Source organism: Suillus bovinus (assembly GCF_016758785.1).
Source record: "Suillus bovinus strain UH-Sbo-P2 chromosome Unknown EDB93scaffold_82, whole genome shotgun sequence".
Lineage (NCBI taxonomy): Eukaryota > Fungi > Basidiomycota > Agaricomycetes > Boletales > Suillaceae > Suillus > Suillus bovinus.
This window is the reverse complement of record NW_024542138.1, coordinates 422-133,174: the sequence shown is the minus strand read 5'-3', so window position 1 is coordinate 133,174 and position 132,753 is coordinate 422. Positions and strand designations below refer to the sequence as shown.

The 132,753-nt window shown below is 46.2% G+C and overlaps 37 protein-coding genes across 37 annotated transcripts in view; 14 read left to right on the top strand and 23 right to left on the bottom strand.

Annotated features, from left to right (window-relative positions):
• Positions 1-654: 654 nt before the first annotated feature.
• On the bottom strand, positions 655-2,509 carry EDB93DRAFT_1331514 (uncharacterized protein; the record flags this gene model as incomplete). Its single annotated transcript, XM_041455209.1, has 3 exons — positions 655-726; positions 782-1,805; positions 1,859-2,509. 2 exons carry the CDS (start codon positions 2,507-2,509, stop codon positions 1,008-1,010), a joined length of 1,449 nt encoding a protein of 482 aa, XP_041303087.1. The 3' UTR covers positions 655-726; positions 782-1,007.
• Positions 2,510-3,344: 835 nt separating this feature from the next.
• Positions 3,345-5,464, bottom strand: EDB93DRAFT_888444 (uncharacterized protein). Its single transcript, XM_041457827.1, has 3 exons — positions 5,245-5,464; positions 4,473-5,159; positions 3,345-4,418 (listed from the first exon to the last, which is right to left on the bottom strand). The coding sequence occupies exons 1-3, from the start codon at positions 5,386-5,388 to the stop codon at positions 3,600-3,602; spliced, it is 1,650 nt and encodes a 549-aa protein (XP_041303086.1). The 5' UTR covers positions 5,389-5,464; the 3' UTR covers positions 3,345-3,599.
• Positions 5,465-7,012: 1,548 nt separating this feature from the next.
• On the bottom strand, positions 7,013-7,480 carry EDB93DRAFT_1093360 (CHAT domain-containing protein; the record flags this gene model as incomplete). The annotated part of the gene is made up of 1 exon (XM_041446505.1): positions 7,013-7,480. A coding segment is annotated over one exon (468 nt), but the record flags the coding sequence as incomplete, so codon positions are not given.
• A 904-nt stretch (positions 7,481-8,384) lies between these two features.
• Positions 8,385-9,115, bottom strand: EDB93DRAFT_1093409 (glutathione peroxidase; the record flags this gene model as incomplete). Its single annotated transcript, XM_041446510.1, has 5 exons — positions 8,385-8,498; positions 8,560-8,733; positions 8,796-8,863; positions 8,917-8,939; positions 8,994-9,115. 5 exons carry the CDS (start codon positions 9,113-9,115, stop codon positions 8,385-8,387), a joined length of 501 nt encoding a protein of 166 aa, XP_041303084.1.
• A 1,300-nt stretch (positions 9,116-10,415) lies between these two features.
• EDB93DRAFT_1107638 (uncharacterized protein) lies at positions 10,416-12,144 on the top strand (the record flags this gene model as incomplete). Its single annotated transcript, XM_041447749.1, has 12 exons — positions 10,416-10,488; positions 10,551-10,583; positions 10,634-10,653; positions 10,706-10,720; positions 10,866-10,894; positions 10,953-10,966; positions 11,013-11,051; positions 11,231-11,290; positions 11,349-11,483; positions 11,540-11,771; positions 11,813-11,885; positions 11,941-12,144. 12 exons carry the CDS (start codon positions 10,416-10,418, stop codon positions 12,142-12,144), a joined length of 927 nt encoding a protein of 308 aa, XP_041303083.1.
• A 1,909-nt stretch (positions 12,145-14,053) lies between these two features.
• On the top strand, positions 14,054-16,143 carry EDB93DRAFT_888281 (uncharacterized protein). The gene is made up of 13 exons (XM_041457826.1): positions 14,054-14,275; positions 14,338-14,370; positions 14,420-14,439; positions 14,492-14,506; positions 14,560-14,598; positions 14,654-14,682; positions 14,741-14,754; positions 14,808-14,843; positions 15,017-15,076; positions 15,135-15,269; positions 15,326-15,557; positions 15,614-15,671; positions 15,727-16,143. The coding sequence occupies exons 1-13, from the start codon at positions 14,203-14,205 to the stop codon at positions 15,928-15,930; spliced, it is 948 nt and encodes a 315-aa protein (XP_041303082.1). The 5' UTR covers positions 14,054-14,202; the 3' UTR covers positions 15,931-16,143.
• Positions 16,144-20,676: 4,533 nt separating this feature from the next.
• On the top strand, positions 20,677-21,067 carry EDB93DRAFT_1254931 (uncharacterized protein; the record flags this gene model as incomplete). Its single annotated transcript, XM_041453702.1, has 2 exons — positions 20,677-20,899; positions 20,958-21,067. The coding sequence occupies 2 exons, from the start codon at positions 20,677-20,679 to the stop codon at positions 21,065-21,067; spliced, it is 333 nt and encodes a 110-aa protein (XP_041303081.1).
• Positions 21,068-22,531: 1,464 nt separating this feature from the next.
• On the bottom strand, positions 22,532-23,602 carry EDB93DRAFT_1254930 (uncharacterized protein; the record flags this gene model as incomplete). The annotated part of the gene is made up of 3 exons (XM_041453701.1): positions 22,532-22,579; positions 22,630-23,000; positions 23,047-23,602. The coding sequence occupies 3 exons, from the start codon at positions 23,600-23,602 to the stop codon at positions 22,532-22,534; spliced, it is 975 nt and encodes a 324-aa protein (XP_041303080.1).
• Positions 23,603-23,869: 267 nt separating this feature from the next.
• On the bottom strand, positions 23,870-25,980 carry EDB93DRAFT_1174974 (Metallo-dependent phosphatase). The gene is made up of 5 exons (XM_041450458.1): positions 25,272-25,980; positions 25,105-25,220; positions 25,041-25,050; positions 24,407-24,990; positions 23,870-24,353 (listed from the first exon to the last, which is right to left on the bottom strand). Exons 1-5 carry the CDS (start codon positions 25,682-25,684, stop codon positions 24,184-24,186), a joined length of 1,293 nt encoding a protein of 430 aa, XP_041303079.1. The 5' UTR covers positions 25,685-25,980; the 3' UTR covers positions 23,870-24,183.
• A 198-nt stretch (positions 25,981-26,178) lies between these two features.
• EDB93DRAFT_1067330 (uncharacterized protein) lies at positions 26,179-26,631 on the bottom strand (the record flags this gene model as incomplete). The annotated part of the gene is made up of 3 exons (XM_041444923.1): positions 26,179-26,344; positions 26,399-26,513; positions 26,568-26,631. Coding segments are annotated over 3 exons (345 nt in total), but the record flags the coding sequence as incomplete, so codon positions are not given.
• A 2,497-nt stretch (positions 26,632-29,128) lies between these two features.
• Positions 29,129-30,402, bottom strand: EDB93DRAFT_887401 (uncharacterized protein). Its single transcript, XM_041457824.1, has 8 exons — positions 30,343-30,402; positions 30,202-30,287; positions 30,000-30,146; positions 29,846-29,949; positions 29,578-29,798; positions 29,399-29,521; positions 29,304-29,348; positions 29,129-29,240 (listed from the first exon to the last, which is right to left on the bottom strand). Exons 2-8 carry the CDS (start codon positions 30,213-30,215, stop codon positions 29,223-29,225), a joined length of 672 nt encoding a protein of 223 aa, XP_041303077.1. The 5' UTR covers positions 30,216-30,287; positions 30,343-30,402; the 3' UTR covers positions 29,129-29,222.
• A 1,941-nt stretch (positions 30,403-32,343) lies between these two features.
• Positions 32,344-34,661, top strand: EDB93DRAFT_887238 (uncharacterized protein). The gene is made up of 15 exons (XM_041457822.1): positions 32,344-32,731; positions 32,794-32,867; positions 32,932-32,964; positions 33,020-33,039; positions 33,089-33,103; positions 33,151-33,189; positions 33,246-33,274; positions 33,333-33,346; positions 33,397-33,432; positions 33,599-33,658; positions 33,706-33,840; positions 33,900-34,131; positions 34,195-34,249; positions 34,305-34,561; positions 34,619-34,661. Exons 2-14 carry the CDS (start codon positions 32,795-32,797, stop codon positions 34,506-34,508), a joined length of 945 nt encoding a protein of 314 aa, XP_041303076.1. The 5' UTR covers positions 32,344-32,731; position 32,794; the 3' UTR covers positions 34,509-34,561; positions 34,619-34,661.
• Positions 34,662-35,575: 914 nt separating this feature from the next.
• On the bottom strand, positions 35,576-37,112 carry EDB93DRAFT_1093372 (P-loop containing nucleoside triphosphate hydrolase protein; the record flags this gene model as incomplete). Its single annotated transcript, XM_041446507.1, has 5 exons — positions 35,576-35,623; positions 35,671-35,848; positions 35,897-36,112; positions 36,168-36,454; positions 36,513-37,112. 5 exons carry the CDS (start codon positions 37,110-37,112, stop codon positions 35,576-35,578), a joined length of 1,329 nt encoding a protein of 442 aa, XP_041303075.1.
• Positions 37,084-38,937, top strand: EDB93DRAFT_886844 (uncharacterized protein). Its single transcript, XM_041457821.1, has 11 exons — positions 37,084-37,151; positions 37,202-37,430; positions 37,485-37,701; positions 37,753-37,798; positions 37,848-37,927; positions 37,982-38,045; positions 38,101-38,187; positions 38,249-38,265; positions 38,318-38,454; positions 38,510-38,579; positions 38,637-38,937. Exons 2-11 carry the CDS (start codon positions 37,385-37,387, stop codon positions 38,677-38,679), a joined length of 807 nt encoding a protein of 268 aa, XP_041303074.1. The 5' UTR covers positions 37,084-37,151; positions 37,202-37,384; the 3' UTR covers positions 38,680-38,937.
• Positions 38,938-39,049: 112 nt separating this feature from the next.
• Positions 39,050-41,102, top strand: EDB93DRAFT_887294 (uncharacterized protein). Its single transcript, XM_041457823.1, has 3 exons — positions 39,050-39,944; positions 39,990-40,760; positions 40,812-41,102. The coding sequence occupies exons 1-3, from the start codon at positions 39,420-39,422 to the stop codon at positions 40,959-40,961; spliced, it is 1,446 nt and encodes a 481-aa protein (XP_041303073.1). The 5' UTR covers positions 39,050-39,419; the 3' UTR covers positions 40,962-41,102.
• Positions 41,103-42,684: 1,582 nt separating this feature from the next.
• Positions 42,685-44,182, bottom strand: EDB93DRAFT_1174907 (transcription factor iws1). The gene is made up of 5 exons (XM_041450457.1): positions 44,074-44,182; positions 43,959-44,022; positions 43,670-43,894; positions 43,383-43,623; positions 42,685-43,332 (listed from the first exon to the last, which is right to left on the bottom strand). The coding sequence occupies exons 1-5, from the start codon at positions 44,095-44,097 to the stop codon at positions 42,765-42,767; spliced, it is 1,122 nt and encodes a 373-aa protein (XP_041303072.1). The 5' UTR covers positions 44,098-44,182; the 3' UTR covers positions 42,685-42,764.
• A 200-nt stretch (positions 44,183-44,382) lies between these two features.
• EDB93DRAFT_1093368 (uncharacterized protein) lies at positions 44,383-46,692 on the top strand (the record flags this gene model as incomplete). The annotated part of the gene is made up of 2 exons (XM_041446506.1): positions 44,383-44,926; positions 44,993-46,692. 2 exons carry the CDS (start codon positions 44,383-44,385, stop codon positions 46,690-46,692), a joined length of 2,244 nt encoding a protein of 747 aa, XP_041303071.1.
• Positions 46,693-46,954: 262 nt separating this feature from the next.
• On the bottom strand, positions 46,955-48,414 carry EDB93DRAFT_1242860 (periplasmic binding protein-like II; the record flags this gene model as incomplete). The annotated part of the gene is made up of 10 exons (XM_041452076.1): positions 46,955-47,045; positions 47,101-47,174; positions 47,242-47,436; positions 47,504-47,616; positions 47,686-47,756; positions 47,827-47,913; positions 47,991-48,080; positions 48,146-48,200; positions 48,256-48,336; positions 48,393-48,414. The coding sequence occupies 10 exons, from the start codon at positions 48,412-48,414 to the stop codon at positions 46,955-46,957; spliced, it is 879 nt and encodes a 292-aa protein (XP_041303070.1).
• Positions 48,415-50,649: 2,235 nt separating this feature from the next.
• Positions 50,650-52,399, top strand: EDB93DRAFT_1107627 (uncharacterized protein; the record flags this gene model as incomplete). Its single annotated transcript, XM_041447748.1, has 2 exons — positions 50,650-50,859; positions 50,921-52,399. The coding sequence occupies 2 exons, from the start codon at positions 50,650-50,652 to the stop codon at positions 52,397-52,399; spliced, it is 1,689 nt and encodes a 562-aa protein (XP_041303069.1).
• Positions 52,400-53,427: 1,028 nt separating this feature from the next.
• On the top strand, positions 53,428-54,573 carry EDB93DRAFT_1254920 (uncharacterized protein; the record flags this gene model as incomplete). The annotated part of the gene is made up of 4 exons (XM_041453700.1): positions 53,428-53,742; positions 53,793-53,999; positions 54,034-54,177; positions 54,226-54,573. The coding sequence occupies 4 exons, from the start codon at positions 53,428-53,430 to the stop codon at positions 54,571-54,573; spliced, it is 1,014 nt and encodes a 337-aa protein (XP_041303068.1).
• Positions 54,574-54,899: 326 nt separating this feature from the next.
• On the bottom strand, positions 54,900-57,162 carry EDB93DRAFT_1107625 (uncharacterized protein; the record flags this gene model as incomplete). The annotated part of the gene is made up of 15 exons (XM_041447747.1): positions 54,900-54,968; positions 55,071-55,185; positions 55,471-55,577; positions 55,606-55,640; positions 55,705-55,748; positions 55,816-55,924; positions 56,098-56,232; positions 56,284-56,343; positions 56,514-56,545; positions 56,668-56,696; positions 56,762-56,800; positions 56,857-56,871; positions 56,925-56,944; positions 56,995-57,027; positions 57,090-57,162. 15 exons carry the CDS (start codon positions 57,160-57,162, stop codon positions 54,900-54,902), a joined length of 915 nt encoding a protein of 304 aa, XP_041303067.1.
• Positions 57,163-58,800: 1,638 nt separating this feature from the next.
• On the bottom strand, positions 58,801-61,725 carry EDB93DRAFT_886387 (uncharacterized protein). Its single transcript, XM_041457820.1, has 14 exons — positions 61,471-61,725; positions 60,875-61,416; positions 60,777-60,809; positions 60,708-60,727; positions 60,638-60,652; positions 60,540-60,578; positions 60,451-60,479; positions 60,381-60,394; positions 60,293-60,328; positions 60,051-60,110; positions 59,863-59,997; positions 59,573-59,807; positions 59,458-59,512; positions 58,801-59,402 (listed from the first exon to the last, which is right to left on the bottom strand). The coding sequence occupies exons 2-14, from the start codon at positions 61,230-61,232 to the stop codon at positions 59,199-59,201; spliced, it is 1,233 nt and encodes a 410-aa protein (XP_041303066.1). The 5' UTR covers positions 61,233-61,416; positions 61,471-61,725; the 3' UTR covers positions 58,801-59,198.
• A 4,169-nt stretch (positions 61,726-65,894) lies between these two features.
• EDB93DRAFT_886046 (uncharacterized protein) lies at positions 65,895-67,694 on the top strand. The gene is made up of 12 exons (XM_041457819.1): positions 65,895-66,073; positions 66,124-66,143; positions 66,196-66,210; positions 66,265-66,303; positions 66,359-66,387; positions 66,446-66,459; positions 66,512-66,547; positions 66,720-66,779; positions 66,838-66,972; positions 67,029-67,260; positions 67,317-67,374; positions 67,431-67,694. Exons 1-12 carry the CDS (start codon positions 65,998-66,000, stop codon positions 67,632-67,634), a joined length of 918 nt encoding a protein of 305 aa, XP_041303065.1. The 5' UTR covers positions 65,895-65,997; the 3' UTR covers positions 67,635-67,694.
• Positions 67,695-68,287: 593 nt separating this feature from the next.
• EDB93DRAFT_1308513 (uncharacterized protein) lies at positions 68,288-70,419 on the bottom strand (the record flags this gene model as incomplete). The annotated part of the gene is made up of 12 exons (XM_041454780.1): positions 69,957-70,419; positions 69,859-69,891; positions 69,784-69,803; positions 69,717-69,731; positions 69,620-69,658; positions 69,459-69,559; positions 69,375-69,406; positions 69,134-69,193; positions 68,950-69,084; positions 68,660-68,891; positions 68,548-68,602; positions 68,288-68,491 (listed from the first exon to the last, which is right to left on the bottom strand). Exons 1-12 carry the CDS (start codon positions 70,075-70,077, stop codon positions 68,288-68,290), a joined length of 1,047 nt encoding a protein of 348 aa, XP_041303064.1. The 5' UTR covers positions 70,078-70,419.
• Positions 70,420-77,394: 6,975 nt separating this feature from the next.
• Positions 77,395-79,108, bottom strand: EDB93DRAFT_1107620 (uncharacterized protein; the record flags this gene model as incomplete). The annotated part of the gene is made up of 11 exons (XM_041447746.1): positions 77,395-77,595; positions 77,647-77,671; positions 77,758-77,995; positions 78,048-78,182; positions 78,232-78,291; positions 78,470-78,501; positions 78,626-78,654; positions 78,704-78,742; positions 78,869-78,888; positions 78,938-78,970; positions 79,036-79,108. 11 exons carry the CDS (start codon positions 79,106-79,108, stop codon positions 77,395-77,397), a joined length of 885 nt encoding a protein of 294 aa, XP_041303063.1.
• An 8,323-nt stretch (positions 79,109-87,431) lies between these two features.
• On the top strand, positions 87,432-89,378 carry EDB93DRAFT_1107619 (uncharacterized protein; the record flags this gene model as incomplete). The annotated part of the gene is made up of 8 exons (XM_041447745.1): positions 87,432-87,580; positions 87,640-87,852; positions 87,905-88,028; positions 88,082-88,302; positions 88,352-88,497; positions 88,576-88,685; positions 88,745-88,890; positions 88,940-89,378. The coding sequence occupies 8 exons, from the start codon at positions 87,432-87,434 to the stop codon at positions 89,376-89,378; spliced, it is 1,548 nt and encodes a 515-aa protein (XP_041303062.1).
• A 7,043-nt stretch (positions 89,379-96,421) lies between these two features.
• Positions 96,422-98,275, bottom strand: EDB93DRAFT_1254907 (uncharacterized protein; the record flags this gene model as incomplete). The annotated part of the gene is made up of 8 exons (XM_041453699.1): positions 96,422-96,518; positions 96,577-96,746; positions 96,794-96,988; positions 97,061-97,195; positions 97,261-97,641; positions 97,701-97,972; positions 98,055-98,130; positions 98,168-98,275. 8 exons carry the CDS (start codon positions 98,273-98,275, stop codon positions 96,422-96,424), a joined length of 1,434 nt encoding a protein of 477 aa, XP_041303061.1.
• Positions 98,276-99,837: 1,562 nt separating this feature from the next.
• Positions 99,838-101,633, top strand: EDB93DRAFT_1107617 (uncharacterized protein; the record flags this gene model as incomplete). Its single annotated transcript, XM_041447744.1, has 4 exons — positions 99,838-100,494; positions 100,550-100,837; positions 100,889-101,136; positions 101,186-101,633. The coding sequence occupies 4 exons, from the start codon at positions 99,838-99,840 to the stop codon at positions 101,631-101,633; spliced, it is 1,641 nt and encodes a 546-aa protein (XP_041303060.1).
• A 2,622-nt stretch (positions 101,634-104,255) lies between these two features.
• On the bottom strand, positions 104,256-106,142 carry EDB93DRAFT_885870 (uncharacterized protein). Its single transcript, XM_041457818.1, has 13 exons — positions 106,026-106,142; positions 105,925-105,957; positions 105,856-105,875; positions 105,789-105,803; positions 105,691-105,729; positions 105,602-105,630; positions 105,530-105,543; positions 105,442-105,477; positions 105,207-105,266; positions 105,022-105,156; positions 104,732-104,963; positions 104,620-104,674; positions 104,256-104,565 (listed from the first exon to the last, which is right to left on the bottom strand). The coding sequence occupies exons 1-13, from the start codon at positions 106,096-106,098 to the stop codon at positions 104,410-104,412; spliced, it is 897 nt and encodes a 298-aa protein (XP_041303059.1). The 5' UTR covers positions 106,099-106,142; the 3' UTR covers positions 104,256-104,409.
• A 744-nt stretch (positions 106,143-106,886) lies between these two features.
• EDB93DRAFT_885842 (uncharacterized protein) lies at positions 106,887-108,738 on the bottom strand. Its single transcript, XM_041457817.1, has 10 exons — positions 108,443-108,738; positions 108,302-108,391; positions 108,168-108,245; positions 107,954-108,112; positions 107,852-107,896; positions 107,765-107,797; positions 107,598-107,706; positions 107,370-107,543; positions 107,270-107,315; positions 106,887-107,215 (listed from the first exon to the last, which is right to left on the bottom strand). The coding sequence occupies exons 1-10, from the start codon at positions 108,554-108,556 to the stop codon at positions 107,059-107,061; spliced, it is 1,005 nt and encodes a 334-aa protein (XP_041303058.1). The 5' UTR covers positions 108,557-108,738; the 3' UTR covers positions 106,887-107,058.
• Positions 108,739-109,811: 1,073 nt separating this feature from the next.
• EDB93DRAFT_885833 (uncharacterized protein) lies at positions 109,812-112,464 on the top strand. Its single transcript, XM_041457816.1, has 3 exons — positions 109,812-110,491; positions 110,576-111,250; positions 111,304-112,464. Exons 1-3 carry the CDS (start codon positions 110,225-110,227, stop codon positions 112,099-112,101), a joined length of 1,740 nt encoding a protein of 579 aa, XP_041303057.1. The 5' UTR covers positions 109,812-110,224; the 3' UTR covers positions 112,102-112,464.
• Positions 112,465-112,652: 188 nt separating this feature from the next.
• Positions 112,653-114,011, bottom strand: EDB93DRAFT_1339974 (uncharacterized protein; the record flags this gene model as incomplete). Its single annotated transcript, XM_041455439.1, has 5 exons — positions 113,957-114,011; positions 113,738-113,897; positions 112,989-113,026; positions 112,865-112,921; positions 112,653-112,819 (listed from the first exon to the last, which is right to left on the bottom strand). Coding segments are annotated over exons 1-5 (465 nt in total), but the record flags the coding sequence as incomplete, so codon positions are not given.
• A 1,726-nt stretch (positions 114,012-115,737) lies between these two features.
• EDB93DRAFT_1093380 (uncharacterized protein) lies at positions 115,738-116,091 on the bottom strand (the record flags this gene model as incomplete). Its single annotated transcript, XM_041446508.1, has 1 exon — positions 115,738-116,091. The coding sequence occupies one exon, from the start codon at positions 116,089-116,091 to the stop codon at positions 115,738-115,740; it is 354 nt and encodes a 117-aa protein (XP_041303055.1).
• A 9,648-nt stretch (positions 116,092-125,739) lies between these two features.
• Positions 125,740-126,099, bottom strand: EDB93DRAFT_1068221 (uncharacterized protein; the record flags this gene model as incomplete). Its single annotated transcript, XM_041444934.1, has 1 exon — positions 125,740-126,099. A coding segment is annotated over one exon (360 nt), but the record flags the coding sequence as incomplete, so codon positions are not given.
• Positions 126,100-126,326: 227 nt separating this feature from the next.
• Positions 126,327-128,039, bottom strand: EDB93DRAFT_1254897 (uncharacterized protein; the record flags this gene model as incomplete). Its single annotated transcript, XM_041453698.1, has 1 exon — positions 126,327-128,039. The coding sequence occupies one exon, from the start codon at positions 128,037-128,039 to the stop codon at positions 126,327-126,329; it is 1,713 nt and encodes a 570-aa protein (XP_041303053.1).
• A 1,890-nt stretch (positions 128,040-129,929) lies between these two features.
• On the top strand, positions 129,930-132,046 carry EDB93DRAFT_1107609 (uncharacterized protein; the record flags this gene model as incomplete). The annotated part of the gene is made up of 10 exons (XM_041447743.1): positions 129,930-130,166; positions 130,293-130,401; positions 130,564-130,710; positions 131,041-131,172; positions 131,314-131,340; positions 131,412-131,488; positions 131,540-131,682; positions 131,744-131,783; positions 131,842-131,949; positions 131,978-132,046. 10 exons carry the CDS (start codon positions 129,930-129,932, stop codon positions 132,044-132,046), a joined length of 1,089 nt encoding a protein of 362 aa, XP_041303052.1.
• A 525-nt stretch (positions 132,047-132,571) lies between these two features.
• Positions 132,572-132,753, bottom strand: part of EDB93DRAFT_1107608 (uncharacterized protein) — a gene marked incomplete at both ends in the record, with an annotated part of 497 nt that continues 315 nt past the window's right edge. Inside the window, one exon of the mRNA XM_041447742.1 lies at positions 132,572-132,753. This exon is cut by the window's right edge and continues 10 nt beyond it. Within this exon, the coding sequence (XP_041303051.1) occupies positions 132,572-132,753 (182 nt within the window).

Genomic DNA, 132,753 nt, shown 5'->3' with positions numbered 1-132,753 from the left:
ATTGTCCTCATTGCCCATATATTGATGAAACTGTCCCTCACTATCTATTTGAATGCCCGCATTATCTCGCAGCTCGTCAAGTCATGTCCCAGGCCCTGGGACGGAAGTCCACCTCGTTATCGCACATCCTAACCGACCCAGAAGCCATTGTCATCCTTGTCCGATATGTTAACCAAACTCGTCGATTAAAATCCACGCTAGGTGAAATCTCGCTACCTAAAACCTGACCTTTCTGACGCACCCTAATATCCAGCTACTACTCTACTGTCACTTGACTCCCTCCATAATATCATATCCTCCCCTAATCTCAACCCTAACAGCTCGCCTACACGAGATCTTCGGTCTCACCTTGGGGATTCAGCCAGCAAGACGCGGATATAGGACTCCCCGACACCTTGGACCACCTGTCTCTCAGTCCATCTAGGAAGCGCACCCCAGCTTCTATGTCTCCTCGATTCTTATATCCACCTTACTCTTACTGCACACTCCAACTGATCTCTGTTTGGCTCGCGAAAGCGACCGAGCATGCGTTATACGTTTACCGATAGCCTCTACACAAGCAATCTTACTTATAGTCATCCCATAGTGTACCACATCGCCCATCTAAAACGGCCGGTGGGAACGGCGGACTGGTGGGGTACGCCTTACACCAGGGCATTTGGGGATGTAACGAAGGGACGGAGCATGGGGCTCCCTGACTAGACAGTACTGTCCTACATAGAGTATATCTCTCAATGGACAAAAAATTGGATCAAAAAAAAAAAAAAAAAAAAAAAACAATACCTCATCACTGTGGCTGGCTTCGGGACTGTTGTTCTCTTCTGCGTGGTTTTTGACTGTTGCCTCCTTCCGCGCCGGCATCATTCCCAGCTCCAACATCGTCTCTAAGATCCGCTCCTCCTGGGTGTGTTCGATGACGTGCATACGCCAGAAGTGGGATACAATCTATCTTCATAAGTAATACCAATATTGTGCCAAGCTGATATATGATTACGACGAGCTCTGCTCTAGACTTCGATGACCGTGAGCCTGCTGGATTGCCATATAAAATAAGAACCTTGACTTTCCTCAATTGCGTTGAGCAAATAAATCCTATCCTTGTCGAGCCACATGCCCTTCAAGTCGCAAACATTGATCTTCCTATCCAACACGACCTCGATGTAAGGCAAGGATGTTGTAATTTCGAAGCTCTCTTCTTCGGTGGCGCTCTCCGCCAAGTGACTCGTTTTTATCGTAGACGGCTCTTTTACCACACGCCCAAGACCCTCCCTGTTTGTCACAGCCATTGGGCTGAAGTCCATCAGACGTAATTCGTGCTTTACACGACGCTCGTCTGGCGTAGTCACCCTGATAGCCTGCAAAACTCGATTTCCACAAACGTGGACTTTGCATTGCTGGCGATACCAGAAAATACGAGTATTCAAAGGGCCCCAACATTCCCATGGTTTCGGCATTGTCGCTGCAACTTCGTCGAGGTCGAAGAAAATCCTAGTAGAGATGATGAAAATCACAGTAGCAGTATCATAAGATGCAGTGAGGCATAGTAGTTGATGTGTAGGGTCTGATGTGTACGTCACTGTTTGTAGTTGGGCTTGCATCTGCATCTGCTCGGTATGATCTATCGGAAGAAGGCATTGTATGTCCGACAATGGGAATGGCAATCGGAAACACGCCAGCAAACGTGGCGTCTGGGACATATCTTCGATTGAATAGACCGCCAGATCGCCACCAACGACAACGAGCAACCTATCATTTCCAAGGAAACAAAAATCAACCTGGACGTCGGGTGGGAAGGATAGGAAGCTCTGAATTCAAAATTAATCATCAAGTCTTTGGACTACTTCAGATAAAGCCTCACCTTCGATGTCATCGAATCTTTCCAATCCCAAATATGCAGGTGCCAGTCTTGCGTGCAACGAGTCATACCAGGTACAGAAAACGAGCAATACTGCAAGGCTATATGCCTCCCACAACACTCGAGCTTCGTAGACATTGCACTGAACCTACCGGACGGCACCAGAAGCAGTCTCCGTCCAGCAGCTTGTGGGTGAATACCACCACCATCTAGGGCTCCAAGGTTAATATTGAAGATCCAAGTGAGAGGATCATTCTCGTAAGGAACATGACACGCGACGGCGATCAGGTTTTGCGCTGGGTCCATCAACACATCCATAATTGAGTGGGGTACCGAGGACAATGTTGCTGAAGACCAGGAGCGCTTGATTTTTCTTTGCGAGGGCTTTGGTAATATTGGAATTATCATGGCCAGGTCACTACGAAAATTCCACGAGTAAAAATGCCTGTCGATAACGCGCCTTTTGTTTGTCAGAGAGTTGTCTTGTATGGTGATTGTTTTGAAAGAGTGCATGTTAAGCTTGAACCATGCGTGGGCCCTGTCCTTTAAGGTCTGTAGACAGTTAGAAGTAGGAGTGTGGTTGTTCATGTTAGGGACAGGGAGCAACCGTTGGCCACTAAGTTCGACGATGTACTGAAGCTCGGAGGAGGACATGTACGTCTGATGAAGGGCCTTACATACCTGCAAGAGCATTATCAGTAGAAGCCCTCTAGGACGATGATCACATCGACACGACCATAGATCGCTATTGTGACTCACAGATGTGCAACGAAGAATATCAGTTCTTCAGCAAGAGACAGTAACCCTGCTTTGGGCTTCATTTCGTCATCTACTTTCTTGAGATGGTACGGTAGACGAGACCCTGAGTCGAGCATTGCATATGGGTGGGTGAGATGTGACGATGATATAGGCTGATCACGACTAAAACTTGAAATGTCTGTGTTGTGAGAAGTTGATTGTATTACCACCCTAATCTGAAGGAGACATGATATGACACGTAGACTCCTAATCAGTCTGACCATACGTCATGGTGAGAATGCATTGTGAAGCGAGGAGTTCGAAATTTGGTAGATGCCGATGATGTATCAGCAGCCTGGCTTGGAAAGTTGGACGATCAAAGCTTCGGCGAGGAAGGAAATATTCTCGTTGTCCTTTTCGTGGATTGCAGATGGATCTCATTTTGTATTCAATCTCGGAAAGACCCTCCATAGCAACTTGCAGAGAAGGTTTCTTCAATTTCGGACGTGGTGATCCTTAAGTTGGAAAAGAAAATCAAGTCGCGAGAATGTCTTGAGAACTTGCTGGTGTTGTTGTCGTTGAGAGGGCCACCGTAAAGTCTGTTGAGAGATTCTCAACTGTATCTTGATGAGCAGCGAGCAATAAAAAGGTCGTGCAGAATTCATGGTTAAAACTTAAGCTTAACCCTGAGCGAGAGATGATATGAACGGAAGTACCTCCGGCACGACTGGCACCTATGAAATTTCAAACTCCTCACTACACTCGAGTATCCAGGCTGGTCACGACCATATAAACGTACACTTGTAATCAGATCTAAATCCGACACGTCACGCTCGGTCCGAAGCTACACATGTAAACAGAAATCGCGTTTTGCTTCGCACCTTTTCGATCTAGATGGGCAGAGATCAGCCTCTAGACATATATTATTCCGGTTGGTTCTAAATCTCGTTTCCGCAGTGCATTGTGCCAAGCTGATATGACTACCAGATGACAGACGAGTTCTGCTCTAAATGTTGATGACCTCAAGCCTGCTAGACTGCCATGTAAGATACGAAGTGTAAGCGGTGACATGATGATCCCAATTTGAGCCGAGCAAATAGATCCTATCCTTGTCGAGCCATATGCCCTGTAACTCGTGAACACCGATCTTCCTGTCCGATACGACCTCGACGTAAGGCAGGGATGTCGTAATTCTGAAGTTGTCTTCCGTGGTGCTCTCCATGAAGGGACTCATTTCTATCGTAGATGGCTCCTTTACCACGCACCCAAGACCCTGCCTGTTTGTCACAGCCATTGGGCTGAAGTCCATCAGACGTACTTTGTACTCCACAGGATTCGTGTTTGGCTTGTCGACCATGATAGCCTGCAAAACTCGATTTCCACTAACGTGGACTTGGCATTGATACCGATACCAGAAAATACGAGTATTCAAAGGGCCCCAACATCTCCATGGTTTCGGCATTGTCGCTGCAACTTCGTCAAGCTCGAAGAAAATCGTGGTAGAGATGATGAAGACCACAGTGGCAGTATTATAGGACGCATTGAGGCATAATAGTTGATGTGTAGGGTCTGAGGTGTGCGTCACTGTTTGTGGTTGGGCTTGCATCTGCATCTGTTCGATATGATCCATCGGAAGGATGCATTGTATGTCCGACAATGGGAATGGCAGTCGGAAACACGCCAGAAATTGTGGCCTCTGGGACACATCTTCGATTGAATAGACCGCCAGATCGCCACCGACGACAACGAGCAACCTATCGTTTCCGACAAAACAAAAATCAATATTGTTTTCAGATGGGTAGACTGCTATGTCGCCGAGGACGCTCTGAATTCAAGATTAACCATCAAGGTCTTTGAACTATCTTAGATCAAACCCTACCCTCGATGTCGTCGAGTTTTGCCAATCCCAAATCTGCAGCTTCCACTCTTTCCTATCGCGACTCCTTCCATAATCAGGTGTCATGCAGAAGGAACGCTGCAAAGCGATATGTCTCCCCCAACATTTGAGCTTCGTGGACGTTTCAACAAAAATGGACGGCTCCGAAAGAAGCAGTGTCGGTCCAGCAGCTTGAGGGTGAACGCCATCACCATCCAGAGTTTTAAGGTCAATATAGACTGCTCCACCGAAAGGATCATTCTCGTGAGCGGCATAATACACAATGGCGATCAGGTTTTGTGCTGGGTCCATCAACACATCCATGGTGATTGAGTTAGGTCCCGAACGCAATGTCCCTGGAGACCAGGAGCGTTCTACTGTTCTTTGCGATGGCTTTGGTAGTATTGGAATTATCGTGGCCACGTCATTATTTTCATCCCACGAGTAGATATGCCCATCAGCGATGAACTTTTTCTTACTGTACGAGATTTCTTGTAAGGTGATTGTTTTGAAAGAGTACATGTCAAATTTGAACCATGCGTGGGCCCTGTCCCTCAGTGTCTGTAGACAGCTAGAAGCAGAAGTGTTGTTGTTTGTGTTGGGGACAGGGAGCAACCGTTGGCCACTAAGTTCGACGATGTACTGAAGCTCGGAGGAGGACATGTACGTCTGATGAAGGGCCTTACATACCTGCAAGAGCATCATCCGATTCAGTTGAAGTCCATTTAGGACGAGGATCACATCAACACGATCACAGATCAATATTGTAACTCACAGATGTACAACGAAGAATATCTCGACAAGGAAGAAAACTGAGAATGTAAGACCTCAGTTCTTCAGCAAGAGATAGTAACCCCGCTTCGGTCTTCAATTCGTAGTCTACTTTCTGGACAAGGCAAGGTGGACGAGACTCGAGCATTGCATAAGGGTAAGAGGTCGTAATGAAATATTGACTTGAGTGACTGATCAATCACCGCTAAGCGCTACGTTTATGTTGAAGATCCTGAAAAAGGCAAGCGACAACATTCGACGAACCTAATATTCCCGGCCCTTTCCGATTGTCGTTCTTCCTCAGTACCCACCTGACGGAGTCTGCAATGCAACTGGTGCGGCGACCAGCCTTCTGAGTCTTCAAAGACCTCATGCAGGTCGGCACAATCTCGCACATTCTCGTCACGTCGAATGGTCCGCACGCCCCAAACCTAGGTGTTCCCGGATTGGACAGAGCTCCTGCTGTCGTACTGTCTTCACTTGAGTCATAATACTTTGGAGGTAGCCTTGGACAAGAAGTGCATGGTCTGCGCGACTCTCATCAACGTGATATACTCAAGATACCACATTCTGGTCCATTCGGCAGCTCCCGTAAGATATTGAGCTCGCTCTCAATTGCATACTTGATAGCCCTCCGAGCACCGACATCTTTCCAGAGCGTCTGGAAAAACTACGGACCCTCCATCACGCGTGGACCTTGTTTGAATGGAAGAAAGAGGTTCGGGTACCCATGTCTGGTTTATACCACACATGCGAGATTGTAGGAGGCGTATTTGCGAAGACAATCGGAAGACACTCACAGCCTACACGCTTCACGAAAATCCATCTCTTCCTGGATGTCATCTTCGTCGGAAGACATAGGTATCTCAACGAGATTCTTCGCCGTTCATCCATCGCAAGATCTTATCGCTCTTATCCAATCTCGCGACTTGTGGTAGTCTTTCCGTTACTATCCGGCAGCATGCAAGTGTTGGACTTCAATGTAAGCAAAACCAAGCGGCATATCTTCCCTCTGCAACTGGATTTCAAAGCGACTCTTGATATCATTGATTACCCTACGACCATTTCGTCGGACTGCCTTTTCCCAGACCCTGTTGAGACAAACTTGAAGGTGTTTCGGGCGTGATGATCGATGAGCAAAGATTGATTGGTTTGAAAGTAAGCTGTCGCTGTGCTGCAGAATGGGTGATCCATACTAATTGTCTCATTTTTCAGAGTCCCTCGTTTACTGACGGCGATATAAATGTTTTCGTGTTTTTTTTTACTGCTGTTGAACGGAACGTTGTACATTGTGCTATTTCACAAGATAAGTTTTATTCATATATAAAGATTACCAGGAAAGACTGTACAATATGGAATGATCCATGCAGTCGAATGTCTGGTCAGCGGTGAAAGCATCTGTGGAACGCGAGTGGGACTCTCCTGCGAACAGCGATTCTGGCAGTGCGCGCAATGTTGCGATGGATTTGGCTGGACTACTGTTCCATTAGATGTGCAGATCGTCGTGCTGATAAAATCGTCTTAATCATCAGACATTCGGACGACGAGCCGGATGATTCTATACGACCTGTCCGTAGGAGGAGAATGATCCAAAGCATTTGCTTAACGGTGCAGAGGTAACTCAGATTGATTCAACGGGACGATGTGTGTGGCTCTAGTACAGTACAGAATGACAAAGTATCGTGCAGAAATAAGTAAGCAACAAGAAAGCGAGGGAATGAAAACAACTAGAGATGCAGTTGATGGAATAATATAGCGAATCGAGCCTTTAACTAGATACCTATGTGAACAAATACAATCTGCTGTTCTAATGGAATCTTCTTGCGCAAAGATTTCACGGCCTTGCGCAGCGCTACCGCAACGCGTGTGCAGTCCAATCTCCCTGAATCATCAACGAGGTTGCGGTAAAAAGTAGACACGACCTGGCACGCAACCTCATCCTCAACAGACCACATAGAACCAATCACACTGCGAAATCCGCAGAATTGCATGGCCGCAGCAAGATGGATAGACTCATCGGGACTCTCCTCGTCGCCCACGGTAGTGTGACAGGCCGATAAGAATGAAAACTGCGGGTTCTGCCAGTTGGACCGGATGATGTCCTTGATCATCAATGGCCCGTCGCGCATGGCGAAGGAAGATTCGAACGGTTGTGTCCGGTTCGGCGTTCCATGACAGGCGAGATGCAGCCACTGATTATGATTGAGTGCATCGAGTGCACCCTCAATTGTTGCTTTGCCGTCTTTGAGGGATGTGAAGGACGCGACGGGCGCAACATGCTGAGCCACGGCAGCTAGCTCGGGAGCGACACACTTGAGTTCCTTTCCTTTTAGCGGGCTGCCTTGACCGATGGCAACAAAATGTTGCGAGGACGCATCTCGAGGAACCTGCTGTCTTGCACGAATGAGATTCGCCAAAATCCCCTAGCCGTCAACGTCAGGCTTACAACGGCATATGAAAATCCTTGACATTCTCTTCATAATAGATGACCTGTCACGAAGCGGATTTCAAGGATTCTCATGACCATCTAGATGACAACCTCAGGACTCAGGTGCTACTCCGCTCCTACCCCGTGGTCCCCTACTACTGTCCGATTTACTCGCCTCCCTGCAGTTCTGCCGTCTATCCCCCGCGACCAACGGGACGCGTATCCAATAAGAGCTGCATTCTATCAAAGTGAAAATGGGCGATGATGCCAAGATATCATCATCAAGTGCCTAGGCCTGGGTCCATGCAGCTGCAGTTGTTCGTAACAAATTTAGTCTCCCCAAGTTAAGATATATGTGGAGACATGAGACCGGCCTTCTCTGCCAGTCATTTTGCCCGTTAACTTGAGAAGGAACGCCAGGACACGAAGTGTGGCATAATCTCAATCTATCCGGGAACGAATGGTATAATGTATGACATAGATGAAACTGAGCCTGGTGCTTCCTTGCTTCGGTGCAGGGTAAAGGATCTCGAGGACACCAGGAAAGGATTTCGATTCTTGAAACACAGCCCCTTCGAGGATATTTGAAAATATCAATGACGAGCTTTTTTTAGCATTCGATTACAGAATATGCCTCTTACACAAAGCGAACATATGTACCCGTCCCGAAACATCGCGGTACTACGACCCAAATACATGCGGTGCATTCAACGGTATCACTCAGCAAGAAGCTTCTCCACTGTAGCATCAATCGCCTGAGGAGTAGTTGTCGATGCCCAGCGGTTTACGACTTTCCCATTCTTATCAATCAAGAACTTCTCGAAGTTCCACTGCGATTGGTAAGTTGCATTAGCTGCATGCACATCGGCGATCCAGCCCCACACAACGAACCTTGATTCTGGAGAGGCCCATGAGGCCAGGCTTCTCATTCTTGAGCCATCGATAAACAAGGTTCGTGTTGTCACCGTTTACGTCAGACTTCTTCATAAGAGGAAAGTTGACGCCGTGGTTGAGCTCGCAGAAAGATGCAATGGCGGCATCGTCACCTGGCTCTTGGCCGCCAAACTATTGGACAGTATTGAGCTCTATATCGTGGTAAAACAATGACTGGGGAAGTGCAGACCCACTTGATTGCATGGGAAGCCTAGAATGACGAAGTCACGTTCCTTGTACTTGTCGTACAAAGTCTGGAGGCCTAGGTATCCTCTATTAGAGGCATATTTGAACTTCGAGAAGTATGGACTGCACCTTTGTATTGGGGAGTGAAACCACTGGAGATTGCGAAGAGTGAATCGCTCGCAGGTCTACCATAGTTACCGACTTACCACTTCGATGCAACATTGACAATCAAGACAACCTTCCCTTTGAGGTGTTCAAAGTCATACGTTTGCCCATTAGGCAACTCTGTTTTCAGATCATAGAAAGTGTTTTCAGAGGAAGAGGACATTGTTCGACGTGAAAGTGAAGGGAGTAGTTGGAGACGTGAGGGTGCAATGACGCACCGGAATGGCTGAAACGGCCGGCAAGTCCCACTGATTTCACAGTGTGTGCTGTGGCAATGATATCCTAGAGACCTGATGCTGGAATATTGCGTAATCAAGCGTGATTTGTTCAGCGTTGAAAGAGTGAGACTTGTGGATGGTATTGCAACCTTCATCGACATCGACCGGGACAAAATGAACCGTGGGCGCTTGGTGTAATTGACACGTGTTTCTCTTATCTTTCGTCACTGTTTCATGCCGTGAAGTCATTATTTCTAGTGTGCTGCGTTAAATTTACGTCAGCCACCAACTCTACAGACTCAAGTCCCCAGAGGCAGGAAGCAAGGCAGAAACGTCGCTGACGTCCATTTTGGAACAATGGGCATCAATTTGCCATCAACTAATAATGAGCGTCAGAACAAAAGCAGGGCTTCCTGTGGTGTGTAGTCTCCCATGGCTCTAAATTGTCTACAGCATCACCTGTTCCTGCACAACCTGTACATTCCGAGATCTACTCGCAGTGCATTCTCCGATCTTGATCGTCAGTCGGAGTTCTGACACGTTTGTGTTGTCTCTGGCGTCGTTATACTAGCTGATTCATGCGAACTATAGACAATGTTCCAATCCACGTTCCCACCGGGCTACCATACAAAAGCGTGAGTCGACGGAAGTTCCGAGGGAAAGCTGAGAGGGTGTGCATGAAGCGACAGATGGCCCACGAGGTATCAGTGGGCAGGGTAGGATGCGATGCTTCGTGCGAATCTCCCCTATTTCTTGACGAGCTGACGCAATATTGTACATCTATGGAGTGACCCTAGATGTGGTATTATGCTCCCCGTGCCTGTGCTGGCGAGCCAAAAGGAGTCGAGATGACAATCTTTTCGATGGTCACAAGATGATCAGTACGCATCAAACTGATGAACTAGTCCTTGTTTGCATTGATGGACTAATGCGCGTGTAGCAAAAAGATCTCGATCACAAAACTGTGACAAGACCACGAACAGTTCTTGATGCTAGTCGATTTTTTGCGGTGTTCGAGTGTTTCTGTCGTGCAAATGCATCACGACCAACATCTACTACGAGCCACTGGATTGATTCACCTTGTTTTCATGCCAGGATATCTACTTCGGTCAATTAAAACAAGAACGGTCATCATCCCTCGGTATTGTGTTGGTGATCTAAACGCTGGGTGGTGGTATAACTAGCACGAATGCCATTGTAACGTCAACCAATTTTGCCTCTCACTCACTCACATTCTCTCCCAATATGACCATAGTCTCAAATGATCCCTCTTGGTGGCCGGTCATTGATGCAGATCGTTTTTCTAGCTATTTTATACGTTCGTGGAGAGCAGTCGAATATTAAAACTGACACAATCTAACCTTGGCTACGTTTTCGCAGTTGCCGCCTTTGTTGGAGTGACGTATGACTGGGGTGAGCGTGATAATATTATGGGACTGCTGATATCTTACAAGAATCTTCAGCCCTTACATTTGGACAAGAGGTAAGTCGATGCTATGACTGAAGCGGCCATCTCGCTAACAATGTTCTTATAGGTTGAATTGGTCTGGGTGAGTACAGTCTCATGTCAAGGGAACACATGAAAATACACTCGATTACAGAGGCAACGTTGGTCTCTGATGTCATTTTTGTATCTTGGTGTATGTGTCTTATTTGCCGTAATTGTCATGCTGTACTGACTCGAAAGTATCCCAGGCACGCTACCTTGGAATCTTTTATGCTGCGTATGTTCGGAAGGCTAAACAGTCGATGTCGTGCTGATCGTCTATCTCTCATACTCAGCCTGAACATGCTTAGTATGTCTTCTCATTATTCACTGTCCTTTCTTCTTCTGACCAACAGCATACAGTCAGTCTTCCGACCATCTTGCTGACAGATACAGTGAGTCTTCTGTACACATGCTACTATTCTCCTCCGATTAATCGCGGTGCCCTGTAGCAGTGGGTGTATTGGTTTACTAACTTGCTGGTTCGCTAATGATCGCCACGCTATACTGCCACAGATGTGAGTTTGTTTGGAGTGTGTGCTACCCGAGGCTGGTCATTGACTGCATTCATCAGGTCGGATTACGTACCTCGTACATTATTGGATCAATGTTTTGGTATTTGCGATGCTGTGGGGTGAGGTCGGCATTTGCGAGACCTCATTGATACTGACTTGGCTGAAACATGCTGCAAGTCATCATCATCACTCGGTTGCATGCCATGTATCAAGGATCCAGAAAGATCCTGATATTTCTTATAGTCACCTTCCTCGCTGACAACATTTTCGACGTAGTGGTCGTCATAATGGCAACGATGCATGTGTCAGGGGGTACGCTTCATTGTGGATGAAAACAAACGTGCATGGGGCTCATTGATGAACACCAGAGGAATATATTCTCTCCGGCACTTATATGTGCCAGATTAACTATCCGGAAGATGTCGTACTTCTGGTTTCCATTGCTTGGATACTCGCAACTGTGTGGGAGGTCCTCGCACTATGTCTCGCAGTCTGGATTGCTGTAAAACACTTCCGTGAGCTGCGACGTTATTCGGCAGGAGGCATTATCGGGGACTGTTTCTCGGTGTTGATCAAAACTCACATGGCATACTTTGCGAGGTAAGCTCACATTGTGATCGTGGTTCCCTTTTTCGCTGAAGGATCGGACGTGGTAGCTTTGTTGCTGTTTCTTGCCTCTCCCTCGCTATCAATTTATCTCCAACAATCTCAGCGGTATGTCCATATTTTCCTTACCTCAGCATGCGACCATCATTCATCATCTCTATAGGACGAAAATTCCCTAGAATCTCAGACCCTTAGTGGCTTGGTTCAGATTTCGACAGTCGTGCAGATGTTTGTGCTGGGACCAAGGCTGATCCTTGGCGTTCGAGAATACCACGCCAAGCTCGTGGCCAACTCCGACGCAGCATCTCCTATGACCTCTATCGCTTTCCAGGAGCGCGTGCATGTATCGACTAACAGTAGCGTGTGACACATGAGAGGTCAATAGTTGTCTGGTGCTCTGCAGGAAGCAGTAAAATTCGTGTTTTGTCTCCATTCCAACCCTCGTTACATTACCTATGTTAATTATTTGGTTTCATACGAAGATTCCGATGAGACACTAGTGGGCCTGGGCAATATTTTTGTCGTAGTATTTATTCACCAGTAATGTGCTATAGGTGCTGACATGGATAACCTTACTGTACTAGGAGTGTACTGAACAAGGTCGAGAGTGAGAGATGCTCATAGGCGATGCTGCCGGAACGCTAGGGCGCACGTTCCAGTTCCAATTGGCTCTTACTTCTCGTCCCTGGAGACAACTCGCGGCTTGCCTCTTGTTGTACCCGAAACGCTATGGGGCTGCAAACGAGTTGTAGTGTGCCGCGTTGATAGTTCATTTCCTCGTTGTTGCAGTACAGGAGACTCGGGCACTCCAGCGAAATTCTGCGTCTTGGCAACATCAGGCTCAGACTCTGGCTCGAAATCATCTTGACTTGGAAGCACGGTGCTTGTAGATAATGTGCTGTGCACTGCGTGCACTTGGCTCAATGTGCCCACTGGATTGGGTCTTAAAATTTATATCCAAGGTCTACATGACGGCAATCGTAATCAGTTCAGAGTAGGCTCAGATTACGAAGTTTGAGTGACTTAGAATTTCCAACGGGTCCAGGGTGCACGACGGAAGCGAGACATTGCAGTTCAATAGCACCTAGAAACCGTGCAGTGTAAATGTGCGCTAAACAAATTGGACGCGTTTGAGGGTGGCTGGCCATCGGCGTGATGATACTGACAGCTTGGATTGAACGCGTTGAAGAGACGGACATTCAGGTTGACTCGGAGTAGTTTGAAGGTGACAGTGGACAAAGTCCTATTGTTATCTTGAAAATGACATACTATGGAGAGGCTATTGTAGGGAGGTTGGGATCATGTTTACTGTAGCCTGCCATAGCTTGTGGTAGTCGAGTGTGGTGTAGTGGGCACGCTATTCACGCGCGGTGGCAATATGGCAAGTCCCGCGCCATCACACGAAAAGTGTTTTACAGAGTCAATGGAAATTATATTGACATCAACCGCACAGTGGCGCCGAGTCGCCGCCGATAGTGTGCATCAGTAGTTGTATGACACAGTGAGTTATTCTCTCGACTCCTTCGAAGTTCAAACTTTATGTGCCAACAGAATGTTGCCGCCTTCAGCCATTATGCACCCAATATGATTATTTTCTCTCATGTTCTCTCTCAGCGCTCTCTTGATGTAGGGTTGATGTTGTATTTTCATCATACAAATTACATACATCAATCACAGAACCTCAACCAGGATGTCTCTCGTGAAACCTGATGCCTTTCACCATGACACCAGCTCCACGATAGAAATCAAATCTGCTTCGAAGTTCGCTCACCATCCCTACCATCCTGATGATACGTCAGTCGATAGCCGGATTTCCGAAGCAAAGCTGGGAGGGTGCCCAGGAAGCGATAGGATCAGATGAGACATCGAATATGTGCTCACAGGTAGGTGTCAGTAGCCACCGGGTAGGATGTGATGCTTCGTGTGGATCGAGTCCGGGTCCCTACTGACTTGTCTGATCCAGGGTTGCTGATGTAATGTGCATGAGTGTGACCTTGCATGAACTATCATCATGATCATCTGCTCCCCGGGCCTGTGCTGGCGAGCCGAAGAGAGTGGAGATGACATTCTTTTCGATAGTCTCACGATGATCGGTATGCATTAGACCGATGAAGCAGTCCTTGGTTGCATTGATGGACTGATGCGCGTGTAGCGAAAACATCTCGATAACAACATTGGAAATTAGATGAAAAGACCAGTGTTTCTTTCGTGCAGATGTATAATGATCAACATTTGTTACGAGCCACTGGATTGATTTACCTTGTTTTCATGCCAGGATATCTACTTCGGTCAATTAAAACAAGAACGGTCATCATCCCTCGGTATTGTGTTGGTGATCTAAGCGCTGGGTGGTGGTATAACTAGCACGAATGCCATTGTAACGTCAACCAATTTTGCCTCTCACTCACTCACATTCTCTCCCAATATGACCATAGTCTCAAATGATCCCTCTTTGTGGCCGGTCATTGATGCATATCGGTTTTTTAGCTATTGTGTAGGTTCGTAGAGAGCAGTCAAATATTAAAAATGACACAATCTAACCTTAGCTGCGTTTTCACAGTTGCCGCCTTTGTTGCAGTGACGTATGACTGGGGTGAGCGTGATAATATTAAGGTACTGCTGATATCTTACAAGTATTTCAGCCCTTACATTTGGACAAGAGGTATGTCGATGCTATGACCGAAGCGGCCATCTCGCTGACAATGGTCTTATAGGTCGAATTGGTCTGGGCGAGTAGAGTCTCATGTCAAGGGAACACACATAAAAATACACTCGATTACAGAGGCAACGTTGGTCTCTGATGACATTTTTGTATCTCGCTGTATGTATCTTGTTTGTCGTAATTGTCATGCTGTAGTGACTTGAAAGTATCCTAGGCGCGCTACCTCGGAATCTTCTATGCTGCGTATGTTCGGAAGCCTAAACAGTCGATGTCGTGCTGATCGTCTATCTCTTATACGCAGCCTGACCGTGCTTAGTATGTCTTCTCATTATTCACTGTCCTTTCTTCTTCTGACCAACAGCATACAGGCACTCTTCCGACCATCTTGGTGACAGATACAGTGAGTCTTCTGTACACATGCTACTATTCTCCTCCGATTAATCGCGGTGCCCTGTAGCAGTGGGTGTATTTGTTTACTAACTTGCTGGTCCGCTAACGACTGTCACGCCATACTGCCAGATGTGAGTCTGTCTGCATTGTGTACTACCCGAGGCTGGTCATTGACTACATTTATCAGGTTGGATTACGTACGTCGTACGGAGTTGGATCAATGTTTTGGTATTTGCGATGCTGTGGGGTGAGCTCGGCATTTGCGAGACCTCATTGATACTGACTTGGCTGAAACATGCTGCAAGTCATCATCATCACTCGGTTGCATGCCATGTATCAAGGATCCAGAAAGATCCTGATATTTCTTATAGTCACCTTCCTCGCTGACAACATTTTCGACGTAGTGGTCTCCATAATGATAATGATGCATGTGTCAGGGGGTACGCTTCATTGTGGATGAAAACAAACGCGCATGGGGCTCATCGATGAATACCAGAGGAATATATTCTCTCCGGCACTTATATGTGCCAGATCAACTATCCGGAAGATGACGTACTTCTGGTTTCCATTACTTGGATACTCGCAACTGTGTGGGAGGTCCTCGCACTATGTCTCGCAGTCTGGATTGCTGTAAAACACTTCCGTGAGCTGCGACGTCATTCGGCAGGAGGCATTATCGGGGACTGTTTCTCGGTGTTGATCAAAACTCACATGGCCTACTTTGCGAGGTATGCTCGTATTGTGATCATGATTCCCTTTTTCGCTGAAGGATCGGACGTGGTAGCTTTGTTGCTGTTTCTTGCTTCCAGCTCATTGCTGATTTATCTCCATCACTTCTAACGGTATGTCAATCTTTCCTTTACCTCAGCATGCGACCATCATTCATCATTTCTATAGGACGAAAATTCCCTAGAATCTCAGACCCTTAGTGGCTTGGCCCAGATTTCGACAGTCGTGCAGGCGTTTGTGCTTGGACCACGGCTGATCCTTGGCGTTCGAGAATACCACGCTAAGCTCGTGGCCAACTCCGACGCAGCATCTGCTATGACCTCAATCGCTTTCCGGGAGCAGGTGCATGTATCGACTAGCAGTAGTGTGTGACACACGAGAGGTCAATAGTTGTCTGCTGCTCTGTAGGAAGCAGGGAAGTTTGTGTCACGGTTTTCTCTCCATTCCGAGCCTCGTAACAGTATTTATGTATCATCGTTAAAGTATTTGGTGTAGATTTCGATGAGACATGTATAGTGGGTCTAGGCAATATTTTCATCGTAGTATTTATTCGAATCATTTTAGTCTTTGAAAACGTGATTCGCATGAGAAGTCCTAGTCATTTATTAAATAAGCCGGCTCCAGCACTTGTACCAATATAAATGAAATTTAAATATTGAAGATATGCACGAAGCCACAGGCTGATGTATTCCAACAATGCTACTTAGCAGCCTGAGGGGGTGAAGGTCATATACATTTCCACCACTGACCATCCAGCTATGGGCTATTGATATCAAGCATGCAGGACAACGATATCTCATAATTGGTAGGATATGATACACTGTACTGGATCGAGTCACATACGAAGTACTTGCACTGGTGTCGGTATTCGTGATAAATTTGCAGATTTGTGTTGGTGGCCTGAGGTATAATTTGCCTGCAAGAAATTCTAGAGCGACCGCCGTGTTCATCACAACCACCTAACCTGGAGCGCCAAAATGTTTGCTAGTCTGTCAGGTCCATCAGCTCTCTAAGCCATGCGTGGAAAAAGGTGCACAACCGACAGTAAAATGGGAAGTCCTTCCAGTCTTTGCCCATGTTCAGGAGTACGAGATCGAGAAAGAGCATAGACCATTTTACTACAGAACACAATAATTTGGTGGCCCAGGCGATGCGGAAAGTGGCACGCATCTCGGGACGCCGTTCCGATCAAGGAGTCTTGATGCGTGCTTTTGACTGCAAGGCCCTTTGAGAGAAGATGTCCACGTCGATGACTAGAATAACAGAAAATACGCTGGAGAGAACGTCCAAAACCATGATTTGTGATTCCAAGGATGCCACAATAAGGTCTATACTGGCCGCTGTGCCTCGGAACGATGGATTGACATGTACGATGGTAATCTTAATGAACAGCGGAACTTCGGACAAAAATACGTGATTTGGCGAGCCATCAAGTTCTTGCAATGCGTACACGGTTATAAGGCTGCCGATCGCAATAATTGTTCATTGGTCAACTGCGTGGAATTGCTGCACACGACCATCTTGACCATCTAGTAAAAGAGTCTAGTCGTATGCTAAGCAGCGGAGTTCTTGAAATAGAGGGACTTACACTCTTCGCGTGTCCCATCCTCCAATCAATCACTTGTATGGTGGGCGATGTCGCCCGTTTTGTCTATGCAGCAGAAGACGACATGGATTTCGGGCTTTTCCCCACGGAAGAAACAAAATAATCGACAGGTGCATCAGAGATATGTTTGCACTCTAAGGAAGCACAGAAAGAGACAAGAGACCGGATGGAGACATTGGAATGAAACCGACCGAAACTCCATCGATTCGACATCGGATGCAAAGACAAATTCAGGCAAGGAGACTATGTCCACACGATCCTGCAGAGGGTCACAGTAAGACCACTCAGCGGCCAGTGAGCTGAGGGGAAAGTGTGAGTGAGCCACGTGCGGGAAAGGTTGGTGTTTGTGCAACAACTATGAATGAAGAAATTGTCCTATTCCAACATCCACTAGAAGTTACGCATCGGCGATGGCAAGCCGCAAAAACCACTGATTCTTCGATTTGCATCGAAGCCAGACTCGTCATAAGGATGTCAAAGTTTTTCATGAGCACATCTTTCTGAAAACGCCGATCGCGTCCAGGGCAAGCTCGGAGGTCTCGGTGAAGCCCTGAGAATTTTGAGTAAACCCACTAGAAGTTAGTAAACGAGATGAAATAACGGACTATCGCGAAACGATATTGAATTGTTCCTCGGGGTAAGGAGTAATAAAGATGAGACATGGGGAAGCGAAAAACAACGCCCGCGCTTGCGTAAACATATTATATTAGTAATAGTGATGTTATCAGATAAGTTTGTCATATGTAACTGGTCTGCAGGTTCCGCAGCACGCTTGGGTGGTATCAATAAATCTATCATCTATCATAATAATGGTGTTTCTTACAGGGGGGAACTTTGAAGTTTGAAAGGGACGATCAGGGTCAATGAGCAGGGTCGTCCTCATTCAGAAATGTTCTTTCACGACACGATATTTTTTGGGTCAAACATATTCCATCGAGTCTGCACATCCCAGTCGGTTCGGAAACGGCCGAGAGCCTCGGTCCCTTGGTGGTTTGCTAAACGAACTAACAAGATCCGAAGCTTCCTATCCCGCAACCAACCATCTCGGACCGGGACTTCCAGTAGGTCACCGTTACAATAATACGGATGGGCCACTAGCCGGTCATCGGACTCGGTTGGGCAAACCCCCTGAGCTCGAGGGATAGTAACAGAATATTCAGTACTCAGTATGAGCATAGTTCAGGATTCTCTGTGTTGATACTATTGTCAGGGCTAAGAAGCAGCTTCTCCGGGCCAGTTCCTTCTCTGCGTTGGTACTCATGCTAGTGCTGAAATTTGAAAAGCAGCTTCTCGGGTTTTGCCAGCTATCCTTAGTATTGATTTTCTCCGAGTCCGGGAAGCATCCCAGCCATCGTACTCACCTTCTTCTCCGGTCTAAAAATATTGCGCACCTTCGGTTCTCTAGATCGACGCATTCTCAATCGAGCCATGGGTATATACTTTGCCTGGTTCTCATCGTCAAATTTCGTCAAGTCCCGGGCTCGCCACACAGTGGCACGTGCTGTCGACGACCCAGATATTCCGCAATTACTAGTATATCCTCAATGATGAAAATATATTTGCATTGACTAAAATGTGCACCGTGAAAGGTATAGTATGTACATAATGGACATAGTAACAAAAAGATCATCCTTCTAAACCACGCCAAGAAGTTTTTACTTACCTCCTTTTTTTAGTGCTGCCAATCACTGCTTGACAGGAGACACATGATCCATATTCAAATAACTAGTAAAAGAAATGCGGCTTGAAATAATAGGAATCGAACGGAGTATATAGCTCATCGTTCAGAACGATGAGCACGATGGTGTAGCGGATTGGGAAACAGAGAAGATGTCGGCACAAACTGCGGCAAATTCCGAGGCATAATGCTAAATATATCTAAGCTTATTATAGAGTATACCTGTAACCTGCCCGCAGATATCACCAAGGCCTAAGGCCTGGCCTGTGGTAATTCTGCGGAACTCGCTGAGCCTCTAGTTAATATTACTATTACTAACAACTAACTTTTGCAGTGATACACAAGTGATGCATCGTCGTAGTGGACACCAACAGAAAGTGCAAGATTTGGCCGAGGTCTTTACAAACTGGATGCAGACTTGTATCAAGGCCACTGCACGATGCCAGCAAACCTCTATCCCGCTTGCCTGCTGCATCAAGATCTTGACCACCATCTCCTGCGAGTCTCTCACGCATGCATGTCTGTCCACTACTCCTCGGTTCCGTGTGTGCCCATTTCCTGCCCGCATGTCGTTGTCTGCAGCTCCAAGCCTACGGCTGCTATGTTCTCCCTCCCAAGTGGCTAGAACCTCGACGGCAAGCTGATAAGGATGACGAGATTGGCATGATGGTGGCTGAGATGCGTGATGGTGGCTGACGGTAGACGCCGGACTGGTTGCGATGATGGACCAAATAAACGAAACTTTGACCGCTCGGACCTTTCCGGTCACATACTCCGAGTCATTCCCCAGACGTTGCCCCTAGACTTTGGCGCGGATTCTGCGCTGACTTCATACAGACTAGTCATTTCTTATATGTCCTCAATACGAAAAGTTCGCCTCGGAGATCTCATCCCGTGAATCCTCTGAATCGTCCCTCGGGCAGGGCAAGCATACCAAACTTGTGCCTTACCACAATTTCGTGTACTGCAAGTTGGAGGATATCGATAAGTGTGTATCATATTCTATGTCATATTCCGTTGATAGACAGTGCCCAGATAATTTAGAAAGTGCGGCCCTTCGGATTTTATATTAATTATCACAACCGACTCCGGGGCAACAACTGAACAATTGGCGAGACAGATACAGGAGTGCCTGTACCTCAGTCCTAACCTACCATTCTTGAACGACGGAGGGCTTGATACTAGACTATCAGATGGTATCGCTTTCGTTTATCTGTACTGCTCGGATGTTAGCAAGCTACATCATCACGCCGCCCAAAACTGCCATGTCAGGAAACAAAAACATTCTCTAAACCCGCTAGGTCTCTTCGTCACATGCACGACTCATTCATCCCCTGAGTTTAGTGCCGCACTTGAGGCGCCCTATCATATCTAAAACAGAAAACAAAGCGCTCGGGATCCATACCGGTGCCCTGATTGTTATTTCTGGTGAGCGCGAGTAGCAATTCTCATTTCCGCCCTGTTCTGAAAAGAAAATGGCAAATTCCGCGGGACATGCTGTCGAGAGGGTCTCGCTCCATGATACAAAAATGGTGATGCCTCGGCACCGAAAATCGTTCAAGTTTTCGAGAGTTGCATACAGTACCTGTTGCCGGAACGGCTGTCATGCATAGGTCATTGCCCTCTGCCTGTCACGGGGTGATTACATCGCCCTACCTAATATGATTCTTACCGGTCGTTAACGGACCTGAGTCATGCGTTACAGTGCGTGCCCAGCAGCATAACGGCGTATAAATGGTATGAGGATCTCAATCGTTTTGATATTCCTCATAACCACTGCATTCCAACATCGTCCATATAAACAAGACTCGTTCGCCCCAATATCTCTAGCAACATGTTTACCTCCTTGGCCAGCTTCACAGTTTATCTTGCTCTCGCATCATCTGTTCTCGGTGCTGCTATCCCCGCAGCCACAGTGACCACAACGTCTACCGCGGCCGCGACTTCCACATATTCTACAGGCCCCCATAATGAAGTTGCTGGTGCTCTGTGGAAGCACCATGTTCACGATAAGGTCTATTCCCCTGAGACACCTTCAGCACCACCAACTGCAGAAGGTGACCTATCAAATACATCGAGTTGCAAGCTTCCACTAACATACACTCCGTTGCACAGCTGTGCGGCGATCCGGTGAACTCTGGAGGGGGATCGAGCACGAGGAGCTATCCCCGGCTGACCGTGCACTCTCTCGTCGATCCGGTGAGATCTGGCACGAATTGGAGTAGATTCCCGCTTCCCCTGATGTTTAAGGTTTGTTTTTACATGACGCTCACCAAAGCTCCCGTTGACGCCACTCGTATAGTTATTCCGAATCATCCTAATTCAGGTTTTCATGATTTATGAGCGAGGAGCTTCATGCCCTTGCTGTGTATCCACATACACAGCAAGTTGGCTGCTTCGAGCCTTTGTCATCATTACCGAGTCCCGCATAATTTTTTTTTTTTGGCCAAGTGCTACCTTAAATGTGTTAATACCAATCCTACAGCGGGACCTGAGGACGGACCTCACATTATACCGATCTACTTAACTCCAATGGACGACCAATATTCACTTTTATTTTGTTTGTACTTGTAGTGCGGATTTGTAATGCACTAGTCGTAGATTCCGTACCGAGCAGCCTTACGAGAAACCTGATTCGATTAGAAAAAAAACATGTGCATAGCCCAAGGTTGTGACGACGGGTCTGATGGTGGTGTTATTTGCTATGGTCTTTGCGTAATCAAGCCTTGTGCTAATAAGATATTCCTCGGACATGATGCGGTGAATTGAGAAAAAAATTAGTATACCGAGGATTCGATACTCCACTCTTCATATTCCGTTGACATTTATTAAAAGCCTTTTGATTCCCGTGCCTTCCTTCATACACGGCTTGTATTCGCTTGACGAGTCTGATCATGGCGACTCCAAGTCAGCGAGATAGATCACGGTCACTTGCATTGGGAACCCGGCAACATCTGGCAACACCATAATCGATCTCCGCGCCGCGCAGTATTTAACCTCCGCAGACAAATTTCTTGATCGCGTTTTTACCTCCCACTAGCTTCTGCGTATCAACGCTTCGACGATGTAGAGTTGAGGAGAGGTGAGTTGTCTTTCTGAAACCAGCTTTTCCTTGTGGATGATATATGTATCACCAAATCCGAAGCCTTCATGGCGGTGGTGAAAACACAACAAAAAAAAACTAAGAACAGCCATCTGATCCTTCACATTTCTATTTATGCTTGTAGTTTTGATGCTGATTCTGTTCGTTGCCACAGGTGCTGGATGTAATACAATGGCGCGGTGTATCGGCTTGGTGGGCTCGCATCCATCTTTGTGAGGCTTGGTGCAAGACGTCTCATGGGGTGACTCATTGGAATGATGTGATTGTGACATTATCACCAAATGCAAAGCCGTCAGCAACTTGTACCATTCAAGAACAGCTATCCATCTGTTTTTGCTCTTTTGATCCCCAGACATTTCTTTCTGCGTTGTAGGACATCCACAGCTCTGTTATGTCATGTATCGTGCGTGTATTAGTACAAAGTCATGTGTAGGCAGATATTAATGTGAACAGTTATCATAAAGATGTCGCAGTCAATAGCAATGATTATATTAATTGTGTCAACAGCATCACTGAGAACGGCGATAGTCCAGTATAATGGTATGCATCGATCAAGGGTTCAAGGGAGATTGCGATTGAGAACTTGTCATGTTTTCTTTCCCAACATTTCCGCCATCTTGGCTTCCCTTTCTCTCTAAAAGAGCGTGAATCGCAATACAAAAAAATAAACAAGAGAGCTCGTACCTCGTCTGTAGCCTTTAGGATTCTCAATTTTTCGATCTCGCGGGCGCATTCTGCCATGCGGTCCTCTACCTCCCTTACAATTTCTCTCTCCGCTTCCAAGCGATCCTCCTGAGCTTTGACCTCCACTTGCTTGCCCTCCCAATGTGCACGCTCCTCCTCAGCACGAGCCCTTGCTTCAAGGAACATGCTCTCGGCTTTCTGAGCGGCCAAGAGTGACTTGGAGTGGGCTGCCTCCGCTTTCGCCTCGACTTTGCAGGCGGCCTTGTGAAGATCTTGCAGAGCCGCGAGAGACTTGAGGGCCCGTGCCAATGCAGCTTTTTCCAACTTAGACTCTGTCTTCAAAAGCTTGGAAAAAGACTTCGACTCTCGCTCTACGAAGCGTTTCAGAACTTGAAGTCGTAATGACGGAATACTCACGTTCATCCTTTATGATTTTTTCTTTCTGCTTCTTACTCAAGGATCTCTCAGCAATGGCGCCCCGGAGGACCACAGCGGCATCTACTTCTGGCTCTGCGGATGGACCGGTGAGAACTGACCCGCTCTGAAAGGCTGCTGTCGCCTCAGCTACCGATCTAGTTGTGCGAGTGCTTCTTGTTGTGCGCACAGAGGCCTTTCTTCCCAGCGCCGTGCTGCGTTCGCCTTCCATACTATCAGGGAGAGGTGCATCCTCGTCTGTGTCCTCTGCACACACGGGAAGCGATTGGATGGAGGGTGTCCTACTGCGACCTGAGTGATCTCCGCTATTGCGCTTCGCGAACTCGTGGCTGTCCTCCGTACCGCTATCTTCTTTTGGAGGCGAGGCCTTTGAGCCCGAGATATGACCGTTTGGCGTAGGAGTGTTTCCTGAATTTTTCGGCATCGAGACGTTTTGCCCCTGACTGCTAGATTTCTTGACTTTCTCAGGAGGGTACTGGAGTGCGTCGAAGTACTGTGATTTTTCACTGAGCGTTGAGGACAAAACACGTTCATCCATCGGTTGAAGTTGGGTTGAATTTGTTTGTCTAGGTAATCCCGAAAATCTTGGACTGACTTGGAACACGTCATTGTCAGTCAGCTGGGCCAGAGACGTCATCGATCATGGTGATGTTCTAGATGACTCAGCCTGCGATCATGTCTTCATGTCCGCTCATGCCAGCAGGCAGCGTCGGCGCCACACCGGATATGCGTGATCGGAATTGCGTGTGGCATGCACTACTAGATCACAGTGACGGTAGAACTTACAATCTCAGTGACGCGCATATTGTCGAGATTCAAGGAGTAAACCAGATCATCTGAATTCTGAAAGTAGCGTTCATCTTGGCCTGTAACGAGCAAGTCACGAAAAATCGATTCTGAACGATTCTCGTAGTCGATTAGGCAGCTGCGTCAGACTCATGGCACAAACATTATGTACGATAAATCTCCATAAAATTCTCTGAACGAAAAACACCCTACAATACCATAATTCATCGCACCTGGCACGTTCCAGAATTTATCACGTCTGACTACCATCCTCTGCGCCCTATAGGTTTTCAGTTGGGGTCATCAAATAGTGTCGCGAGACCTTGTAGAGGTCTACCAGAGGCTCTCGAGGTCCCGCGTGCTGACGGCAAGCAGCTCGTCATCATTGTCAGCGTATAAAGCCTTGACGATCTCCTGCTCTTTCCATCCGCCACCCTTGGCTGGTTCCAACGTATACTCGACTGACAGTGCCGATAAGGGCCCGCCATAAGCATGCGAAATACCTTCAATGTTATATTGAGAACACTCCACAATATCTTGATGCCATAGAACTTACCTGTGTCGATGATGAGCACTTTCCCGTCACACCTAGCTGCAATACCATCAAATTGCGGGGTGTGACCCATCACCATCCGGCGAGTGCCCGTCTTTTCGAGAACCTCGTCGACCATCCGGCATGCCTTCTTTTCATCCTCATCAGCCCAGCCACGGTACCACAGCGGCCCATCGCCACCGTACAAGCGGGCTTCCTCGCGAGTCGTGCCTGCAGGAAGACCAGGGTACGAACTAGGTGGGTGTGGCTGAGGCTGAGGCTTGCGCTCTCTCAGCCTGTGCAAAAGCGATGCTCCAAGGTCATTAATGGCACTCGGGAACGGCTGAAGATTGGGGTATGTAGGAGCCAAACCACCATGCACAAATGAGAAAGCGGCATGCGAAAGAGGTCCTGCATTGACACGTGCAAATCCACTTCCTTCTGGTGCTGGGTAATCGGTGTTGGGAGGGCCAAGTAAACCGTGAAGAGGGAGTCGTGCAGCGGTAGTGTAATTCTCTGCCCATGCATCCGCAAGCCAGCCAGTCGTAACAGCTTCCAGGCGGCTGGAACGAGGCTCAAAAGTCTTCTTCTCCGACTCCAAAACGTAACTGTGATCAACCTCAATGGCAACGCATGCTCCGTGGGTGACACCACTTACCGCCAATCACCTGGTGGAGAACAGGCTCAGTCATGTACTCCACGTTATGAGATTTATTGCATACCTATCGCGTTCATATACTCATGATTTCCGAGGACGGACAACACGATGCCGTTGACGGCTAAGGCTTGCTCTCGAAGGTCTTCCATCCAATTAAACAACTCAATGGTATCGTCACCCCTGCAAACATATTGAGTCTGATTTCGGGAACACCAGCCAAAAAGCCCTTACCTGTCAATGATGTCACCAGTCTGTACAAGAACATCCACTTTGCCGCTCCAATTATTGTTCTCGTCTACGACGCTGGCCATTTGCAAAATACGCTCTGCGTTCCCGATGTCACCATGTATGTCGCCTACAGCAATAATTTTGCGCGAGAAACGTGGACGAGGTTCGAGTGTATATTCGTTCTCATCAGTATCGATGACTGCTTGCGCAGGCTGTTCCACAGTTTTGAACCTGAAAGGTGCTTGCACGGCGGCTTGTGCGTATCCGATGAGACCTGACAAGGCTAGTGAAAGCTGCAGTCCAGTTCCGAGGTGAGGTGCGGGTCCAAGAAGCGAGGAAGAGGATTGTGCATAATACGCAAGTGATAGCGCAAGTAAAGGAAGGGCTATGAAAGCCAAAGTTGTTCCACGAGGCATGCCTGTAAAATGTCGTGTGCCTGTTCGACACCACGGAGTAATCAGAGAAGAGGCATACTGAGTAGAGCGCACTATATAGCTCACTATTGGAACCACGACAGTCTAGAGCGCTTAAGCGAAGACCACTGCCAAGATCAATGGAATGTCTGAATTACTCCCGGGGAAAAGGAAGAGGCTCAAGCTGCGTTGCAGGGTTGTGGCGTATTTATGAAGTTCGAGCAAACATTCAACACCTTAATTGATTCAGCCTCAAGGCCGCGGTGGAGTGGAGAGAGCAAGGTCACCAACGTGGTTGGCGGCATGTGAACCAAATTGTGAACTACCTAAATCGGACATGGTGTAGAACGGAAGCAGACAACGGGAGCATCGCGTGCATGCACGTACGGCTTTGACTGGCGAAGCGGGAGATCAAATCCACCCAAGCCTGTGCAGGTAGGAAATACGGAAGTGATAGATATGTGATATATTATGCCAGCAAGTTCGCCATCTCAATCTAACGCAGGAACATCTTTAACACCCTCCTTCACCACCTTCTTAAACCGGTGCTTCAGCGGTTTGTTATGATGCAAAGACAACTGGAACTGGAGTGAACGTAGAATCGTACCACCGTAAACAGCAGGCTTCTTCGACAGAACAGTACGGAACGCATGCATCCCTAGCCTGGGGGCGTTGACAATGAGAACAACGAAATACAACACCGAGCGCGATGCTCACCATAATACAGAACATGCCTGCAGATCGCAAACTCCTCCGCTATCGCGCGCAACCTTGTTGCACGACTGGTGACGTATTGAAGTATAGGTATATCTGATAACCTGTCTGATAATATCTATTTTCGGTAAGCACATGAACCAAAGGTTGATATATATCAGATTCAACCTACTGTTAAAGAATTTTTTATTCTTCGCAACATCAGTACCCCAGCTCATGATATAATGGTGCATCTTCGTTGCAGCAATGATGAAACTTTGATAAACATTGACATATGCAGTATGCAGCCCATTCAATTGAGTGTCCGTGTAGATCATATGACTTCTAGATTTCGCTATCCTAGTGACGATTGTTGATGCCAGGCCAAGGAAGGATATACCATACTCACAGTAGCATCTTACGAGTGAACGCCACGCCAGGACGTCGCTTCTTGTCGACTGTGAGCGAATACTCAAGGTCTAAAACGTTAAATATTGAAAGTCTATCATCTCGCGCACGGGAAGGAAAAACTCACCGTGTCCATCATACCTCGAATAGTCAGCCATGACCGAGAGGTTAGACATATTGATCAACAGACCACACCAAGGAAAATCTATTGCATATTTAAACAATAATATAGTAAGGGAGCATTATAAAACATACATTTTTGATTGTATTCGGTAATGTTCGCTCCCTGGATGGAATCGTGCTCGAAATTGGTCAATGTCTTTTGCTTGGATACGATGCAGCCGTATTCAGGATGCCCTGAACGATTCAGACTATGAACTCCGATAAAGCACGAAACACGCTAGCTTACCTTCGTACATGACGTCTAGGAACTGCTTTGCCTTTGCCAAGCTGGTTGTTACATATAGATAGTCGTCAATCCATCGAAGCAATAACTATGCATTGGGATGAGCATGTTCTTACAAAAAGGAAAAACGAAATACGCACACTTTGGGGGTCATCAAAGATATTCAAACGAGTTCTCTCTAAATCCCCATAGAAAAACGAGCACAAGAGAGCTGATAGCACAGACCCTTGAGGAATGCCAACGACTTGTCGATAATAGCGCTCGCCAATCTGACAAAAAAACGTCAGGGACTTGAGACGGTCATCCAAGACAGATAGAACAGACCTTCACAAGGTTTTCCCTTATATGCTCTTCAAGGAGCTTGAGAGTGGCTATTTTGCTCTGGAAGTCGTACTGAACCTACATGACAATGAATGAACGATATAAGCCATAAACCAAGCGACCGACCTGATCTACAAAGATTGTATTCCGTAGAAAAGCAGCTATTTCACGAGCATACGCCACAAAATCCGTGGATTGATCTTGAGGAATACCTCATCAGCACGTGACCAGCAGCTTAATGAACAATAACCCACCATCTGAGTCTGCTTGCTTCATATACTCGCGCTTGATTTTTCCGAAATCAGCTGCGACCCGCCCATGCTTCCGTATCATATAGTTCTCCTGCGTAATAACATGAATTTTGGAACGGAAAGCAGACGCAACTGTTTACCTCGGATATTATGTTGTGAAGTATCTTAAGCAGCATTGTTTGATCTATGGTGTCGAAGCATGCTTGCACGTCAAGTTTGACGAAATATAGTTTCGGACTGCGAAATACACGAGTCAGTGACAAGGATCTAATTGAGTTGATAAATCGCACAGTTTCCCTGAGAGTGCATCCTTCGATAAATCCGTCTTGAACCTTTTCAGTTTTTGGTATATTTCATTGGAGCTGAAAACGGACGCTCCAAGGAGGTCTGGATGTTGTTGCTAACCATGACATTAGCACGAGTCATCTTAACGTAGCAACAAAATGAAGCACCTTCTCGTGAGTCAGAATTGCAAATGTCGTCCTTAGAGTCTGGTTGATTGACAGCGCTGGCCTTGCAGACTGACCATACGTTGCAATGAGCAATAATCCAACCGATTGTAGTGAGAGAACGGACCTTGGGGCTTCTTCTTCGACGTAGATTCACAATGGGGCGAACACCAGTTTCCTTGGGCAGCAAGCGGATGAAGGAAAATCCGAGTTGTCGTTGGCGCAAGATCTCTTCTGCTTCATGCTGCACAAACGTAAGAACTAAGTCGCACCAGTAGTTCAAGACAAACCTTCTCGATCTCTTGGAAAGTCTTCTCACTTAGTCGGTCTATCAGGGGTGCACAGAGGATTTCCCAGTCGTCTTGCCGAAAGTAAAGAATGTGCTTCCGAAATACGGATGACTCCGTGACGTAGAACGTCGTCTGGAAACATCTGTATCAATAAAATATTTCCGTCTTAGCCCAAGAAATACGAACTCTGAGTAGCGGAAGCAGGAAGGAGTCGAAATACCAGAAGAAGAATTCTTCAAGAAGTTCGCGGCGTTTGAGAGAATCCGTCACGGACACTCTATGCTGCTTGCGGGCACCCGCACCGGGAGGCATCAACCAGTCGCATTCAGACGTGCTAAAACCTTGGAGTACGTTATGTAACGTTGATGTTTCGTATCTCCGGCATGCAATGAGTTCATTAATATCTGATAAGTGTCAGCAAACTATAAGCGTGTGAGAGATGAATACGCGCACAGCCTCGAACAACTTGAAAATTACTCTCGCATCCCCAGAAAGCTTTCGGAATGACAGCCTTAGTCACAAGTATAGCGTAGCGAAAAACCTAGCTAAATGGTTAGGGGATATTGCACACACGAATCTCTGACTCACCTACCTCGGCATGATTACAAGTGAATTCCAGGAATCGCGGTTTGTGTTCCGTTTCATTTTTACCTGGAGTCCGATCTGTGATGATGCTGTTTCCTGCAAAATCAATTGACATGTTGATTTGCGACGCTTGCGATTTCAGGTGGATTGAGTTCTCTGATATCATTTCCTGCTGAACAGATAGAAAACAAAACTGTGACACTATTCTACTTTGCTCACCAGTATGATGCTACTGTCCATCGTCTTGTTATCCGTTGTTGTGATCTACAGGTGAAGATGAGACCAGCGCGCGTTATAACTTAGAGCCTACTTACCTTGGATGGACAAACTGTGTCTCTAAGTAACTTATAGTGACATTTGCCATGTCGCCAGATCATCTTCTCCAAAAGCACGAGCACGTCCTTCAGCCGCTTCGGTGTTTTGCATGTTCCAAAGAGCTATAAAACACACGCATTCATTCGACGTCTCTGTACCTTAACAGACCTCGCCTCACCTCAATCTCACGCTCTCTGTCAGCAAAATTCGGCTGCTTATAAGTTTCTTTAGCAGCTGACGGCTGACTGAATACGTTGGATAGACCGTATTGCAACGGAAAGATATATTTGCTTAGGTGTCTGGCTTTCTGTGCTTGTTGGCGCGGGTCAGGGTCTTGATATGCTCCAGCTTGTAACTGCGTTTGACGAAAGTAAGAAGGATTTAACCGGTTAAGCACATCTTCGCGATGGTGAATAAATGTTAATCCAATAAGTGTGAAGGCTTACGGGTACAAGGCAGGCCCACAATGATATTTTGCGACGCACGCTCACGATTCGGTCTTGCGAAAAACATCCGTGCACGAACGAATGGAATATCAGCTGATGTTCGTCTGCTGAACTAGTCAGAAAAATGAGCCGGGTGTAATATCCCCTCTCTCACCGTTCCGAAGGAATAGCGTCCAACTTGACTTTACCCTTCAGGGAAGCTTTAGAGGGATTCTTCCATACGATGAGCTTGAGGCGTTTGCGTGGTCCCGAGCCCTCCAACGGGTCTCTCTTCCGCTTCCCAAGGTCATTTATAGATTCACTCATAGGCATGTACCAATTGAGTGTCGGAGGCGTAGCGTAAATTAACGGCATACCCGTCATTTGACATAAACACTCGTTAGGGAGTTTGATAAAAATGGAGGTCTTGGTAAGGAGATGCAGCATGGCATCTGCCCCGATTCTGTAGGAAAGGGAAGGTCAGTAATAGACCCCACAGTACGTACCCGTTGCTCTACCTTGTTAACAGATTTGCCCATTCGGTGGCTTGCAGAGCCGTAATAATTGTGTTGACAAAAGTGTTCGTAAAGCCGCATGAAGTAGCGTTTGCATCAATAGCCTGTTGAATTGAATTTACAGTGTATGAATGTGGTGTAAGCTGCTCACTCTCTTATATCCCGATGTTATGATATTGTCTGGCTTGAACTTTGAATTCGATGTCCCAAATAGACGCTCCTGGGCCTTCTGAATGACCTTCAGAGCATGTTAATACTGTGTTCTTGCTGTATAATTAGAACACATGCTTTCACATACCTCTTTCATATCAATGTATGGCTCGGAGGCTGAAAATTGTGTACGTTCCGTGGTAGACTCTTTCGACAAGCAAACAAACGAGCAGGTAACCAGTTCCCGAAACTGGATAGAGTCAGGTCCTTGCAGTGGAAAGTCTGACTGCCCGTCGCCACACGTTTGTTTGTAGGATTCTTCCTTGACAATTTTCTGAACATAAGCCTGGAGGTTATGAACTTCCGCGTAGTAGAAATTTAAAACGTCTAGGGTCAGGTGTCTTTTGGTAACTGTCATGGCAGCATACAATTCAATGTGAGAGATCCCACGAACTCAGAATATGAGGGCAAAGGTGACTGGCACAACTGCCGTGTGATGGAGTACTACTAGTAGCGTTTAGCCTTTTACAGTGGCACCAGTTTCAACAGCTCCGAGTCACGTGCAAGACATCACGCCGGTACCCTTCATGCCTGCAAAACATCTTTGAATTCCCCGTTTGAAAGTTTCCTACAAATATTCTGTCAGATACTTCGCTCAAGTGATCATATGCTTGCCCTAGAGGACCGTGATCCATGTCAATGGGGGTATGTATGCATGTCTGTATCTCGTTTGGTGCTTTGCTCTGATGGTCGTGCTTGGCGACGGCTCCAACAGAATATCGTGGTCGATGTCTGCATCAGTACTGTGATGTGCACACTTGAACCCTTCCAACATTTTGTGATTTTCCACTCTCCACTCAACGGACCCCATATTCTTGTCATGCTCATTTGCAAGAAAGACGTACAATTGAAGCACAAAGTCTACGCATTTCATTCCTTTCATTCTCTGTGGTCCATCGCATGGAGGAAATAGCATCTGAGGACCGAGCTATAAGTTATCTGGCTTCAAAATTTGCAGTATCTGTATGTCCAGAAAGTGGAACACTACGGATCAATAGATATTGTAACGGTGCTCACGCACCAAGCCCCCGACTCCTCTTTCGTACGTTCTTCAACAATCAATTTCGTTCTACACTAATAATTAGGACATCACCTAAGACGTGCTTGCGTTCGATGTGATGCCAACCCTGAGCCAACTTCCGAATCAGTGCGTTGGGCGGTCCATATACTAATGGATGCTCGCAGCAAAATGTGTACCCTGGGACTCTTAACATGGTATAAATCAATATACAAAGGACTGTAATCAATGTCATGTCTGTATACTGTCTAGGCTGCTTCTTTAGCTCATCTTCTCCTAAGAACGAGCGCAACTATGCTGTTTGGGCCAGGCACGGAGGACGCTCTTACATGTGTGACCTGATAGTGCTGCGGTATGTTTCAGTTAATTTATCGTCGTCGTCGTCGTGCAATTAAACTCGCTTATATTTAGCGTTTTCTACTTCCAGAAAGCTCAGCAGAGCTCATCTAGATCATCAAATACGCTGCTCGCTACCATCTACCTCATCAACTTAACTTCACCAACCCACTTCCCACGCACAGCATACTAAGTATTATCAGATCCGCCCCTCAAGAATGCACAGTGTGGTGGCTCTGTTCATTTGTGAAATGATTGGAGAGTGAACACAAGGACATTCAGGGTACCCCTTTAGGTCTGGGTGAGTCAGTGTAGTTCTAGAGTGACGTTGTAGCTGGCTCATACAAGATATCGGAGCTTCCATTGCATATACACATATATTGTGTCCATTCTTGGTCCCTACCCTACAACTTAAGAATGACGTCCATACACGAACAGATTAGTCATACTGGTAACCATAGATGCATGCGGCATGACGAGATCTTTGACTCGGGCACCCATCCTACTAGTAGAAGTATCCAAAACACTGGGCGTCAAATGCATGATGGATGTATTTCAGTGCTTTTTACCGATTTGTTTTCATCAGAGTCGCACTGCTTTCACCATACATTTCACATCCTTGTGATATGATAACTCGATGACTTGGACAGAGAGGGAGGTGCGGAGACAGATACCCTCCATAATCATTGACTTAACTAAACCGATGCACGTCCAACTCACGTGTTTGTATTTGATCGAGGGCCCCTGGATGGTAAATCAGTGCAGGAATAGATCCCGGCCGCTGTAACGCTCGTTGAGACATAAAAGTGCTGGGTAGTGGAATTTCTAGTACGACGCCCCCTTCATAAATCTACCAAGTTCACTGCTCGCTTACACCCACCCTGAAACAGTATGACCCTAGTCTCAAATGATCCCGAATTGTGGTATTTGATCGATGCCAATCGTGCTGGTAGCTATGTAATAGGTTCGTGGAGTGCCAGGATGATGACGGTGATGTCTCGATCTTAACATTGGCTACGATTTCACAGTTGCCGCTTCTGTTGGAGTGATTTACGATTCCAGTGAGCAGCGTAGTCTTCAGGAATCACCGATTTGAGTGTCTTATAGTATTTCCAGTATTAACATTACCACAAGAGGTAGGTTGATCCCACTGAAGAAGCCGTCTCGCTAAGAATGCTTTTATAGGTCGAACTTGTCTGGGTGAGCAGACTCTCACTTCAAAGGACGGGGTGATTGATTCGTGGCAGAGACAACGCTGGTCGTTGATGACTGTTCTGTACCTCGGTGTAAGAAGCTCGTGTTATAAGTGTGATTGGCAAGTCTTGCTGATTTTAAATTTTAGCTGCGCTATATTGGAATAGTATATGCTATGTATGTATGAAAGACCAAACAATTGGTGTTGTGCTAATGAGCCATCTCTCACAATCAGCATCAATATTCCGAGTATGTCTCCCCATACGCCGTGTTCTTTTATTCTGATCGGCGGCATGTAGTGAATCTTCCGACATTTCCGACAACAGATACAGTGAGTATTCCACACCGATGTATGACATTTCTGCCTACTTAACTGTACTCCCACGTAGGGGTGAGTGATATTGTTGACCCACTCCCTAGTTCAATTTGATGACTGTCACAGCTGTGGGTGTCTTTAGAGGGTGTGGTCTTCTGAGGCCGACCACTGACTAGATAATTCAGGTTATATTATGGTTTTCACGCTATGCTGGATCATCGTGGCCGTACCTGCAATACTTGGTGGTGAGCTACTCATTTGATGATATTGACTTGACTGAAACATCATCAAGTCATTATGATCGCGCGGCTACATGCCATGTATCAGCAGTCCAGAAAGGTGTTGATGTTTATGATCTTTATATTCCTGACTATCAACATCTCTGGCGCGGCGATTGTCGCCATGATGTTGAGAAAAATTTCAGTGGGTAAGCATCAATTCATGAATGAAAGATTTGAATGCATCAGGATCATTGAATAACACCAGAGGAGGTCATTCTATTCGGCACATACCAGTGCAATATTGAGCTCGGGGGAGATCGCGTACTTTTATGTCGCATGTATTCGATGCTCATAGCTATATGGGAGATCCTGGCGCTGTGTCTTGCAGGTTGGGTTACTGCAAAACACTTCCGTGAACAGCGACGACATTCAACAGGAGGGATTATCAAGGATTGTTTCACAGTATTGATGAAATCTCACTCTGTTTATTTTGCGAGGTGAGCTCGTGATCACAATGCGAATGAAATTCTCTCTTCACACTAAAGTTTCGCACATGCTAGCTTTACTGTTGCTTTTTGCTCCTTGTTCGGTTATTTGTCTCCGAGGGTCTCAGAAGTATGTCAATCTCTCATCGGTCTCTACGTGCGAGTACGGTTCATTAGTTTCACAGCCCCCATATTCCCTGCGAGCGCAAATTTATTTTGGCGTTTTTCAAATTTTTGTACTTGTGCAATTATTTGTGCTGGGACCACGCCTGATCCTAAGCATTCGAGAATATTATGCTAAGCTCGTGGCCGACAGTGATACAACGACCGAGATGACTTCAATTGCCTTCCAGGAGCGTGTGCATGTGACAACCAGCAGTAGTGTGTAGCAAGGGAAGACATGTCGGGTGCTCTACAGAGGGGGGAACAGAACAGGGACTTTGTGCGTTTCATTATGCTACATAAATAAGTTGTTTGGTATTTTAATTTGGGATTCCAGTTGTTCGGGCTTCGCGGGACAATGGCAGTGTGGTGACACCGAGTCAGGGATCAACCTGGTAAGCAAGATTATGTACCTGACTCCGTCACGAAGGTCCGCGATCATCCTTCTCAGATCTCCACATGACTGCGCTGATCGGGTCTTTGCAATCCTCAAAACAAATACCCCTTTCACCCGCATCTGCTCTATCACTTTCTACATTTGAGCTTCCTGTGCTGGACGAGAGAAGGAACTGTCAGTCGTGGAGTATCCAAAATATTCGAATGATTTTATGTAGATGAGACCACTCACGGTCAATGTGCGTATGCGCGTGAGTTCTGCAAGAGTATCGAAAGAGACGGCTCGCAGCTGTCTCAGATATGGCCGATTCAACTGCAGTGCGTAGGAACTCAATGTCACAATCACAAATACACGCGCTCGTATGTCCAGCATTCTCTGTAAATCCGTGATATCCGTTTCCCCTGCACAGACGAAGGTTTCAGGCCATTGGCCCAGATGCTACATCAAATTCATCATGGGCACGAACCGGTGTTGATGTTTGGGAGTGACTGGTAGCCACTGTAACAACCATGAGCGGAAAATACAAAGAGGAAGCGTACTTTTTACTTGAGCATGAATGTCGACAGATTATACCGTAGGTGTAGCATTATTTTGGCACCTCGGTTATTGCTTCAACTCTTTAACGCTGAAGCCACAGCATTGCTTCTAAAACCACAAACTGATGTCAGTGTAAGGCTGGTTCAACAAGACTGGTCACTGTAGCTCTCACCCACCTGTCGCCTACGTGTGATGTACTCAATTAAATAGAGGATGGGACAGATAGGGAGATCATAACGTGGGTGCGGACAGAAGGTTTCGCAAATAAACGAGTCACCTTTCAAAAACGGTGTACATCATCAATCAGATGATAATGTATAGAAAATGTAGAAATGCAAATTGATAATCAACAAGGACAGGCTACAAATACAGGCCTTCGGGAGTGCCTTCGTTCTTCCTGTACAAAACCTACAACGACTCAGCAACATCATTCGCAGTTCAAATATCCAACTTACCTTTTCCCGAGCAGCAGTGAAGTCTGCTTTCGTCACCCGCATCCGACGTTCTCGTAAAGCCAGCATACCAGCCTCTGTGCAGACGGCCTTAATATCAGCACCGGAAAGATCATCCTTGGCCATGATGAACTCCTCCAGATCAACATCATCGCTCAGGCTCATTCGTGACGTATGTAATCTGTAATTATTCAGTCGTCAAATTTGTAAGAGAGGAGGAAAGGCTTACCGGAAGATATGCCGCTTGGTCTTCACATCAGGCAGTGGGAATTCAATCTTTCGATCTATACGACCTGGCCGGATAAGTGCAGGATCTAGCGTCTCAATCTTATTCGTAGCCATGATAACCTTGACGTCGCCACGAGTGTCGAAGCCATCAAGCTGGTTGAGTAGTTCCAACATTGTTCTTTGAATTTCACGTTCGCCACCTGATGTCGAATCATACCTTCAAAGATAGCAGCGTCAATATCTGTAAATGAAAAGGAAAACGCGTCGTTTACCGTTTGGTACCTATAGCGTCGATTTCGTCGATGAAGACAATGCTTGGGGCATGTTCTTCGGCCACGCGGAAGAGTTCACGAACAAGCTTGGGACCATCACCGAGATACTTCTGAATAAGCTCAGAACCAACTACGCGCAAGAAAGTTGCGGATGTTTGGTTTGCGACTGCCTTGGCAAGGAGGGTCTTTCCTGTTCCGGGAACCCCATAAAGGATGACGCCCTTCGGCGGCTTGATTCCCATCTCCTCGTATAACTCCGGATGTGTTAGTGGGAGTTCAACGGATTCCTGGGCGAAGGAAGAAAAACGTCACAAGATAACTCCGATAATAAAGGAAGAAAACTACCTTAATTTCTTGGATCTGGTTCTCGAGACCACCGATATCAGCGTAGCTTTCTGTGGGAGCCTTGTCTAACTTCATGACACTGACTAGAGGATCGGTATCGTCCTCCAGCACGCCGACCACCGCCTGGTTCTTGTGGTTTAGTAGGACTGAGCACCCAGGCTCTATCCTGTCCTTGTCGACGAAGCTCATGATCGAAACGTATGACTCCGGACCACTTGCAGTACTGATGATAGCGTGGTCATCATCAACAATCTCCTCCAGCGTGCCAACCATCATCGGTGTCCCTCTAATATCATCCACCTTAGACCTTTCATCCTGATTTTTCTCCTCACGAGACGATTCGGGCTTCATGCGCTCTTGGTTGTGGATAAATTCCTCTTCCAGGAGCAGGTAGTCTTTAATGCGGTCCATCTTAAGTAGACGAAGTCTACACCGCGTAGCAGGGAATACAGGGGGTAGCTTTGAGGCAGCAGCTGGTCCACGTCTTTTCTTCTTGCCAACGCGAGTCGGCAGAGGCGGCTCCCATTTCTTCTTTGGCGGCTCGGCTTTTTTGTCCTTATTATCCTTATTATCCTGTCCCTGAGATTGGCTGGGTGGCATGCCAGATGGTGCGTTTCCCTGTGAGACAGTCAGATAAAGGTGAAGGACTGCAGCTAACTACAAACCATGTTTGCTGAAGGTACTGCAAGGTGTACGTTAGACTCACGACTGCTCGACGCGTCAGTCAATCCAAAACGGGCGCGGGAAACCGACTCCATATATGGATGTTATGCCAGCATTGCAGTGATGATCATCGAAAGCTCAAGCGTTACTACTGCCCTAGTGCCCAGTGCCCACATTAACCTCGTAGTTGCAACATAAACCAACTAACCATGAGCCATCCTCCACTGACTTCTCCTTCGCGATTTATAGAAGCAGGTGTGTTTTATATTTGTACGACGTTTATAGTCATTCGAACAAGAAGTCATACAGACGACGATGCCGACGACGACTTAGACGAGCAAGACATCCCCGGGTTCTCAGCACCATCACCAGTCATAGACAAGGGGAAATCAAGGGAAACAGAACAATTAGCAAAGCCCTCGGCAGCTCCCACTCCGAATCAGAACGTGTCTGGCAACATTGGTTCCAATAGTTCGTCTAGCAGTTCCAACAAGCAAACTATCGGCGGCATTCGAGTCGAGACTCGGTAAGCCTCGTATATCATATTTGCGTCCAATCATGTGTAAACATTCTTCAGTTATTCTGGAGCAGACACTCTCGATGAGCCTGTCACTACCACAATCGTCAGTGCAGCCACCCTTACTCCGTCGCAGAAGCTGACCCCAGGTCCAGGCACGCGATTTGCTTTCGGTATACTCTAAGTTAGTCCATGTACTCTACCCTCGTAAGTCCAGTGGACGTGAAGTCCTCAGGTATGTGACACCTGGCACTCCAATCGGGCCAGTCAGTTGATACCGTCTTTGCAGAGACTGGGATCTTTGGGGCCCGTTGCTGCTTTGTCTATGCCTAGGTATCATGTTGAGCGTGAATGTGCGTCTTTTATCTGCTGTACGTAGAAGGGGCTACATGCTGTCTCCGACCACAGGCACCCTCCAACCAATCATTGGGGGTATTCACTTCCGTGGTCGTGATCGTGTCCGTTGGCTCCCTTGTTGTGACCGTCCAGGCTAAGGTAGGACATACTCATCACCGCTTATGCAATAGCGCTAAGTTTGCCTTTCAAATGATCCTAGCTTCTTGGTGGCAGAGTGTAAGCAACCTTCTGTCATTTCTGGCTATGGTGCTTATGTTCCAATAACTAGGTCCTTCTTCCAAGGACTCTGCGCACTTGGCTACTGCATAGCGCCATTAGATATCGCTGCACTTATCTCATGCTTTGTACGTGTCATCTGGGTGCGTGCGCCTGTGGCTGTGGCTGCCTGGGCTTGGTGCATATGGGGTATGCTTGGCTGACCTCGACTCATACTATCACTGATTCTGAATTCTGGTACCAGCATCCGTCAACTTCTTGGACGGCACAAAAATTGAACCACAGCGCATCTTGCTCGCTGTATACCCACTCCTGTGAGTTATGTCTGAAGTTGATTGAGCTGTGAGAATGATAGTATTCTTGCGTTATAGACTTTTTTACTTTGTCCTGGCGTGGATGATACTTATCCAATGATTGTTTTTTTGTTTCAAAAGAAGTCGCTTCTGTAGTAGCATGCTTGTACCAAATTTCTTGGCTCAATGGCATGTTACTTGCTACGTAGCATATGCCCAGATGACTTGTTTATGTTACAAACAGAAACAAGGGACAATCAGACATGTCGTAAACAATGACGTGAATTATCTACTCTCGGTCCAACCCGTCCAACGCACATAGCAGAACACATCTGTTCCCTCCTCCTATTTGAAGCAGAAATTGTCGCTCTCGACTTGCCAGACACACAAGGCTATCTGATCTCCCGCCTCACAAAGGAGAAGACCGATCGCAATATCGTCTGCGCGAGCCGTTGAGTCAGATGTGAGCAAGACTATGACGTAATGATGCCAATTTTCGGGTCTCCTGAAGTATTTGTCTTCTAAAACCACGACGATGGCGAATGCTGAATTCCTGTCGCTTCCTGCAGAGCTGATATGTTACATTTTACTTTTCCTCACTCCAAGAGACCTTTGTTGTTGCGCAATAGCAGTTTGCTATTTCCCATGGCTCTAAGGTACCCACAGGCTGACTTCTGTTGATGCCAGACCTGCACAACCTTGAGAGATGCGGCTCAAAATTCTGTGCGAATTCAACACAAGCTCGAGCTTTTTGCTCAGGGCTTTATCGAGACCACCACCCCTGGCCAGGACTCAATTGATTTTTTCAAAAAGAACAATTTACTGAAGAAATCGGCATTCACGTCGCGGTCTGACTTCCATATGAACACTGTTTTTCAAGAATCAGTGCCTGCTGCGCGTGCCGCTACCAAGGAGACGACACAGTCCATGAAGTGTGGGCTCTGGTGGATGTCCACAGAGAGCGATCTCTTCATTCGGGAGTGCAACACAAATACTACCCGGATATGGCCCAACCACAACCCCTTATCCCCAATGCCGGAGCACAAGTTGGTGCCAGTTATCGCTGACCCTCTGCAGGATCTTATGGTCACAATATCCCTGCTTCGTTCCATCCATGTGCCCAATACCGTGCAGGCTTACCACGTTTTTTGGCTGGACATTCGTATGCTTTCGTCGCAGGCTCCACATCCGGATTCAGCGTGCACTTCCTTGGACTGCAGCCATTATTTTGATGCATGTGGCATTCACCATGTTGTGTTTATGAACGAACCTGCAATCTGTGGGGACCGCATCGTTGTCCCCTATTGCACATACACAGACAACAACACATGGAGGCAGCAGATGTTCATACAAGTGGTAGATTGGAGGAAAGGACAGGTGGAGTGCGTAAGTCCCGTTATTGCTATTTTTTACCATTCTTAGCATCAGCAGCATCCTGTAGGGCATGATGTTCAAAGTCGGTCTCATCAACACAATTTCCATCTTATAGACCGACAGACATTTGTTGTCATCGACTTGGAAAATTCTATAAGCTTGTATACATTTCAAGGGTTTGGAGGGCCCCCTCAGCGCCGAATCGTCTACTGCTTTCCGATCTGCAGCTCTGTACGTCGTCCATCGTGTGTTGTTCACACTACTCCGTTGCTTCAAGGCACGGCAGTCCGCCCAGACCTTATGCCCAGCTACGTACCCACTCTGGAGTCCCAAATTATGGTCTTGGAGATGTTCCTTCCCGTATTGCCCATTATTTTGGTCATCGACATGGCTATTTTTTCAGAAAATGCTCTTCATTCAGAGGCGCTTATCACGATGCCCTGGTCAGACTGGGGACCACATCATACGCGCTGCTTTCCCCATGACCCAAGCCACCGAATCAGTGTTTTCGGCAGCAGAATGGCCTACGCTCTTCCTCGATATCGGACCCCCACTGCTGGACATAGAATGGAAGCGCTATCTACCGACGGTCGCTTCTACGTACATATATGGGACTTCAATGAAAGAGTCATTGCCCGCTCCAAAAGCACCTCTGACTCCAACTCACTAGACCATCTGATCCGCAAGCCTCCTTGGCTCGCTCATATGTGTTACAACAGTAACTTTAACTCGAACCATTCCTACGCTACAACCGTCTGCCATGCATCCTTTCCGACGCGTGACTTTGCGGGGTTATTCTTGGAACAGGATAGGCTTACCTTGACATGGGTGAGATGCTCCTAGTTGCAACAAATAACGTTTAACGCGAAATCCATTTAGGTTCGACCTGACGTGGTCGATATTCAGGTTGTTTCCCCCCAAGTTGTACCAGAGACGAAGGTTCTTAGCTGTTGGCTCAGAGATTCTATCAAACTCATCATGGATTTTTGGGATCGGTGGCCGTTGTGTGTTATGTCTTACTTCCGATAATAACTATGAGTCATCCGACTCCTTGAAAATGGGTAAGGTGTTCGTAGTAGTCGTGGGTACAGTGATAGCCAAGTTTAGTGCACATTCAAGTTGGCTGTAGTCACGAACGGGATTTCAATCATACTTACTCGGGGTCATGAGCAAGCTGCGGAGCATGCCGGAGAATTACTCAGTTACTGAGACCGTCGTCGGCAAGACGCCGCCGTTTGAGATTTATTTGAGCTATTCATACAGCTTACAAGTACTCACATCGCACGTTCGCACTGTCCGTTTGATTATTCTCGTTAGCATAGCATCTCGTTGCACTCGTTCTTAGTTTTCCCTCCCTCCTGCCGCTATTGTTCGCGCAACAATTATTTTTACTCAATTTCATTCCTGACTAACCCAGCGACTCCTTTAGTGTCCAGCGGCTCCAGCCCGACGGCCCCAACCAGGCCAACCTCACGACGCCTTCGCATTCGACCTTTTCGTCTTCATCGCAACAGTCGAAGTTGGAGTTTTTGGCCTGTACAGACGGTTACAGACAGAGGTTGGCCATTAGCTCAGAGCCTCATACCAAAAAAAATACATCCTGGCTCGACTTAACGCATGCCGCATGCACGTTACTACCCAACAATCATTGCAACCGGCTGGAGTCTACGAACCGATTTGTCATCAATGTAGGCTGGCAGCAGCAAGTCACTTGGGTTTTCGATTGTGCTTGGAAGTCGCTTGTTTCTGCTTTTCTTCCTGCTCTCAATTTCTCTTTGCTCAGGCGACTTCCTTCTAAAATGACAGTGATGGCTATTGGATTCATGCCGCTTCCCTTAGAGCTAATGTGTCGCATCTTTATCCTCCTTCCGCTAGAGGGCATTTGCCATTGACGGTCGCTTCTACATGCTCATGTGAGACTTCAATAAGCGAGTCATTGTTCGATTTGAAAATATCCACAACCCAGACTCACTTCGCGTCTACACACCTGATCAGCTATCTGAGGCGTGTTCGGGTGGGGATGTTGTCATCTCGAATGATCTTCACACTGTAATCGCCTGCCATGTACTCTTTTCCGATGCACCGCAATTGGTTTCAAACGTGCTTTTGGAACAGGACCCGGCCACCATAAGATGGGCTGATGTTCTTAGCTGTTAATACACCGATGCTCATGTGGTCACACTGTGGCCGCGACCTGACTCGGACTCTGCTGTCGATATTCAGGACATTTCTCACCAATGCAGAGGGTGGCACGGATTGGAAGGGATTCCGGCTTCGGCACCGATATGAGGAACACTGCCCATCATACCCCTGGCCGTCACTCTCATGTCGCGTCGCTCAGCCTCGTGTCGATTCTCGCAGACAGTTCGTATTCTGAGCGATGTAAGTTGCCCATGTTGTTCGAAAATAGGTCTAACACAGATTCGGACGTAACAGCCCTAACAAGTAGGCCAAGCCAAAAGTAAAGGACAGCATTGTTTGAATGGGTATGTCCGATCAGATACCATAGTCATGTATCTTTTTGGGACTAGCCCAGCGTTCTGCAAAGTTTAATGGCTGTCACAGGGGCATCATATGCCCCTCGGCTCGTGGTCTATGCTTCTAGTACCCCCTTTTCCCGTGACTAACGCGCGAAATTCGAGGGCATGGCACTGATGTCTGCCGTGAGGTCACCTCGCCAAGCCACTTTAATGATCTTTTGGTACACTCATGGGCTGGTGACACGTGGCTAGACTGTGGTTCACACTTACGGATCAATCAGGTACCTGGTAGGATCTATTCGAAGTGTACAATACAAAAAAAACTCGAATCAAGATTGCCAACATGTAGTACTTATGCACGAATGGCCATCTTCTTAGAAAGGGTCCTCAGCCGCTCGGCATTGACTTTCCTCCGCACCGTATCAGTGTCCACACTCGCATTATTCTTCATCACGCTCGCATTGGTTCTCGGTGCAACTGTGTACGTGCCGATCTCCTTTTGCGGGATCATAACAGCGTTCTTCCGGATGCGATTCTTTTCTCCCTCCTTTGCACGTGCTAAGATAGCATTGAGGCGTTCGTTTGTGCGCTCTGTCCCATCCTCTTCTGCAATTGGAACAACGCGATCACGGTATGAGGCACTACGCTTGATGATGGGGCGTGACCAGGTGGATACGAGTTCGTTAGCGATGCGCTGTACATCAGATGTGACGCGTTTGCATTTAGTATAAAATAACACGACGCGTCCCAGGCCGGACTCTTTGAGTACCGCACTGTCGATAAATTCCATGCGTTTTAAAATTGGGAAGAAGTCACGCTGGATATTGAGGGCCGGTAGAGAACGGTCTGGGAGCGGCTCCAGCCAGCGACGGACACCTTCCAAAAGGTTGTTGTCCATTATAGACTGTGAGAGTGATTGTCTGGGGGATATTATTAGTATTCGGGTGAAACAAAAGGGGTAGCTGCGCACTTGCGAAGGACCTCCATTACTTGAGGAAGAAGTTTCAATTTGTTGGTTGCAGGGAGCTTATCGCGGTTAGCTTGTTCGTCATCCGCTGCGGCACCAAGCATGGCCTCCCTTAGGCGAGATACTTCCTCGTCTGCAAAGCGGTCCAGAATCTCTTCATCATCTTTTTTTGGCTTCTTCTGCCGATTTGCCTTTTTCGGCTTGAGAATAGCATCGAACTGCATGTCTAGCCGGAGTTTATTTGCTAGAGAACGGTTGGTCAGGGCCGGCAATTCAATTCACAGACGAACCTTTCTCAGGAGGAAGGTCATTAAGGTCCTCCTCGGTGAGCGGTTGTTTTCTCTTGCGTTTCTTCTGTACCCTGCGAGGTTCGTCGTCCTCGCGACGTTTGACACGATGTTTGATTTTAACCTGGCGCTCCTGCACGTAAGCATCACTGGATTCTCCAGATGAGCCAAAGGCATCTTGTTCGACGGGACGGCGCTGCTGCTGTCTCTGACGCTGCTGGGGAGCATCTGTGAGAGAATAAAGTACGGTGGGTGAGTTGGAGATAATGTGAGAATGGATAAAAGAACGTGCCGTCTTCCTCTGATGATAGTTCAGAACCGTCACCAAAGATATCGCGCTCTAAATTTTCGCCTTCCTGGTTTCAGTTAGCAGCCTTAACGCATGAGTTGTTTGAAATAAAACCTACTGCCGGTGGTTGTGGTGGTGGCATTAGATACAATGATGAGCGTAACTAGAGCTAGTGGAGCAAACAAGAATAAAGTGGGGCTGCAGGATTACATAATCTTATGACGGAAAGGGAACACTACGCTTGATTCATTGGTACCCAGGGTTACATAATTGACAGGGAGGGACCACGCCCAATTTGTTCGTACCCCTTCCAACTTAAAGTGACCATGAATAAGAGTCATCACTAAGAAATTTGGCAACTGTCGATCCCCCCTACCACTGAACCCAAAAAAAATATTAATGACCCATGCTCCTTCCCTTCCTTGCCATGGATCCACACGCTGAGCGCACTCCATCGCTCACTAACTCTGATTCTTCAAGATCCAGCACTTCAAGTGATCCCGTTTCCATGGATCCACCAGTATTCGACAACAGAGACAGGCCTCTTCCTTCGATACCCCGTGAATCATCTCGAAAATCATACCATATACCTTTCCCTACTCCAAAGGAAAGACCTGCATATCCAAACGACTCACTGCGTTCGGTCAGAAGGCCGACCCTAGTTCAGGACCGTCCACCGCAGCCTGCTTCATCTTTTGCTAAATCGTTGGCCTGGAGGAGAATGCATCGTACTGCCGTCCATTCCCTCAAGCAACCACATATTCTTGCACGCTTGTTACAGTTCATGCAATGGGCTGATTTTTACGTTCTGCTATCAACCTGCGCCGATATGAGGTTTCTCTGGGATGCTCGTGATTTCAGAGATGTCGTACTATCCCATTTCGTCCCGGGCTACAGCTATGCTCTCAGGCATAGTAAATCCTTCAATTGTCAGGACTTGGACATTTCCCTTCAAGACCTTGACCTCCTGCGTCGGTTTTTCTATTGTTCGGCTTACGTTCTGATGCTAACGTTACTGCGCATCTTGTTAATTTTAGTTATCTCACAACGCGTTCCCCTCCATCAATATCCTGTTCACGCACTCAGGAGCATATCGAGCATACCGCCTAGCCGAGATTATGACGCAAATATGGCGAAATTAACCCATAAACTCGCCCTTCTCTGTCTCACGCATTCACGATTCGTACTGCTTCTTCAGTCCCTCGTCCATAGTTCTCCTCTCCCCCTACCTACCGATGACGACTCCCAATTGCAATCCTCACGATTTTGCTCGGTTCCCCCTACACTGCCTCATGGCCTCCGTGAACTTACATTTCCCGCCCCTCTGTCATTCGTGGCTGACGCATCCTCAAAGGCTCTGCCTAGCGCTTATTTCTCAGGTACTGGATCTGATCGGAGGCGGTCTGGCCAGGTATCGCCTGATCCCATGTCAAGGAGCCGAGACCCTTCAAAGCCCAGGACCGCTGTTGACTTCAATCCGTCGATAAATCAACGGAAACAGAGGAAGCTTTCCATATTCGGCGGGAAAAACCCTCCGCCCCCTCCACTTTCGGAGCCCCGATCTCTCAAATATTATGATGCCAGGTGGCGGCGCACCATCGCTGACACGCCACCTCAAATGCCTGCGCAGCTGGGCACGTATGCGAATAATCGGAACGTTATGTCAGAGGATGACATCAGAAAGTCTGTAACGCGTACCCACAGACGCACAGGATCCAGTGGGATGTCCAGTACTTCATCTTCTTCCAGTAGCAGTCCACCCCCACCAATCCCTCGCCGGGGGGTGCAAGACGCTTTTAGCCTGTCCACTGGCTCCCCACATGAACTTCACACGGCAACTTCACGAACCCGGGCACCCGTACTGCGCGTATTCGTACCTTGCACAGGTCTTGTCCCCGAGGCAATCTCATTATGTGAACAACAGCTTATTGACAACGGTCTCTGGGAACACCTCTCAACCGGGGATATCGTCTGCAACTTCGGCTTCGTCCCTGCGGCTCCTGATTTGGATGAGACATCATCATCACAAGAATCTGACAGCGTGCTGCGCAAGTCATGGCTGCTTTACAATGGCCACGCGCTTGTTCCGTTCGTTCCTCCTGCACCCCCTCCTGTTGATGACCCCCTCAGCCTTCCATCACCGCTGTACTATTCACATATCACGCCTTCGCATCTTCACCCCCTATTCGCATTTGCACCTCCAGGCGGTGGTGGCGTTCCTGAGCTCAACCTAGTACAAACAACGGAACGCGTCCGGTCTCCGCAGTCCCGCGGAGGATGGGCCGCGGCGAAGAAGTATATGTGGGTCGCGCGTGCACGCGTCGGGATGGGCTTCATCGATGTTGACGATGGACTCGGCGAAGGATGGCGGGGTGAATGGATCCTCGAGACGGAAGGCACACGCGAGGGGCGACAAACGCTCGTAGATTGTCTTTCAGGGGAATCAGGGGAGGTTTTCGTGTGGGAGTTTGTGAGGGAAAAGAGCAGCGGTGGGAGAATATGGTTAAAGTGGGTGTTCTTCTATTTTTTTTTGATTGGTTGGATGGATAGGAGTACTGATCTTATTGTTCTAGGCTTGTACGACCGTTACAACCCCCTTCGGACTCGTCAGTGGACATTCATATGTTACAATCCTGAGGACTTTTATCACTGGTTAGAGAACAGTTTTACTTTTACTGCATCGCCATATCATTGCTACTTCGGACCCTGCATTAGGATTGGCTCTATTTCTTCATGATGACTTGTTTCACGACGCTAATCGGTTGGATATTTATCGACTATGTGTATCAGCTGTCACATTTACTGCTGCTTATCTACGCGCTCTCAAATTCTCATGGAATATTTGTCAGGACCCGGACCGTGTTTTCACTCATACATGTTTCGTAATTACTGCGCGTTGAAGATATGAACTTCATCAGGTGTTGCAATTTACGTCCTTCTTCTCTACATATCAAGGGCTGACGTACATAACGACAAAAGTATTAATGATTATTCACGTGTCAAACGAGTGTCACGACGTTCATATTCACAAATTGGTCCTGCTTGATGGCTCCTTCAGGTGGGGCTACCACGCCAGCTTGTTGCAAGACACTAAACGCTGTTTAGCACGAGTAATAAAGCGAGATGCAAGGAAATGGGTACTCACCCCAACGTGTCCGTGATGACGTTCCACGGTATCGTTGAGCAGTCTTCGGGGTACTCCACAGCATCAAGCCACTCCTTCACAAATAAACGCACCGTCAGTACCTATTCGATCGGAACAAAGAAGTACGCGATGAGATATTACCTTGACATCTGTGTCAGGGTACTTGAAGGTATCCATCACAAATTTCACACTCGGTCCCGCTCGGGCCTCCGCAGACGCAAATGCACGAACGTGACGCGAGAGATCGTCGAGGAACGTGCGTACGGCAGCCGATTCTGCACGTGTCGGGTGCGCTGCAATGAGCCAGGAGGGCCATGGCGTTGGAACTTGACCAATCTAAATTCGAATTGAAACGGGACTGGTTCAGCATGGCGTTGTAATACGAATAGGTCATACAACGTACGAAGCGACATTCCCCCGCGTCAGCAAATGGTTTCGTGGTGAACCATTCCCACATGAAAGCGCTCGTGGTCCCGTCGTTCACGGAACTAATGAGGCCGCGGATGTCGTTATTGACTGCACGTCGGGCCGTCGTGGGCTTTTGCGTTAGTCATGCTGAAGGAGGGAGATGTATCGGACACGAACCTTGGAACTTGAGCTCACTCGTGGGCCAGCCTTGCTGTAACGCCATGACATACGCCATTGTCTGACTCCCGCTACCACCAATCCCAGAACATGAATGACGGTCTCATGGTGGAAGCGTGTAATTTTTGATGCGAGGCTCACCTGCCATTTCTTGAAATACCGATGGTGCTGCCTTGGAGGTCGGAGATTTGATTGTATGGTGAAGGTTTGTGGCCCGTTATAACCGCCCTACGATAATAATACAATTATACATTCATTTATAAGACAATTGATGTACGAGAGAAATGGACTGAATCGAGGCGCACCAGCGGAGAGGCGACGTGACATAGCTCCCTACGAGCTTGTAGGCCTCCGAGCCCTTTGCGATCCCTGCGATCAAGGGATCTGTAAGAGCTCTTTTTCGGTAAGTTAGAACAAGATAAGATCAGAAATATTACTTCAAAGATCGGGTGAGGCGTACATTGCGATATCGATTTCATCCTTCGTGAGTCGGGAGATCAGCTGGCCTGTGCCACCTGTGTTGGATGTTTGCTTCAGTAACGTAAAAGGGGAATGACTTAAGGGGCATACTAGGGCACTCGACAAGAGTAAACGTCGAACCCTTGTCTTCTGCTTCGAACTGTAGAAGGGGAGAACAGAAGTGTTCTCGGACTAGTAAATCAGGTGTCAGTTGGCATGTTCTTTGAGCGATTTCAGTCGACGGGCACCATATCCAATCCGTAGAACCATGATAAGCTTGATAGCACAAGAGACGCTGAGAAAGTTGGTTTCGACGTCTCGTAAAGACCTGGGAACGATCGAACTTCCCAAGTTTGGAAATTGGCCCCTGTCACATGGCAGCAGTACGTTGTATATGATCTAAATGGCAGGCATTTGTCGTGACTCAGGTCCTTCATGAGGTACCTGGCAGTTTGAACCAACTGCACAGAAATCTAATCAGTCACCGCCCACTTCGATATCGTCACACATTTGCCAGTACATGTGACTTGATCAGGGCAGATGGACTCTTCGAGACAGACGTTGTACTTCTTGGTGTGGATGGACGCGCCAGTGAGAAAGTCCAGGAAATGCAGTAGTACATATACTACGTGAGGACAAGTGGAAACTGCATGGATGGGATCAAAGACGGATGTGTGTAGTGAGGAGAAGATATATATTCGGAGCAAGCGACTAATATCATGCTGAGAGCTGTAAGGGAAGGTCAGTCTCAGTAATGATGGGCATACATGTCTTTACCGTGCACGTACATGAGCAAATATTGATGATCATCGGCAATGTCGATGGAGCATGACACATTAAGTCATCATCAGGCTAATGCGTATTGAAGCTGAACACACCATATAGATGTCCGGTAAATAGTTGAAAGGGCACGAATAGCGTGATGAGATAAAGAATTTTTATTATTGTCCAGGTGCAATCGAAGGGAGTAATGTCCGCTCTGAACGGTATGTTATCATCAAGGTCAAAAACGAGGCATAATGTGCATCACCTCTTCAAAGCTTCGTGAAGTAAACGAAGTTAATCATGGGTTTGTATAGGCTAGTTTAACATCCAACGGGAATAGCCCACCCATACTATCGCGCAAGAAAGAGAAGCATCCATAAGTCCGCAGACTACTCGCCGCACGCACCCTTCTATCTTCAGCTGGGAACTAGTCAAGATCGGAGAAATAGGAGCACCAAAGGTAAGGCGCTCAAGCCTCCCAGACCTGTCCTGATTCACAAAAGAAGTGTCAAGAGAATTCGATGTGTCACTCTGACTGTGCGCCGCCAGACGTCATGGTATGCTCGCACGAGTGCACGACCTTGGTAGCAAGCGCCGTGCTAAATATGGGATGTTGGGAACTTTGCGAGTTGCACAGAGGTAGCATCGAGACGTGTCTTTGGTGTTCTCGATACCGATTAATGGCATGCCAATACAAATCGATTGTTTGGATGAGGATTCGGAAGCGCGGGCGTGGATATCAAAAGGAATGATCGAGCTTAAGCATGCGAATAGTAGCCAGTTCAAGGGTCCGCGTGATCTAGAGGCTTTTCGTATGAACAAGTCCTCGTTGAAAACTCGAACGACGAAAGGTATCGTACATTAGACTGGAAGAATTGTTCAAAAACGTTCAACAGAAGACATATCACCCGTGGGAATTGCTTTTAATTCGTCCTCTGAATCGGCAAACACTCAGGCTGGCGACACTGACTCCTTGGGCCCAAAAAACGAGCTGCTTGAAACGTGTTGACTTCTAATTTATGAATATTACTTGTTAACTTTAGGGTTCTTCACCCACGAGCTAGCAAGAAGCATAACTCATACAAGCCAAACGAACTGTGTTTTGAGGCCCAGTCCTTAACAACGCCAGTGGGCATCCCAGTAGCTATTTCTTTTTGGGCTTTTGTTACTATGATCATCAGCTCACAATCTTAAATCAGCTTTGACTGAAAACTGGCAGGCCATGTTCTCTTCAGATGAGCTATCTCGATGGTCTGAACTTTGACCAGGTCAGTACATTGAAACTCTGCTCGGACCTCTATAAACCTCTTTGGCCGGCATTTCGAGGACAGCCAACATGCGCTGGCGCTTAGAGAACAATGTTCATCTGGATGCTGCGGCGCTCTCATCCTAAAGTTGCTCCACATACATGGTAAGGCTTTCACGATAATCATTGCATTTATTTTGCTTTAGCTATTATGCAGGGAACACCGTACTGTAAGTACTCTGCACCTAGCGAAAAGATGCCATTTTAGCGGCAGATGTGGACCACAGCTGTAGTGTCAGCGGAACAATGTCCAATACTGCGCCTCTGCGCACAAGGGAGCTGCCGGTCGAGTAAATTATGCCATGACCTCCACAATGGACACACCCACCCGACAAAAAAACACCAGAAGACCTGTGGGTCTGTAGATCTTTGTGGGCTTGGCTATATAAGAGGCGTTGAGGTTGAGCATTACGCATTACCAACAACTTTTACTCATGCATCGCTGTTTTGAATCCGACGATATCATTTATGCTGTGTTGGAACACGTCAAGTCCTCTGGGACGGACTTGGTAAACGTAGCAATGACATGCACCAGGCTGGCAGGCCCCGCCCTCAATATCCTCTGGTCCGAACAGTCAAGTTTGGGACCCCTCATTATGTGTCTACCGAAAGACACCTGGGAGATCACAAGGGATCGGATCATCGTAAGTCAAGTATGCCATTCGAGTCTTGACAGGACAATGCTCACCGTATCCCTATTTGCAGAATTTTCGCAGAGAGCCAAGTCCCATTGAGTGGGATCGCCTCAGCCTGAACGCATCGAGAGTACGCCGGCTTGTTGCTGATAGATCCGGTCACGCGTTTTTCCCGCAACTACAACCCAGCGATCATGTCATACAGAGGCTTTTCAAGCGATTCCATCCTGTCACACTCTTCCCGAACCTATGCGCATTGGATTTCGAGGCCGTATTTCATCGTCTGGATTGTAGTACAAAATTATTCGTACTTCGGCAGTTCATTTCGCCTGGATTGGAAGCGCTCCAGTTCGATGTACCTGACGTCCTGACGCATGAAGCAGAGCAATTGTTTGCTGTTCTTCCCGCAGAAGCATACAACCTGCGCCAACTGTCAATATGGGCGGGCCATGGTAATACACCTTTTACAGTCCCTCCGATCCTGGGAAAGCTGCCAAAGTTGATGATGTTGACCATTTTCGCAATCGATGTGTCCCTGACGAGGCAGACGATCACCAATATCCAGCATGCGTGGTGTCTTAAAACCCTCAGGCTTACTTTGTGCGGAACCTCCTTTGACAAGGGTGATACGTCGCTTGAATTACCTAGTCTCGAAAACCTCTATCTTTCTGGCGATTCCTTACCACAGTGCGCACACTTCGTTCGTCAAATCACCACTCGGCAACTATCGTGCATCGATATCACGTACTACAAATCTGCTTGCTCGACCATAATCGCCCCGTTTATAGAATCTTTGTCGAAGTCGTGCCAAAATCCTGGATTCTTGAAGCAGATATGGCTGGCCGACGCATCAATTGTGAAGCGTATTCATGCTGAACCTGCCATCCCGCTTTCCTCTGAAATCTTCCGGCCCTTGCTCAAGTTCAACAAGTTGTTGTCTGTCAAATTTATTGGCATCGGAAATTACAGCCTCGACGATGAGTTCATTCGTGATGTCGCAGTTGCCTGGCCGAGTATTCAGGAATTGAAGTTCGCCGCCTCAAGAAGACGTGCCGATTGTACCGTCAGCTTTACCGCCATGATGTCACTGGCGTCAAGGTGCAAATCGCTGCATACCTTACATCTGACGTTCGATGCTACACGGCCGACGATAATTCCTCGAGCATCGGACGGGACCGAGCAGCTTTGGCCCACGCAAACCGCCCTTCACAAGCTGCATCTTGGGTACTCTGTCGTGTCGCCGGATGCGCGTATACCATATTTCCTAAGCGAGGTATTTCCAAATCTACTGGATTTCGACTGGTATCAAAACCTTGGGGGTATCCATGATATACGATCACCACTCCGAGATGCATTGTACGAACTAAGGGTACTGCGGAACTTGTTTGACCCTGACGACGAATGGGATCAGGAAGACGACTTGGATCCGTGGAATTCAGATGAAGACGTCTTCGATCATGAAGCGTGGAATTCAAGTGAAGAGGAATTGGATTTTGAAGCGTGGAATCCAGATGACGGTGGATGGATCCCAATATTCAGCGAGCACTAGAGATAGGACTCGATGAGTGCTGTACAACGTTAGAGAGGAGTGTAAGTATCGTGGTGTACGAGACTCACCCCCAGTCGTGCATAAGAGACTGGGGGATGCCCGTAGTGAATGTATTGTATTGTAGTCGGTGTTACTATGTATGGTATTTACGTCGACGATAGTGAGCGTCGAGTGAATCAGAACAAAGGAACAACTATGTACTCCGTCGGCGGGTTGATTTCCAACAACTGGATGTGAGGAACATAATTAAGAAGATCCATCGTAACGCACTTGAGGTTGTATTTATACTGGAGCGATATAGCTGCTGTATACGTCTACTTTGTCATGCTTGTATTCCTGGTGTTAGTGTATCCCGAAAGCAGCAACACTTCGAAAACAGTAAATCATGCGGTGGTGTACGCCTACTAGTAATGACAACCATTCATTAATTATAAGTTGTTTCATTTAACTAGGCTTATGCTAGGGGCCATAATCAGGGCCGCCGCTGCAATGTGTGCTGAAGATCTATCGTTCGCCGTGCTGGGCACATGAAAAGTCCTGTCTTAAAAATGACCTCTTCGGACTGTCTGATAAAGATGTATCCACCACAACGGTCTGCAGATGAAGGAGAGGATTTAGAAATCACGAAAGTGGAGCATAAGGACAGAAGTCAGGCAAAGGAAAGCTGTAGCAGGCTGTAGGAGTGAAAGCGGAAGGTCACGCGCACGAGTGGGTGGTTATGCGAGGATCCGAGATATAAATCTCGCTGTCAACGTAATAATATTGTCCTGAATTCCAACCACAATGTTGTTGTTGTTAACCGAGTCAACAGTCTTTTACTGGAATCTTGTGAATGAACGCATCAGTGACTCAAAGGATGCGTGTAGCACTGACACCGTTTCAGCATGGATACAAGGAGTTCATGAACCTAGACCAACTATTAATTTAAACTTTGCAGGTGACAAACGAGCTGCAGAAGTATGTCTGGTAATTCATCTTGCGCGTCATGCTTACCATCTCGTCAGACCGATGTGGATGCGGTTCACAGCATGCCTCCAGCCAAGCGCATGAAAACAGCGACTGTGCGCGAGGAGAAATTGCCACCAGACGCTACCACTGGCATAGGACTTTTGACTACTATACGACACGAGACTATTAGCTTGGACCTCCCCGCCAGCTGCTCAGACAATAATACCTGGCATGGTGTATTCCTCCCGACTATTGCACATGCTGCTGGCGGAGAGAACATCGATCCATGGTTCATTGACGATAACAGTCTGATCACAATCCTTCTGAAAGCCTGGAGGGTTGTGTACGCAGGGAAACCTTCATTGAAACACTGCATTGATGCAGTTTTTCATGCGGTACGTCTCACAAGCGCAAGTAGTTGACTATTGATCATTCTTGAATACAGTCCAAGCGAGCGTTGTATCGGTGGCGCGCTGGATTTGGATCTGCTGCCATGATGATGACCACGAACGTCATGTCATCTAATCCTGCTGCATTTTTGACTTATGAGCAACGCTCCGCGTTTGCCAAGTATTATCTTTATAAAAACCGGTTTCTTTTCAAGAACGATTCTTCTAACGACAAGAAGTTTGGGAAAGCCGGGCTACCTGTTGTGCTTAGTTTATCCTAACATTCCTGTCGCTTAGGAGTGGACAGGGATGTGGCAATCGCCGTCCATACTGCAAATATTTGCGGCCCACCTCGATTACACTCGAGGTCGTGTGTCCGTCGAAGCTCTCGGAAGCGAAGAGCAACTCAGTCGAGTAGCACTTGCGCTCTCTGCAGCAGCGGTAAGCTACATGATAATCTTGTTACCCTATTGTACTAAATGTTGTTAGGTTAAGCGCACATTGCGTCTCCTTTCAACCGGAGAGATGAGTTTTGAGGTCACAACTGCAGTTGCGAAAGGCAAGAAAAAGGTCATACGAAAGAGTGAGACTCAGGCCTCGAACAGTGACTTATGGAAAGTTATGATAAGCAACAATGAGGACTTCTCCGAGTCGCTATGGGGGTATGATAGCCGTATGTTTCTGACAGCAATCAACCGCATACCCGCAGAAAATATGCTGGAAATTGAGAAGAGCGCAGAACCATTCATGGCAACCGCCACTGACCACACAGAGATAAATAGTGTGGATGATATTGATATTGATGCAGAGTACGTCGATCTCTTGAATTTCCGATGAAGGTGAGTACTTGAGTCCCGTTTTATGAGAAGTAATGACCAGCGGAAATACAGACCCGCTAGTCAACTTCGTTGTTCATCACCCTCAGTCACCGTTCCAGCATGCCCTTGTCGCCTACATATAATCCAGTCGCCTCTCTCCTTAATCCTCATTTTCTTTGTTATGGATCTATTTTACCTCATCGTGCATACTACTTAACCTTACCACCACTCAAATCCATCTTAATCACTGCAAGCTTTGTATGATATTTTAGTAGTATACCAAGACGCTGCCGGAGCTGTGCGAGGAGATGAACTTTGAAGACCGACTCGCGCGAGAAGGCGATATCAGATAGGGAGCAGGAAGTGAAAGCTGGGCTGGTCTTGCAGGTGGGCTTCAGGCTTCGAATTGACATCCTGAACGATGTGTGTCCATAATCTAATTGCTCCTTCGTACTTCACTCAAAAATAGCCTATTATCTGATACATCTCTATACATTCCCTGCTTCCATCACTCACCTTTACCATTATAACTCCTGTCATGAGGCGCCTCAAATGCTCCCTCTCCTCCACAGTCGGAACGTTCCAATTCCAATCACTTGTTACTTCATTCTCAAACTTCATCGAGTAGCAGCTTAACATTTTGGGTGTCGCTTAGATGTAAGACTCTTACGCATGAATATCGAGTAAGAAGGAACTGAAAAATTGTGCCTGAACCCATCATCATTCTAGCATTGGTCACTCTCGATCTTCCCTGATACGCTCGAAAGGTGGGCAGCTACTACCTCTAGAGATGCAACAAGAACGCATAAATCTAATCCAATTCTTTTGTTCCCTGCAGAGGCCCGATGCTCGTAATGTAATTCATATTGAACGTCTCCTGTGTTACACACTAATGCTAGTTGACACATGTACACACTCTTGGAAAGCGATTGAAATCATGCTAGGTCCTGCATCGGCGTCGATCATGAGCTGAGCGTGATATTCTCGAACACCGAGGATCAGGCGTGGTCCCAGCACAGTTGACTGCACGATGATGAATATTTCAAAAAACCCAAAATAAAACAGCCCTGTTGGAGAATATGGATCCTATGGAAAATTATGCATCAATGAAGCGAGGTTGTATGCAGAGGTCAGCGACACATTAGCGTACCTCGTGCATCGTTGGCGAAAAATAACGGAGAGAGAAGCAAAAAACTAGCACAACACTGGTATGCGCAGAACATCAATGGAAAATATGACTATGTTCACGCTATCGGCTTACCTCACAAAGTAACTCATGTGAGTTTTCATTAACACCGTGAAACAGTCCCCAATGATACCTCCCGCGGAGTGTTGTCGCAATTCACGGAAGTGCTTTAAAGCAATCCAGACTGAAAGACACAGTGTAAAGACCTCCCACACGGCGATGAGCATCCAAGGGATGTTGTCCAAAATTTTGGGATTTTGGACAACGCACTGATAGGTGCCAGAGAGAATGACTTGCTCTGGTATTTACTAATTAGCCTGAGGCACTCAAAACCTTCGATCAATAATTGAAGCTTACCCGCTGAAATATACCTCATATTTATTATGAGCATCACTATGTTGGCGACATTGATGGCCACAAAGACAACAACGAGGAGCACCAGAACGTTTCTGGATCGTTGATACATGGCATGCAGACGAGCAATCATGATAACTTTGCATAATATTTCAGTCAAGTTAAGGTATCGCAACTGTGTAGGCTCACCACCAAGTAATGCAATTAGGATCCACATTATCCAATATAGCGCGAAGTACATGTAAAGGCCTGGCACATCCCGTCAGTGATAATCTTCAGAGGATCATACGCTCCAAAGAAACTCACAACTGTAGCAAATAATTACGGTGGATCAACAAGTTGTCCAAGATTGTCGCTCACCCCTACACGATACCGATTAGACGAACACGGAAGGGAAGACATCAGTACGGAATGCTCACTGCATCGTTTAGCGGTATTATCTGAACAGCCACTGTATGCCACTGGTCAGAAGCAACAAACAATGTATATGATGAGACGAACTCTGTATGTTCATGCTGATTGTGAGAGATGAGCGATCAGAAAAAACACCGGATCTTAGTTTTCGAAACATACCCAACATATATTAATCCAACGTAGCGCACCTAGGATATCATCAGATCAGCTCAACTTGTTAAGCACACTTGTAGCACTTGCACAAGCTACATACAGTGAGATACAGGACGGTCATCAGGGACCAGCGTTGCTTCTGTCGCAGACGTATGATATCGTTATGTCGTTCTTTGGACATAGAACTCTGCTCACCAAAATCAATTCAATCTATGAAAACTATTCTTAGAGAAATGGCTGCTCCGGTAATGGCATTCACTTACCTCTTGTCCGAATGCAAGAACTGGAGAAACCGTCAGGATGTCAATAACTCTTTCACATAATCTTGCTCACCCCAATCGTATATTACCCCGATCGAGGCAGCAACTGCAAAATACAGTGAGGGTTAGATCGGTATATCATCCGACTGGCTCTCTGCTAGCACAGACCTATAAAATAGCTGGAAATAATATGTGAATTGATGAGCGGCCACCAACTAGGATCGCTTGAGATGATGGCCATATTATTAAAGGATGTGAGTGAGCGAGTGGTGGACTTGGTAGGCGTATGATGATGACATTTGTACCAGCCATGCCAGCTTTTATTGTCAGCATGAGTATCGTATAGATAATATTCATCCATCCCTTGGTTACACTGAAGTAAGGGTTTTGCCATGATAAAAACAATGACTCACAGCCATGCACTGGAACATGACGTTCGAAGAAAAAAGTGAACATCCTAATTTCGGCGACTGACTTGTTCCATCCACCTAACTCGTTTGCGCACTCCTGGATCTCCGGTTATGAAAGCCATACCAGTTCCCAGTAAATCATGCCAGTTTCGGATCGATAAAGAGATAGAGAGAATTGGAGTGCCTGCAGGCAAGACACATTGACATGGTATTTTTAGTCTAGAGAGGCCGAGTCGTGCCGCGTACCAGCATATGAAATATTATTGGTGGAAGTGGGAAGAACAAGTGCAGGGGGCAGAACTACTTGGGGTTAGTTCTGCCGATTGTAGTTCAATTGTATCTCCGGCAGAACTTGACAAAACTTTAGGCTGTCTAGACTATCATGTGATGTACTGCTTACGACATTTCTAATAGATAGCATCAATAATTAGCATCAATAATGCCTCATCCATATGCATCATCCTCACCATTGTAATGGACGATCTTCAACTTCACCTAGAATCGTATCCTTAGTTCGGCCGGATCGAACTCGTCAAATCCCCTCGACGAGTTCATGTTTCATAAATGCTCTGAACTTCTTCGGTTCTTTTCAACCCTTCGGGAGCTGCATGTAAACATCGTTAGGCGAGATACTTTCTGGACCGACAAACAGGTAATTTGTATCACGAGGCTCGAGAGAGAGAGAGGGAGAGGTGTCCACATGAAGTCGGATGCTGCAGTCTCGACACAAGTGTGCATGTAAACATGTCCATTGCCGCTGGCGGCGCTGTGTTTCGAAGATTTGCACAAATTTTGCTCAGTGTTCAATTAAAAGGTTACCCCATCACATGGATTGAAATCCGAGACTTAGACTGTGCACTCTACTTTGCTGCATGGCCTGCAATTGAGAGAATCGTCGCAGCAAAGACCTTGAGCACCTGAGTACCAGTGAATTTCGGAATTGATTGGATGTCCTTAGCACACACCATGTTTACTTTAGGGACGTTCGGTTTTCAAATCACCTCTCTGCGAGTCTCGGATATACTAAAGTTTTGCCGTCCTGCAGTGAGTTCTGTCACGGACCAGGGATAACCACTTTTGCCGGACCGGTTGTCAAATTTCCCGAGTTCTACCAACAACACCAGACCTGGTCCTGGTCCCGAAGAGCGTAGTAGTAGGTAAGTAACCGGTTCACTGTAGGCTGCCACTGGCTGTGCACCATGTGCAATCAAACCCGCCTCAGAAATCGCTTCATTCAAGTTAGACTCGAGTCACTCGACACCAAGTGCGCTTTCGAACTCCGACGTCAGCACCACGTCTGACTTTGAAGCTCTATCTGGACTCTGGAGGCGAAATAAATAACTCGGAGTCAGATGCCTTCAACGCTGACCGGCCGCAGTGCCAAACCCTTCGCAGGGTTACCCCAAGCATTTCATGATCCCAATTCTAAAACGATTGATGGTGCTGCAGCACTAGATCTGCTTGGGCTCAACGAAGTAGCCTGATCAACGAACAAAGTCGTGCTAAAGGTGCTCAATGCGTAAACCTGGAGCGGCTAGGGTGAACTGAAGTACACTGGCACTACTATAGTGGTTGGTCACTTCTCAATACAAGCTCACCGAAACACCCATCTTGCAGCAATGGCATGAGGGGCGAACGGACCGAACGGACCTTCACGAGCCATGATAGAACTACCAAGATCGCACGCATGAACCTTTGCGTTGGGGAGGGAACTCTACTCGTAGTTCGTCAAGTCTTCCTGTATGGCATACATCTATTTCGCAACACCGAATAGCTTAAATGAGTACCACAACAAAACCTGGAATAAATAAAAACACCCTGCAAACTACCTGCCTATCGCCAAAAAAAACCACATCAAGAACCTTAGCTACACGCTACTACTAGTTTCCACATGAACATGTTCCTGGAAAGCAATCGAAGTCATGGTGCTTGTTGTATCGGAGTCAGCCACGAGCTTGGCGTTGTATTCTCGAACATCAAGGATGAGGCGTGGTCCAAGTACAGACAGCTGCACCACCCCAAAGATTTCAGCTAAACCAAGATAAATTTGGACGTCCAAGGAAAGCAAGTCCTAGAGCTTTGATGAATCATGGTCTCACGTAGAGGTCAGTGACAGATCGGCATACCGCTAAAAGGGTTGGAGAGAATAAACCAATATGTAAGCAAGCAATCACAAGGAAGCTAACAGTACATGCACAACGTGAGCAGAGCAAGAGAACAACATTCACATTATGAGCTCACCTCGCAAAGTAACTGACATGAGTTTTCATTAACACTGTGAAACAATCCCCAATAACACTTCCTGTTGAGTGTTGTCGAAGTTCACGGAAGTGCTTTACAGCAATCCAGACTGCGAGACACAGCGCAAAGACCTCCCACACAGTGGCAAGTATCCAAGTCATGGAAGCCAGAAATAGGAAATCTCCAGTATAGCCAACCGTGCACTGATAGGTGCCAGAGAGAATGATTTCCTCCGCTATTTATCAATGAGTATGGTGCAGTTAGATCTTTCGTACATAATTAAAACTTACCCGTTGAAATTTCCATCATTTGTATTGCGACCATGATTACGTTGGCAATTCTGATGGCCAGAAAGATAACAACGAGAAATATCAGCACCTTTCTGGATCGCTGATACATGGCATGCAACCGAGTAATCATGATGACTTGGATGTTGTCTCAATCAAGCCAATCAATATCACGGAAGTGTGTAGCTCACCACCTAGTATTATTTGTGCAGCCTCACTCGTCCAGTCTACTGTGACGCCCATGATAAGGCCTGACCAATCGAGCAACATTAGTGATGAGTGTCAGAGGTCAGAGGACCACAGGCTCGAAACAAACTCACAGCTGTGGGAGTCGTTATATTGAACCAACGAGTTGTTCGAGAATCTCACTCACCCCTACATGGTAATCCAGTTGGTTGAACGGGAATGGAAGGAAGTCATTGGTGTGAAACACGCACTGCATTTGTCGTTGAAATTGTTGGATTACTGACTGTATGCTGCCCGTCACAAGAAAGAAACAGAGTCCATGGGAGGAGACATACCCAACATGTTCATCCTGATTGTGAGATAGGTAATGAGCATAACGCAAATGGCATAGGAGTCGAAACGTACACAGAATACCCTATTCCAACATATCGTAGCTAGGATATGTTAACGTCAGTACTGTTTGCTGGTCACGCCCGAAAACGGAAGCTACATACAAGTAGATACATAGCAGTCATCAAGGACCAGCGTTGCCTCTGTCGCAAATTAGTTGTGGTATTTTCACATTCTTCTTTTGATGTGGGAGTCCGCGCACCCAAACTAGTTCCACCTAAAAAAATGTCAGTGAGATGGCTGCTCCTGCTAGTGTAATGACGTCGACCTACCTCTTGTCCGAATGCTACTCCTAGAAATTCCATAATGTCAGTGGTCTTTTCATACTTGAAATTTCTCACCCCAATCGTATATTACCGCAGCACAGGCAGCAACTGCGAAACCACAGCCAATATTAATCGAATCATTACGGTCATCATGCAGCTGGCTTTGAACAGACCTGTAAAATAGCTGCTAATAATATTCGCATTGATGACCGGCCACCAACTGGGATCGTTCAAGACTTGGCTCATAGTATTAGAAGATGGGTGTGAGCGAGAGAACTTGGTGAACGTATAACGATGGCATTCGAGCTTAATATACCACCATACAGCACTTAAGTTGCCGAAATGAAATCTGAGGGATGATATTTCATTGATCAAAGTAAATGTTTCAGCATAAGTTGTAAAAAGGAAATCTGCATCCAGGGATATACCGACGAGATCAAAGCGGAAGTTGTTGGTAAAATCGCAAAGCAGTGACTCACGCGGAATGTTGAATGCCGCGAAAGATCGAACTGTTCGTAATCTTGGCAGCATGACAGTATCCTAGCTACAGCAGAAAGAGTCTACCGAGTCATGTCATCAAAGATATCGTTTCATTGTTCTAGCAGAGCTTTGAACAGCGCTCAATTGGCAAGTCGCCTTCGTAACAGATCATTCTTTCAAGGTCAGAGAAACTTTGCTGACCTTGAGAGAAATCCACTCTAGTTACGCCCGGAACCTTTCTTCTAAGTCGAAGACGCTGATTGGTACAGATGCAACCAAAAGTACACACACGCGTTGTATCCAATTCCCTATCATAGAACACGATCAATGTGTGTAGCAACCAGGGCAGTCGTACAAAGAATGTGGGAGGTTGTGCAGAGATGGAGAGAAACGGGCGCTTGCACAGATTAAGAACAATCAATGAGAAGGTATGGAAAGGAATGGAGCCTGGAGGCAATATAGGAACGAAAGAGATGACGAACTCGTCGCAGCCTGTTTCAGTGTTTGAGTCCAGTGAATGACCCGTGGGAATTTTTAGTGACCTCTTGCGAGAAATTGAGAAATTATCATTTTCAAATTTTTGACTGCAGTCCAGAAACGTCGCTCACATTCTACAGCTCCGTGACACCTTCACTCAAGCAATAGCTTATTATCTGACAGATACCCATCTCCTGCACTCATTCACCTTGGCCATCATAACTTCTGTCAGCATCCGCCTTAAATGCATATGACAAGGTTCACTCATCCGCAGTCGTTTTCACGCCATTCCGTTGCCACCTCAGGCTTCATTCTCCGACTCTATCGAATACAAGATCAACATTTTGGGCGTCACGCAGATGTAGAAAACTTGGAAGAGGCTTTAGGCTGCGCCTGAACCAACCATCGTTCTCAAGGCATGTCACTCTCGGTCTTCCTTGATACGCTAAAAAGTTCCGCACGGCGAGCAGCTAGTACTAACTGTAGTGATGCAACAAGAACGCATAGATATAATCAAATTGTCTTGTTCCCCGCAGAGCCTCGACACTTGTACTGTAATTCATATTGAACGTCTCTACAATGTGTTACACACTATTGCTAGTTGAAATATGCACACACTCTTGGAAAACGGCTGAAATCATGCTAAGTCCTGCATCGGCGTCGATCATGAGCTTAGCGTGATATTCTCGAACACCGAGGATCAGGCGTGGTCCCAGCACAGCTGACTGCACAATGACGAATATTTCAAGAACACCAAAATAGATCAGAAATGTTGGAGAATATGGATCCTATGGGAAATGATGCATCAATGAAGCGAGGCTGCATGCAGAGGTCAGTGACACATTAGTGTACCTTGTGTATCGGCGAAAAATAACCGAGAGAGAAGCAAAAACTTACAACAACACTGGCATGTGCAGAACATCATGACTACCTTCACGCTATCGGCTCACCTCATAAAGTAACTCATGTGAGTTTTCATTAACACCGTGAAACAGTTCCCAATGATAACTCCCGCGGAGTGTTGTTGCAATTCACGGAAGTGCTTTAGAGCGATCCGGACTGCAAGACACAGTGTGAAGACCTCCCACACAGCGACGAGTATGGAAGCGATGGTGCCCAAATGTTTGGGATTGTAAACGGCGCACTGATAGGTGCCAGAGAGAATGACTTGCTCTGGTATTTATCAATGAGCCTGAGGCACTCAAAGTATTTGATCCATGATTGAAGCTTACCTGCTAAAATATGCCTCATGTTTATTGTGAGCATCACTGTATTGGCGACATTGATGGCCACGAAGACAACAACGAGGAGTACCAGCACCTTTCTCGATCGCTGATACATGGCATGTAACCGAGCAATCATGATGACTTTGCATGATATCTCAGTCAGTCAGATATCACTGAGGTATCGCAATTGCGTAGGCTCACCACCAAATACCGCAATTAGGATCCACATCGTCCAATATAGTGCAAAGTACAAGTAAAGGCCTGGCACATCCAGTCAATGATAAACTTCAGAGAATCGCACACTCCAAAAAACTCACAACTGGAGCACACGATTATGGCGGATCACATCAGGGAAACGTAATTTGCTACGAAGTGCTTTGTAGCACTCTGTAGCACCCTGTCACACTCTGTAGCGCGATACTTCCCGCTGATGCAGCAAGCTGTCCAAGAATGTCGCTCACCCCTACATGATAATCGATCAGACGGGCACGGATGGGAAGACGTCAGTATATAATGCTCACTGCATCTTTTAGCGGTATTATCTGGACAGCCACTGTATGCCACTGGTCAGAAGCAACAAACAATGTATATGATGAGACGAACTCTGTATGCTCATGCTGATGGTGAGAAATGAGCGATCAGCATAACACCGGATCATAGCGTTCAAAACATACGTAACATATATTAATCCAACATAGCGCACCTAGGATATCGTCAGATCAGCTCAAATCGTTAAGCACAGTTATGGCACAAGCCACATACAGTGAGATACAGGACGGTCATCAGGGACCAGCGTTGCTTCTGTCGCAGATTGATGATATTATGTCGTTCTTTGGACATGAGATTCTGCTCACCCAAATCAATTCGACCTATGAAACCTATTATTAGAGAAATGGCTGCTCCGGTAATGGTATTCACTTACCTCTTGTCCGAATGCAAGAACTGGAGAAACCGTCATGATGTCAATAACTCTTTCATACAATCACAATCTTGCTCACACCAATCGTATATTACCCCGATCGAGGCAGCAACTGGAAAATACAGTGAGGATTAGATCGATATATCACCTATATCACCGTTATCATCCGACTGGCTCTCTGCTAGTACAGACCTATAAAATAGCTGAAAAAAATATGTGAATTGATGAGCGCCCACCAACTGGGATCATTTGAGATTATGGTCATAGCTATTAGGGGATGTGAGCGAGCGAGGGGTGACCTTTGTGGATGTATGATAATGACATTCGTACTAGATATACCACCTTCACGTTTTATTGCCGAAATGACTCGGAGTATCATGTAGATGATATCCGTCTATTACTTGGTTGCACTGAAGTACGGGTTTTTGGCACGATAAGGGTAAAATCAATGATTCACAGCTACGCACTGGAAGCACTAGACTCATGACCGAGTCTACACTGGAAGTTGGAACGTTCAAACAAAACAAAAAAGCGAACATCCTGATTTCGGCAACTAACCTGTTTCCATTACCATTCATCCCAACTCGATGGCGCACCACTGGACCTAAGCCACCAGTTCCTATGTCTATTACGGGTGGAGTAAACCATATCGTGTTGCAAAAGAGAGTGAGAGAGGGTGCCTGCGCGCAAAGATACAAGTATTTGGTCTACCGTGACAGCCTTGGCCGAGTCGTACTGTTGTATCAGCATGTGAAACAATATCGGGAAGAACGTGGTAGTTTCAACACTCCACTGACTGCGCTGATATGGGCCAGTGGATCATGATTCAGCGATCAGATTTCCCTATCAAACGCTGAGCGCTGGGCTTATGTGAGTGTAGGCTATGACGAGATATTCATTAAATCTCCGGACCCGACATCTTAGTAGAGTCACCGGGGCTGAATTCGTTCGACCTGTGCTTAGCCTAGTCACATACAGCATAAGTAGCTGTTGGGAACTCGGACTCGGACTAGCGCGGCCGAGCGCTGTTATGTCAGCTTTGGTTCAAAAGGTCAAAAACAAATCTCAAATGCCATTGTACTGCCAGCGATGGCCCATGGCATGCGAGAATCAAGGAAGAATTTGATTGCACTCTTGAGCTACTAGGGATTGACGAGGCTGATTTTTTATTTTGCTTGTTCAGCGTTTCGTAAAAAAGCACGCAACGTGTGTAGATAGCGAGAGAATAGGCCGCCATAAGTTTCTACTCGTCTTCATGGTAGCAGGTAAGAGGTTGTGCAAAAGGAAAATGCCGAAGATAAAGCTTGATATTACTCAGCTCGTAAACCTTAATGTACAACCACCTGAACTTCTGAGTTTCCCGGGCGACCTAAATATTTTCTTCGTCGAATCGTATAATCTATAAAGTAAGGGATAACGCGAAAGATTGATGGAGGTGATGGGCCTTCGCGTGAAGCTCGCATGGAGGCTACGTTTGCTCGTGTGGATAAGGTGCTCGCACTGTGCAAGCTCACGTGGCAGCCACATTTACTCGCACACAAACTTTATTTAGTTGTTTTGTTCCTCATTTGTTCGGTCAATCATTCAATTTTTGTTGCACAGAATCGCGCTGTCGCGTCAGTTTGTCGTTTGCTTTTGTCGCTGAGTACTATCATCGTTGAATTGAATTTGCCGTGTTTCGCGTCCGATGTGCCATACTTTTGTCAGCGTTCCGACTTAAGAGCTCGAAGTCATCCCACGTGACTTGCAGTGGCATCCCGTTACACATATTTTCTCCTGGGCCTTACCTTGTGCTCGCACCTTACGATCTTCGTGCCTTCAACGTTCAACGTTCATTGTCATTCTCACCGTACCTCTTCAGGGCTAATAGGACGCCTGAGTATATATACATATCATGTACACTCATTTTCAGTAGCAGAATCGGATGCTCTGATTTCCCCGCTCCAAACAGAACAGAACACCTCAAAATCTCTAAACGTCTTGCCATACTCGTCGTCGTTTTACCTCTATACACGTCTCATATCTTTTTCATCTCGTTCGAGTTTCCCTGCCGAACTCATACCAAACCTTACACCTCTCACTCACATACATTCTCTCCCAACATGACCATAGTCTCAAATGATCCGACTTGGTGGCCAACCATCAATGCAAATCGTGTCGGAAGCTATTTTATGTGTTCGTGAAGAGCAATCAGATGTCGAAGCTGACACAATCCAACCTTGGCTACGTTTTCGCAGTTGCCGCCTTTGTTGGAGTGACGTATGATTGCGGTGAGCATAATAAGGTTAAAGGACCGCTGATGTCTTACAAGTATCTTCAGCGCTTACATTTGGACAAGAGGTATGTTAATGCTATGACTGGAACAACCATCTCGCTAAGAATGGTTCTATAGGTCGAATTGGTCTGGGTGAGTAGAGTCTCAGTCAAGGGAACATACACATGAAAGTACACTTAATTACAGAGACAACGTTGGTCGCTAATGACCGTTCTGTATCTCGGTGTATGTAGCTTTCTTGTCGCAATTTCCACATTGTTCTGACTTGAAAGTATTCTAGGTGCGCTACCTTGGAATCTTATATGCTGCGTATGTTCGGAAAGCTAAACAGTCGATGTCGTACTGATCGTCTATCTCTCATACTCAGCCTGACCATCCTTCGTATGTCTCACTACATTCACTGTCTTTGCTTCTTCTGACCGACGGCATACAGTCGCTGCTCCGACCATCTCGCTGTCAGATACAGTGAGTCTTCTGCACAGATTCTATCACCCCCCCTCCGATTAACCGTGGTGCCCTGTAGCAGTGGGTGTATTTTTTACTGACTTGCTGGTTCACTAATGAACGCCACGCTATACTGCCACAGATGTGAGTCTGTTTGGATGTGCTACCCGAGGCTGGTCACTGACTGTTTTCATCAGGCTGGATCGTGTACGTCGTACAGAATTCAACGGGTGTTTTTGTATTTGCGATGCTATTTGGTGAGCTCGCCATTTGCGAGACCTCAGTGATACTAACTTGACTGAAACATACTGCAAGTCATCATCATCACTCGGTTGCATGCTATGTATCAAGGATCCCGAAAGATCCTGATATTTCTCGTTGCCACCTTCTTGGCTATCAACATATTCGACGCAGTGGTACTCATAATGACAACGATAAATACTTCAGGGGGTACGCTTGATTGCGGATGAAAACAAACGTGCATGGGGCTAATTGATGGATACCAGAGGAATTCATTCTATCTGGCACTTATCAGTGCCAGATTAACTATCCGGATGATATCTCACTTCTGAATTCCACTACTTGGATACTCGGAACTGTGTGGGAGGTCCTCGCACTATGTCTCGCAGGTTGGATTGCTGTAAAACACTTCCGTGAGCTGCGACGTTATTCGGCAGAAGGGATTATCGGGGACTGTTTTTCGGTGTTGATCAAAACACACATGGTTTACTTTGCCAGGTAAGCTTATATTGTGATCATCGTTCCCTTTTTCGCTGAAGGATCGGACGTGGTAGCTTTGTTGCTGTTTCTGGCTTCAACCTCATTGTTGATTTATCTCCATCACTTCTAACGGTATGTCAATCTTTCCTTTACCTCAGCATGCGGACCATGGTTCATCATGTTTATAGAGCCAAAATTTTCTAGAAGCTCAGGCTCTTATGGGCTCGCTTCAGATTTTGACAGTCGTGCAGGCGTTTGTGCTGGGACCACGCCTGATTCTTGGCGTTCGAGAATACCACGCTAAGCTCATGGCCGACTCTGACGCAGCATCTGGTATGACCTCAATCGCTTTTCAGGAGCGCGTGCATGTATCGACTAGCAGTAGTGTATGACACACGAAATGTTAATGGTTGTCTGGTGCTCTGCAATAAGCAGGAAATTTTGTTTTTTGTCTCCATCCCAAGCCTTGTCGCAGTATTTGCATACTTAATTATTTGGTATCCCGAAGTAGATTAATATTTCGATGGGACGTTAGTGGCCTGGACAATATTTTCCCCGTAGTATTTATTCGAATCATTTGCTATAGGTTCTGGCATGGACAATATTACAACCAATATCCTGGATATACCTACTGTTCTAGCGAAGGAAAGCAGTGTACTGAACGGAAAGGTCGAGTAACGAGAGATGCTATTAGGCGCCATAAGTACTAGGCAAACCGATCTGCATCTATTACCGTTACACTAGTCTTGTGTTTTGGGCTCGTTCTGGTCTATCAAGGTTCCAAGCTGCAGACAATGTGCTCCAAGCGTGTAACTTTTTATGCTCGTGAATCTGTATGAAGATCACTACACTGAAATGAAACAAGCAGCTAGCACCAGTATAAACATCGTCCAGAGTTATATATCTTTTAGATAGTACATTTTGAAAGATCAAATAACTTACAAACAAGTACCACGGCAAAACATGAGATAAGTAGAAGGAAACAAATTCTCCCACTCCTTGCAAACTACATCGCGAAAAAAAAGCATGTCGAGAATGTCCCGCGCTACACACTAGTGCTAGTTTCCACATGGACGCGTTCCTGAAAAGCAATTGAAGTCATAGCGGTTGCTATATCGGAGTCGGCCACGAGCTTAGCGTGATATTCTCGAACGCTCAGGATGAGGCGTGGTCCCAGCACAGACATCTGCACCATCTCGAGGATTTGAGCAAATCCAAGATAAATTTGAACTTCTGGGGTCAATCCGTCCTATAAAATCGATGAATCATGGGCGCACGTCGAGAGCGGTGACAGATTCGGCATACCGCTATGAACGTTGGAGAGAATAAACCGATATGGAAGCAAGAAACAGCCAAAAAACTAGCCCGTGCAAAACTTCAGCAGAACAAGAGAGCTACATTCAGATTACGAGCTCACCTCGCAAAGTAACTAATGTGTGTCTGCATTAATACCGTGAAACAGTCCCCGATAATACCTCCTGCTGAGTGTTGTCGCAGCTCACGGAAATGCTTTACAGCAATCCAGACCGCGAGACACAGAGCAAGGACCTCCCATACAGTCTCAAGTATCCAAGTCATAGAAGTCAAAAGTAGGACATCTCCCGGATAACCAATGTTGCACAGATAGGTGCCAGAAAGAATGAATTCCTCTGGTATTTGTCGATGAGTGTGGTGTAATTGTATTTTTCATACATATCCAAAGCTTACCCCCTGAAGTATGCACCACCATCATTGTGACCATCACTATGTCGGCGATTGTGATGACCAGAAAGATGACAACGAGGAATATCAGCACCTTCCTGGATCCCTGATACATAGCATACAACCGAGCAATCATGATGACTTGCATAATGTTTCAGTTAAGTCCATATCACGGAGGTGCATAGCTCACCGCCCAGTATTGCATCTACAATATCACCCGTCCAACAAAGTGCGTCATACAGGATAAGACCTGACGAATACAGCAACATTAGCTATCAGCCTCGGATGATCACAGGCTCGAAATAAACTCACAACTATGGGAGTCGTCACGGTTTTATTGAACTAATGAATTGTTCGAGAATTTCACTCACCCCTACATGGTAATTCAGTTGTTCGGACGGGAATGGGAAGCATTGGTGCGGAATACTCACTGCATCTGTCGTCCAAATTGTTGGAACATTGCCTGTATGCCGCCCGTCATAAGAAAAAAACAGGGTCCATGCGAGGAGACATACTCAACAAGCTCATCCTGATTGTGAAAGATTGGTGATGAGGGCAACACGAATGGCTTAGACGTCAAAACGTACAAAGCAAATCCTATTGCAACATATCGTGCCTAGGATACGTTCGCGTGAGCACAGCTTGCCAACCACACCTAAAAACACAAGCTACATACAACGAGATAAAGAACGGTCATCGTGGACCAACGTTGCCTCTGTCGCGAATTAGTTGTGGTATTGCACATCCTCCTCTTGATGTAGAAAAGCGCTTACCCAGATCAGTTCTACCTGTAAGACTGTTGTCAGCAAGCTAGCTGCTCCTGTAGTGGTATCGACCTACCTCTTGTCCGAACATAAGTCCTAGAAATCCTATAATTATAATGGTCTTTTCATACTCATACTTGATATTGCTCACCCCAGTCGTATATTACCACAGCACAAGAAGCGACTGCGAAACCGCAGCCAAGGTTAATCGAGTCATCACGATCATCATGCAGATGACTCTAAACAAACCTATAAAATAGCTACCAATAAGATTCGCGTTGATGACCGGCCACCAACTGGGATCGTTCGAGACTAGTGTCATACTATTGAAGGATGGATGTGAGCGGATGGGGGAACTTGGTGAATCCATAACGACTGCATTCGTGCTTGATATACCACTATCCGGTACTTACACTGCCGAGTTGTAATTTGAAAGATCGTACTGATGGATGGAAGTGTTCCAGGCTTTCAGCATGCAGGGGAGATCAAAGTAGCAGTCATTAATGAAATCATGTAACGCAGCGACTCACGCGAAATGTCTGAATGAAAGATCGGGGCACTGTTTATGGTTTCTGCAACATGCTAGTCCCATCTTCGAGGTCTTCTATGGGTATGGTCGAGCGCGAGGTTCAGTCTCAGCCATCAATGTCATCATTCCGATCATTGATCTAGCACAGGTTTGAATGGCGCCCAAGCCAACTCCGTGGCAGACATTCTTTGTAATTGCGACAGGAGCAAAAATCTACAACCTAAATTCTGATCCATGTACACGCTGAATGCGTCCAAAAGTACATGCATGCGTCATGTCCAATTTCGTGTCATAAAACACGATCGACGTATGTAGCGACCAAGGCAGTCGCATAAAGAAAGCAGGAGGTTGTACCAAGAAGGGGATAGAGGGGCGGTTGTACAAAAGCAGCAAGGTTTGTTGTACAAAGAAAGCACGATCAAGTGATTTAGACCGGAACAGGAGCAGTAGGAGCGAAAGTGATGACCAACAGGCGATGATGGTACATGCTTGAATGCGGAGTCCATGAATGTGTGAGGATCCGGTTTGGTGGTTCAGAAGCAAGTAACGAGGGAATGAAATAAGTGCACTGGCGAATAGAAGATCACGTTCATCTAGGGATTTGAGGGGCGAGTAGCCCATTGGGAGAGCGAGAAATCAGCCGTTCATTGAAGGAAGAAGTTTTTCCATCTATGAAAAAAAAATCGCCCCAAGGAGGTACAGATACCGATATGGATGAAATAAAGAAACCGAAAAATACAGAGTGTGAACGGCGCGTTTCATGGGACGACTCGGAGCAAGACTTGAAGCAGAGAACAAAGGAACGAGGATCATCAGGCACCATGGCGAACAAGCGGATGATCAAGTGTGGGCGTAATTATAGAATGAAATACGAACCATCAGCAGATACAAGGCAAGAGACACGCGATACATACCTTTGATGATTGCCAAACAAAAAAAAACAAGTCAGGAGCAAAGGGATGGATGGGGACCAGATAGGGTGAAGGCGAACAGGAAGAACATACAAAAAACCTGTCAATAAAATCACCAAAATCAAGTTAGTTTTCAGAAAGGTGACACCAAGAGAAAAACAGCAGAAGCAAGAAGTAACCTGTAAATTCGAACGATAAACAAAGAAGACACAACGAAAGATTCAAAGTCATCGAACAGAAAGAGATAAAAAAAAATTCAAGAAAGGAATCAAAATTTGAACTCATCAGATGAAGCAGGGAACACTCAGGTGAGAGTGCATCCAAGGTCGGACCGCGTCAATCACTTTACAAAACCAAGATCCAACACGGTACAGTTTACTTTCGAACTCCGACATTACTGTGCCTAAATAGGAAACGGGTCACTTAGCCTTAATTTATAATTTCGAGTACCAGGATGGAGTTTTGTGACGGAAAAAGTACATAGAATGAGAGAAAACAATTCTGGCTATCATAATCATGTATTGTTAGAATTTCAGAGAAGTGTTGTGAGGGTCTACAAATATTTTGCCAGAGGGTCTCAGTTTTGATCAAAACCAGTGTAGCGAGTCAGCCGCCAGCAATCTCTGGTACCTGCCGCCGATCAAGGTTTTGTGCGTTGATGAGTGCTCCGTCGCACAGGCTGCCCTTTATCAACGACAACAGAGTCTGCATTGGCTGCAGCTGCAGCTTGAACATCATCCTCACCATCAAGGACACTGTTCTGGACATTGATGGGCCTCTGGACCTGGACAACATGGAGTTGCAAATCAGGTAATGGGTTGTTCACTTGGTGCAGGATGGGTCGAGGATGAGGGCGAGGAAAGATATTTGAGGGCTGAAGAGGTTCGAGGGTGTTATCATCGACAAGGTTGAGATTTTATGAGCTGCGATTAAGTGAATCTTCGTTTTTGTTACAAGAACATCTAGACGCTTGGGCCCTTACCATTTTTCTCCTAATCCTCCTTGTCTCAGCCCTCGCATCATACCCTTACCCCGACCTCACCATTGTCATCCTTGTCATCCTCGCATTTCCCTTCGCTCTTTACCTGTCGCTTCAGCAAAGCCAGTACATCTGGCCGGACCCTTTTGCTGACAAAGCATACCCATGCTCTGTTCCACCACCTGACTGATCCTGTGGACAGTCCCCTTACCCTTACCGTCAGGACAGTAACCTATGATACAATGCACGATGCATACCCTTTGCCCCGTTTCCTTTCTTGATCTCTGACTCGGTGCGCAGTCGCACATGCAACCTATACTTAGATCCGCAGTTGCACGATCGTGCCCCTGCGCGTTTCACTTCTTATTTTAACCTTTGACTCACTTTCTTATCTAGCACGTTCTACCTCAACCGAACGTGCCTCCCTATTATGGTTATACCCTTTACTGATTGCCTCTCCCGGTAGTACGAGTTATCACCCACTAATATGTTCCCTGTCCTCTATATAAACTCGCTACCATGTACTATATTCCCTAACTTGAATCTACTTGGTTCTTGACCTCCTACTCTCATCAGAGTGATCCTTTCTGCCTCGCCAGCAGTCTATATTCTATCTTCTTATCTGCTCCTCGCGGATAAGCCAATAGTCTCGACCTTTACTCATCGACTTCGTCGACGAGCAAAGCCCTTGTTAAATAGTCGGACTTCTGTCCTTCTAATTAACGACAATCTTACGATTAACCTTCGGGTGTCGTAAAGCCTAGGCCGAATTAGCTTATCGTCTCGCATCCGCTTGACATAAGTTACCTGATTTGGACATAGGCGTCAAATCTTACTTGCCGAAGCATCGCCAAGTAAGACCCCTAACCTTGGGCTAGCCCAAGGACGTCCTCGACCGTTGACGACACACGCTCTGTTTGAGCGTCGCCAACAGATACCATCCAAGTCATAACAGTTTTCACTTTCCACATGTTGTTGACAAATGGTTTTTGATGCTTTCTCCAGCTGCTTGCATTCTTTCTCCGCTTGCACTGCAATTTTGCGCTCGTGTGCAACACATTTCTTCTCTTCTGCATCTGCTCGCTTGACAGCTGCTGCAGAACACTTTGCCTTGACTGCGGCTTTCTTGGCAGCCACTTCTTCAGCCTTGCGAGCCAACACCAGCTCGCACTTAGCTGCTTTTTTGAGCATCTGCAATGCGCTTTGCAGCAAGTGTCATCGCAGTTTTGACAGCTTTTGCAGCCTCCTTCACAGCTGCACGTTGGTCATGTTCCTCTCTCCATCGTAAGTCTTCTTCAACCTTTTCATGATCTCGTATTACCTGCTGAATTCCTCTGAACTTTTTTGCAGCCTCGGTGTGAACAACCTTGATGTTCGCAGTCCAGTCAGCTTTCGCAAGGGCATTGAGCATATTATCACAGGTCATGTAGCGAGAGCCTGAGCCACCTTCCCTCCATGGGCCATTCTGCTTCCGCCCAAACAACTGCCATCGCCGTCCATTTTCGGCTTCCATCAACTTCTTCATGGCATAGTTGGCCTCCATCTGCTGTTTTGCCTTCTCTGCCCAATCACGGAGGGCATTGTAGCCAACAATATAAGCTTTCCGAGATGCGTTCCGGGGCAAAATGGGTGGAAAGTCAATGAGGCAATACAACTCTGCCTTGCTGCTGTTGCTAGGTGGAATACTACTGATGAGAGTTTGTGTTGTGCTGGTAGGTTCATTATGAAATGTTTCAGCTGTTGCTGATGATGTTGGAGGTTCACTTGTGGCCTCGTCAGAATCAGAAATATGGTCCGAGTCTGTCTCAGCTACAACCTCCAAGAGTGCGGGTAGCATGGCTGGCACAGGTTGTGCTGGCTGCATCGTAGTGTTAAGTGCGGGGGCATATGCAGCATCTTCAATGATATTAGGGTCCGGAGGATGGATGCCTGTCTTGTGGAATGCTGCCTGAATAGTGGATGGAGTGAATGCTCGCTGGCGAGCTTTGTGGTAGAATTCGAGAAAATTGCCTCTTGTAATGCTAATGCCTGCTTCGCTCGCCTTGTTCACCTCTGACTTCCAGCTCGACACTAATGGCCCGAAAACACCAACATCACAAGGCTGAAGATGGTGTGTCGTGTGCAATGGCAAGCAAAGCAGGACAATATGGTGATCGTGACAAAACTTGACAAACTTGAATGTGCAGTGCAAGTTGTGGCCATTGAGGATAAGCAGCCTCCAACCACCTGATGGATTACAGGCTGCACTTGCAGGTTCAAAATCATTCTGCAACCACTTGAGTCCAAGATCATTGTCGGTCCACCCATTTGAAGAAACTGATATACTGCTAACCAGTCAGGCATTGGCACGAGTTGAGGTCTATTTAAACATACCTTGCTTGGTCAGGATTGTTTCGTGACCATGCAAGATTACAACACAGTGCTTTGAATATGACTGATGGGGGTACTGAACTGCCATCTGTGCAGACTGTTTCAATGATGGTCACAAGTTTGTGGTCACCATTTTCAAGGTGTTGGATAGTTTTTTGATCACGGTCAACAAGAACAAGGGTACATTTTCCAATTCCAAGCTGCACACCCTTCTCATCCATGTTGTAGATGTTACTGGGGATGATATTGTACTTCGTTATGAGCTCGACAAGGATATTGAAGTACTCCGTGACTTGTGGGCAGTTCAATGCCTTCGCATGACAACATTCAAGTCCACTTGCCCAACGTGACTGTAAGTCAGGGTGGCGAGTTCGGAAATGACGTGCCCAATGCTCTGACAAAGGGTTGCCACCAAGAATGACTGAAGCTTGTTCTGCCACTGAGTGAAGTGACATAGGCAGTCCTTGACGTCCCAATGCTTTGATTCGTTCTTTCAAAGCATTCTCCTGGGATGGAGTAAGCTTCTGTTCTTTTGCGTGAGCCTCAAACCTCATTTGTCGGCCATTGTACCGTGCTGTGAGTGTCGTGCAGGAAACTCTGTAATCCAAGGCTGCTGAATGCAAGCTGTAGTTTGGCAAACCTTTTTCATTAATACCTGCTGCAAGGACAGCTGTAAGAGCAGCCTGCAGTGTTTGTTCTGTATTCTGTGGAGACATGGCACTGGGTTGAATGCAAAAGTTGGGGTGTGAGTCACCACATGAAACATTTATGCAACCCCAAACATTGTATTATGGCATAGTATGAGCAAATCATAAATAAAATTATAAAACAAACTCGGTACTGACAAGTGTAATGGGTTGACAAAGAGACTAATCAGTGATCCCAAGTACATAGCTCACAAACTACTTGTCCTCGTGTGCATCATTACCTGTACTCCCTGCAGCTTCACAGTCATCAGTCTTTACACTGTGTTGGTGGGCATGGTGTGTTTCAAAATGGCTGCCAGCCTCGTCCATGTTGTAGATTGTGGTATGGCACATCTTGCCATCCATGGGTCCATCATATGGTGTTGTTGAAGGTGACAGGGAAGCTGGAGGGGTGAATGCATCAATTAGAGGAGGCATACCATTCTCGTCAGAGAGTTTGTCTATCAGACTGTTAAACACAATATCAGCTACCAGTACATTGTTAGCAAGGCAAGCTTATGTCTGATGCAACTCATTGTAGGCTACCTGTTGAAGGTGTGCTTCGTCAATCTCACAATGTGTCACAAAGTGAGGCAGAGCACTGTAGGAAGTGTCACGGACATCTGAAACATAATGGGACATCTAAATAAATGAATTGAGTGTATTAGAAGATGCAGAATATCACAAGGAATGGGATAAATACAATTGAAATGCTGAGGCAACAAGGAGATGTTGATGAAAGACGAATTCCAGTTGAAGAGCCTTTATATGCTGCCTGATGATCACATACAATTTCTGGACCATACAATGCCCAGACAAATAAGAAAAAAATATGGGCATGTACATACCACCATCTAGTCCATTTATGTGAAGTTCGAATGAATTTCGTATTGCGGCGACATTTTTATGGCTAGAATGATTGCTCGTCATAGGCAAGAGGTGTGAGATGGTTTATCACAAGATTCAGAGTCCCTGAGATGACCCTGTAAGCTCTATACAACAGATTTTTGTGGGGATGTTGCCAGACATGGTCTAAACCCTTGAGAACAGCCAGTTTTGTGCGAGCAAGAATGTGGAGGTAGCGGAGAAGTCAAAAGGTCATTGAAGGCTTAGCACTGATGACAAAATCATACATTTGGCTTGCCTGGGAGCACTTATTTCATGCATATCTCTTCGAGATCTCATCCATTCAGCACAATTTCTTCAGACAGTAATATTTAAACCACACTCAATATGAAAATAAAAATTTCAAGACCTTAGCTGTTGCGGTTCACTGGGGAGACATTCAGTGACCCACTACTAGGTCTGAACTGTTGCTTACTCAGCCACAGTACCATGGCTTGCACAGCTGCCAGTCTCAAATCTGGAGGCGAAACAATTATAACGCTTTTATTCACACGCATCAAATGTACTAGCTCGCTTGTTACTTGTAAGTTGTGCCTGTCATCCTCTGCACCGCAAATATGTGTGATCAGCTGTGTCCTTTTGCAATTTGACTTGCAGCTGCTCATGAGGCTAGATCTTGCACACTTGCCTGTGGATGTCACAGTTGTGATGCAGACATGAAACTTGCATGTCCCACTCCCCACTGACCTTCAAGTTATTGTACCGTTATTGCTGATATATATCAACCATAACATTTTGCATTCGTGCCCATTTCAAAATCCAGCTTTATTCACGCTCCTCTTTTCAGATGTACCCAGCATTATGTATCCTCGACTTTGCTTGTCATTTGCTTCAATGCATCATTAGCAAACATGTCGGGCCCAAAGGTGGGCAACTCTATACAACCTGGTCTCTATGCTGCAACTCAGCTTTTCAAGCGCTCTTGGATGATGAATGAAGGTTAGATGAGATGACACTATGGCATCCATTGTTACTAGGTGTCTGATTGCTTGTCTCAGGCATAGATATGTGACGTCGCCTAGTGTGTAACTTGCTTGTGCTAGTAGATCTACATGTCAGGAATAAATATCATTACACTGAAATGGAACAGCTGCATTGGAGTGAAGTTGTTACATGTTTTGGTTGGCCATATGGTGCAAGTATGTGCAGGTAACTAGCGCCAGTAGAAACATTCTCCAGAGCTATATCTCTTTTACAGCATCAAATAACTTAGACAAGTACCGTAACAACACTTGCAATAAATAAAAACAAAAGACCACTCCCTACAGACGACCTGCCCATTGTAAATCACATCGAGCATCTCATACTATATGCTACTACTCTGCACATGGACATGTTTCTGGAAAGCAATCAAAGTCATATTGGTTGCTGTATCAGAGTGGGCCACAAGCTTAGCATTGTATTCTTGAACACTAAGAATGAGGCATGGTCCCAGCACAGACAGCTGAATCATGTCGAAGATTTGAGAGAAACCAAGGTAGATCTGAACACCCAGGGAGAATGGGTTCTGTATAGAATTGATGAATTGACATGGGCGCACATAGGGAGATTGGCATACCACTGAGACCGCCAGAGAGAATAAACTAAGTTGGAAGCAGGAGACAGCTACAAAACTAGCATGTGCAAAACTTCAGCAGAATGAAGAGCCACATTCAACTTATAAGCTCACCTTGCAACATAACTAATATGTGTTTGCATTAACACCGTAAAACAGTCCCCTATAATACCTCTTGCTGAGTGTCTTCGCAGTTCACTGAAGTGCTTCACAGCAATCCAGATCGTGAGACACAGTGCAAAGACCTCCCATATGGTGTCAAGTATCCAAGTCATGGAAAGCAGAAATATGGAATCTCCTCCAAAGTTATTCATGCACAGATAGATGCCAGAGAGAATGAATTCCTCTAGTACTTGACAGTCAACCTGATGCACTTGAATGTTTTATACACAGGTACAGCTTACCTGCTGAGGTCTGCATTGTCACTATTGCGATCATCACTACGTTGGCGATTCTGATGACCAGAAATATGACAACAAGTGATATCAGGACTTTTCTGGATCCCTGGTACATGGCATACAACCGAGCAATCATGATGACTTGAGTGATGTTTCAGTTAAGCCAATATAATGAAGGTGTATAGCTCACCACCCATCATTACATTTAAAATATCACCCACCCAACTAACTGCGTCATAGATGATAAGACCTGATAAATCCAGCAATATCAGCTATCAGCTTCAGAGGATTGCAGGCTTGAAGCAAACTCACAATTGTGGGAGTCATTATAGTATTGAACCAAAGAATTTTCCAAGAATCTCACTCACCCCTACACAGTAGTTTGGTTGTTTGGATGAGAATGTAAGGTATCGGTGGGGAACACTCACTCCATCTGTCATGGGAATTGCTGGAATATCGACTGTACGTTGCCCATCACAAGAAAGAAACAGAGCTCATGTGAGGAGACATACTCAACATGTACATCCTGATTGTGAGAGATGGATGATGAATGCAACATCGATAGCTTGAATGTCAAAACTTACACAACATGTCCTACTGCAACATATTGTGCCTTGATATGTTTGTGTCAGCATGACTTGCTAAACACGCAAGCTACATACAATGAGATACAGAATGGTCATCATGGACCAGCGTTGCTTCTGCCACAAATGAGTTGTATTATTTTCATACCATTCTTTTGATGAGGGGGTGCACTTGCCCAGATCAGTTCCACCTATACAACTGTTGTTAGCGAGATGGCTGCTTCTGCGATGGTGTAGACCTACCTCTTGTCCAAACATAAGTCCTAGAAATCACATTATGTCAGTGGTTTTTTCATACTTGATGTTGCTCACCCCAGTCATATATCACCAAAGCACAGGAGGCCACTGCGAAACCGCAGTCAGTGTGAATGAAGTCATTGTGGTCATCATGTAACTGGCTCTGAACAAACCTATGAAATAGCTGTTACTAATATTTGCATTGATGGTTGGCCACCAACTGGGATCGTTTGATACTAGGGTCATCGTATTAGTAGAAGATGGGAGTGAGCAAGTGGCACAACTTCAAGTTGGTGGATGTGGGATGGTTGCATTTGCGCTTGCTATATATACTACCCTTCAATGTTTACACTGCCAAAGTGAAATTTGAAAGATTATGCCTGATCCATTAAAAGTATTTCAGGCTTTCAGCATGAATTCAGGTAGAAAGGCAATGATACGGGGATATGTTGATGAAATTGTGTGATGTGGCAACTCACACAGAATGGCCTTAAAAAGATTGGAGATCTGCTCGTGATTTTGGCAACGAGCCAATGCCATCTTCGAACTACTCTTTACAGGGTATAGTTCACCTCTGCCTGTTGTCAATGACACCATTCAAAGCATTGATCAAACACAGGTTTGAATGGTGCCCAAGTCAGTCTCATAGCAGACATTCTTTGTAATTACGACACGCACAAAAATCCACATCCTACATTCTCTTCCATGTTCACGCAAATACGACCAAAAGTACATACATGCAACATATCCAATTCCCCATCATGAAACATGACTGACATATGTAGAGCAACAAGGGCAAACAAAGAAAGTGGGAGGTTGTACAAAGAGGTGGAGAAAAGGATTGTTGTACAAAGAAAGAACGATCAAGTAATTTAGACAGGAACAGAAGCAGTAGGAACGAAAGTGATGATGAGGCAATGATGGTGCCAGTTGAATGCGAAGTTCATGAATTTGTGTTAGCAAGTAATGGGGGAATGGAACGGATGCACTGGTGAATAAAAGATCAAGTTCATCGAAGAGTTTGGAGAGTGAATAGTTCCTGAGGAGATACAGGGACCTAAATTGATGAGACCAAGAAGCCCCAAAATAATGATGAGTATGAAAGGTGCGTTACGTGGCATGACTCGGAAGGAGTGACAATGGTTGCTTAAAGCAAAGAACGAAGGAGCCTGTATTATCGCGTACAATAGCGATCAAGCAAATGATCGAGTGTGGGTGACCTAATAAATACAGGATGAAATGTGAATCGTGCGCAGATACAAGATGAAAGAATATGATACATACCTTTGATGATTGTAAAACAAAAAAAGACAAGTCAGGAGTAAAGGGATGGATGGGAACAAGATATGTGGGAGATCAGAGTGGAGTGAAGTCTTGAAAACCAGGTCAGTGTTCAAGAGGTGACAGGAAGAGAATATTAAGAAAAATGAGTAAACATAAATATGAACCAACCTGCGAACGACGAACAAAGAAGATGCAAAGAAAGAAATATGTCAAACAGAAAAGAAAGAACTTGTTAGATAGAGTAGAAGATACTTGCATGAGAGAAGGTGGCATGTCCAAGGTCCGCATCACAGCTACTGAGCTCTGAGATCTGCCAATAACTTGAATGTTCCATTAATATTGTCACGGTCATCACAAAAATTGCGCAACTGAGAGATTACCCAATATGGATGATAGTGTGGCTGAACATATGACCAAACAAGTCCATGTGATGTCATCAACACCCCAATGCGACATTTGAATGCAGCAATTAACTCAGAATGAGACCTCCCACCTTGCGATACTATCATAATGACATTAAGTAGATGATTCTTGTATCTACATGACATATCCTAGATACTAAAATATGTACACAATGTCGTATAGGTACTGTAATCAAAGTCTTTGCGCAACATACAATGAAAATGAAAATTTGATGCACCAAGTGTTTGATCGATCGAGAAGCATGCTAAATACATCAAAGTGCACCATATCCTTCCTCTGCAAGCACGTCATCGTCGAGCTCCTCTCCTTCATCAGCCATGACTCTACCCTCGTCATCACCTTCTTCATCACTGCTCTCGCTGTCAGCATTGACATCCTCAATATCCTGCCACTCCTCCACTGTATCAGCCACGTCTGATATGTTGGCAATGATTTCTTCAAGCTGATCACCCTCTTCCGGTTCTTCGGCTCCATGTTTCTCGTGTTGGAGAATATCGTCCCAGTCTCTGGTAGCTTTATGGCCGATTCCACCACCACGAAACCTCATGAACATGTCTGGATCAACAAATCTATATACATGATGTAGATATATCAGCCTTAGTTGCAAGAATAAATAAAAAACAAATGCGCACATGTTCACATATTGAAAACGGCAGTCAGACTCAGGATCTTGAGGATCCGAACAATGTTGAAAACTGGGAATCAGATGAACCCCATGAACGACGGAGTCTGGATCCAAGAATCCATATGCATCAGGACTGTCTTCATCGAAAAATTTGAGGCGCTGGAGGCATTTTGCAGCCCAACCTGCAGGTGAACTATCCCATCTGAACCATCGGACAAATAAGAAGTCCATCCGAGTTGGGTGTGAGTATGTCTGAGTGTCGTCCTCGCGGTATTCAACATTGATATGAAAGATCCCGATCACACGGGCATACCAGTATGGATGAATCTTCTCATCTTTGTGGGAGAGAAGCATAATGTCAGCACGAGTACGGGGATTGATGGTGTCCTGTTCGTGTCATAGATCGTAGGTTGTATAGTTGATGCGCAAGATACTGTGATGGTATATCTTGTTGTCTGTGAATAGAACCAAGGTGCGATCAGCATTGGAGAAGTCATGCTCATCTCCGTCATATGCAAAATTGCGAAGTTGAGCAAGGAGATGGTCCTTGAGTCGTGGAATAAACTCCTAAGAAAATACAATGAGAATGTGAATACACATGTACGAAAATAGCTTACCTCAATTGCAAGATCAGGCAAATCTCCAATGTCTCTGCGCTCGATTAACCAAGAGGTGATGTTGTCATTTGTGCGAGCATATGTTGCAATTGAATAATGATCCGAAGGAGACATCCGGTGTCTTAATAACCGAGGGTCTTATATAAAGTTGTGTAAATGTAATGACACCACAATTACACTTTGGATAAGACTGCTTGCCAGTCCTCGATTAACACGGTCTACGACTTTTCCTATTTCGTGGTAGATAACGTGTGAGTTCTTGGGAGGCTCGCTAAACTAATCTTTTATTAAGATCAACCTAGCCGGAGCTTTACTTTTCTTAATTGAAACTCAAATCTCTTGTCTAGGAATAAGCTTCTAGACACGTAATTCGGTTTCTGAAATGTATTTGCCTAGGAAATCTCCTTCTAGGCTCTGGACTTGGATACTGGAACTAGTGAGACGTGGTCTCAAATATATGAAATATGACCAAGATCGCTTGGTCTATGGACACCTGACTGTGAGACAATGGTCTCAAATATACGATATATATTCAAGATCGCTTGAACAAAGGGGACTATAACTTGACCAAGATCGCTTGGTCTATGGGACAACTAGTGAGACGTGGTCTCAACAATATGATAGATGACTAAGATCGCTTAGTCAAAGGGCACAGAGCAATGAGACAAAGGGGTCTCAAAGACAATATATGTGACCAAGAACACTTGGTCTATGGCACTAATAAGTTTCTAAAGTAAGAAACTTATAATCTCAAGGGAATTCTTTTCCCTGCACTTGTCTCACTTCAAAGGGACTAACTTTGCAAGTGAAATATCTGAGAGGCAGATTGCTACAAATGGGAGATCATATATTTTTGGGGGAGAATGGGCTCTCCTTATATACATTTTGTGTGGGAAAGTAACCTAGGTTCACAAACAATAAAAAATAAGGAGGACCAATCAAAATATTGGGTCAAACCCAATAAAAGAATAAAATACAAGTGAAAGATGGAGCTATGACATCATTGTGGAGCAGAACATTCTGGAATGTGGAGTAATGACATCATAATGACATCAAGAGTGACATCATTGTGGAGCAAAAGATTCCAGAACCTTCCATGAGTGAGTCAGAGTGAGTCATTGTGGAGCAGAATATTCTAGAAGGAAATGACATCATGAATGATGTCATTGTAGAGTAGAATAATCTAGAGCTTGATGACATAATATCTTTCAACAGAATACCTGCAGGAGTATCTGTGGAGTCTTATGACATCATAATGACATCATACCCTATGGGTACAATTTTATGAAGTGTCAGGTGAGTCAAAGCATCCTAATGAAAAAGTAAAGTAAAGAAACACTAGAGAAAAGTAGGTAGCAAAAATAAGACAGTTGGCAGGAATTGAAACACAGTCAAAAAAATAATGCAGTTGGCAGGAATTGAAACATGGTCTTTTTGGATAGGTTTTTTATTGGCTTTGTACTTTTCTCTATGGTTTTCTCTAGCCAAAGTGAATAAGCCAAAGGCAAGGCTATACCTTAACCTTCATTTCCCTTCTCACATCAACTAGGTCTAAATGTGATTCCCATCTCACATTAGACTTTTTCCGTCAAAACGTATTCAGATCATGAAACTTGGGGAAAACTAGAAATATGGACCATGGTTTGAAACCAAGGTATGGGTTGACTAGTCTGAGGACTAAGCTAGCAGACTTTATCTTTTGAGGGTCACCTAGTATTCATGTCCATGCATGATTCCCACATCATGCAGGACACCGGGTGCGTCGTGGTCTCAGAATCTGCTTTGCTGCAAGTGCAGCAATCACCTTCTCAATTAGGTGTTCCCATGCTTCTTGAGAAGTCATGCTGGATAGGGTTTGATCCGTCTTCTTGGCTGTGCGAGGGTATCAGCGCTTTGATCGACGGTGCTCGAGTTCTCCCTGTATAATATTAGATATTGTATGAATAACATTATGAAGAGATCACTTACTGGTTGTGTTGAATAGCTATCTGAAGTACCAACTCACCGGATAGTATTTGGGTAATCAGTGAGCGCGTGATATTTGTAGGTGAAAAGATTTAAGGTTTTCACCTTTGGGTTAGACTTCTGCAACGTGTTTGCAGAACCCACTTGTTTTGATGCCAATGCAGCCTCACGGCGTCCACGTGCAGTGTACTCATTTGGAAGTTCAGTTGTGTGATAGTATGCACAAACAGTGCATTGAAATTTGCGAACTGATTGTCCGAGGATCACAGTGACAGAGTTGAAGAATGCGAGAGTGTCATCCGTATGTACACAAAGTTTTGCATAAGCGTGCCAGGTAGTGAGGTCGAAAAGGAGGTCAAGAACAACTGTATCATGTTCAGGAGGGAGTAGTCCTTTGAATACTGGGATAGCACACTTGAAATGAAAAGCCCATCAAATTCTGATCTGAATGTCTGATCAGATCGATCTTACCTGCAACATGTCTTCGAAATCACAGGCCGCCAGATGCTTCATTGCAGATGCATTTTTATGGAAACGTCTGATCGTTCCCCTGCCAAATGTAGGAACTTGACGGTACCTGTATATAGTCTTATAAGTGTTGTGTTACTGTGGCGAAAAACACTATGACTTACCTGAAATTGAGATCTTTGACTACTGTACCACCCGCAGCAAGAACAATGTGCATCAGATGTATGAAAATAGCTTTCCACACACCCAACTCAAACTCGTGAAGCAAGTCCACGACAAACATTGAAAAAAAATTGAATGTATATTTGAGGAACCATATAGAGAATGTGTTCTGATATGAAGTATTGAGGTATATATATAAGATTCATACATAAATTACTTACCCGAGTTGGCACTAGTGACTTGTCTTGTAAAATCCTCTTGATGCATTGGCCGTTGATACCAACACCACATTTAAAAATGAGCCTGCGGGCTTTTTCAATTTTGCGATGACGTCGTTCGTCATCGACACGCTGAGTTGCTTGGCGCTTCTCGAGATCAATCTTCAGTCCCATATTGGGTATGTCTTCTTTCTTGACAAGGCAGCGGGGGCAAGGACATTCACTGAGAAATTTGATGCAAGCAAGTAGAATCCTGTAACAATAGACATAGAATGAGACACAAGTATAAGAATTAAAATAAAAACATGTACTTTCCAGGATAGTCTGTGGAGTAAGTAAAGAAGTGGGGGAAAACACGTCGAGTGATACCATCACCACATCGAATGACAATACCATTTTTGTAGGCGTCCATGAATTTTTCATCCAGTAAAAGCGCCCATATGGCTTGCATGAGCTCACATTTGCAGTGAGTATAGACATCACTGGATGATGCCTCGCCGAAGAGACGGCCATAATGGTCTTGGAAGTCATCAGGAAGCTTAATACATCAGAATGAGTATAATCAAATTAATAGATCACGGATGTAACTTACATTAGGAATATATGCAACATGATGACAGGTGGACACTGTTGGCTTGCCTCACATGTACTTAGATTGATTGCCAAAACAGAGGTAGAAGGGCCAGAGAGACACATCTCCGAAGCTGGCAAGATGAGTGCTGTCGGACCACATCATCAGCGAGGCTACAACTCGCTCGAGATTATCGCCTGGATCTTGGGAAAGTGCGTTAATCTCCTCATAGGCTTCCAGAAAAAAAGGCAAGGAATACACCTCACTGTAGACATTTATAACATGACCTTCGGAGATCTTCCATTGCTGACGGAAAGGCATTAAATGAAATATCGATATGATCTTGTCCTCAAAGACAGATGTAATAATGTCAGTGAGGGAGTGGTGATGAACACCCAGGATCTCCAATTCTGGGGCTTCTTCTTCAGATGCAAATGCGACCTTTTCTTTAGGCAGGCATATTTTTACTGAGGAGCAGCGCCAGCCATTCTCCACACGAAATGGGTTAGATCTGTCTTGAAGATACGCATTCATAAGCTTCTTCTCATGCACATCATCAAAGACACACATGTCTTCTCTCTCATATTCATCGTTATCTAGAAACAACCATGTGAGGCGTTTCATTTCGGCACTCGATTTGGAGTTCATGCCGGAATACTGCCAGCACACTAGAAGACCTGCAGTTGGGCTGCTGAATGGGGAGAAGATATCTTCAGGCCAAATGTTTTGGGAGGGAAGTCCAGGAACAATCTGAGATCTCTCCAGATGAGAGTTATGCCGTGTTTCGAAGGTTGGAGCATCAGCAATCACATCAAGGCCTTCGAAGGGTATGAGAGCCGGTTGTTGTGCATAGACACAGAAAAGACCCAGTGCATCCGGTGCAGTCTGGTAGGGTACAAGTAAGGGCTGGTCATCAGGGAGGTCATTGATGGCTTGCTTGGGGGGGCTGTCTGGCGGAGGGGGTATATGTGGGAGATCAGTAGGTCCAGCTGGGACAAAGTCTGCATAATGAGTAGGCATGCGGATTCGTCAGCCAGAATGGGCAGAGGTAATGGCAGGTGCATCAGGGATAGGTGGGATTGGGAGCTCCGGTTCTGGAATGACGGTGTTAGAAGGTCCTGCAATATTTTCATCCTTGTAGAGTAATATTAGTCCAATCGATCATAAATTTCATATGACATACCTCTTGTACATCAAACCATCGATCATTGTCAATGATGTCGACATCCATCTGTTCAGCTAGACTTAGAGACGACCTACGAGGACCACGACTCGCATTGCTGCCTTTTGGTGAGGCAGACTCATCATGAGCATGTTTCCTCTTGTTCTTCTGATGTCTTTGCTTTTCCAGGCAGCGCTGCTGTTTATAGACGTCAGCATCAAGGTTTTTGCTGGCATCACACTGAGCCTCATGGTTGCTGAGGCTTTTCTGAGTCATGAAGGCCTTTGAACAGCCGAGGCAGGTGAGGTCGTCCATGGGATGCAGACTTGAGCACAGTATGAACACGAGGATTTATATTATAGCATATAGTCAACATATGTCATAAGAAACTCAAGGACTTGGCAGGAATAAGTAGATCTAAGATACTGCAACTCTTCTCCGAAATGTCCAACTCCTTCCCTGCAATGTCGGATCATGTGTTGAGCTATCACTGCCGGTTTGATGTCAGCTAGAACAACAGGAAAAAGATTCAATAGACGCACCTATTACAACCTGTGAATTGAAGGAATCAGTGAATCAGTCTAACTCCCTGCCTACAAAGCTATCACCGTGCACCTGCACCCAATCCGCAGGTAGGGTGGATCCCCAGATGGTACAGGTCACCTGCAAGTGGGGTCTATATATCAGAACAACATCTGAAAACAAATGAGATAGTAATTAGGACTTCTGTACCTTTGATGTGACGCCCAGCCCTGAACTCCAGCGTGCTTTGGATGCCACTAGCCTGAGAATGACAGGCTTTTCTGAGTGGTGAAAGCCTTCAAACAGCCGAGGCAAGTGAGGTCGTCCATGGGATGCAGACTCGAGCACAGTATAAACACGAGGAAGGCAGTGCATGATCATGATCATCAACCTAGATATGATGAACTTGAAGAAGATGATCCAAAATGTTCAAAGTTCGACTGAGCGGTAAAACAGTGGGAATTAAGTCACGTGCTTGATTATCTGAGATTGCAATCCCCATATGTTGATCACTGCAACTCTATCTTCCACTATTATCACCACGTTGCAACTATGCCGCACAAACACTCCAGATCCCCCTATTCTTCGGATAGTGGTAGCAGCAGTGATTCATCGATCTCATCGATGGAGCGCACATATGTTCGCCCCAAGAAGTCTTCCAAACAACGTGGGCACTCGAGCAAAGGCAATCAGAAGGCAAAGTAAGTTCCATATTCAAATTCATTACACCGAGATACTATAGATTACTGATATTGAACAGGAAAGCCAAGGTGAACAACAACTCAAATCTCGAAGTTCCGGAAGAGTTTCTTGCAGCAGCATGTGCAATGGCACGTTGTGTTGATTTGTTTTGCAATATGGAGAAACTCTTAAGGGTAGGTGCTCTCCTGCAGCAAGAGCAAGCCACGGAGAATGGAGAACTTGAAGAGTCCGAGGCCGAGCGTGAGTCCCGGAAGAAAAGACTTTCGAAACTGTAAGTCCCACTTTTGGTGTTTTGAGCCTACACTCAGATCTGCCTTTTTTAGTTCAACTAATACCATCGATCGGTACGAGCGCAGCTATCAACAGTTGCTTCAATTGGCTCCGGGACTCGGATCACTCATCACTGATCGTGTCAAGTCTCAGGAACTCGGTCATATCACGCGAAAGGTGAGTATATGCTACCTATATGTGCATATACTGTGTACTGATATACTATTTAGATGAATGCTATCATCAGTGGGACACGTTCAGACAACGCAACTCACTTGAAGGTTCAAATTGGGCACTATGCGGCCCCTGAACCGTTGAAAGAGGCTTTAAAGCCGACTATCTACAATGGTGGCTCACTGTCAAGGGCGCATATGGGCATCAACCACCCTGTGCTGGCTTCCTTCCTTTGTCCTATATCGGCACTTAAAGACTTCAATAAAGATCCTGCACAGTAAGTACTCTATTAGTTCTAGGTTTGTCACTGATGTTCTGTGTCTTAGGACTCGAAAGTGGATGGAGATAGGACAGATTCGCATGACTGCGATCAATTTCCTGGTGTTTCTATGGGCCGGCAATCCACCTGCCAGCAACTACAATGAGGATGCCATGCATGAGGGGCCTGTTCCAGGGCTATTTCCTCGAGCGCGTAAGTGTTTAGTTGATGACATATGTTTTTATCTCACTAACATTCTGAATCACTAGATAATGTGTCATATTTTTACAGGTCCATCTACTGCATTAGGCGATGACTCACATGCTATGTGTTCATGCAATGCGTCCCTGCATGATATGACTACCGTTGAAGCAGAGCATATAGCATATGCTTGCGTTCAGGTGAGTTTTCTTTTCATTCACATACTTAATACATCTAAATTATTGGTTTAATGTACTAGGCACACTTCGCCATCAGCAACAAGAACAAATGGTCCGAGGCAGACGGTGAGTTCAATAACCGAGCCTTCTACTACAATATCATCAACTTCATTTGCGAGTGCGAGGACAGAGATTGGGCGGAGGGACTTCTCAAATGGTGGAACAGGTATGTTTTTTTTTTCACATTTTACCTAACTAATTACTTTTGCCTTAAGGGCATTGTTCAAGAATAAAAATGGACACAAAGGTGGAATGGCCATAACCGATGACAACGGACCAGGCGACATGCCTGGATCTTCCTTGGCTCTGGTCAATGGTCTGGCCAAGATGCGAGCGCAGATGGCTGCTCGTGCAAGTGCAGCCAAACGACCTGCAGCACCTGAACCTCGACCTGTGGCAGCACCCAAAACGCCCAGACCTACCATCCCTACACCACCTCAAAGTTCTGTCACCCCAGATCCGGAACCTCCTTCAATGTCGATCAATCGATCTCCCAGGCCCCAATTGGCGAACACCCCCGGCCCATCAAAGTCGCCTGCGCCCAGTGAACTGACACAAAACAAAGCTCTGTCCGATGGCGATGACATCAGTACCATCAGAAAGGGCAAGAAGAAAGCACCAGGTTGTCCCAAACATGTGGCACGCAGGAAATAGATCGGTATGTTTACAATATTTGCAATTGATTCATCAGAATTTTCATCTAATTACTTGCTCCAGGCTCTATTACACTTCCTTCTCATCAAGGAAGAAGCCCCATCGCTCTGAACTTGGTGACCGCTTCTCGAATCTTTTTCAAATTGGACTTTGCCTCATTCTTGCGCTGGGATTTTTGATGTTGTGTTCTCGTTACTTCTGACATTGCTTTGCATGTTTTCTCTCATTCAGTGACACCCTGCTAGTGCAGCAGGCTCTTTACATTGCAGCGCCTTACAATACTTTGTACTATCATGATGACAATTAATATTTGACTTTAACTGAATATCTCTGTGTGATTCACAATGTCTGAATAATCTAATTGAGATAATAATCTATTTGCCTAGAACACATCGTACATGCTACGTCCATTGGAAATTTCAGGTTCCAAGTCTGCTCAGACATACTAAACCCTAACCCTGATATTGCTGACAGTGTCAACACCATATATATACCTATATATTGTTAGGTCTAGTATGAGCAATTTTTGTGATGGTAGCGTTGTCTGTGTACTTTCAAACTCCGGCATTAGTCTCAGAAGATCGCTGAATTGATGCTCTATTATGTAACGAGGCACAAACAAAGGACTAGAGCTAAGTCTTTGCGCAAGTGTCGGAGGCAGTACAAGTTTTTGCCTTAGTACTGCGACGACGCACCTTATCTCTCAGTCGTCCTCAGCGATGTAGTCTTTCATCCTTTTCTTTTTCCCCTCACCAAGATAATAATCCTGGTATATCTTAAGAAACTTTAGTTCCCTTCAGATATCATGGACCGCATTCTAACCGACCCAGTGCTTGAAGCTCAGCCCAACTTCGAGTCTGCCGCATATGCTGGATGGCTTGATGCACTCGTCGCGGAAGGCATAACCAGGTAAGACACCCTCCACAACATGGCTAATGGTTGGAGATTCGAGCGCCAAGAGTGTATCGCCCTTTGGGAAGAACAGATGGAAGAGGATGCTCGCATTCTTTGAGAACAACTGGAGCATGAGAGAGCGGAAAAGGAAGTGGAAGAGCAGGAAGAGCGACGTGAAGCTGAGAAGAAGAAACCTAAGATCAATGACTTTGATGCTGGTTCAGTAGTCGCCGACGTCATCATACCTCGTCCATCCCAGTATGCCATACAGAAGATCAAAAACATGGAGTACGTGGAATTATGGTATTTCAGTCCTGACGGTTGCCATGAGGTGTCCACCACCGCTAGGTCTACTTCGGATTTGGACGACGCATACGGTTTCGCAAAGGTCAACGGCATAGTTGCCTTAAAGACCTTAGCATCCTTCAAGGCATCCCACAAGGCGCTGCAGGACCATGACCTATCATGGCGCCAGTCTGATCTGGCAAAGACCAGCTTCCTCGTTTACATCGAGAAGAGTGGGTGGCCGGAAAAACATCAACAAGTGCTAGCCTTGTTCTTTACCCTCATCACTAACCATGAGCACCACATGCGCCCACGAGGCGAGAAGACCTTGCTTCACTATGCTGGCTTCATTTGACGGGAATGGCACGATTGTCTAGCCCAGAACCAGGGCTTCAATATCGGCCTCTTCAACAACACCCTATACGGCACAATTTCAGATGATGTCTGGGAAGCCGAGAGTGACAAAGGTTTAAAGATGGTGTGTTTTTCTTGTCTCTAAAGAAAATTGGTCAAACACTAACCATAAATGCATATACTCTTGTTTTATTGTCCCATCAAATAATTAATGTCTGCTTACGCATCAAACGCACTCGCTACTGATTTGCTATGATTGCTTACCGCTACCAGGAACATTCCCCCCCCCTTCTACCCAATGCTTGCCAACTGCCACCTCCATGGCGTCAATCTCACACTTACACTCAATTGAATCCATAATGCTTTCTATCTCTTCGCTTCCCTGCTCGCTTACACTTCAATTTTGCTTCCAAAATTCCAATCACTCTGCTTTGCTTCCCTAATCACGCTTGTGCTACCTCAAACTGCATCGCATCTATCCAAACAGCTTCAAAGTTTGCTTGCAGTATCGGGACATTCATTTTGTGCTCGGGGTCAAGAGATCAGCATGAGTCAGGGCAAGCGCAGGGAACTGTCTTCCCCCCCAGATGACAACCGCTACCACCCTTACAGATCATCTAACCCAGTAGCAAAGAAACCATACAGGGTCAGCCGTCTTTTCCTGTGGGCGCAAGCAATTCGGGCCCCTCAGCTTGTGCCCTCTGCCTTGGCTGATTTCGACACCCCATCCACAAGTGCACTTCCAAATTTCTCTGGGACAAGCGAACCAAAACTCATTGTCACTGGAATGCAGAGGGACATTTGGTCAATCCTGAGGGCTTCAAAATTTGCTACGATTGGCAAAGACTGAAAGGGTGTTCCAATACTGCCCGTTCTCACGTGCATGAATGTTCAGGATGTGGGGCAAAGGATCATGGAGCTCAGAGCTGCCCTCAAAGCGAGAGCATATAAAGCTCACACTCCATACCAGCCAGAGGTTTGGTCACATTTTCTTAGTGATTCGGGCCTTATACATAAATATGCACATATCCCTAATGGCTTTCGTTTTGGTTTCATGGGTAGCATACCTACCATACATCACACTTATTCCCCTCCTAATAGTCCTTCACTGCTCACACAACATGACACATTCGCTACTATCCTGGATCGCGAGTACTCTACTGGTTGCTATATCGGCCCGCTATCTAAGACAGAGACAGAAACACTCATTGGTCCTTTCCAAACAGCTCCACTTGCTATGGTCCCTAAGCCAGGGAAACCGGAAAAATTCAGGCTTGTACAAAACCTCTCATTTCCGCTCCGTCCATCTGCAACTATATCCTCCATTAATTTGGCTATTGACTCTGACCTCTACCCTTGCACGTGGGGTACTGCTTCCACGATATGCCTCCTTATCTGGTCCCTTCCTCCAGGTTCACAAGTGGCAGTTTGTGATGTGGCGGAAGCATATAGGACGATTCCCCTCCACCCTTCCCAATGGCCAGGTTTGGTTGTCAGAATGGGGGAAGATAGCTTCACAATTGACTGCAGTTTCGGTTTCAGTTTTTCCACGTCTGCAGGGACTTATGGCGGGGTCACAGATGCAGGTGCTGACATCTTCCGATCACAAGGAATTGGTCCGATATCCAAATAGGTGGATGACCATTTATTCATCCGAATCCTCCGTGAACATCTCAAGGCATACAATGACCTATGTGAATCATGTGCTGCCATTATTGTGAGGAATGGAGGTTTGCTTGTGGATGGGGGATGCAAATGGTACTGTGGATCTGACATGCTAGATGGGAGAATTGAAGAGTTCGATGAAGATATGTCCTTTCCCATCCTCGACCTATCAGCAACATCTCCACGATCATCCAAAGATGCCCGTTTCACATTTTGCTTTGATGACATTGACCGGCTATCTGACATCCTTGGGATCCCTTGGGAGTGCGTGAAAGACATTCTCTTTTCCACATGTCCTCCATTTGTCAGCTTCTTCTGGGACATTGCATTGCGTTCCATCTCGGTTCCGCCCAAAAAGAAAGAGAAATACTTGGCAGCGATTCGAGAATGGGAAACCAGACCTTTGCATACCCTACAGCAAGTGCAAGAGCTTTACGGAAAGCTACTGCATGTTTCCTTGGTTCTACCTGCAGGACGAGCTTATCTTGTTTCCCTCGAGAATACACTTTCCATCTTCCATAATCGTCCACACATGCCTCGTACCCCCCCAAAAAACACAGGCGAGGACTTGCGATGGTGGAAAGCCAGTCTTGCACAGCCCATTGTCTCTCGACCCATTCCAGGGCCCATTGAAGTCACTGACCCCTTGGCTTACTCAGACACTAGCTCAGGTACTGGCATCGTGATTTGGATCAACGGCAGGTGGAGGGCATGGCACCTCCTCCCAGGCTAGAAAAATGAAGATCGAGACATCGGCTGGGCAGAAGCAATTGGCATGGAATTCCTCGCTATCACGCTCTTCGGTCAGTGCCCAGAAGGCAGTTGCATCAAAGTTTTCGGCAACAATTGAGGTGTCATCGAGGGTTGGTGGAAAGGAAGGAGTAGGAACAAAGCCACTAACACCATTTTCAAATGCATTCACAAGCTCGCCACAGCCTCGAAATGCTCGCTCCTCACTTGCTATGTTCCCAGTGCTCACAATCCAGCCGACGACCCAGTCCAGGGGTATATACCCACCATCGAACTTGCTACTCCCCCCAATCCATATCCCTCAACCCCTGCAGGCCTTCATTGCAAACTTCAATGATCCCCGAGTCCCTGCTGAGGCTCGTAAGCACCGCACAAGTGTCAAAGCGGACCCACTCGTCAGCAACCACAGACAAGTCAAACACAGCAATCTTAACGACGAGCTCCATCATCAAGGAGAGGAAATATTCAGAGCGACGCAAGCTTAGTAAGTCAATATGTACCATTTTACATCTCCAATATCTCATCAGGTGCACTTAGTTGCTAACTACCCCACTAATCTGACACCTCGAGTATCTGCCCTGCATCCCCACTGTTCCGCGAAGGATAGACTTCGCCTTTGGCACCCAGCCACAGACAATTCTCTTTCATCTCCCCTTTTACATGAGGATGCGCAGCGCATCCAGAATGTAATGATTCACACGTGGGCCAACAGTACTCAGGAAGCATATGGTAGTGGCATTCTTGCCTTTCACGTTTACTGTGATTCAAAATCAATCGAAGAACCTTCTCAGGCTCCCGCATCTTCTGAGTTAATTTCTGCCTTCATTTCTGGCTTGGCGGGCTCGTATTCAGGCCAAACAATAGCCAGTTATGTTCACACAGTTTTTCACTTGCCGCACACCAAGACATCCCAGGCTGGTGAAGACGTCTTCTGGGCAACGCAAAATGGCCCTACAGACCCAGACACAGTGTTGCTCAATCATTTTCGGGTCAATAACCCTCTCCCAGAAATTGCACTGTTCTCATACAAATTCAGATCCACTTACCGTCCTTTAATGAAGATGAAATTTATCGGATGCCTTGCTCGTGCCGCAAAAGATGCTGGTTTGGACCCTCTTCAAGGCCACACCATCAGAATAGGTGCCACATTGGAATATCTGCTGCGGAATGTACCTTTCGATGTGGTGAAAACCATGGGTTGCTGGGCCAGTGACACTTTTCAGCTTTACCTCCAGAATCATGCACAAATCCTCGCACCATAGCATCAGGAAATTCTCACATTACTTTATTTGTCCTTAAACAGACTTACTACACTTAAGTGTCTTGTTGAAAGGTGGATCTACTTGTCCAACATTTCAACTTGAATATATTCAGAAAGGAAATGTTGAGGTATATTGATATATATGTTTTATTATGCTTCACACTAGAGAAATATGAAATATGCCAGGTAAATAATGTGAGAGAGAGCAAACAAGTTTTGAGATAAGTAGGTTAAGCTGATTAAGGAGATTAAGGAATGTGAGAATTTCCTGATGCTATCTGCAAGCAACTCCCGTTCTCCAAGATGAATTCCTGCGCCTCACAATGCCGCAAGTTCATTAAGAATAGATAAAACAAAACTTTCAAAGTAAGCAGTCACCCTCCTCCTAATGTCATGGGTATCTTCGGTTTGCTCGATGTGTCGTCGGACTCCTACAACCTTGGGAATCGCAGCTCACCTTTTTCTGACAGGACACGCAACTCGGGACCGGGAGGCGCTTCGTGCCTTCACCCAAACTGCTCAGAACATTCATTTATCGTCGTCGTCACTTTATATTAACACTTGAAGTAATATTGAGCCAAGTTTTGAAAGATTCAACTGCATCTGAGTGAATCGCAAAGAGTGGTTTGCTCTGTTTCGATACTTTCAAATATGAGGCGAAACAAATACAACAATTTTATTTGGACACATTGAATGCTTTGCTAGCACTCACTAGCTTGATGCATTGCTCGTGAGTCGTGCCCACTGTCCTCCGCACTGCAAATATGTGTGATCAGCTGTTTCATTTTGCAATTCAACTACTAGTAGCAGCTGCTCAATGTACTAGCGCTCACCGCTCATCTTAATCATCCTTGTGCACTTGCCAGCAATATTAATGGGTGTTGCCCGACACAGATCTGAAGCTCGTATGTCCCATCCAACCTTCAAGTCGGTGTACCATTTTCGCTGATACAACTAACATGGCATTGCATCTGTGCCTATTTCAACATTAGCCCTCACACCTTCAGTTTCTCACAACAAAAAGACTATTTCTGAACTTATCAATGTGGCAGAGAACTTACACTTTGTTCTAGACTAGTGTACGATCACCCATCCTGGCCGTGTCATCGCTTCATCAACCTACTGTAGGTTTTCTCACAATGGAGCATTCACAAGGACACCGACGATTTGACTCTATCACATATCTAGGATGCAACACCCTTGCATTGCATTCAAATTTCACAGGGTTACCCTGAACATCTCGATTTAAGAGAACAGTACAATTTCTCGCCGGTCATATCATCTGAGTGCTACCCACTAAAGGAAAATGGGAACGAGGAGATCATGATTAGCACATTACTACTGCCAGTGTGTCTTAGCTTTTTTTTGGAAAATACTTTCTAATCTACTGGACCCCCGGTGTCCTTTGCTTCTAAGAGTCGCAAATGTCTTGATATGAGGCATACCCCCATCAGTCCGCTGTTCCCATCAGCAAAAACCTTCGCATCTAATTCCAACTAATTGCTGGTAATTCTTGATAATTGGTGGAATTTCCGATAATTAGCAGTTTTAGAAGATTAGATGAATTATGTTACCTCTTGATAATCGATTGAAAATCCTCGAAAATCCTCGATAATTAGAAGGTATTGGTGAACAATTTTTGCACTATTGTCTTTACATTTGGATAGATAGATTTGAGTTTGCTGGCTCAGATCATACAATCACACTGAATGTTACATGAAAAAATAAGCTTTTGATTAAAGAAGGGTATCTAATAGGTAATATATGTTCGCAACCATAGTAGCATCATATGAAACCATCAACAATGAGATAGCTATTGAGAATGAGTCAGTGACTAGTCAGAGTCATCATCCATCATTCCATCAATGTCAAGGAGATTGAGAGCTGCATCTTGCTCTGCAGTTTTCTCAGTATGAGTGCACCTCAAAAGCCTGTAATGTCGAATCAATATGCGACGAATAACTCAGACCAAAGACCAGAAAATCTCACTGTACAGCCTCGTAAATGTTGGCCATCATGCGATGGAATTTTGTCGGTACTTTATCCCTCATATTTTCCAAGAACTTCACATGAAAAAAGTAAGTCTCACTGAACTGATTACCTGAGAAACTGAACTTCGCAGGTGAACCCACTGACTTCCACAACAGTGCAGCATACACCTTGAAAGAGAGTCAGGACAGGCATAAATGGAAAAGAAAAGAAATACTGCAGTTACAACGAGAGCCACTATGGGGATAGGAACCTCCAGATGGTTCGCTTTGTTTTGCGCGATCTCAATAAAGTGTTGTGCAAAACGGACACCGACAGACTGTGCGCCATTGAAAATGCAGCCGTGAATTAGGGCGATTAAGAATTCGCCCTGATAGGGCTTGTTCGGTATGGGTTTAGGAACACCTTGAGCCTAGTAATACAAAAATGTGAGCAAACATGACAGCGAATAGAATTAGTATCAACTTGCGTCAAACTTCATCACGTAGATATAGGCATGCTGCACAAGAAGACTTTTGGCCTTGTCGTTGTCTATGTGCCCCAGACAAAAGTAACCGGAGACGCCTGCCAATGCATCATCTTTCAGTTCACGGCACAGGATTGGGATGCGGGCATCTACCTATTTTCCCACCGGGCCATTTACATTAGCACTGATGGACTCAGATTCTCACAGAAAAGACTCACCAGGGCAGCCAGCAGCATGATATAGTTCTCGTCCAAGCGCAGACGCTTTTCAATCTCATGCAGACCCAATTCCCCAGCAACAGTTAGCAATGACTTGTGTGAAAGCTGATTTTTGTCGATCAGTTCTGGGAACCCATCAACAAACACAAGGTGACTCTTTGCATCCAAAATCGCCCATTTAACGACTCTCTTTGTATCCAGGTTCTGATCAAGGAGCTTCACATTCCCTGACTCAGTTATCACTAGGTGTGCTTTACTTTTGGCCACGGGAGGTACAGGCATCCTCGAACTTCTTGTTGTAGTGCTTCCTGCATTGTCCGAGTCTGGATCACCACTAGATTCAGAGTCTGAGACCGCCACATCATCAGCCCAGGCAGGGATCTGAATATTTGATTATATTAGTAATAGTAGCTCCAAAAAACGCTGAGGTAAGTTCTGACCTCTGTTGTGTGTTTGTGATCACGCGCAGTTGGCTTTGAATTTTCATGTGATGCTGTTTGATGGTGATACTGTTGTCGACGATACTGACTTGGAGGGAGGGCCAATGACTCTGGGACCTCATCAAAGAGCTTTCTTGTGATCGATCTTGGTGACTCATTCTCTCCTTCATCAATGTCCGAATCATCCAAATTCGAGCCGTTTGGATTATCGGAGTCGACCTCACGATCCACAGTAGCATCGTTGTTGTCATCTTCGTTTTGATGAGCTTTGGCTGGCGTGGTGCTTCAGACTACAATATTCAAATTCAACCAGCTTGTAAATTTTTTTGTTCTACTAATGAACTACTAACAAACCTTTCTTTTGAGCTCTAAGGTCTTCATCCATGGACTCGGCATCCTCATCATCTGAGTCTCTTACTATGGTATGTGACTGCTCTAATCACAATCAACCGCTAACATCTAGGTACAGTATCAAATCCACACTTATTTTTGCTGGATGGTTTCACGCCTGGTGCTGAAGTGGCGGTCTTCTTTTTCACCTGACTGGTTGGTGCTGCAGGCTTCTTCTTCTGCATAGTGAGGTCCACTGGCACTTCTTGAGGACCGGTGGTCTGGTTTTTTGATCTACTTTTCGCTTTGTCCACATTCCAGACTATGATCCAAACTTTGGTGAGTGTCACACATTAATAGAATTGTTTTCATCTCACCAGCGTTTTCCAAGGCTTTTTTCTTAGCATTGTGCGGCGCTGTCAACTGTTACAAGAACATCTAGATGCTTGGGCCCCTACTATTTTTCTTCTCATCCTCCTCATATCAGCCCTCGCATCACATCCTTACCCCGACCTCACTCTCGTTATCCTGGTCATCCTTGCATTCCCCTTCGCCCTCTACCTGTCACTGCAGCAAAGCCAGTACATCTGGCCGGATCCTTTTGCTGACAAAGCATACCCATGCTCCATTTCACCACCTGACTGATCCTGTGGACAATCCCTCTGCCCTTACCATCCAGACGGTAACCTATGATACGATGCACGATGCATCCCCTTTACCCTTTTCCCTTTCTTGATCTATGACTCGGTGCGCAGTCGCACATGCACATGTATATTTAGTTCCGCAGTTACACAATTGTTCCCCTGCGCGTTTCACTTCTTATTTCGATCTTTGACTCACTTTCTTATCTGCACGTTCAGGTTCACTCGTGTCTCACCTCAAACGTGCTTTCCTTTTATGGTCTTACCCTTTACCGCTTACTCTTCTTGGTAGTACGAGTTATCATCCATTAATACACTTCCTGTCCTCTATATAAACTTGCTACCATGTACCATATTCCTTAACTTGAATCTACTTGGTTCTTGACCTCCTACTCTCACAAGAGTGATTCCTTCTGCCTAGCCAGCAGTCTATATTCTATCTTCTTATCTGCTCATTGCGGATAAGTCCTTAGTCTCGATCTTTACTCATTGACTTCGTCAACGAGCAAAGCCCCCTGTTAACTAGTCGGACTTCTGTCCTTCTAATTAACGACGATCTTATGATTAACCTTCGGGTGTCATAAGCCTTGGCAGATACACTTATTGTCTAGCACCCGCTTGACATAAGCTACCCAATTTGGACATAGGCGTCAAATCTTACTTGCTGAAGCCTCACCAAGTAAGACCCCTAACCTTGGGCCAGCCCAAGGACGTCCTCGACCGTTGACGACACACGCTCTGTTTGAGCATCGCCAACAGATACCATCCAAGTCGTAACATCAACGCACATGATAAGAGCCTCTTGCATGACAATATATTCACTTACTGTGGGTGCTACAAGGTGCGGACATTTTGTTGTTTTCTTACTAATGAATGATAATGAATGATGGTACTAGTGACCTTGAAAGACGGGACAGATATTAACCTGAGGATGAAGGAATGTGGGTGTGAGGAGGTATGTCTATTAAGTTTTTCGTTAAGGAATATATGGGGAGCTAAATTTCTAGTTTACAGTCCGCCAATTGCAACTATGGAAAGTACACTAGTGTCGTCCCTGCAGACTCTATTGCATACCTGCACTGCCAATGGGCGCCTCTTTCAAGTTATTCGGTACCATCACTCTTCGCACTTACCATTTACAACCACATTTGCCCTGCAATTCGAACATGCAAACCTGCCCAGCATGTAGGCACGAAGGCCTTACTTTCACTGGCCTTAGCCAGCATTTGGCCAAGAGTCAAGACCCCCGCTGTCAAGCGCTCTATCGCTCACGTCAACCAGTCAACCGCACATCCACTGAAGACCACCATATGGAAGCTGAGGAAGAACCGGTTGAACCACCCATCTTTGAAGGTGACGACTTCGAGGGTGAGAACTATGGTGATGGTGAAGTAGACTATGAGATGGAGTGGTGTGATGATGTATCTGAGTCTGAGTATGCTGATAGCGACTCAGATGATGGCATATCCATGGAACCAGAGTGGAAGCCTCCTGTCCCTGATCCTGTGGGAGACTGGCTGCAGGTCCAGGAAGATGAAGTTGCAGAAGAAGATCCTGGCCGTGATGATCGCATGCAAGTTCAAGAGCGTGCGCAAGGACATCATGGTTTCGTAGCAGTGCCATATCCAGATCCACGGGCAGGCCAAGTGATAAGGCACCACGCTGATGACGATGCCGCCAACACGAGATATGGAGCGTGTTTCGATGATGGAAACAACCCGTATTTTCCTTTCTGCTCCCAGATTGACTGGGAGATTGCAAGATGGTCGAAACTGCGCGGACCCAGTTCTATGTCATTTACTGACTTGCTAGCAATCGACGGAGTGAGTACTTCGCTATTCACATATATTATAAATGTCTGACCGTAAATTCTACTAGGTCAGGGAGTCTTTGGGGCTCTCCTTTAAAAATGCGAAGGAGCTGAATGCAATCATTGACTACGAGTTGCCAACTGGATGCCCGAAATTCAGGCATGAACAGGTTATTGTTGCTGGCGAGGCTTTTGATGTGTACTACCGTGATGTTATCGACATTAAGGCACTCTACGGTGATCCCGATTTTGCGGATTATCTCGCATTCACTCCAGAGCGGCATTATGCCGACAAAGATCAGACCACATGCTTGTTCCACGACATGCATACAGGGAAGTGGTGGTGGGACACTCAGGTACGAAGGATCATCTGCATTTGTTGGATTAAATACTTACATTTGTCTTAGAAAAAGCTTGATCAACGCTGTCCTGGAGGCACAATCATACCAATCATCATTTCATCTGATAAAACGCAAGTGACCCTGTTTCGCAATAAGGCTGCCTACCTGGTTTACCTGACAATCGGAAACATACCGAAGGAGATCTGTCATAAACCTTCACACAGCGCACACATCCTCCTTGTATCACGCGTGCATGTCTTGCATACTGGGCCCACTCAAAAATGCGGGATTGGATGGTGTCAAGATGCACAGTGGTGATGGCGCTCTTCGCCGCTGTCACCCTTTGTTTGCCTCCTTTGTCAGGGATTATCCAGAGCAGCTCTTAGCTACGGGCGTGAAGTTTATGGAGTGCCCTAAGTGCGACGTTGACGCTGGTGACACCAGGAGCAACACAGTAGCCTTTCACCTGCGCAATCTGGGCTCAGTGCTAGATGCACTTGCTGCTCTTGATCATGGAAGTCTTGCATTTGTCTGTGCGTGCGCTGCTGTAGGCATCAAGCCCATTGTTCACCCATTCTGGGAGGATCTCCCCTTTGCAAACATCTTTCGTGCTATCACCCCTGATGTACTACATCAGCTGTACCAGGGCCTAGTAAAACATCTTGTCCAGTGGCTCTCAGAAGTGTGCAGAGCAGCTGAAATTGACACTCGATGTCACCGTCTCCCTCTGAACCACAACATACGATTATTTACAAAAGATATCACCACCTTGTCATGTCTGAGTGGCAAGGAACATGCCCAGATTTGCTGATTTCTACTGGGAATCATCATTGACATTCGCTTACCAAACAATTTGAATGCAAGTCGTCTCTTACGTGCAGTGCAGGGACTACTGTATTTTTTGTACCTCGCACAATATCCCTGCCACAGCTCCGAAACTCTAGAACTATTGCAGGTGGCACTAGACACTTTCCACGACAACAAGGGTATTTTCGTCGACCTTGGTATATGGAAGAATTTCAACTTACCAAAGCTCCACGCTGCTCGCCATTACCCCCATATGATCATGCTGTTCGGTACAACAGATAACTACAATACTGAATACACCAAACACCTCCACATTGACATTGCAAAGGACACTTACCATGCGACAAACCACAAGGACGAATTCATTCAAATGACTGCCTGGTTAGAACAAAAGGAGAAGATACTTCGCCATGACAAGTATATTCGCTGGCGGATTTCTGGTAGACACAAGTCTGTTGCTTATTGTTCACATCCTCCTGACATGAGCTTTCGTCGTGAGCAAGTCATGACAAAACACCCTAGTGCAAAGGCTGTTAGCCTGCAGAAACTTGTTGACGATTACTGGTGCGACCCATTTCTGCGAGGCATTGGCATGCTACATTGCTCGACTCAACAATTCCCATCATCATATTCCACGAGGTCAGGAACTTGACGACTTGGCCATTGATGTTCATTTTCCTTTCTGCACGCTACCCGTTTTTCACAAGGTTAAGTGGGTGTCATTGGACACCCGTGGCCATGGCGAGGCATCTGTCACGCTTGACAGTATACATGCTAAACCACATCAATGCTCTGGTTCTCGTCTGGTGGCTCAACGATCTGATACAGCATTAGTGGATCAGAGGACAGGTGATCCAGGTTTGAAAAGTACGTGTTTTGATCAATTACTATACTATGTGTTGCTGATAACTGGTATGCAGGTTTGCGGGTGGGTCGAGTTTGTGCATTGTTTGCTTTGCCACCCAGATCAATACCAATGTTATTTTCACCTACTGTCCAAGTACCCAGTCATCTTGCATACATTGAGTGGTTCATGCCATTCCCCCCAGCACCTGACCGGAACCATGGTTTCTACAAGCTCTCTCGGGTGCTAGCATGCGGTGGAGAGTGTTTGGCTTCCATTGTGTCCGTCGCCAATATTTTGTGCGGCACTCACCTTGTCCCAAGTTTTGGCACTGTTGTGCCACGTGAGTGGACGAGTGATACTGTCCTAGACGACTGCGAGAGTTTCTGGTTGAACTCGTACTTGGACAGACATACCTTTGCAAGGTTCAAATAATTTGACTGACGGTACTACCTGGTACCAGTAGCACGTAAGTTTCTCATAACAACTTTCTGTGAAACACCAGACTGATATCGCAATATACTAGTACTAGTGGAAGGTCAAGAATGGTTCCGCACTATCATGGCTTGGCCCAAGAACAATTCCGCACCTATTTACTTGTCCCAAGTACTCCCCCCCCCCCCCCCCCCAATAGATGGACCTCTCAATAGACGTCCATGACTGGACCAACCGTCTCAATGACAATGAGCATCACTTCGTCTCACACGTCCTCACCTTCTTCGCTGCATCCGACGGCATTGTTAATGAAAACCTCATTAAATGTTTCTCCAACGAGGTCCAGGCTGCTGAGGCCCAGTGCTTCTACGGCTTCCAAATGCCATCGAAGGCATCTTCTTCTCAGGTTCCTTCGTGTCCGAGTCCATCTTCTGACTCGAGAAACGTGGTCTTATGCCTGGTCTTACGTTCTCCAACGAGCTCATTAGCTGTGATGAGGGTATGCACACCGACTTTGCGTGCTTGCTCTTTAGCCACCTCAAGCATCGCCCGCACCCTAACACTGTCAAGTGCATCATTACTCAGCTGTTACCATTGAGCAGAAGTTCCTGATGGGACCGTCATTTCAATCACCTTACCCTTCTTGCCTGACTGTCTTTCCAGATGCTCGTTTTGTATGTGCGCGTGTGTGTCATCTGTGTGTAGAATAGTTAACATACATATCAGCTGCTGTATATAATGATCCAGACATAACAATCTAATGGTTTTATTTTCGTACATTGCTTGAAGTTTGTTTAGAAGATAACTTGAATGCCTTATGTATTATCAGGAATTTTTATTGACTGGTGGATCTTTAGACTATTAGAAGGTATTATGCTAATTAGATCAATTGTCGAAAATTTGGATAATACAGATAATTTGAACAAATTTAGGGCGGGAGGGTTTTCCTGATGCCCGCCGGCCGTTTTAGACGCGTACTTTGTTTGCAGGTTGAGTAGATGTAAGATGTGTCTCAGCTTGTCAAGTGCTTTTGGATGAGGAATGGAAATGAGATGATGAACGGCCCGGGGATGACGCGATGGCACCTATCGTCACTGGGTGTCTGATAATTTGCTTCAGGCGCACGAAAAGGTCCCCTGTATATGTAGCGTCGCCTTAGCATGTAAATTACTTATACCAATAAATCTATATGTTAGGAATGCACATCGCTATGACACTGAAATACAATGACTATCTTCAAGTCGTTACATGTTTCAACTGATCTTATGTCGCATGTATGGGCAGGCAGCTAATAGCACCAGTAGAATTTTTGTCCAGAGCATCTCTTTCACATATATTTTGCGACATCAAACAACTCAAGCAAGCACCACGACAAAACTTGGAATATATAAAAACAAAAACCACTCCCTACAGACGGCCTGCTGATTGTCAATCACATCAAGCTTCTCCCGTACTACACACTATTACTAGTTTCCACATAGACGCGTTCCTCAAAAGCAATTTAAGGCATATCGGTTGCTGTATCAGAGCAGGCCACGAGCTTAGCGTGGTATTCTCGAACGCTAAGGATGAGGCGTGGTCCCAGCACAGATAGCTGCACCGTGTGGAAGATTTGAACGAGACAAATATAAATCTGGATGTCCTGGGAACTTACGTGCTATAGAAATGATGAATTAGGTCGTATGTAGAGGTCGGTGACAGATCGGCATACCGATAAGAATTGTGGAAAGAGCAAACTGATCTGGACGGAAGAGACAGCCAAAAAACTAGCGCGCGCAAAACTTCAGCGGAATAATATAACCACGTTCACGTCATGAGCTCACCTTGCAAAGTAACTCATGTGAGTTTGCATTAACACCGTGAAACAGTCTCCGATAATACCTCCTGTTGAGCGTGTTCGGATTTCACGGAGGTGCTTCACAGCAATCCAGATCGCAAGACACAGAGTAAGAACCTCCCATACAGTAGCAAGTATCCAAGTCATGGAACCCAGAAATATAGAATTTCCTGGGTAGCCAATTCTGCACCTATATATGCCGGAAAGAATGTATTCCTCTGGTACATGTCAGTGAGCCTGATAGGCCTGAGCATGTCATATATAATAAAAGCTTACCCCCTGTGACCTGCTTCGTCACCATTGCGCCCATCACTTCGATGGGAATTCTGATGGCCAGGAAGGTGACAACGAGAAATATCAGCACCTTTCTGGATCCCTGATACATAGCATACAACCGAGCAATCGCGATGACTTGCATCATATTTCAATCAAGTTAATATCATCGAGGTATTATAACTCACCGCTCAGTATTACTTCTACAGCCTCATTCATCCAATCAATTACGTCAATCATCATACGGCCTGATGAATCCAGCAACATTCATTAGTTATCAGGTTCAGAGTATCACAGGCTCGCAAGACACTCACAACTGTGGGAGTCATTATATTGAACCAACGAGTATTTCGAGAATCTCACTTACCCCTGCATGGTAGTTCAGATCTTTGAACGGGAATGGAAGGCAACAGTGCGTAATACTCACTTCACCTGTCTTCGCAACCGTTGGAAGACTGACTGTATGCCGCACGTCACAAGAAAGAAGTAGAGTCTATGCAAGGAGACATACTCAACATGTTAATTCTGATTGTGAAAGACGGGCAATGAGCGCAACACCAATAGCTTGAACCTCAAAACGTACATAGAGAATGCTATTGCAACATATCGTGCCTAGGATATGTTCAGGTCAGTTCAGTCTGCTAACGCGCTTAGAAAATACAAGCTACATACAACAAGATACAAAACTGTCATTATAGACCAGCGTTGCCTCTGCCGCAAATTAGTTGCGGCATTTTCAAATCGTTCTTTTGATGTGGGAGTCCGCTCACCCAGATTAGTTCCACCTATAGAGCTGTTGTCAGCGAGATGGCTGCTCCTGTGATAGTGTCGACCTACCTCTTGTCCGAACATAAGTCCTAGAAACTTCATGATGTCAGTGACTTTTTCATACTTCATGTCACTCACCCCAATCGTATATTACCACAGCACAGGCAATAACTGTGAAACCGCAGCCAAGGTTAATTGAGCCGTCATCATGGTGATAATGCGGTTGGCTCTCCACGGACCTACAAAATAGCTGTAAAAAATAGTCGAGTAGATGGTTGGCCACCAACTGGGATCGTTTGAGATTATAGTCATACTATTAGAAAAGGGAATCAGCGAGCGGGGGAACTTGGTGGACGTTGTGGACGTATAACTTTGATTGCATTCATCGTGGTTGATATTATACCGAAGTGAGATTTGAAATTTGAGGGATTACTCATCGGTTTATCGAATATTGAAGTGTTTCAGCGTAGCTAGAAAAGGATTAATGTGCATCCTTGGATATATTTATATACTGCGCATACTAGGGTACGGACGATAAGTCAGCTTGGTGTTATTAACCTATGTTAATAATCAAGTGCTTGCGTAGGGTTATTAACAACCGACTTTTCGTCGGTACCCTAGCGCATACAATGACTCGCGAACTTTGAACGCCGCAAAATTTCAAGTCGAAGCTTCTGAAGGATGAGTATAGCTTACCGTCGCATTATGTGATATCCGTACTCTTCCATGTAGGTGTATCCACTTTACGCGTTATCTGTGCACCTGAGTTTGTTCGTACATTAACGGACATGTCTGAGACTTGCAGCAAACTCAACAGTATTTAAATTCTTTGGGTATAGTATAGTCCGGCAGAAGTCCAGCGAGGGGTTCGGCCTCGGCCCATCAATGACTCGCCATTGATCTAACACAGGTTTGTGGTGACTTGCGAAGTTGCGATACGACCAATTTTTACTTTCTCCTGATTCATGTACATTCTGATTAGTACAAAATCCAATTCCTCGTCATAAATCACGATCTACGTCTGTGATGACGAAGGCAGTTGTATGATTCACGCCAGTCAGTGGTTGATCAGACGGTCATTGGTCACCTTTACGAGGGCCGTCCTAGACGCTGCTGCATAGAAAAAGCTAACGATCAATAATGAAGTCCTCCATCTCCCCCGTGACATAGTTATTACATATGTACAATGACAAGTATAGTGACAAGCACAACTCTCAGATCTCATGAGCCATAAACACATATACAAAAAGTGCAAGACGTCAAGCAGATATTTCACATAGGCACCATACCTCCCTCACATGCAAAGTCGGTCGGACGCACGTCACTGGTAAGGAGCGCGAAAAACCGCGCTACCTTGCTTCGTGCGGAAAGGGGCACACCCCAGACCTTGAGATACTTCTTTACGTCCTGAGGAGTTGCTCCTTGTCCCCTGTGCGACACCGATTAGTCGTCAGGAACACCTTGATGATATTAACCAACTTACCCAGCCAAGTTTTGTGCCAAAGCCATGAAGCTGTCAATGTCCACTCCTATTAGCATCGTCAGCGCTATCTCAGGTCATCCAGAATCAGACGTGACATTACCATCAAGTTTGTACCAAGAGATTTTCTCGATCTCCCGAAGGAAGGTCCATGCCTTCGTATCTTGCTCGGTAGCGTCCTTGCCGCTAGAAATGGCTGCCGCCAGGTCATCTCGGCCAAAGAGCTGTAGCCAACGTTGGCGACGGGCTGCTAGATCAAGATCGGGGAATTTGATGGCTGCAACAGGGAAAAGTTAGCGATATAGCCGGGTAAGATAGCTGAGGTACGGACTGGCTGAGAACGGCATAAGCAGTGCCTGCTGCTCATCCGTCAATACCGCAGGCCACAGACAGATACATCCATAGAATTTGAATTCTTGAGTCATCAAATTGATACGTTCCTGACGGAGAATTAGTCATGCTAGCATAGCACCAACGATACAACAATCAAGGACATACAGGACCATCTGCACATTCACGGTTCATAAAATACTGTGTGATGTGTCTTCAGAAGGGGTTTAATGGATTATATGAGACGATACGTACGTCCCCGCGGTCTACGACTATCACCGCATTCCACTTCATCGCAAGCTAAGCAGCCACGTCGAGTCAGAGATGTAACATACATAGCCTGCGGATGGTACGTACCGATGCTACTTTGGCGGCCCAAGGTTGCACATTGGCAGGGTCGCATGTCATTGGGATATCACCGGCCCGAATGTCAAGCATCGGGCGCTTGAGCATGTTGCAGATCGCGTGAGCAACTGTCTTTTTGCCGGTTCCTAGGGCCCCTTTCAGGAGGACATTCTACAAATAGTGAAGGTAAACAAGAGTCATGCAGGAGTATCCCGTCAAAACATACCATTCCTTCCAGAGCATTCTCTCGCTGCGGATTGCCAGGAGAACATCCAATGGTATCCAATATGGATTGAATGAGATCCTGCAACAAACGCGTTAGCTCGCGAGACAATAATTCCAGAGCTATTCCTGCCGTACCATGGTCTGTTGATCCTTGACCAGCTTGCTCCACGCATGTTTGTCGTAAACAGATTCATCACAATTCAAACCCTTGAACGTGATCCATTCCTGCACACCAAGGTTGGTTTGAAGATCAGTAAAAACGGGTAATGTACTTACGTGATTTTCGATGTCATATCCTGCAAACCAGGACAGGCGATCGACCGCAAGCGCCTCCATGTTTTCCAAAGGCAGCGGTGGAAGGTTATCTGTCATGGGGGGAGGGAAGAACATGTTTGATTACGATAGACGGTGAAGAATTGATTTGGTTAGATGGGAAGGTTTAATGTCGGTACCAGGGAATCCATGGAGGTTATATATGAGAAACTGAAGGGTGGAAATGTGGAATATAGGACTATGCAACAAGGTCCATGCAATAGCGGGCAAAGCAAGAATGGCTCGAGTGTGAGCCAAGGGACAGTGAGCGATATAGTGTGGAACATGAAAATTACCCGTGAACAATGAAGATGGGAAGTAGAAGCGTACAATTGTCTCATGGCTCAGGCAGCTGCATGCGAAGTGGCAAAATGCCGAATGTGGTGTCGATATGTTTGTTCTTACCTTCAAATCACATTCAGCAGGCTTCGTCTGATGGTCGATGAGTTATGTCGTGGGAATCACAATGGCTTCGTCTTTTCGTTTGCGCATTGTAACTAGGTCTGGTGTTTTAGCCATAATCATGCGTATCGGCCGGGCCGACAATCAACTCGTCTGTGGTAGTAGCCTGGACATAAGCCTATGCGTCATCTGTAATCTCGTTTCAGTACATTGTAAATTGAAAGCGGACGTTCAATGGTCCATTGATACATAAGAGATTCGGTTCGTTGGTGTGGGAGAGCCTGTACATGCTAAAGAAGTGGGTAATGTCAAGGTCAGTCATCAACAAAAGTAGTAGGCTAAGGTCGAAGGGGACACGCGCATCCTGTGAGACTTGCTTCTCCTAGACTTTTATTGCCGAGTACTATACGGACAAAGAAGTGGAAACACCAGTGGAGGTTTGGAAGATGTAATGAATAACTTCACCTCTAAGTATTCTCTGCCCCATCAATAAGTCTGGGTCGGGCGGCCTTGCCTAGTTGTATTGATTCCATCTGTGAAGTATAAAATATACTGCATCAGCAAAAGAACAGACGATAGAAGAGGGTAACTCACTCTATCCAAATGAAGTGATCGACACACGTATCCCTGACTCACCCGCAAAGACTAGAGCACACATGGCCCAAACATTAGTAGCTCACAGTCCGTGCAGCCCTGGACCAACAAAAGAAAAATGTGTACCGTTTGTCTATCACGTCGTCCATTGATCAAACCAGGTGCTGCCACTCCCACTCCTAGGCAATACTCGAGTCTCGTCCATCTCGCCTTGTCCAGAAAGTAGTAGGATTACGAATTGAAGCCCGAAGCAGGGCTACTATCTCAGGAGTTTGAAATTTCATAGGTGCCGGTCGTGCCGGAGGTACTTCCGTTCATATCATCTGCTCTCGCTCAGGGTTACTAAGCTTAAGTTTCAACCATGTGCATGAATTCTGTACGACCTTTTTATCGCTCGCTGCTCGAGATACAGTTGAGAACCTCTCAACGGACTTTACGGTGGCCCTCTCAACGACACAACACCAGCAAGTTCTCGAGACTTTCTCGCGACTCGATATTCTTTCCCAACTTAAGGATCACCGCACGTACGAAATTGAAGAAACCTTCTTTCCAAGTTGCTATGGAGGGTCGTTCCGAGATTGAATACAACATGAGGTCCATTTGCAATCCACGAAGAGGACAGCGAGAATTTTTCCTTCCTCGTCGAAGCTAGCTACTGCTAATGATCATCGTCATCTGCCAAATCCAAACTCCTCGCTTCGCCTCCATTCTGACCACGTCAATACATTCTCACCATGACCCATAGTCAGAATGATTAGGAGTCTACGTGTCTCCTTCACATTAGGGTGGTACTACAATCAACTCACAACACAAACATTTAGTTTTAGTAGTGATCAGCAATATCTTCGTCTCACCCACCCATATGCAATGCTCGACTCGGAGTCTCGTCCACCGTGCCATCTCAAGAAAGCAGACTGCGAAATGAAGCCCGAAACAGGGTTATTGTCTCTTGCTGAAGAACTGATGTCTTATATTCTCAGCTTTCTTCCTTGTCGAGATATTCTTCGTTGCACATCTGTGAGTCACAATATCGATCTATGATCGTGTCGATGTGATCCTCGTGCTAGTAAATATAATTCTACACTGATAATGCTCTTGTAGGTGTGTAAGACCCTTCGTCAGACGTACATGTCCTCCTCCGAGCTTCAGTATATCGTCGAACTCAATGGCCAACGGTTGCTCCCTGTCTCCAACACGAACAACCACACTCCTACTTCCAACTGTCTACAGACCTTGAAAGACAGGGCCCACGCATGGTTCAAGCTTAACATGCACTCTTTCAAAACAATCACCATACAAGACAACTCACTCACGAACAAAAGGCTCGTTATCGACGGGCATTTTTACTCGTGGAATTTTCGTAGTGACCTGGCCATGATAATTCCAATATTACCAAAGCCCTCGCAAAGAAAAATCGAGCGCTGCTGGTCTTCAGCAACATTGTCCTCGGTACCCCACTCAATTATGGATGTGTTGATGGACCCAGCGCAAAACCTGATCGCCGTCGCGTGTCGTGTTCCTTACGAGAATGATCCTCTCACTCGGATGTTCAATATTAAACTTGGAGCCCTAGATGGTGGTATTCACCCACAAGCTGCTGGACGGACACTAGTTCTGGTGCCGCCCGATAGGTTCAGTGCAATGTCTACGAAGCTCGAGTGTTGTGGGAGGCATATAGCCTTGCAGTATTGCTCGTTTTCTGTACCTGGTGTGACTCGTTGCACGCAAGACTGGCACCTGCATATTTGGGATTGGAAAGATTCGACGACATCGAAGGTGAGGCTTTATCTGAAGTAGTCCAAAGACTTGATGATTAATTTTGAATTCAGAGCTTCCTATCCTTCCCACCCGACATCCAGGTTGATTTCTGTTTCCTTGGAAATGATAGGTTGCTCGTTGTCGTTGGCGGCGATCTGACGGTCTATTCAATCGAAGATATGTCTCAGACGCCACGTTTGCTGGCGTGTTTCCGATTGCCATTCCCATTGTCGAACATACAATGCCTCCTTCCGATGGATCATACCGAACAGATGCAGATGCAAGCCCAACCACAAACAGTGACGCACACCTCAGACCCTACACATCAACTACTATGCCTCATTGGGTCATATAATACTTCCACTGTGGTCTTCATCATCTCTACGAGGATTTTCTTCGACCTTGACGAGGTTGCAGCGACAATGCCGAAACCATGGGGATGTTGGGGCCCTTTGAATACTCGTATTTTCTGGTATCTCCAGCAATGCAAAGTCCACGTTTGTGGAAATCGAGTTTTGCAGGCTATCAGGAAGACTACGCCAAATAAGAGTCGTGTCAAGCACGAATTACGTCTGATGGACTTCAGCCCAATGGCTGTGACAAATAGGCGGGGTCTTGGGCGTGTGGTTAAAGAGCCGTCTACGATAAAAACGAGTCACTTGGTGGAGAGCGCCACCGAAGAAGAGAGCTTCGAAATTACAACATCCTTGCCTTACGTCGATGTCGTATTGGATAGGAAGATCAATGTTCGCGACTTGAAGGGCATGTGGCTCGACAAGGATAGGATTTATTTGCTCAACGCAATTGAGGAAAGTCGAGGTTCTTGGTTTCAATGGCGATCTAGCAGGTTCAAGGTCATCGAAGTCTAGAGCAGAGCTCGTCGTAATCATATATGTCAGCTGAGCACAATATTGGTAGTTACTTATGAAGATAGATTGTATCCCACTTCTGGCGTAAGCACGTCATTGAGTGCGCCCATGCGACCAACGCATAGCCGACCACCTCCCGAAGAACCGCGGGAGTTGTCCAAGATAGCTGTTCTTTTCCAATCAATGGTTCATGGAACAATTCGTCGTTCCTTACAGGCACTTGTAAAGGCTGTAATTCTTATCCTCCGGATCCCTTGATTTGGCGGAACAAGATTACGGAAAATAAGTAACGCTGAGGCGCTCAATCTTTGTGACCCTGTTTCCAAGCTCGCTGTTTTGAGATTGACGAATTTTGCACCTGAGGAGTGATATGTCAGAGAACCTGAGTGATACATACACAATCGCGAAGGTCTAAAGCGTGCCGCATGCCTTCAGAGGACGCAAATGCCATCAAGTGCTTTGATAGGTAACCAGATAAACGTGAAAAGCATCATCTGTACAAACTGAATGGCTACTGAGAGTCTAATTAGATACCGGCGCAGCAGATGTTACATTTTAGGGTGCTATCCCAGACGATTTCGTCACCTTCCTCGCAGTAAACGTGTGGAGGACCTTGGCACCGATAAATGCATGAATCAGCAGAAGCTGCATTCACCCCGACCGCAGCGGCAAGGATGGCAAGGTAGTAAGTGAACTGGATCTTCATGACGTCTAGCAGCTTATATACATCAGTGATGGCCGTCATTGCCGGGAAATCGCTCACCGCACAATTTGATTGTGGTGTACGCAAAGGTGCTGATAGTGGCACGTCCAGGAAGAACTAAATGCAATAGATATGTCGCTCAAGTTGCTTTAGTCTTCAAGCTTCAAGTCTCATGATTACTCACGTAGACGGTGCGATTATCTTCAAGTTTGAACTTGGGATCTGTGATACTTGCCATTCAATTTATATCAACCGTGTGGCAGATCTGGTTCTGCCTAAAGGTACTCATACGTGGCAGCACCACGTCAGGGACAGCCAACATGTTGCTCATAGCGACTAGACGAAACGTTCACGTGGGGTATTTCAAGTTGGCCCGTTTCAGCAGCCAAAAATGACAGCAATGGCGTGGAACCAGCTGCGTCACATTCAGCTAAGTCTTCTTGAATCAAGATGAGTAGCTAATTCAATGTCTGTAAGCCACTTACACTGGTCACATATTTTTGTAACCCTGGTACGCATCTACTCGCTCCCACCCTAGCTCAAAGTCAAGGTGGTGCCATCATGGCTGAGACTCAAATATTTCCTCCTCTCATCCCCGATAACATGTTTCAAGATGCTACGGTCACATCCCGCTCTCGATATCGACAGGAAAGACCTCCAAGTTAGGTGGCAGGTAGTCCCAAGTGGCAGGAATTCAACAATTCAAGTCGAGCGCGAGTTGAATAGGTACCGTGCCCGTACGCTCGTTGCCTGATGGGCCCAGGTCATCCGCCAACGAAGAGAGATCGTAGTCGTTTAAGACGCCCGTCTTTCGGGTACCACATCAAGGTTCTAGGGCTAACACCACGATTATAGACCTCTTCTTTCCACAGAGTGAGGTGTCCTGCAGGCCATGTTAACGAAGAGCCTCATAACTGCATTCAAAATACGTACATAAAATACATTGGTGCCACAAATCGAAAAGCTGGTTGGCGTGGAGCTCTGTGATTGGGTTGAGCTTGCGGAATACGAGAATGTAGAGCACGCGACTCCCCGTAGTGGGTTTCAGAACATCGAGCGCTTCTCGGGTGGCGAACGTAGATGCGTGAACGTACTGTGTACAGTTGCGTGCCTCTTAGCGATTCCCAACCTTTTTCAGGATCTCCGGCTCACTAGTGCGATCCGCCTCTCCCCAAAATATCTTGGCCACCATCCCATCCTGAAAGTTCCCGTATTTCTCCACAAGTACCTCACTGGTGACAGGGACCACATTGGTGGCCCATCCGACACCGACCAAGCCGATGTTCTCACTGACGACTGAAGCTCCACGACTGTTTGGGGTGGACTCTAATTTACGATCACCTTCAACTGGTCCATTTGCGCGTGGCGGAGTAGATGATGTGCCAGTCCCTCCAGTAGGGGACATGACGGTAGGTGTTCAATGATAACACTGGCTGAGTGTGGTGAGCAGAACTACTGAGGTGGAAAAAAGTGAGGACAATAAAGACTAATACTTCCTCTTGCCCTTTATCCGGTCAACCAATGTGGCGCAAATAGAGTGAACCATCGATCAATCTGATATGTGAGATGTGGAGGTGGTTGTGAACTTACAGTTACTTAGTTACCTACTAGCCCTAGGGGGAGCTCAGAGTAGACCGCTTTTGCTGTTGATGCATGTGAGCACTAAGGGTTAGCATATGTTATATAAGCAGATAACCTACTACTAATATCGCCACTCGCGGCTAAACCCAGGTGCACCCAGGTGCACCCAACCGTCTTGGTGTGTACAGTATGTCTGCTCAAATGGCTCGAAACCAAGAATACCCCTTGATTTGGCGGAACAAGATATTTTACCGAAAACAACGCTGATGCGCTCAATCGTTGTGACCCTGTGTTTCCAAGCTCGCTGTTTTGAGATTGACTATTAAATCTTGCACCTGAGTGATTTTTTTTTTTTTTTTTTTTTGTATCCTTGTTTATTGTCCGGTGGGGCGATGCCCTATAGTAGATAATACCTACAGTATGTACCTGTTTCTAATTGCGCTATGTATTTGGATGACTTTGCTAATGGTCCCTGGCGGTTAGGCTAGGACTGGGACACCAACTGAAGGCGAGTGATGATGGGTGGGTCAAGCAATGTTCTGCTTGACACTGGTTCTGTCTTTGTTCATGTTGTGTTCTTGGGTGGGGTTACATCTCCGAAAACTTATTCCAGCCTTCTAGTTCGTGCGATGTAACGGAACAATATCAGGAAATTCTCACATTACTTTATTTGTCCTTAAACAGACTTAATACACTTGAGTGTCTTGTTGAAAGGTGGATCTACTTGTCCAACATTTCAACTTGAATATATTCAGAAAGGAAATGTTGAGGTATATTGATATATATGTTTTATTATGCTTCACACTAGAGAAATATGAAATATGCCAGGTAAATAATGTGAGAGAGAGCAAACAAGTTTTGAGATAAGTAGGTTAAGCTGATTAAGGAGATTAAGGAATGTGAGAATTTCCTGATGAATAGTTTAATGAAGTCGCGGTTGTTGAGGAGCATGTGAAGTTGACTTATGTTGGTGCCCGCTTCTTGGTGTAGTGCTGCTCGTTGATGTGCATATCTTGGACATGTGAGGAAGTGTTTGACATTTTCTTCGTGTTTGTTGCACTGCAGGCATCATGCAGTAGGAGATTTGGATATTCGGTGGAGGTATTTGTTGAGGGGGGCGTGACCTGTGTGGAGTTGAAACAGGAGGGAGCAGAGACGTCAAGAAAAGTCTTCAATAAGGTTGGTGAAATGATCTGATGGCGTGGAGGGGTCAATTGTGCATATTCTGTCATAATGTGGTGAGTCTCGCATTGTTGCTTTTGCTTCGTCTTTGATGAAGTCTTTGAATTTCTGTTTTGCGATGGCCTTGCTGCGGGGTAGAATGGCTGGCATGCGTGTTCGGGCCTTCCCTTTCAATGATCTTGGGAGATGGGCTGTCTCTGAGGCTTGGCCTGTATGTCTGCTGCTTTGTTTCCTGCTATGCCCTTGTGACCAGGGGTCCACCAAATTGTGAGCTTTTGTCTGTCCTCATTGGGTAGGAGGGATCTGAGGTTGTCTAGGAACTTGTCGACAAGATAGTGACCTGGTTGGGATTGGAATGTGCTTGTTGATCTGATTGCGGCCTGGTTGTCCACTCCTAGTGCCATGGTGCCTTTTCCTCCTGCCTCTCTCAACAACTCGACTGCTAGGATCACCCCCACTATTTCTGCTTCGTACACTGTGTGATCCTCTTCCTTTCCCAGGTAGAATTGTCTCTCGCTGAGCATAACTCCCCCTCTCATCAATACCGCTGTGCCTCCCACTCCCCCATCTATTGCTGACCCATCCGAGTACACCCTAAGATCTTCGCTCGCTTCCTCCTCCTCTCTTGCTGCATCTTTCTCCTTGCTTGCGATGCTGATAGCTACGTCTGGCTCCCATTTGGTGAAGTGTCTTACTGGTAGGATCTTCTCCGTTGTTGCTGGGTCCATCTTAAATTCATTGAAGAGTCTGTGCAGTGGGGAAGGGTGTCTCTTGTGGCCCTTGTAGTTCCTTTTCTTGCAGAAATTGGACGCCGCCATTATGTGCTTTGACAGCGGGTGGGATTCTGGAAGGGTGGACATTCTGAGAGTGGCTCTGTGGCACGTATAGCAGTAGGACCTGTTGGAAATGGAGAACATTAGCAGTGGCTGTCTAACATGTCAGATGCGGATGAACGAAGGCCCCCTGTTATGTTTAGTGTTGCCATTCTCTGGACGCGAGCCATCTGGGAGGCGAAACTCCTTACACCTCTTCCTCCTTTCTTGCCTCTTCCCTTTGATACCAGGTTTGTGCACCATATGTCCGCTGCGTATAACATCTTGGGGAGGACTACACATTTGTATAGTTGGTTCATGAGTCTTCCATGGATGCCTTTAGTCGGTTTGATCATGCGGTTGCATGCCATGACGTATTTGGTGCCTTTTGCCATGGTGTGAGCGGTGTAAGAACCGACGGGGCTCTCACTGCAAGTTCAAGAGGGGTGTGGAGACCAAGACGTGAATACGAATCTGAGATTAATATATGAGAGATAGACTGAAATGAATGAGTGCAAAACAAAGTGACTTGAATGAGTGGATTTTATTGCCTCAACAGTCGTGAATGTGCATGGCCATTATATACCTCAAATGCTAAGGGTCCTCGGGTATGAATGATTAGGTGAAAATGGGGGCAGAAGGGATGTGGTGTTGCGCCTGACAGGGTAAGGTAGAGCACAGAGACAGAGTAGGAAATATTAAGAGAGTGGCAATATGAATGATTATGTTTTTGATGGAATTGGGAATGGCGAACTGAGAATAGTGACAAAAGGCAGCTGAGGGTTGAGAGTGCCTGAGAATACAGAGTTGAGATCGTTGTTGGCGGCGTGCTGATGGTGGTCAAGGTAAGCGTTGAGACGGCTATCTCCGTCTTCAGATGATTGGTAATCCTTACACCTCCCCCCAACTACAGATATCAACCGTCCTCGGTTGATCCCTTCAACAAATCTATATGTCGAACGAGTCTGGTAGTCCTGCGATTGCGTCTCTGTCAATGAGCTGAGTGACTTTGAGCCTGGTTGGCGAGCGGGAATGGTAAGGAATGAGACGAAACACGGCAAATTTGAGCTTTGAAATCAAGCCGTCGACTTTGGCGAGATGATAAGCACCATTCATGTTTCGCGAGACAACAACCATGGGACCGAAGTAATGTGGTTTACACTTCACATTGGATGCAGGCTCAATCTTTTTGTTGAGGACTAGTACGAGCTCGCCAGGTTTGAAGCTTCGGTTAGTGATGGTGTTCGAAAAATGGTGCTCAAAGTCTTTGACGGAGGCGTAACAGCTCGCTAGGATGCATTCGTGAATGCGTGCAAGATCCTCATCTTGTTTGGCAAGTTGCCTGTGCTCAAACAGCAAGGAGCTTGTGAGTGGAGATGGAACTGGTGATTTCGGGCATAAGGAAGGTCGCTTCTGTGATGTCGAAGGGAAGTAATGGTTCAACGCCATGAGCCATGTAGAATGGTGTATGCCCTGTGGATTTATGAGTGGTGACACGATCAGCCCAGAATATGTGGGGCACAATGGCTGGCCATTGTGTGATGTCTCCATGACAGGCTTTAACAAGTGAGTCACTGAATTGTTCTATGTGAGCATCCAACAATACCATTTGCCTTCGAGTTGTAGGCCGAAATACGAATGTGACAGGATGTGATATTTCGTCACGAGCCAGTCGAGTGCAGCCACAAACGGTGTTCCATTGTCAGTAACAATTTCCTCAACTCCTCCCCAATGACACAACAACTCTTCAAAAATAAATGCCCCAAGAGTGCGACCAGTCTCCTTCCATAGCATTCGCCATTCAGGCCATGCTGTTAACGAGCAATGAGCTTGAACAATGTACGAGTATCCATGAGAAGTCAGCATATGCATAGAGTCAGTGTAAGCTTTTCGAAATAGAGGAGCCAGAATTGAGACAGTCGGAGGAAGGACAACTTTTTCAACGGAACGAAGTTGACATTGATGGCATGTTTTGAGATACCACAAGAGGTCGTGATCAAGAGTTGGCCACCAGAAACGGTCAGCAATAGTTCATCGAGTAGAGTAAAATCCTTTGTGACCGAGATTGTCGTGGGTTTCATGGAGAATTCAAGCACAATCGAGCTGGAAAATGATGAGTTGGTGACGTCCTGCAGAATCACAACACCAAAGTCGTTTGTTATGAACAAAAAATTGTGCAGCCCGTTTAAGAAAACGAGTGCAATTAGAGAGCTGCATACCCGAAGGCAGTGCAAGCATCTCGAGATAGTGTTGAATGGCCCAAAGGTCATTGTCACGCTGTTTGGAGTCTTCGTTGCATGGGAGTTCAAGGTCAGTGTTTGGGTCGGCTTCGGCGGAAACAAAAACCTGTGCCCTCGTCATCATCCCAAGACTTCCATTGCAAGAATCCAACACCATCCATATCCCATAGCTAAGCACCTCGTCTATCCACTCTTCGACCTCTTCTGAGTCTTCTTCGTCAAAGTCTTCATCTTCCAGTGCGCGACGACGACTGCGATAGGCCATCAGGCCCAGTGTGCTTGGATCCTGAAACATGTTTGAGTGTGAAGTTGAACAACAAGATTCCTGCGATCCATCGGTTTACGGCTGCGTTTGGTTGAATATCAGGATTGTTGAGCATGCCTTTAATGTACTTTGTGTCGACTTCAACAACAAAATTCTTGATCCAAATGATCCAGACCTTCGTGGCTTTGAGGGCGCGAAATAAGCCATAGAGTTCAATCTTCGCTTGAGAATAGCGTGATTCTTGGTCATTCCATGTAATAGAACCGAAGCGAGAGGGTCGTCAATGATTTTCATTGTCAAGCTGAAGTAAAATCCAGCTGCAAGCGATATGGGATGAGTCAACAGCAAGAATGACGGAATTAGGACTATGGTAGTCGATTGGTCAAATGGCAGGGGAATTGATGATAGCGTTTTTGAGGGTGTCCATGGCCATCTGTGTGTTTTCATCCCAAATGAAAGGTACCATATTGCGTGTGAGATTGGTAAGCGGTCATGCAATGAAGGCATAATTCTTTATCCAATTACGAATAGTACCTGCAGTGCCGAGAAATCCACGAACTTCGGAGCAAGTTGAGCAAGGAGGCCAATTCTGAATTTTGGCAACCTTTGAGTCATCTGGAATGCGTCCATCATAAGTGCAGTGCTGTCCAACAACAATAACCTCAGGCACGCAAATGAAAAGCTTCTTTGCCGATACTGTGGCTCCTGCATGCCTAAGATGGTGTAAAACTCTATTCACGTCTAAGCAGTGTTCCCAAACGAATCGCCAAATGCTGGAATTTTCAGGAATTGTTACAAACATGCCTGGGCTGTCTAAGAGTTCGTATCATGTGCGAGGGCCGAGAACATTGACATCATCTTGAAAGTTTGGGGCAATGTCGATTTCGTGCTGAAGAATGAATGCCACATCATTTTGAAAGACTGTGGGAGAATCTGTCCATTCCATAGGTAATGCTGTGAGCCGAAATGTGCCAAGGGGAGTTTGGAATGTGGTTAAATCACGAGATTCTTTGGCTAAGGCACGATGATCAAAGCCAACAAACAGGTCCATCATGGTATAAATTGAGCGTCTGGCTGATTGTTCTGCAAATAGCTCGACATAAGGAAGGGTGGCAGCATCTTTGACAGTGATGGAATTTAACGGCTGGAGGTTGTGGACGATACAGATTGAGCCATTCTTCTTCGCAACACAAAACCAACTTGATTGGTAAGAGCTGTTTGATGGTTCATAGATTCCTGATGCGATTTTCGACTTGATGAGGGCAGTGACTTCATTGTGGATTCCTGGTGGGATAGGTGGCTGATGGTGCACCCAGGGAGTGTGCTCTATGGTTGGAATAATAACCAGCAGAAAATAATTGTCGCGGAAGTGTCCTTTCTCCGTCTCATCCCACACTAGCACTAACTCATTGAGAGATAAAATGTGTGCCACTAATTTTCACTCCTCAGGCCATAGGAATGAGTTCTGAAATATGCTGAGGTCGTCAATGTGTTCCGTAGTGAGGCGAGAACTGGAAATAAAATCTGGGGGGTTCGGAGAAACTGCAGGAAGGGATATAAGGGGATCTTCGGGGAAACGAAGAACAATACGAGCATGTGCAGGCATGGTTGTAGCCACAGGCTTGACTCAATTGGCAACTTTCTTGTAAGCGAAGACTCGATGAATGGGGTCATAGTCAAAGGCTTCCTGTAACAAGCATTCAGCAAGAGGACTGGCTGTCATGTGCAAAACGGCAGGAGGAGGGAATGAAGTTGGTGATGAGCTACTGAAGGCTGCTGCTGTGAGCATGAGTGTGTCTAAATGTGGCGGAGGGCGAGGGAATGTAGTGCAGGTTCGAACTTGTGTGATGTCTGTGGGATCATGAACTGTGACATAAACCATCTCCAACGTCTCCGACTTCGATAATCGAACGAGACGCTGCCACGGTCGTCCTAAAAGCAAGTGATAAGGAGCATCCACTATGACATAAGCGTGTGCCCATGTTTTGATACTGTCAACATCAATTTCGAGCATCTCAAGACACCTGGACATGTCCTGTGAGCTTCCGTTTTCAGTCTGCATGCACATGCGGATATCCTTATTGATTGGGGCTTGAGTCTTCTTCCAAACATCCTCTCTAATGACAACGAGCTCCAAGCCTTCGTCAAGCAAGGCCATTTCCATGTGAATGCCGTTGATGGTGACCTTAAGCTTGCGAAGTGGTGTGGCATGCTCAATTCGAGGTGGCAAAATGGTGCTAGCAGCAGTAAGAATGGTGGCTGGTGACGAGGCTACTCAATGAGTTCGGCAATGCTCTACAGCTTCCCTACAAAGATCCGGACTAATTGTGAGAAGGTCAGCAATTGTGATATTAGGAACCAGAGTACTGAGCATGCTTTGGTAGATGCAAGAGGCTGCTTCTGGAGTGGCTGCTTTTGATTCATAGACATAGGCTGGAGCTTTCTTTAGGGGTGCGAGAGGAATATCTGAAGGCAAGATTTCGACGGACCAAGTTTGTTTGCGAGCATGGGAGCTGGATGACGAGCCAGCAGCCTCCTTTGACTTTTCCCGTGATGGTGCTGTATCTGCGCTATCAAGTACCGCGTTTTTTGCCTTTGAACAAGTGATGGCAAGAGTATTTGTGCCTGAGCCATTGTCCTCGACTGTCGTGACTGTGGCATGATTCTCCGCGATTTGAGTACACTGAAGGAAGTAGCTCTCGGATATGAAGGCACTGGAGGGAATGTTTGAGCCTGGGGACATGTGCGAAGATGGAGTTGACAATGCAATGGATTGGGTGTGCCTATCTACAGCTTGCTGCAGGTTCTCAATGCCTTGTCGTTGAATGTGCGAGCCATCCGGATTGAGAAGGAAGAGATTTTTGCGGATGATGCATTTTGTGCGAAGATATTCAGCAGCTGTGGGACAAACACAAAGATAGTGAGGCTGTCCACAGAATACACACTGTGCTGGGAGAAGAGGGGCACTGGAAGGTATTGGAGGAGCTGCTGACATGTTGTTGCAAAGTTGGCGGGTGCAAGGAGCAGCCCAAGCATTAGCAGCAGCAGGAGCAAGGCAAACAAGCCGAGTGTAACATGCTGAGTAATTGACATCTCCGATATCGAGACTGTGCATCTGCTGTGCGAGTGCATCAACCTCATCCATTGTTGACTTCTGTGCAGCGTGAATGGGTGCTTGAGGCTGCGTGAAGCGGACAGTCTTTGTTTGCACTTCTCGTGGAGCATCACGAGGCTCATTGTCATCATCTGAGTCATATGCTGGATGATCCTTCATTCGTCGGTTGCTCATAGCTGTGGGAGGAGCGTGGCAATCTCTAATGGACTGGATGCGAAGAGTAATGGGGTCATTGAACTCGGCATCAAAGGCTTCGTCAGAGAAAACATGACGACCTGCCTCTACAACCTTTTCAAAGTGTGCCGGCTCGTTTCGGTTGAAGTCCGGATCCTTGAGCTCGAGTCATTGAAGAATCTGACGATGAGCATGGACTGGTAACCCCTGCCAAAAGTACTTATCACAATCACGTCCTGAGATCTTGTTGTTGGTGACAAGCCAGACAGCGACAGCACGAAATTGACTATAGTACTGCATTAGCTCCTTCTCTGTATTGATGTCGCTGTCAGCTTGGTTAACGACAATGTGTTCGAGCTCGCGAACAGTATAGCGCTGCCCCTTGCTAGCACCTGGATACTGGCCTAGGATGCTCCTTTTGAAAGTGCTGTATTCGCGACTCTCGTAGCCCGTAAGTGTTATCCAAAAATGCTTGGTAGCGAGATCCACGTATCACACTAGACTCTTACACTTATCAGCACTGGATAGACTGTAAGTAGAGGTGAGATCCTCAAACATCTCGAAGAACTCCAACAGTTCTGATGTCTTGCCATTGAACAGCGGCGCTTTGCTAGAGTTAGGACTGGGCATGGCGCCTATGCCTTGGAGTACATGAGACATGGCTACCGTTGGCTGCGTCGTGACTCGAGCTCTGTTGTTGGTGAAGATGGCGGGTCTCAGAAAGAAGGGCTGGGGCTGCTGAAAGTTAAATGACAGCTGTGATAAGGGTGCGGTAGGATATGATGGTCTATGGTCAGTCTGGTGCAAATGGATTCTCATCATCAATGGCGTCGTCGTCGTCATCCGAGTCTACTCTATGACAGATTTGATAGGGAGCTGGGTTTGTCGGTGTTATGGGATCTTGTTGAGGGATGGAGCCTGAGGGGCCGATGGCGCGATGGTTGCCAATGTGAGTCAGCGTGGATATGGAGTGCGCTATGGTAGGTCAAGGATCTGAAACACACCCCTTGCGGTGGGCTCCAATATGTAAGAACCGACGGGGCTCTCACTGCAAGTTCAAGAGGGGTGTGGAGACCAAGACGTGAATACGAATCTGAGATTAATATATGAGAGATAGACTGAAATGAATGAGTGCAAAACGAAGTGACTTGAATGAGTGGATTTTATTGCCTCAACAGTCGTGAATGTGCATGGCCATTATATACCTCAAATACTAAGGGTCCTCGGATATGAATGATCAGGTGAAAATGGGGGCAGAAGGGATGTGGTGTTGCGCCTGACAGGGTAAGGTAGAGCACAGAGACAGAGTAGGAAATATTAAGAGAGTGGCAATATGAATGATTATGTTTTTGATGGAATTGGGAACGGTGAACTGAGAATAGTGACAAAAGGCAGCTGAGGGTTGAGAGTGCCTGAGAATACAGAGTTGAGATCGTTGTTGGCGGCATGCTGATGGTGGTCAAGGTAAGTGTTGAGATGGCTATCTCCGTCTTCAGATGATTGGTAATCCTTACAGCGGCGTGTTCCTTGAAGTTGAGGTCTTGATCTATGATTACTCCTAGGAACTTGTGGGACTTTGATGGGTGGATGGTGTGTCCTTGGATGACTATGGGTTGGGGGGGGGAGGGGGGGGGAGACAGTCTTGCGGAGGTCGTTTTCATCTGGTATGTGTTGCTTGGTCAGGAAGATGAGTGCGGTTTTATCTAGCTCAAACTCAGTGTGGTGTGTTCTGCTCCATTCGAGAGTGCCGTTTTCCTTTTCCATCATGTGGGTGAGCTTGCCATGTGCTTCATCGTACATTTTTCTGTTTGCTGCCAGAGCGACATCGTCGAGGAAACCTAAGCTGAGCTCTCCACTGCGGGTCTGTGTGTTAGCTACTCTTAGTACGTCTGAGTTGTAGAATATGAAGCCTAGCGGTGATAGTGGGCATCCCTGGTCGACATCTCCTCGAACATTGAATGGGTCAGATTGAAAGTCGTCAAAGACGAGGCGTGTGTTGCAGCCGTTAAGTCGTCTGTCGTACCATTCTGTGTATTCCTTTGGGATGCCCGCTGTCCATAGGTTGTGGAGTAGTCTGCTCACGACCACGCTCGGGAATGTGGCCTTGACATCTAGGAAGAGCATGGAGACGAATTTGTTCTTGGAGGCCCAGGAGTCTGTGATGAACTTGGCTGAACAGGTGTAGCGAGTCTGAGGTGGATTGGCCTGGTCTGCCTCCAAAATGGGTGGAAGGGAGTAGGTTGTGTTGTTCTGAAATGAATGTCAGATCATCGGCTACACAAGATGAAAGGATCTTAGCCATGGTGTCGAGTAGCGTTATTGGTCGGTACACTTTTGGAGTGCTGTAGTCTGGCTGGCCGGGTTTCCTCAGAATGATTGTTGTAGATTGCTTCCATCTGTCTGGGTAGATGCCTAGTGAAAAGGTTGCTCGGAAGATTGGTGCCATGTACGGTACTGATAGGTGCGCGTTCTTTGTGAAAACTACATTACTTATGGCATTCGGTCCTGGTGCCTTGTATGGGGAGAGGCGCTTGATTGCTCTGTGGACTTGCTGGTTTGTGATCGGGGAGAACTCGCACACTGGAGGGGGGTATTTGTAGTCTGGGTCTAGATAATCGTTAGCTGGTGGGGGGCGGAAAAATACCTCATAGAGCAATTCGCTCTTCCTTGCGTTGTCTTGCGTCATGTTTCCTGGGTTGGCTGTTGGATCCTGAAGTGTCTTGATGCAGGTGTGTATTTGGTCTATTGAGTTGCTTGCTGCATATCTGTGAAAGGACCACATGTCCATTAGTGTTAGCGATTTGAGCCATTCTGTCCAGTGTTCCTCCTTTGCTTTTCTCATACTTTCCAAGAATTTGTTCCTAGCTACTCTGTATTCCTCGTGTATCGGGTCCTGTCGTCTTGCAAGTTTGGCGTGAGATTTGTGTGCCAATTTGTGTACAGCTTTGCGTTCCTTGTCTAAGGTTTTGGACCACCAGCGCTTTGAGTATGGGGACGGTTGTGATTTTGGTACACATTTTGTGGCCATTTCTTCTATGGCGTTGGTGAGGTCGGCGAAAGCTTTGTTGAATTAGTCGGCATGGGTTGCGACTGAGGCGTGTGGCTAGTTTGTCTTCGAATTCTTCCCAGTTGACTTGATGGTAGTTGTATCTGGGGATAGGCGGTGAGCATTCTGGTCAGAGGTCAAATATACTAACTACTGGGAGGTGGTCCGTTACGACTGGTCAGAGGTGATATTCTACCTTGCAGCTTATGATGTTGTTCGCGAGTCCTGGGGTGCAGAAGACATTGTCTGGTCGGGTGAGGTTTTTGGTGTTCGAGGCTTCTAAGGTGGCTATCGCTGGTGGGAGTATCTGTACAAGGTTATATATAGATATTAGATTTATTAACAGGCCCACCGCATCTAGGTTGGCTGCAGTGAATAAGTGGCCATTATGAGGCATCTCCCACATGGGGTGGTGGTGATTGAAGTCACCTAACCATATTATATGTTCTGTTGTGTATTGTTGTCCGCCTTGAGCGGTTCTGTGCGTATTGTGTTCTGTGGCCATGTGCCTTTCAAGAAAGTGTATTGTGCGATCACTGTCGCATGGATTATATATGTTGTATATATGCACCTTTCCGAATGGGCCTGTGAGTTTGAGAGCCATTACATTCGGTGATTTAATTGGTACAATGTGCCAGTTGTTTTTCGAGAGACACTTATTTATGAGGATGATTACTTGGGTGTGGTCGGGTGTATTGTTGTGATCCGTGGGGTATATTATGTCCCAGTAAGCTCTGAGGTTTGATGTGTTAGCTAGGTTGACAGGGTTTAGAAAAGGTTCTTGGATGCATGCTATGTTGTATTTGTTAGCATTGAGGTTCCTTAACATGTGCTCCCAGGCATGAGATGACTTTCGAAGGTTTTGTTGCCAGATTCTGAGGTCGTCCCACAGTGCGTTGTTGTTAGGGTTGTCCGTCATTAGTTCCATCCTGTGGTAAGTGCTGATCTGTCTGGGATTAGTATGTCTTCGATTGGCAGTGGCGTTGGTGACCAGTATCTTGAGGAGCCCTTGTCAGATGGGGTTGGGGATGAGAAGGTGTTGCGGGTGTCGTGAGGTTGTTGTTGTTGCTGTGTTTTCTGGGTGAGGTTTGGCCAGTTGTCGGTGAGTCAAGTTTGCATTTGAGTCTTGGGTCCCAGCGGTATGTTGTTGGGGTTTCTGAGGTGTGAAGGAGGGTTGTTGCGGTGGTCGGTGTCTACTGTGCATCTTTCTTGTCGGTTTCGTTGAGGTGGGGGATATCTGGTGTTCTGCTGTGTGGGAGGAGTTTCATTAGTAAAGTTTGGGGGAGGAGCGTCTTCCCAGTTTGAGTAGGCTTCAGGGAGTGTTTCCCAGGTTAGTGGGTCTTCGGTGGGGAAGTAAATATACTTATTCTCCGCGTTTCTGTCCTTGTGAGCCTCCCATTTCTTGACGAAGGTTGGACAGTCCCTGCTCCATGTGGCATGTCCATGTTCTTTGCAATTAATGCAATAGTACAGTGTTGGATCTGTGACTGAACAGGTGTTGGTGCAGTGGTCCTCTCCGCATGTTCCGCAGGTGTCTTTTTCTTGTTGGCAGTCTGTTGCTAGGTGGTTGCCGTCAAAAGAGTGGCATCTTAGACATCTGGTCGGTTCCAGGAGTAGTTTATGTCCATAAACTTTCTTTCCATCGACTGACAGGCTGAATCTGATTGCTTGGTTAGCTCCTACCTTTGTGGTGAAAGTGATGGCGATGTGGGCTGTTTGTTGGTTGGGATTGCGGTGTTCTATTGGTTTGATGTACCTGGCTTTGGTTATGGTGTGCTGTGGGAGGCCGGCCTTTTTCTCTATGTCCACTAAAGCTGCTGGGTTGTTGGGGACGAATGAGATTGGTACGTTTTCCATTAGAATGTGGAAGGATCTGTCTTTGATTGTTACGTTAGTACCATAGAATTCTAGAAAGTTACTCTTGTTGGCGGGGGTGTTGAACCATTCAGCTGACTCCTTGGTGTTGAGTTCGTGGAGAATTCCTCCATGCGGGAGCCTTCTTGCTGAAACAAAGGAGAGGTCTTGTGGGTATTTGATGTTCTGTTGAGTCATTAGTTCTAGGGCCATGGACGCCTTTGTGACCAGCTGGGACTCCGTTAGGTCTCTGAGAGAATTGGGGGACAGGAGGGATCTTCTGTCGATGAGTATTTGACGTGTTTGAGCTTCATTGCGGGCAAGAATTTTGGTCAGTTGAGCAGGAGTTCCTGCTTTGATCGCATCTGCATAAGTTCTAGGTCCTTCAGACCCTCTGAGCTCTGTTTGCAGCCTTGATTGTTGGTTAGTCTTTTGGATCGCTGATTCTAGTGCTTTCTCTATTCCTTCTGGGGACATATTCATTTGATTGTGTACCTCTTTTACCGTTTCTTCCATGGTTGTCTTCTGCATTTCTACGAGTTGTGTTAGTGCCTTGACGTTGTTTTCTAGTTTTTCAATTGGGTTTTTGATTAGTGAGTCGACTTTGGTTAGTATGTTGTTTATGCCACAGGTTTGGCTGTCCTCGTGGAGGATGAATGCAAAGGACCGTAGTATTTCTGTGAGGGTGGCTCCTGTGTTAGGGGTCAAGCTCAGTTCAAATAGGGCTGCCGTGATCTCTTTGAGTGCATTTCCTGCTACTGGGATGGTGAGGCCATGGGTGGTGAGGAGTTTTCTTGCTGTTGCAGTGCTGTTGATGTCAGTTTGAGTCCCGGTGCCTATAGCGTGGTCTTCCAGGCTCTTACTGAACGACAGCAAAGGTTTACTGGCTGTTGTTTTCCAGCTTGTTCTGGTTGTGATGCCCATGGGAGCCGTTGGAGTCGGGCTGGGGGCACCGCTTGGGGCCATTGGTGCTGCTTGGCTGGTGGCAGGTGCCTATAATCTAGGTGATATTAGTTAATGGGTAATGGTAGAGGATAGCTGAAGGTTTGGTGGCGCCTTGAGGCGTTGAGTGCGCTGTGAGGCGCAGTGTTGGAATTTGAGTTCCGGGGTCCTTTTTGGGGTGCCACTTGGTACGGGTCCAAGAAGCGATCCACCTGAGTGATACATATTACATACTATCACTTACTACACCTCCGTGATGGTCCACTATTTCGTGATTTTTGTCTACAGCACTCAATTTCAAAGTCATTACTTAGCTACTTCACTGAGTATACTCTACACACTATACTAGCATATTCCAAGTGAAACGAAATAAATCTGCTGAGAAATGGTGGAGATCGTGTTTTTAGCGTGACAGCAGCAAAAATCACAGATTGGTGTCACCTGCTATGGCTGCCAACGTCAGACATTAAATTTAACAGCACGTTTCATTGCAGCTGCAATCCAGAGACGACCTCATCACTATTGCCAGCGCTCTTTCGCTACCCAGAGATGGGACAATGATGGAACTGACAGGACGAATTAGAGATTATCTTGCAGGAAATCCTGAGTGCGCCAGTCAGCCAAGATTTGTGGGACTTCTTGGGGGCAAATGAGCGAGTGCCGTCAGTAGTAGTTACAGCGTCGGCAGCTTCAAATTCGAGTCAACCACGCGCTCAACCCCACATTCAAGTCACAGACTTGACAATCCACCTAGTGCTAGTATGTATCAATACCTACATCAACACACTACATTCCCGAGCCCTCAGCATCATTTTACACAGTGTTAAAAAAAATTCATTTAATGATTCTATATACTAATTCTCCGTACGTACTGTAGCTCACAGACTTACTAGTAGCGTCCCTAATCAGTTGCTCACGAACTTCTTAACATCTGCCGAACGGACTGTGAATTCGGTGGGTGTGACTGGCTGTTACTATTCATGACATGAGTGTGACTCACGAAAACAATGGACCGTCACGGAGGTGTAGTAAGTGATAGTACACAATCGCGAAGGTCTAAAGCGTGCGCATGCCTTCAGAGGACGCAAATGCCATCGAATGCTTTGATAAGTAACCAGATAAACGTAAAAAGCATCATCTGTACAAACTCGATGGCTACTAAGAGTCTAACTAACTATTCATTGACGCAGCAGATGTTGCATCCTAGGGTGCTATCCCAGGCGACGTGGTAACCTTCTTGACAGTACATGGGTTCTATAGGAGCCGCTTGGCACTGATAAATGCATGAACCAGTAGGAGCAGCTGCATTCACCCCGATGGCAGCGATAAGGATGGCAAGGTAGTAAATGAACTGGATCTTCATGATGTCTAGCAGTGTATATATATCAGTGATGGCCCTCATTGCCGAGAAATCGCTCGCCATACAGTTTGGTTGTGGTGTGCGCAAAGGTGCTGATAGTGGCACGTCCAGGAAGAACTAAATGCAATAGATATGTCGTCTAAGTTGCTTTAGTTTTCAAGTCTCAGGATTAAGTACTCATGTAGACGGGGCGATTGTTTTCAAGTTTGAACTTGGGATCTGTGAAACTTGCCATTCAATTTATATCAACCGTGTGGCAGATCTGGTTCTGCCCAAAGGTACTCATACAGTGGCAGCACCACGTCAGGGACGGCCAACATCATGTTGCTAATAGCGACTAGACGAAACATTTATGTGGGATATTTCAAGTTGGCCCGTTTCTAGTGTTGTTGGCAGATTACTGCCGTTTTGCCATTCGCCGTGGCAGAACTTGGCAGAAGTACAAAAGGTACCGGAGGATGCGTGAGACGAATTAATGATTAACTGTATAGTTGTCAATGCGAATCCTTTCTGTATCTACCCAGTAAATAAACATTAGCGCTACGTGTTAATCCATGGCTAAGTCTGGAGGGCGCCCTCTTCCCAAGGTTGTTGAAGACAATTTTGACCGTCTCGAAGATGTCCCAAACTCATCCAATAGATCTTATTTCAAATGCAAACACTGTCCGCTTAATTCCCCCGGTGCCCACATCGAGAACCGTGACAATAATCTGCCGAAACACCTTACCGATGCCACACAATGCCGAGTTGAGGCCGGTATGGTGCCAAAATCCATCGATGGCGAGTTCTCGGTGATTGATCATGGGTTGACAATAATGATGCAACGTCCCAACCACCCTCTTCACCTCTCGCACAACGGTTTATTGTAGTCGACAAAAAATTCACCTCTGTCTGGTTTTGCCATGGCACAACCCTAGTTCTGCCACGTTCTGCCGGTTCTGCCGGCAGAACTGCCCGCAAATAGTTCTGCCCACAACACTACCCGTTTCAGCAGCCAAAATGACAGCAATGGTGTTGAACCAGCCAGTACGTCACATTCAGCTAAGTCCTCTTGAATCAAGGTGAATAGCTAATTCAATGTCTGTAAATCACTTACCCTGGTATGCATGTAAAGGTCAGGGGAACCAAGACCCCTGCCACTCCTGACCTGTCCTGACAGAGCGCCCCGCTCCATCGCTCCCACCCTAGCAAAAGTCAAGGTGATGGCTGGGACTCAAATCTTTCCTCCTCTTGTCCCTGATAACATGTTACGGTCACATCCTGCTCTTGATATCGACGGGAAAGACCTCCAAGTTAGGTGGCAGGTAGTCCCAAATGGCAAGAATTCGAGCGCGAGTGCGTGACCGTTTGCAAGCCTCGCGTAAGAATTTAGAAACTATTGGATTCCGCAATAGAAAAACACCCGCCGCTCACAGCCTCGAACTACTATCAATGGCAACATGCCTGAATGTTAAAGACTTGGGCCGTGTTTTGGATGATTGGGATGGGATCCGTTGGGAGTAGAGTCGATGAGGAAGCGAATATCTGAGGCATGACGAGTGAGTGATTTCCGCCATCACAATGACAACGAGTAATATTTGGTATAAGACACTCAGTGTACCTCTGAAAGGTGCTTGGGAAGTCGGAAACACCGGTTTATTTTTTCTTCGACCGAGCCTTCAATAGCAGTGAAGCATGTACAAGCATCTGAAGTTCTGCCGCATTCACGAGCACCGAACATCTTCCGCACGTCACATCTACTGGGATCGGAAGGCACAGTTATTCCTGATCTAGGAAGACAATGTGCTGGCGTTGTTGGTAAGGGGAACTGACGCGATGAGACGATCTGTCCCAATGACATAATACCACGACCCACTCAATCGGTTTGCACAAGTACTGGCAGCTGATTTTATTTGGAGTCGAAATCAATACAACGACGTCTTAATTTGGGCACGTCAGATGTTTCAGCGCTTCCAAACGTTCCTCGTAAGTCATGCCTGCCGCCGTCTTCACCACAAATACATGTGATCAACTGTTTCATTTTTGCATTTGACTAGCCGCAGCTGCTCATGTAGATTTTGCGCAGAAGCCGGTCATGTTAGATGCAGATATGAGACTCGCCCCTTCAATCTTGGTATGCTACTTTCGCTGATATAACATAACATTGTATCTGAGCCTTGTTCAGGTTTCTCTTTTACCTTACTCCGGTCTTATCCTACCAACTCATTTCGCCGCACTCAGCATATCCTCAACTTTCCTCGTCATTTATTTCAATGCACACAACCTGTCGAGCTTAACTAACTCTGTACGACCTCATAACCCAGGACGGTGCGTTGCTTGATGTAAACAATGCTAGCCTACATGCCTTCAGTTTCTCTTAACTCTGTAGTCCATTCTTATATGTAGTAGGAATAGTCAACACCAAACAGGTAAGAGTATTTCTGACCTGATCAATGCCGTAGAGAACTTACACTTTCTTCATATCAGTGTCCGACTGGCCATCCTGACCGTGTCATCGCTCTCATCAACCTAACGTCGAGTTTTCAATGCGACATTCACAAGGATGCTCACAATCTGACTCAGCACATCTCTATAGTACAACGTTCTTGCATTCATTTCGCAGGGTTACCCCGAGCATCTCTCTACCATCTCTCCGAAGCGCTCGCTGACTTGGTACCACAACAAGAAATGATGCTGCTGACACTCAGTATGTATTTACGAACGTGGAACGAACTTTCCAAATAAATACTGCACTGTGTAGGCATATCTCCTTGAACGTGAGCAAGGTTTATTCATGCACTCAGTGATATGTAAGTATACGCTCACACCAGCAACGACCGAGTGTATTTGTGCGAGTCCTTTGACCTCGAGAATTCGAGCAAATTTTTCCAATCATTCTTGCTAGTTTGTTTGTTGCTCACCCCGCACCATCCATTTCGTTCTAATGACAGTTGAAAATTATTAGCTTCGAGTCGGACTGTCTGTGCTCGCTAGTATCTTCCTATTCACTCTCGTCATCCTAATTCGAACACGGTTAATGGAGCACTAGTAGGAACATTGTCCAGAGCTATATCTTTTTCAGATACATTTTGCAACGTCAAGTAACTTAATCAAGCAGCACGACAAAACTTGGAATAGATAAAACGAACAACCACTCCCTACAGGCTCTCCGAAGATTGAAAATCACATCGAGCATCTCTCGTACTACACGTCACTGCTAGTTTTCCATATGAACGTGTTCTTGGAAAGCCATTGAACTCATAGCAGTTGCTGTATCGGAGTCCGCCACGAGTTTCGCATGATATTCTCGAACGCTAAGGATGAGGCGTGGTCCCAGCACAGATAGCTGCATTATGTCGAAGATTTGAGAGAAACCGATGTAAATTTGAGTGTCCAGGG

Bases quoted from the DNA above. Each gene is read 5' to 3' on its own strand.
- EDB93DRAFT_887238 (XM_041457822.1), top strand. From the start codon at position 32,795: ATGACCCTAGTCTCAAATGATCCCGAATTGTGGTATTTGATCGATGCC. The intron at 32,965-33,019 runs GTGAGCAGCGTA...TAGTATTTCCAG, and splicing joins TGGAGTGATTTACGATTCCA to TATTAACATTACCACAAGAG. The intron at 34,250-34,304 runs GTATGTCAATCT...TTAGTTTCACAG, and splicing joins TGTCTCCGAGGGTCTCAGAA to CCCCCATATTCCCTGCGAGC.
- EDB93DRAFT_888444 (XM_041457827.1), bottom strand. From the start codon at position 5,388: ATGCTCGAGTCTCGTCCACCTTGCCTTGTCCAGAAAGTAGACTACGAA. The intron at 5,160-5,244 runs GTGAGTTACAAT...ATGCTCTTGCAG, and splicing joins ATATTCTTCGTTGTACATCT to GTATGTAAGGCCCTTCATCA. The intron at 4,419-4,472 runs GTAGGGTTTGAT...TCTTGAATTCAG, and splicing joins AAAACTCGACGACATCGAGG to AGCGTCCTCGGCGACATAGC.
- EDB93DRAFT_1174974 (XM_041450458.1), bottom strand. From the start codon at position 25,684: ATGCCTCGTGGAACAACTTTGGCTTTCATAGCCCTTCCTTTACTTGCG. The intron at 25,221-25,271 runs GTAAGGGCTTTT...ATATGTTTGCAG, and splicing joins ACTGGTGACATCATTGACAG to GGGTGACGATACCATTGAGT. The intron at 24,354-24,406 runs GTAAGTTCTATG...ATAACATTGAAG, and splicing joins AGTGCTCATCATCGACACAG to GTATTTCGCATGCTTATGGC.
- EDB93DRAFT_886844 (XM_041457821.1), top strand. From the start codon at position 37,385: ATGAGCCATCCTCCACTGACTTCTCCTTCGCGATTTATAGAAGCAG. The intron at 37,799-37,847 runs GTCAGTGCAGCC...CCCCAGGTCCAG, and splicing joins AGCCTGTCACTACCACAATC to GCACGCGATTTGCTTTCGGT. The intron at 37,928-37,981 runs GTATGTGACACC...CCGTCTTTGCAG, and splicing joins AGTGGACGTGAAGTCCTCAG to AGACTGGGATCTTTGGGGCC.
- EDB93DRAFT_886046 (XM_041457819.1), top strand. From the start codon at position 65,998: ATGTCGAAGCTGACACAATCCAACCTTGGCTACGTTTTCGCAGTTGCC. The intron at 66,548-66,719 runs GTCTTCTGCACA...TGTTTTCATCAG, and splicing joins CTCGCTGTCAGATACAGTGA to GCTGGATCGTGTACGTCGTA. The intron at 66,780-66,837 runs GTGAGCTCGCCA...ACATACTGCAAG, and splicing joins TGTATTTGCGATGCTATTTG to TCATCATCATCACTCGGTTG.
- EDB93DRAFT_885833 (XM_041457816.1), top strand. From the start codon at position 110,225: ATGATTAGGAGTCTACGTGTCTCCTTCACATTAGGGTGGTACTACAAT. The intron at 110,492-110,575 runs GTGAGTCACAAT...ATGCTCTTGTAG, and splicing joins ATATTCTTCGTTGCACATCT to GTGTGTAAGACCCTTCGTCA. The intron at 111,251-111,303 runs GTGAGGCTTTAT...TTTTGAATTCAG, and splicing joins AAGATTCGACGACATCGAAG to AGCTTCCTATCCTTCCCACC.
- EDB93DRAFT_886387 (XM_041457820.1), bottom strand. From the start codon at position 61,232: ATGCTGCCAAGATTACGAACAGTTCGATCTTTCGCGGCATTCAACATT. The intron at 60,810-60,874 runs GTCTGTTCAAAG...GTGGTTTCGCAG, and splicing joins TATTAGCAGCTATTTTACAG to TTGCTGCCTGTGCTGCGGTA. The intron at 59,808-59,862 runs GTAAGTTTTAAT...ATTGATAAATAG, and splicing joins AATGATGGAAATTTCAACGG to CGGAGGAAATCATTCTCTCT.
- EDB93DRAFT_1174907 (XM_041450457.1), bottom strand. From the start codon at position 44,097: ATGCCACCACCACAACCACCGGCA. The intron at 43,895-43,958 runs GCACGTTCTTTT...ATTCTCTCACAG, and splicing joins ACTATCATCAGAGGAAGACG to ATGCTCCCCAGCAGCGTCAG. The intron at 43,624-43,669 runs GTTCGTCTGTGA...ACCGTTCTCTAG, and splicing joins TGACCTTCCTCCTGAGAAAG to CAAATAAACTCCGGCTAGAC.
- EDB93DRAFT_887401 (XM_041457824.1), bottom strand. The intron at 29,799-29,845 runs GTAAGCCTTCAC...ACCATCGCGAAG, and splicing joins TGTGGGCCTGCCTTGTACCC to ATGTGCTTAACCGGTTAAAT. The intron at 29,349-29,398 runs GTAAGTAGGCTC...CTTCACCTGTAG, and splicing joins ACACAGTTTGTCCATCCAAG to ATCACAACAACGGATAACAA.
- EDB93DRAFT_885870 (XM_041457818.1), bottom strand. From the start codon at position 106,098: ATGACTATAATCTCAAACGATCCCAGTTGGTGGCCAACCATCTACTCG. The intron at 105,876-105,924 runs GTGAGTGACATG...TGAAGTTTCTAG, and splicing joins TGTGGTAATATACGATTGGG to GACTTATGTTCGGACAAGAG. The intron at 104,675-104,731 runs GTGAGCTCATGA...TGCGCGCGCTAG, and splicing joins CACATGAGTTACTTTGCAAG to TTTTTTGGCTGTCTCTTCCG.
- EDB93DRAFT_887294 (XM_041457823.1), top strand. From the start codon at position 39,420: ATGAACACTGTTTTTCAAGAATCAGTGCCTGCTGCGCGTGCCGCTACC. The intron at 39,945-39,989 runs GTAAGTCCCGTT...TAGCATCAGCAG, and splicing joins GGAAAGGACAGGTGGAGTGC to CATCCTGTAGGGCATGATGT. The intron at 40,761-40,811 runs GTGAGATGCTCC...AAATCCATTTAG, and splicing joins ATAGGCTTACCTTGACATGG to GTTCGACCTGACGTGGTCGA.
- EDB93DRAFT_885842 (XM_041457817.1), bottom strand. From the start codon at position 108,556: ATGTTCTTCCCTCCCCCCATGACAGATAACCTTCCACCGCTGCCTTTG. The intron at 107,707-107,764 runs GTATGTCCTTGA...ATTCTCCGTCAG, and splicing joins GTGAATGTGCAGATGGTCCT to GAACGTATCAATTTGATGAC. The intron at 107,316-107,369 runs GTAATGTCACGT...CGATGCTAATAG, and splicing joins CTCTTGGTACAAACTTGATG to GAGTGGACATTGACAGCTTC.
- EDB93DRAFT_888281 (XM_041457826.1), top strand. From the start codon at position 14,203: ATGACCATAGTCTCAAATGATCCCTCTTTGTGGCCGGTCATTGATGCA. The intron at 14,371-14,419 runs GTGAGCGTGATA...CAAGTATTTCAG, and splicing joins TGCAGTGACGTATGACTGGG to CCCTTACATTTGGACAAGAG. The intron at 15,558-15,613 runs GTATGCTCGTAT...CGGACGTGGTAG, and splicing joins CACATGGCCTACTTTGCGAG to CTTTGTTGCTGTTTCTTGCT.